The sequence below is a fragment of the Erpetoichthys calabaricus genome, chromosome 10 (genome assembly GCF_900747795.2).
Source record: "Erpetoichthys calabaricus chromosome 10, fErpCal1.3, whole genome shotgun sequence".
NCBI classification, from domain to species: Eukaryota; Metazoa; Chordata; class Cladistia; order Polypteriformes; family Polypteridae; genus Erpetoichthys; species Erpetoichthys calabaricus.
Window position 1 is genome coordinate 151,294,431 of NC_041403.2, and position 104,455 is coordinate 151,398,885.

At 42.3% G+C, this 104,455-nt stretch overlaps 1 protein-coding gene across 2 annotated transcripts; it reads right to left on the minus strand.

The window, feature by feature from the left end:
* Nucleotides 1–582: 582 nt before the first annotated feature.
* Nucleotides 583–89,089, minus strand: sgk2a (serum/glucocorticoid regulated kinase 2a). Of its 2 annotated transcripts, none has more exons than XM_051932582.1 (14): nt 88,885–89,089; nt 43,837–43,905; nt 43,661–43,721; nt 43,475–43,521; nt 40,119–40,176; nt 35,138–35,221; nt 31,428–31,559; nt 29,082–29,194; nt 26,519–26,555; nt 22,051–22,137; nt 20,240–20,335; nt 18,801–18,956; nt 10,664–10,753; nt 583–1,813 (listed from the first exon to the last, which is right to left on the minus strand). In XM_051932582.1, the coding sequence occupies exons 3-14, from the start codon at nt 43,694–43,696 to the stop codon at nt 1,649–1,651; spliced, it is 1,101 nt and encodes a 366-aa protein (XP_051788542.1). In that variant the 5' UTR covers nt 43,697–43,721; nt 43,837–43,905; nt 88,885–89,089; the 3' UTR covers nt 583–1,648. The 2 variants fall into 2 exon arrangements, with proteins under 2 accessions (XP_051788542.1, XP_028667941.1); XM_028812108.2 differs by lacking the exon at nt 88,885–89,089 and adding an exon at nt 54,471–54,710.
* Between the last annotated feature and the right edge of the window lie 15,366 nt (nt 89,090–104,455).

Consider the following 104,455-nt stretch of genomic DNA (forward strand, 5'->3'; position numbering starts at 1 on the left):
GTAGCTCAAAGTGCTTTACATAATGAAGAAAAGAAAAATTAAAGACAAAATGCAAAATTAAAATAAGACAACATTAATTAACATAGAAAGGAGTAAGGTCCGATGGCCAGGGTGGACAGAAAAAACAAAAAAAAACTCCAGACGGCTGGAGAAAAAAATAAAATCTGTAGGGGTTCCAGGCCACGAGACACACCAAGCACACACTAGGGACAATTTAGAATCACCAATGCACCTAACCTGCATGTCTTTAAATTGTGGGAGGAAACCGGAGCGCCTGGAGGAAACCCACACAGACATGGGGAGAACATGCAAACTCCACGCAGGGAGGACCCAGAAAGCGAACCCAGGTCTCCAGCACTACCCACTGCGCCACTGCGCCGCCCCATTATTATAATTATTATTATTATTATTATTATTATTGTTTCCCTGAAGATTGATCCTTTTGAGAACGTGGCTGAGCTGAGACAATTGTAATTCAGATTGAAATCCACAGTGCATATGAATATACTGTGAATGGTGCCACTTTAGAGCTGGTCCTACAGAATAAGAACAATAAAGAAATTAAAAGCAGAAAATGAATAATGTGCAACTAAACTTTATTAATAAACAATTTTCTTCCAAAACAATGCCATACTGATGTTTTTTCTTTCCTTAACCACAAAATAAAAATCTCAGATATACAGTACAATATTTAAATGTCCTTATTTATTGTGAAATGTAATTAAATGAATAACGTGCATGCTCACCCTTCTGCAAAATTTTGGCGATCATGCAATCACTTTAGTGACTGAACTGGAATAGAAACCATAGAAAATGGTTAAGCTTGAGATGATAAATCTGCCCTTCAAAGCACAAGGTGTCATATTTTTAACATCATCACACAGAAACACATTTCAGTTCTTCTTAAAATAACATTATGTTAAAAATTCACTTACTATTTACAGCATTCCCTTCCTACTAAGAGGTGAAGTAAGCCAAAGATCCAACTTGTACAGTATGCATTGAAACAGGACACCTAAAGACATAAATCAGGAACTTCTTAACAAAATGCACATGTTTATGTGTTTGGAGGGCATCCCGCATTTGAGAATGGGTGGAGTGCTGATGGGTGAAATGTTTATTGAGACGTGAACATCAAGAGCTAGAACAGGATGCCGCACAGACATGTAGACGGACACTGTGATGGTCTCCTCCACAAAGCTATCGTCAGCCTTTAATTTCACAATGAAGTAGCTCCAGCTCCACGGTCCATTTATCTGACTTTGCCACATTGTTATCTTACAGCTTCTCAAGAAAAGAAAGGAAAAAACAGAAGCAATTTTCTCTCCTTGGCTTGTTTCGTCTGCATTCAGAAACAAGGAAATTAAAGAAATTCTGGCAATGCTTAACTGTTGCAGACCAAACCAGGACTGCCACAGACACCATTAATCGCAGTCAGCGATAAAGGCAGGTGTACATGGAGTGGAAAATCGTTTTAAAACAAGCAGAGCAGCTCACTTCATTTCAAGTCAGCAAACGATGTAGTCATTCAATCGTGTCAGTCATTCGCACTAGAACACCTGCTTTAGCTGCCGGAGATGAACGCTCATCCGGTCACTCAATAGACAGATTTCGTCTTTTCTGGCTGGAATTTGTCCTCCTTCCTTTCTTAACTGAGAAATGCTTCATCCGGGGGAGCATAAGAGAATCCTAAGAAAGCACCTGAACCACTTGAAGCCGAGCCAGAAGCCAGATCAGGGGTTCGACTAACAGAATTCGGCACTGCCTCCTTTGTGAACTCAGGATCGATGTGCCGGATGTCAGCAGGGCCATTCTGAAAGAGGAAACAGAAAAACATGTAGTAAAGCTTAAACCACCGCAATCGGGGCATTGCAATTCACTAGCATTAAACAGAGCAGTCTAAGGCCGGGATATACTTAAGGCTACACGACATGCTAGCTTTAGGACCTTGCTCTTAGGCAAGCTCTGTTGTGGGCATGGAGCTGGACAGTTTGACATCCGTGGCAGAGCGATGGGCGCTGAGCAGGCTCCTGTCAATTATGGAGAATTCACTGCATCCACTAAACAGTATCATCTCCAGACAGAGGAGCAGCTTCAGCGACAGACTGCTGTCACCATCCTGCTCCACTGACAGACTGAGGAGATCGTTCCTCCCCCAAACAATGTGACTCTTCAATTCCACCCGGGGGGGTAAACATTAACATTATACAAAGTTATTGTCTGTTATACCTGCATTGTTATCACTCTTTAATTTATTGTTTTTTATCAGTATGCTGCTGCTGCTGGAGTATGTGAATTTCCCCTTGGGATTAATAAAGTATCTATCTATCTATCTATCTATCTATCTATCTATCTATCTATCTATCTATCTATCTATCTATCTATCTATCTATCTATCTATCTATCTATCTATCTATCTATCTATCTATCTATCTATCTATCTATCTATCAGTATACTGACTATATTTGCATCTGGAAATTTCCACCAGGTGGCAGTATGAGAAATCATCACAGTGAGAAAACAACATCCGGTTTAGCTGAGTTGAGGGAAGAATGTTGTTAAAAACAAAGACAGCAACCACTACACAGAAGATGGTATGTGAAACCTTTAAATGGATCATGTCATTATGATCGGGAATGTATGATTCTTGTATTGCCTGTGCAAGAAATGTAGGAAGAAAAGCATCAGGAAGACATTCGTATGTCAGCATTCGAGTGTTTGATAATTGGCTTCACTGCATTGAACCATTCATGAAACATCGAAGCACGCACATCGATCCTGTTGGAGCTGCAATGTGGCTTGCCATCACATGTTGTATAGTAAACAATGTACCAAAGCTTGCACACACATGCTGCCCATACTGTTGCTGGTACTGCAACACGCACACATGTCACGTTAATTTCTGATGACATGCTCAAAGTAACGTTGGGAATGCGCGGCCGCCATGATGCGGGTGTGATGTATAAACCAGCCCTAAAAGCCATGTCTCATTGCATGACTTTTCCAACAGTTTTTAGTCACATACTTCATTTTCGTAATCTTAGTGAGTCAGAGACGCACTCCCTTGACTGTCAGACAGGTAGTGTGACATACTGTGTGATTCACTCCAACAAGTCTGTGACTAGGTTTGATTTTGCCTTAAGTTGTAGGGGTGGGCAGTGTGTGCCTGACAGCTGAGAGCCAATGAGAACTCAGCTGGGAGTACAACACATATAATGCAAGCTACAATTCATAAGGAATGCAGGGGTTTTGGATTTCACAAAGAGAAGAGAGGCTTGTCTGTTTGATGTCTCATGTTTTATGTACCATGATAGAATGGAAAAAAGAAAACAATTTGGATGTGAGCGTCAGTAGGCTTTGCACCCCTGGAACCAAGTTACTATTCTATAACATTTCAGTAATTATTTACCGCTATGATGCTGATCTTTCTGATCATAAAATAGGTCATTATGATATCAATTGTTGAGAAGAATTCATAATTAATTGCAGAATTGCAGTATTTGATGGTTCCTCTAGAGTAGGGGAGTTGAACCTCCTGGCCAGGAGGGCCGCAGTGGGAGCAGGTTTTCATTCTAACCCTTTTCCTAATTAGTGTTCAGTTTTCACTGCTAATTAACTCCTTTTCCCTTCATTTAAATAGCCCCGTTTTTAAGGATTCAGTCCTCTGAAATTTATTAGTTTCTTCATTAAAAGGCAGCCAAACAGAAATGAGATGTGAAACGAGGCAACAGATGACCAGCTAAACTAGGATTTCAAACTCCAACCAATTTCACTCCACCAAGTCTCTTAATGAGAAGCTGATTCTTGCTGTTAAGTAAGCCTGTTATTTAATTCAATGGCTTGGTGCTGCTCTCATTCTGCCACAGCAGACATTTCCAAATCTGTTGATTTTTCTGTTTTTTTTGTCATATGGTGGCTTGTTCGATGTCTCATTATTGTTTGGCTACTATTTAAGGAAAAAGAGACAATTAAGGGGCCCGAGTCAAGTTAATTAAAACTAAAGCAAAAGAAGTTAATTAGCAGTAAAAACAGCTCACTAATGAAGAAGATGGTTAGAATGAAAACATGCAGCCACTGCGGCCCTTTAGGACTGGAGTTCGACACCTGTGCTCTAGAGCGTCTATTTCTCTTGCACAATTTCGTCATCTCATAACAGGCTTAAGCTTCAAGTTTGGTATTTTTCCATCCAGCTGTTTTACCTCTTGGCCGTCCCCAAGAAACCGTGACACACACAACCATCATCGAGATATCAATGTTTCAGTATCAGGGGACTCTAAAATGTTAAGATCTGTTGAAATTTTTGATGAATCTAAAGCTTTTGCTTCTCCCCCATAGATGATAGGTTATGCTGCGGCAGAGTGCAAAGCAAAAATGAAAGGCAGAGATGCTACTGAACTTGCTGTACCTGTAAACCCTTTGCACAGATCCCAGCTCTGTCAGGCAGCATCGACACAGGCTGTCAGAAAAAGGGGTGAGCTTGTGTCGCTTTGGAAATGTGAAACTGTGCTATAAAGTCATCATGTGATCATGTAGTTTGACATCCCCATTGATATCTAGTTGGACACACTCATGTGACAGAATCAGCAACTGCGATCGTCAAGTTTGATGTTCCCTGCAACTAGAAGTCGTGTAATGTGACATCAACTTAAGCCTCGGAAACCTTGGGGCTGGAAGACCACATGCTTTATGACTTTATGACCCGATTAATATACAGAAGCAGAATAACTGGACAAAACACTGTAAGAGATATGGGACCGTAACTGGAGCACTTTAAGGTTTGGTTAACTTTTATTTTAAACCAAATCCTGTGACAATGATTTGGACAAAACAGATAAATAAGTTAATGAATGAATGAATTTTTATGCTATGACTTACAGGTAAGAAGACATTTTCAGTGACAGCCACCTAAAAACTGAAAGTGGAAACACTACTCTGGGGGAATTTTCAACAAACGAACTTAGCACCTTTGGAGTTTTCTATGTTAATCCACTGAAAATGTTTAGGTATGTTTGTATCAAACCAGTTGGGCAATGAGGATTACTGCTCTCCTTAGGTTTCATTATTTGTATCGATGATTTAGTTTTTTCTACCTTCATAACATCGAATTTCATGCACTTGACATACACGTTTCCTACAGCAGTGGCTACCACGGGTGCATCATAGCTCCAGATTCCTGACCTCATTTCTTGGCATTGTCTTTGTGGAGTGTGTATGTCCTCAGGGCCGGCGCCACCATTAAGGGGAATCAGGCATTTGCCTGGGGCGCAGATCATAAGGGGTGGGGGTTTTGGGGTGGAAACCCAGCTGCACAGGTCAGCTATCGAACAGTCAGTTGCCGCACTAATAAGCTTGGCCAAGGGCGCAAAATAACGGAACACTGGCCCTGCATGTCTTGCCTGTCATTGTGTTCACCTCCTCCGTCCCATGAAGCATATCCACATCTGTGATGTGCCATGGCCATTTTACCTAATACAAATAAGCCCTGTTCTCTAGCAGTGTATTGCCCCTTTGCTCAATGGGATTTTTAATTGTATTCTGTGTGATGCTTTTTATGCAAAGACAATTCTGTTTTGGAATGTAGCAATTTATTTTTAAATTTGGTTACAGCGGACATATACAGTGGAACCTCGGTTCACGAACGTCTCGGTACACGTACAACTCGGTTTACGACCAAAAAGTTCGCCAAACTTTTGCCTCGGTTCACGACCACACACTCGGTATACAAACAAGCCAGGTTCCCTTTCGGTTTGTACATGTTCAGTCTCCCCTGTGCATTTCCTGTGCAGCGAGCAAGAGAGAGTGCGAGAGAGCGCGACACACACACACACACAGGCAGCACGAGAGACAGAGGCACACACACAATCAGCGCGAGACAGAGAGAGCCACGCACACACACAGGAGCACGCTAGAGAGACACACACACACAGGCGCTCCAGGCTCGCAAAAGAGAGACGCACGCACACACACACAGGCGCGGGAGAAAGCGAGAGAGAGACTGATTAAGGGACGCATAAGGTAGAGAAAGCTTGTTTTTGTTTTCAGTTCTATTTACAGTGATCGGTTCGTAGCCTGCATTGTTGCAATGTTACTTTTCTTGGTGGTTTATTAAATTACAGATTTTTCAAATGTTCATTTTTTCCCTGTGCTTAAAACTCATTAAAAAAGTGCTTTTAGCGAGCTGTTCCTAGCACTATAGTGTGAACTATTGCAGTGTTAGTTTTCTCTATTGTTCAAGGTTTTCTCAGTGTTATTCGATGTTTTTACATTTAGTTTACCATTATGCTGTGCATTCTATGGTATAATTAACTATATTTGTGCTTAAAAAACTAAATATATATATATATATACATATAGTTCGTATGGTCTGGAACGGATTAATTGTATTTACATACAATCCTATGGGAGAAATTGCTTCGGTTCATGACCAACTCGGTTGCCGACCAGAGTTTTGGAACGAATTATGGTCGTGAACCGAGGTTCCACTGTACCTGCAAAGAATGTGGGAAGCACTCTATGACTTAATGAGAAGAAACCCTGTGAAATGTGCAACTATATCCTACATAGTGGTATTCATGCTCATATGTGCTCTCTTTGGGTGACAATTTAACCTCATAGTGTGCACCTCTATCATCACTAACATTTGAAGGGAAAAATTTAAAAGAGGACTTGTAATTTGTTGTTTGTCTTGGATATCCTGACCCTTTTTTTCCCACTGTGTTGCTGTTATGCATAGACAGGTTATGATGATGCGGGTTCTGCTCCATGCTCCCCTCTTGCTTTTGGGAGCCCTTGAACCTGACACTGTCGGTAATGTCACTGATGAGCTCGGCAGTGAGGCACAACAAATGGAACAAGGGGATGGTGTACTAAAGTGCCAAGTGTTTTTATTAAAAATAGTAAACAAACAATCAAAAACAAAGTATTCAAAATAAAGTGCAGTGTCTTCCAAAATCTTTAAATAAATAATCCATAAAATTGGTGTAGAGTGGAGGTTAAAACCAATAAATAAATCCTTAAAATAACAAGGTTAAAACAATGCTGGAAGCAGTCTCTTCAAAATAATCCACAAAGCCTGCTGTCTTTTACCTGGCGGCTCCCCTGCTTCTCCCATCTAGGCCCCGCAACAGGAGAGTTGTTCTTCTGCAGCAGCTGACCTTCTCTCCGCTCATCTGGTCCAGAGGCCTCCCGATCCCTGGCTTCTGTCTCACACTCTCCAGACTGAGACTTAGGATCCCTAACGACCAGGACGCTCACGCCAGGGAATTCACCTCCCAAGCCCTCCAACTCCCGTTGCCTTATCAGCCTTACACAGCCAGCTGTCCTTCTTCCGGTCACTCCAGCTCTCTATTAAATGCTCAGCGGGAGCGACCACTATAAACTGCTCTAGATGTTGGCCAAACACCCCTGCTACGGCTCACTGTCCAGCTGCTTGCCTACCTGCGATCACTCGCTCGCTCGCACCGGCTTTCTCCTTCAGCTTCCTGCTCTCCTGCAACCTCCAGCTCTTTTTCTCTTCCTTTTTTAGCCACCTTGCGCTTCTATTTATGAAGAGGACGTGGCAGCTGTGGCAAATCAGCAGCCCCAGAAACAATCACGGACGCGGACGGTTTCTCATCTGTGCATTTAGGTATGAAACGCCCACATCACGAATCACCCCAGGAACCGCTTCAGCCACACAACCACCACGTCCCCTCGCTAAGCCGCGAGTGCGGTGATTATTTATATAAAAGTGGCCTTCCTGATGGGAGCTGTGGACCTGCAACACCACACAGGTGTGGTAACAGCTCCCTTAGAAGCACAGTAAAAGCTGGCCGGCATCATTTGCTTAAAGAAATTACGTTTGCTTACAGTTTCCCAGTTATAAACATGGAATCATGGAGCCAAAGGTAACATTTACAGTCTACTGACTTAAGGCCTGGTCACATTAGATGATTTTTCCAGTGATTTTCAGTCGTGGCCTTCATTTAAATCATGGAGGCAGTCAGTAGAGTGCTCCCGTGAAGCTGATCTCCTAATGTGACGTATCCAGTGACTCACGCCAACTAAGCCACAGCTTCATGTCCTAAAATCAGACAGGTTTGGTTTTGTACACAAGAGCTGACAACCAACAAATGTTCATCCTGAAGAGGAATAGATTAGAATGTAGTGGTGAGAGTAAGGAGCGCGGGTGCTTTAGTCCTCACAAACACAAGACATGCTCAGCTGTGTGATGTCTTAAGGTTTACACACCCATGCCAGAATGGACACAAGAAAGGTTACAGATTTCTGCTGAATTTACCATGGCTGTTAACCCTTTGTACAATACATGTACAACATCTGCTGCATTAGGGAGCATGCTATTGGCTGTCAGAAAAAGGGGTTGAACACAACCGCACAGGAAAACTGGTGTTCAGTCAGTAATGTACTGTAGATACACGCAGTGATTTGCAATCATTTAAAGTGACATTGTTCGGTGGCATGGTCAGTAACTGTGGTCAGCAAATCTGACATACTCCACGACAAGAAGTCACTTAATGTGACATTGGCTTCATGGAAGTGAAGTAGAGCAGAGTGTTGTGGCAGCACCAAGACTAATCTGTTATATGAGGAAGAAACTCTGCCTGATAGCTCCAAAGCAGACAAATCAAACAAAACACTTTGCATACAAAACCAAGCACACCAGATCCTAAGAGAACTGTAATCACGCTGGATAATGAATGACTGGAACTGTGATAAAAAAAAAGTCAATGGTGCAGCTTCCTTTAATGTGGGGAGAAGAAATAAAAAAGCCTCCCCTTCATTGCTGGAATTCCATTTAAATATTACATCAGTTCGGGTGGCACTGTGGCGCAGATAGATAGATAGATAGATAGATAGATAGATAGATAGATAGATAGATAGATAGATAGATAGATAGATAGATAGATAGATAGATAGATAGATAGATAGATGTGAAAGGCACTATAGATAGATAGATAGATAGATAGATAGATAGATAGATAGATAGATAGATAGATAGATAGATAGATAGATAGATAGATAGATAGATAGATAGATAGATAGTGTGATGGATGGCCGGCGAGAGTTTCCGGCCCTCACCCCCAGGCTGCCAGGAGCAGCTCTCCCGACAGCATGGACGTGCCCCGAAGTCCAGCAGGGCCTCATGGACTTTGTAGTTTTTATACACAGCCCTGCTGGATACCTTGGGGACCACCAGGAGTCGCTGTAGGGAGGCTCGTGGACTCTTATGTGCCCTATAACCTGGAAGTACGTCCTGGTCACGTGAACAGGAGAAATGACGTACTTCCAGGTTGAAGAAAAGGGCTGTTTACCCTGACCCGGAAGTAATAAGGACTTGTGGACTGTTGGGCAGAAACACCTCCGGGTCAGGGGGGTATAAAAGGACTCTGGGAAAGCCAGACACTGAGCTGAGCTGAGAGGTAGGGTGGCTAAGTGTCTGGGAGCGGAGGAGAGAGAGTATTGTGATTGGTTTGTGGATTATATGACTAGTGTGGAGTGGAGGGTGCTTTGTGCACGTAATTATTGTGCAATAAATAATAATTGTACTTTTACCTGGTGTTTGGAGTGGTACCTGAGGGTTCAAGAGGACGATAAACGCCTCTACTGCGACAATAGATAGATAGATAGATAGATAGATAGATAGATAGATAGATGAGATAGATAGATAGATAGATAGATACTTTATTAATCCCAAGGGGAAACTTCACATACTCCAGGAGCAGCATACTGATACAAAAAACAATATTAAATTAAAGATTGATAATAATGCAGGAAAAAACAGACAATAACTTTGTATAATGTTAACGTTTACCTCCCCGGGTAGAATTGCAGAGTCGCATAGATTGGGGAGGAATGGTCTTCTCAGTCTGTCAGTGGAGCAGGACGGTGACAGCAGTCTGTCGCTGAAGCTGCTCTTCTGTCTGGAGATGACACTGTTTAGTGGATACAGTTAGGAGACATGGGTTCACTTCCCGGGTCCTCCCTGCGTGGAGTTTCCATGTTCTCCCCGTGTCTGTGTGGGGTTTCCTCCGGGTGCTCCGGTTTCCTCCCACAGTCCAAAGACATGCAGGTTAGGTGCATTGGCGGTCCTAAATTGTCCCTAGTATGTGCTTGGTGTGTGGGAGTGTGTGTCCTGCCCGGGGTTTGTTTCCTGCCTCGTGCCCTGTGTTGGCTGGGATTGGCTCCAGCAGACCCCCGTGACCCTGTAGTTAGGATATAATGGGTTGGATAATGGTTGGATGGATATTACATCAGTTCAGGCCTCTTCCCAGCAGCTCCACTGGTATCTCAGTGATAGCAAAGCCTGATGGAAAATATAGTGTAGTCTCTTCTGAGCCACTGTGTGGCTCTTTTCTACTTTAGTGCTCCTTTTATGGACTGTGGGGCACAAACAACCGCGTTCTCAGTAAATTTGAAAATAATGCTTGCTGTTGCCATGTGCGTATGGTTACATGGCTAGTCTCTTGAATTGCCCAGTAATTATGAGGGAAAAAAATATTAATCAGAGATGTAGTACACTCATTGGCAATTCCAAATTGGGCCTATACAATAAAGTCCAGTCTGAAGACATTGTTTTAAAACCTATTAATAAAAAACAGTAGTTTGTTTTTCCGATGTTAAGACAGTTGAATTCATTTATGTCCTTAATGAATATCTACTTACCACATTTGGATTATATGGTGGCTTGATTCTCTTGTTGTACAGGTCATCCCAATTTATAGGAGAGAAAAATATGTGGTTTTTAATCTCCACCTGAAATGAAAGACCATTTGGGATTCATTATTACATTTTTCAAAGATGAAAACTTTCTTACGTCTCCTAGTAACGCAGAGCTTCCAAAATCAGGATAAATATGGGCCAATCTGAATCAAGGCCTAAATGCTAAAAGGGAAATCCAGTTTAGCTCAGTCCTGCTGTGAAAATACTGTAATCTAGACTTTGTGCCATACTTACCTAGACATTACCCCAACAAATTCTCTACCATAATTATCATAAATGGGAATAACAAACAAGCACTATGCTATACTCTGGAGCTCCTTTAATAAGTCTAGTACCTGGAAGGCTCCTTCTCCCAAAAAGAGATGGGGTCATTCCTTAGGGATTTTGGTCCATACTGACTTACTAGCATCACAAACTTCATGCCATAAACCTCCTGTCCTACCTCATCCTAAAGGTCCTGCATTTAATTGAGATTTGGGGACTGTGGAGAAAGGCAGCTAAAAGTCTTTCATGTTTCTAGAACTGTGGTATAGCGGGCCAATTTTAAATCCATAGCGCCATGTCACTCTCCGTGGGTACGATTGCACAACTGTGGGGAGTTAATGAGGTAGTTGGGGCGAGTCGCACCTGTACGTGCGGATGCGATCGTTCTCAATTACTTCATTGGCTGATTAAGGTGCTGCGCCCACGGAGACGTGAGTGTATATATACGGGTTGGCACAAGGAAAGTGGGAGAAATCAAAGAAAAGGAAAAAGACAGGGAGGTTTAAAGACGTTAAAGGCAGTCGTGGCGATTCATCTGGCCACCTGGAAGGAGGAGACAGCACGAGCTGGGGCCTCGTGAAGGAGTGTTGACTGTGGTGCTCCTGGGGCTAGTTCATCCCACTGAATATTCGGGTGGAATGTGTGGCGAGCAAGGCAGGTGCCCTCCCTAATCTTCTGAGGTGCGACCACGTGAGTGTGAAGGGAGAAGGGAGGAGAGCCCACCTCGGATGGTCTGGCTGTGATGCCTTGAGGTAGCCAAGACGGAGGTCAGGTGAAAGGAGCTCGTGGCTGCTGAGTCTCCGCCGGCTATGCGAGCAATGGGTGAACCGGGGAGAATGAGAAGGAGGTGGGCTGAGATCAGGAGGAGTTAGTCTGCATTTTAACCTCAAATTTTTAATGGATTTATTTACTGATTATTTTTATTCCCACTTTTCATTGGATTTTTATGGACTTATATATGTACTGTTTTTTTGGAAAACTGCACAATTGACAGTTGTTGGTTTTTTACTTTTGTTTTGACTGTTTTTTAATAAAAGCATTTGAGCACTTTTTCCACCATCCTCTGGCATCATCAGAGAATTGTCCTCATTTGTCAGCTCATCTTGGTCATAACTATCAACGGTGTTGGTTCAGCAGACTCCCATGTGGGAAGACGGAGCCCAGCATCGTCACAAGAACACCTTGAGATTCGTTATAATAATAATAATAATTGTCACACATATGCGCATGGGAGACAGCTAAAGGGCTCAAGTGAGGGTAATTTCACACTAGACCAGGGGGTGGCGTGGTGCACTAACCCTGTCTCTCATTCCTCTGCAGACCAATTACAGGAAGTTCCACCTTGACCCAATGACCTCACTTTTGGTTCCAGCCCCAATGACCTCACTTCCTCTGCTTTCCCATAAAACCTCCATTTTATCTCCTCCAAATCAGATCTGTGTTGGACTCGAAACTGGATACAACTGTGCAACCAATTCCCTGATTTTGTAGTCGTATTTCAAGTATACGGGTACCTGCCCCAAACCTTTTTTGTGGTATTTTGTCTATTCATTTGACATAATAATGATAATAATAATAATAATAATAAGTTACATAACACATTTTCTATGTTAAAAGCACTTCAAAAATAGTCAAAAGGGTATAAACATTAAACACAACACAATAGACAAAGAGTTTTGAATTAGAATAAGCAGGAATACAAAAACAGAAATTTCAAGAAGATTGCCATGTTGCTTGAACTGTTTGAACTGTATGGAGACTGGCTCGGACACAGACATGCAGACACGCTCATGTCACCCAACACACGTTTATTTACACTATTATTTACAGTTATTGTGCCACAAACCCCCAATCTTCCCCAAAGTCCAGGCCAACCACTCTGCCTCTTCGGACCGCCTCCTTCTCTCTTTCTATCACCTTGTCCTGCTTCCACCCAACTCCAGCCTTGAATGAAGGGAGGCGGCCCCTTTTATCTGTACCCGGATATGCTCCAGGTGTGCACCGGCAGTCCCGTGGACATGCTCCAGTGTGGCGGAAATGCCAGCTGTCCTCCCAGAAGCACTCCGGGTGTCCCCTCTCTTCTTCCCCCCCAGCACTTCCTGGTGTGGCGGAAGTACTGGGGTCCAGGGTCCTTCAGGCAGGGGGATGCCCCCCTGGCGGTGACCATGGGCCCCTACAGGGTTGGGCTTCCAAGCCCTGTACCCGTGGCCCCCAATATAACCAGGGCGGACGCCCCCTCGCGGTCTGGAGGAGGAGCCCTCCTCCTGTCTTCCTGGGCGTCCCGGCCGGGCATGAGCCCCGTCCGTGTGCCAAAACTGTCATATCTCAAAGGGACTTATGTTAAGTTTAGGTACTGTGATATTTTGGGTACTGTGAAGAACTGGCTTACACCTCTTTTTTTTAGATGCTATTTTAATACTGAACGGGTTACAGCAGACTGAGTGGAAAAAGCAGGAAGGGGACTGAAGATTTTTGTGAATGTGCAATGGTGAAAAAGGGTGCACACTGCATTTAACCCTTAAACCACTGTAACCAGCTATACTCGGTTTCCAATGCAATTTGCCAGCACGCCAGAGCCAGTTCAAGAGCAGTGATTTACTGAATTTCATCAATGGCGTCAGTTGCACCTTGTACATATAATAATAGATTGTTGCAGTAGTTTTTTATAGTTTTTACAGGTCATTGGTAGTGTGCAAAATGATCAATGTTGCAGTAATTGTGATGCTCTTTGCATGAAAAATAAAACGTGTTCCATTAAAATTTCACTTTTTCTTTATGAATTGTGATGTTTCCTTAAAAAGTGCAGCAAAAAAAGTATTTGGCGTCCAAGGGTGCATTAACCCCCCCCAAGTATGTAGCAGTTTAAGGGTTAAAACTAAAATGTGTGCCCAAGAGATTGAAATGCAGATTGAATTTGTCCATATCATGGCTCAGGAAAATAAGTCACATCATCCTGTCTCACTCAGGAACAGAAATGATTCTTTCTGTACCAACATCTAAATGATGAATCATTCTGAATGCTGGGGACTTCAAAGAACGGCTCAAGCATCTGTTAGACCTGTTCCATGCGTGGACATTACAAGCTGTCCTGCTCTAGCAAAAAATAAACCTGTGGAACGATTTGATCAGGTCTGACCTCATCTTACTGACACCTACAGGCCTGATTCAAGTTCAAGTTCAAGTAGGCTTTATTGTCACTTCAACCATATACAGTTAGTACACAGTGAAACGAAACAACGTTCCTCCAGGACCAAGGGGCTACATGCAACATAAATTTACAACATAAATTAACAGAAAAACTAAACTAGCTAACTAAGAGGCCTAGTTAGCTGGCTAGCAGAGACAAGACAGATTGACCTAACATAAATTACCTAACATGAATTACCTAACATGAATTACAACATAAATCAACAAAAACTAACTAACTATCTAAGGAAGACTTTTTTAACCAGACAGCAGACAACAAAGTGCACGTGCAATGTGCAAACAAAAGCAACAAGTGACAGTGCGACAAAAACACAAACGTAACATAATAATATGATGTTGACAGCTGCAGCTCTCTGTTATTCAACCCAACAGTTTTTATGAGTTTGTCGGTGGGTTGTTGTTTATTTTTATGTTATTTATTTATTTATTTTGGAGGTTCTATAAAATTTTAATTTCCCCTTGGGGACAAACAAAGTATAATCTTATCTATCAATCTATCTATATATGAGCAAATACTGCATAAGGTTACAAGTGGGAAAATCAATGTAAATATTCAATCACCCACAAGACTGAAAGAGCACTTAACAGAGTTCAGAGATCAGTCAGATCAGATCACTTAAAAAGACCCTTTGTATTGCAGAGGGTTATAAAGTGAGATGTGTAAGATAGGACCTACTTGATGTAAACACTCGTTGGACAACTGACATTCTTTTGATGTTCAGCTCAGATCTAAAAATTTCTCTCCCCTAACCTGACCAGTAAGCTCCTTCAAAATAAACAGACCAGATGTAGTTGTCTCATTCAGAGACACAAGCTCTGCAGGAATATTCAAATGGGTAGACTGTGGCTATAAGGCGGATGCACATTGTAAGCGACAAGGATTAGCTACACTGTGGCATTCACATACTGCAACACTCTGGTAATAAGAAAGCTAATGTGTGTCAGAAACATTCCTCACAGCATTAGACTATCACAACTAGCCTGTAGTGTTGACACAAGCCAGGACGGTCCATAGATTCGTGGTGTTTACATCAAATTCTGAGCCTACTTAATTATGGAGACAGGTACTGGGTGAGTAAAAACAGAAGGCAGTGTTCTACATCTCGTCTCTCCTCTTCCCTTCTTCTCAGCACAGGATCTCCACAAGGTTGTGTGTTGAGCCCACTACTTTACTCTTTGTACATATATGACTGCACTCTTACCCATCCCACAAACACTATCATTACGTTTGCAAACGACACCACTATAATGGGGCTCATATTAGAAGGAGCTGAGCCAGCCTACTGAGATAAAGTCCAGAGACTGACAGAGTGGTGTTCAGTGAATAACTTAACACTGAACACCACAAAAACTACGGAACTCATTCTGGACTTCAGAAAGCAAGGCACAGAACCTGTTCCTCTATACATCAATGGAGACCATGTGGAAAAGGTGCATACCTTCAAATTCCTGGGAATCCACATTTCAGAGAACCTTTCCTGGTCTGAGAACACAGCAGCAATGGTCAAAAAATCACAACAGAGACCAAACTACTGGTGTTTTTTTTTTTATCGTTCACCCATCAAGAGCATCCTGGCATACTGTATCACAGTGTAATTTGCTAGAAGCACAGCAAAAGGCAAGAAGGCTCACCAGAGAGTCATAAACATATTACAAAAAAAAAATCACCGGCTGTTGTCTGCCCGCCCTGGAAGACATTACTTGCTCCCGCTATCTCACCAGAGCTACAAACATCATTAAGGATCCTTCACACCCCGGTCACCACCTATTTGAACTGTTGCTCTCTGGTTGACGTTATAGATCTTTGAAAGTTTGGACTGATAGATTCAGGAATAGCTTATATCCAATAGTCATAAATACACTGAACAAAAATAAGCAAATTAAGGCTGGTTAAACAATTTTTGGTCAGTGCTGAGAAATAGACTCTTACTGTTGCTCTTGTGCAGCTACTTCCAGTGGAATGGTATTATTCATTGTATTGCTACTGGTTTTATTTTTTGATCTCATTTCTTTTTAAGTATATATTTTACATATAATATACTGTGTGGCACGCGGCTGGGGGTGGTACCCAGCCAGGACGCCCAGGAGGACAGGAGCAGGGCTTATGCCTCCTCCGGACCACGAGGGGGCGACCGCCCTGGTTATATTGGGGGCCACGGGTACAGGGCTTGGAAGCTCAACCCTGTAGGGGCCCGTGGTCACCGCCAGGGGGCGTCCCCATGCCTGGAGGACTTGGGACCCCAGCACTTCCGCCACACCAGGAAGTGCTGGGGGGAAGAAGAAAAGAGACACCCGGAGTACTTCTGGAGAGACAGCCGGTACTTCCGCCACACAGGGGCGTGTCAGCGGAAGATTGCCGGGAACCACCTGGAGCTAACATCCGGGTGACTATAAAAGGGGCCGCCTCCCTTCAATCAAGGCTGGAGTCGGGTGGAAGAGGACGAGGTCTGAGAGTGAGAGAGACAGAGGAGAGAAGGAGGCGGCCTGAAGGCGTATTGTGGACAGAGGCCTGGACTGTTGGGGTGATTGGTGCTGCGGCACTGGGTTGTGCATTTAATGGACCTAATATATAGTGTAAATAAACGTGTGGTGGACTTTAACATGGTGTCCGTCTGTCTGTGTCCGGGCTATTTCCCACAACTGTTATCTATAAACTGGGCTAAATGTGCAATACCCTTTACTGCAATAACATATTTTCATATATTTATTATTTTTATGTTGTTCTTCTTGTGTGTATTATGCATTGTAGGTTTTTTTTTTTCAGAAAAGTTGTGTCATTTGTGTTTTTTTCTATCAAGCTGGAGTGGCGCTCATAATTTCGTTGACATTTGTTTACAGTGACAATAAGGGCTTTCTATTCTAGTCTATTTTATTCTGTTCTATTCTATTCTATCTCAGTGATCTACACATGTACATTACAACAGAAATTGTCCACTGGTCAGATGAATTTTAAACCAGGGAACATTTTTCCAGTCTTTAATTATTCAGCTAAGCTGACCATGAGCCTCATCTTCCTGTTCTTAAATGATAGCAATGGAATCACGCATGGTTTTCTACTGCTATGGCCCATTCTGAAGCTTTGGACATTCAGAGGTGTTCATCAGCAAACCTAAATTGTAAAAAAATGCTGTTTGAGTATGTGTTGGCTCTCCGTTAAGCTTGAAAGAGTTTTGTCATTCTCCTCTGACCTTTTCTGTTAACTAGGTGTTTTCTCCTAAAATATTCTTGCTACCTAATTTTTTTTGTTTATCACATCATTCTCGGTAAACTCCAGAGGCAGTAGTATGTGAAAATCCCACTAGGACAACCATTTGTGATATATGGGAAGCAGCACATCTGACGAAGCAAAGACAGTGCTGCCCACGTTGTTTACAGCATGCATTTTGGTTATAGTAAAGTAACAACTAAACCTGTTCCTATATAGATATACCTAATAAAGTGGCTACAAGAGTGTTAATTATACCATTCATCCATCCATTATCCAACCCGCTATATCCTAACTACAGGGTCACGGGGGTCTGCTAGAGCCAATCCCAGCCAACACAGGGCACAAGGCAGGAAACAAACCCCAGGCAGGACGCCAGCCCACCGCAGGGCGCACACACACACACACCCACACACACACCAAACACAATTTAGGATCGCCAATGCACCTAACCTGCATGTCTTTGGACTATGGGAGGAAACCGGAGCACCCGGAGGAAACCCACACAGACACAGGGAGAACATGAAAACTCCACGCAGGGAGGACCTGGGAAGCGAACCTGGGTCTCCTAACTGCGAGGCGGCAGCGCTACCCACTGCGCCACATTGCTGCCTAATTATACCATCTATATGAAAAACTGCAAAAAAAATATCCAGATGCTACATATTTATTGAGAAGTTAAAATATTTTGACATTATGCAGTCCTGTGTTGAATTATGCTACTCATTTGCTTGCACAAGCAACAATCTATCCATTTCTTAACCAGCTTATCCATTTCAGGCCTGGGAGCATCACTGGGTGCAAGGGCAACAGTTTACTACTCACACTCAGTAATGCTGAGCCTAATGAGACTTTGTAATGTTATTTTAAACTGGTGTCATGCAAGTGTGCATGGGACACAGTTTAAGGGCTCAGGTGATGGTACTTTTCCACCAATCCAGAGGATGGTGTTGTGTGATAAGGTTCTCTCTTTTCCTCCCTCTGCAGACCAGAAGAGTGACAGCTCTCCTCCACCAACGCCACTTCCGGTGTTCATCCACCTTGGACACTCCTCTTCCTGCCCAGTTGCCATACTACTGGAAAACCTGCCACCTTGGGCAGTCTCGATAAGGGCTCACGTCTGAGAAGACTGTTTTGCGTATTTTGACGTGTTTCTTTTTTAATTAATGTATTCAGAGTTTGTCTCAGGGAGTCCCAAAACACTGACGATGTCTATCCTTACTTCTTACACTAGTTATGTCATCATAGACTTGAAATAATGTCGTTACTGGTCCCTGCAGGCAAGTTGTAAATAAAATAATTGTTTCAGTAATTAAAAATGAAGAAACATTAATACTAAAGACTAGTATCATTTGTAATGTGTGACATTTTACTTTTCTAAGATTCACCAAAAGAGATACTCACAAAATCAGATACGGCCCCAAGGCGCTGGTGCTGGTCTTTCTGCAGAAGACCCTTCAGGATTTCGCAAGCAGCAATGGTCTTGACTCCCCTCAGCTCCAGTGGTTTGTGTAAGATGTTGTCATACATCTCCGCTACATCTCTGCTATAGAATGGTGGCTATTAGGGAAAAGCAAAAAAAAAGAAGACCTTGTTTGGTAAGATCAGTGGTACCAGATATTCTGTTGAAAGTAAAAATGTTTCAGAAGTCAAGATGAGGGGCAAACAGGCAAAGGTGCACAAGTTTGCTTAGAAGACATTTATTTACTTTAGGACAATACAATCAAATCCAGTAAATGGTTCAATAAGACCACAATAAAACTACCATTTCTACCAGAGAAGTGCGTGAGGAATATCAAGGACGTGTATGAGGGAGTGAGGACTTGGGTTAAAAGCAGTGTTGGTTGTAACAGACAAGATCCCAGTTAGAGGAGGTCTGCACCAGGGGTCTTTTTAAGTCCTTACCTCTTTGATCTGACTGTGGATGTGTTGAGTCATGGGATAAATGACCAATCCCCCTGGTGCAGGCTTTTTGCTGATGACATGGTGATGTGTAGCACCAGAAAAGTGGAAGTGGAGAAGAACTTGGAAGAATGGAGAAGGGCTTTGGAAAATAGAGGGTTGAAGATAAATAGGAAGAGGAAGACAAAATATTTGAGGTTTAAAAGATAATCAAGATTCTGAAGTTAGCCTGCAGAGGTAGCCATTGAAAAGATTGGATATATTTAAGTATCTAGGATCAGTGGTACACCAAAATGGAAAATTAAATGCAGAAATAACCCATAGAGTGCAGTGTGGATGGACAATTGGCAGAAGGTATCAGGAGCGTTGTGTGACCTAAGAATTAAGGTGAAGGTTAAATGTGAGGTTTTAAAGACAGTGGTCAGACCAGCAATGGAGCTGAAACATGAGCAATAAAAGGAGTACAAGAGAAGAAGTTAGATGTGGCAGAAATGAGAATGTTCAGATGGACGTATGGAGTTACAAAAAGGATAGAATAAGAAATGAGGCAATCAGAGGTATGACAAAAGTGGGAGAGAAATCTAAGGAAGTACATGAAAATAGGCTGAAGTGGTATGGACTTGTGATGAGGAGAGACAATGGATATCTGGGCAAAAGAGTGATGGGAATGGAAGTCCAGGGGAAGAGAAAGGGAGAAGATAGAAATGGAGGTGGATAGATAAAGTAAAAGGGGATATGAAGGAAAGGGGTCTAACTGGGGAAAGGGTGGAAGACCGAGCTGTTTGGAGAAGGTTGATCAGACACACCAACCCTACATAGAAGTAAGGAAAGATGAAGAGGAGGAAGAAGAAGAGGAGAATAAAACCTCCATTTTGAATAAATACTTAGTAACATACAAGTTGTACACTTTCTGTGTTGTAAAATTCACTAATATTTATTACCAGCCCATAAAGCATCTCGTACAGCACAGCTCCCAGACACCACCAGTCCACAGTTCTGTCATAAGGTTGCTTCCTTAGAACTTCGGGGGCCAGATACTGGAGAAGAATAGAATAGAAGACACTTAGTTTTATATCTCACTGATCTACATTATGTGTCGCTGACCAGGATCTGAGATGGACACCACTGACCTAGAGTAGCAAATCTGAAATACAAGTTGTTAACATACTCTACAATTAGACTCTGTGTCTAAAATGGACTTCAACACACTTTTCATACCAAATCAAGTCTTTTTAGTAAGATCAAATTTAAAAATCAAGACGAAATTCATCAAAATAATATAAGGCACAGACTTTGGGAGACTAGACACTTAGAGCTGGATTAAGTCATTCCGAGAATGTTATGCTACAAGAAGAGATTCCATTTTAAATAGACACATTTGCCATTTTTGCCCACCAAACTACATTAAATAAACCATAACAGCAAAGCGAAAACATGTTTTCGGAAAGGTTTGCAAATGTATTCAAAATCAAAAAGTAAAATCTGTCATCCGTAGAAATATTCAGACCCTTAATTCAGTACTTTGTAAAAGCTGCTTTGGCAGTAATCTGTAGGGCTGGGTGGGACGCATCTGCAAATTGCCATTTTCAGGTCTCCTTCATGGATGTTCCAGGCTTTGTCTAGGCCACTAAGTCAGAAACTTGTCCAAAAGCCACTCTAGTGTGGTCTTGGCTGGATGATTCGGTTCATTGTCCTGTTGAAAGGTGAACTGTTGCCCCAGTCTGAGGTCGTGCGCACTCTGGTGCAGGTTTTCTTCACCTGTATTTGGCTGCATTCATCCTTCTCTCAGTTCTGACCAGTCTCCCTTTCTCTGCTTTTGTCCGGTCACTCTACCATAAACACCTGATTGATGGAGTGCTGATGAGACGTGACAGGTGCTTCCATCTCAGCAGAGGACTTCTGAAGCTCTTTTAGTGACCACTGGATGCTTGGTAACCATCCTTGACCAAAGCCCTTCTTGCCTGGTTTATCAGTTCGGCTGGCTGGCCAAGTCTAAGTAGAGACCTGGTGGTGCCAAACTTCTTCCACTTCACAATTTATGAGACGACTTTGCTCCTGGAAACACTCAAAGTGTAAGAAATGGTTTTATCTCCTTGCTCTGATATGCCGTGTGAATTGTTGGACATTACATATATATACAAAGGTACATGTGTCTGCGGTGGGTTGGCACCCTGCCCAGGATTGTTTCCTGCCTTGTGCCCTGTGTTGGCTGGGATTGGCTCCGGCAGACCCCCATGACCCTGTGTTCGGATTCAGCGGGTTAGAAAATGGATGGATGGATGGATGGATGGAGGTACATGTGTGCCATTTCTGACAATGTCCAATCAATTCAGTGTGCCACAGGTGGACTCCAATCACATTCTAGACACATCTGAAGGAGAATTAAAACAAACAGGAATCACCTGACCACACACAAAGGTCTGAACACTTGTAGGAATGGGAGACTTCAGCTTTTGACTTTTAATACATTTGCAAACCTATCTGAAGACACACTTTCACTTTGTCATTATGGGTTATTAAGTGTAGATTGATGGACAAAGATGGCAAATGTATCCATTTAAAATTAAATCTACAACACTATAAAGTGAGCAGAATGAGAAAGGGTTTGAATAGTTTGTGAATCCACTGTAAATACAGGCAAGCATTACTGTAAATAACATATGCCGGGAACTAGCAAATGTTAAATTTAAACAAGAGCTATGGTACAATTTGGTATTGATATCTAGCTGAGTGTTAAGAAAAGACACATCACCTCTGGAGTTCCACAGAAAGTTGTAGTTGTGCCCTCTGGTTCAATTCCTTCCTTACAAAGTCCAAAATCAGTTAAGACAACATGTCCCTGGAATGGAGAGTTTGCGAGCAGTTATTACTCATAACATAGTCACTTCTTCAAATGACACAATATAAAACTGCATTCAGGGGAGCCCAGGTTACTGATAGTGGGCACTAGTTCAAAAATAACTAAGAGTCAAGGTTTGAAGGGTCTCAATCATCTACTTATAAGCACATTGTTAGGTGTCATTCCAGGAATTTACACTTCACTACCTGATGAACTGCTTACTCATGCCTGTTGGAGATTTAGTCTCAACTAGCTTGCAAGTCTGGCCATGAAATGTTATCGAAGAACTTGGCATCTGCACAATTTGACACAGTGAAGGGCGGATATAGAGAAGCAAGTAGCATTTTTTTTCTTGCAACAGGGCGGGCGGAGGGGGCGGTCCACCCCAGGCGGCACATTTTTGGGAGCGGCATTATTGGCCAAAAGGCTCAGTACAATTCGTGTGTAAGCAGCAGGGTTTGGAAAAATATCACTCATGAATGAAAAAAAGTAACATTCTCTGATTTTTATCCACAAATGCTTCAAAAATAATTCTCAGACTGTCCTTCTGTGACGGCATCAGACCTAGCAGTTGAAATTTATGAGGCAATAACAAAAATAAACAGAAACATTACACCGATGATAATTTCTAGGAAGATAAACGACTAATTTACAATTTATAATTTCGTTTCGTTATCAATCCGATTGCGTTCTTGCTCTGCGCAGAAAACATCCGCACCTATCACTTGTACACTACACTGGTTCTGGTTTTTACAGCGTAATTATATTAAACTAATAATTAGAACGGATGGCATGGTGGCGCAGTGGTAGCACTGCTGCCTTGCAGTTAGGAGACTCGGGTTTACTTACTGGGTCCTCCCCGTGTGGAGTTTGCAGGTTTAGGTGCATTGGTGATTCTAAATTGTCCCTAGTGTGTGCTTGGTGTGTGTGTGTGTGTGCCCTGTGGTGGGCTGGCGCCCTGCCCAGGGTTTGTTTGTTTCTTTCCTGCCTTGTGCCCTGTGTTGGCTGGGATTGGCTCCAGCAGACCCCTGTGACCCTGTAGTTAGGATATAGCGGGCTGGATAATAATTAGAACATGGCTTATCAGTGCGTCTATACTATATTCTTGTCTAGTTGAGTCTTATAAATAGTTAATGTGAAAAAGTATTGCTGTTTCTCTATATTTGAATAAATCTATGCAAAATTTGTCTAATTTTTCTCTATACATCACTTTCCATCCATCCATTCTCTAACCCGCTGAATCCGAACACAGGGTCACGGGGGTCTGCTGGAGCCAATCACAGCCAACACAGGGCACAAGGCAGGAACCAATCCCGGGCAGGGTGCCAACCCACCACAGTACATCACTTTAATTTTCTATTTAAATAGTTTAACATATTCAGACATGTTGAAGGGCAGCAAATTGAAGCACCGCCCCGTGAGGCACGAACTCGAGCTACGGCACTGGCAGCACTTTTGAATGAATCTCAAAAAGACTAATTTTATGGTCATCTGTTATAAGGTACAAATATAATTCTTCCAGGAATTAGTTACTGCTGGTCAATGTTCCTCTGTTTATCTTCTTTGAAAGCCCTAACATGATTTTTCTCAGAAGAAACATCATAATTATACACTGGGCAGTTCTCCTGCCCAATTAGTTGTTCTTCTCACGTGTCTCCTGATTGGTCAATGGCAGCTGAAACACAGAGTTGGCTTGCAAAACCTGTCACACCAGACACACTTCAGCTGTCAGTGCCTGAAATGTTTTTAGAAAAGTCAAAAAAAAAAAAAAAAAAAAACACTGGGAGCCATTAAGCCACTCAGATCAGAATGGAAAACCCCTTGTAAAGAGCGACATTACACGCTTCAACATTCTCTACACTGCTTGGGAACTTGCAAGATGAACTTAACTCTTTGAGGGCTGAATATTTTTTCCAAAAAACAATTTGTGAAAAGCAATGGTTTCACACAGAAATCAACATAAAATGTCTGTTGCTGCATGCTGTGGCAGCCAGTTTGCCAAGAATGTGCAGCAGGTTTGCTGCCGGGCTGTCTTTGTGTGTCTGGGGCGGCAGCAGCAGCAATGATCACGGTCGCAGTGCATTACAATTTGGTTTCTACCCCTTATCATTGTTAAGTGGCAATTCTACTTGGTGAACATCAGTCAGTACCACGATTAGCTGGGGACCAATCAGCTGAAGCTGGAACCTCACACTCGTTTTCAATCACTTGTATCAAAATCGGAGTCCGACAAGTCATTGTCCAGTTCAGCGATAATAGGCAGAATGTCGTCTATGGAGTATTTTGCTTTACACATTCGCTTTGATCTCTCACCAGATGTCAGTTCCATTTTTGCCGTTGTTTGCGCCTTGCTACTCAAGTGAGCACAAGAAATCTCAGTCAAACCAATGAATCTAATGTTCCTTCAGACAACGAGAGTCCAACTGAAACAAAACAGTTGGTTTTGTCACAGTTTACAGTTGATTACCGTCGTCAACTCCTCCTTTTGACAAAAGTCGACATCAGCCCTGAAAGAGTTAAATCGTGTAGTGTAGGCCCACCCTTAGGCCATTTAACAGATTGAAGGAGAGTAGAGTGTGGCTGTGTCGTTACCTATGGGCGCATTGCCTCATTTCTTATTTACGTTAGTTGAGCTCCTTTGTTTTTGAGCCGTGACGCGCTGTAGGCACCTATTTACATTAGTTGAGCTAATATTATACCTCCGGTGCCGTGTGTGTGTTTCATGTGGTGGTCGTTGTAGGCGCATGCGCCCTACGTACTATCTCGGGTTTGACTATGCTGTGTTTTGTGGACTTTTGGGGACGCCGTACTCTCTCCGGTTTGATTGGGGGGCGGGACGTTGAAGCCTGTTGTGTTTGTTTTGTCTGTGAGTACTCATATTATTGTATTACTGTCATGTCATGATTCACATATGCTGTGGAGTCCGTATCTCTGGGGCTTCTGTACCATCTCGGGGGTCTGCCTGCGGTGTGTTAGACACGCGTTGTAGGCGCCCGCACCTTCCGTACTATGTCGGATTTGACTATGCTGTGTAGTGTGGACGGTTAGGGTTCCGTATTGTCTGTGCTCGTTGCTTTATTTCGTATTTTATCTTTGGGGCTTCTGTACCATCTTGGGGGTCTGCCTGCGGTGTGTTGGACGCGCGTTGTAGGCGCCCGCACCTTCTGTAATATGTTGGTTTGACTATGCTGTGTAGTGTGGACGGTTAGGGTTCCGTATTGTCTGTGCTCGTTGATTTATTTCGTATTTTATCTCTGGGGCTTCTGTACCATCTCGGGGGTCTGCCTGCGGTGTGTTAGACGCGCGTTGTAGGCGCCCGCACCTTCCGTACTATGTCGGATTTGACTATGCTGTGTAGTGTGGACGGTTAGGGTTCCGTATTGCCTGTGCTCGTTGCTTTATTTCGTATTTTATCTCTGGGGCTTCTGTACCATCTCGGGGGTCTGCCTGCGGTGTGTTAGACGCGCGTTGTAGGCGCCCGCACCTTCCGTACTATGTCGGATTTGACTATGCTGTGTAGTGTGGACAGTTAGGGTTCCGTATTGCCTGTGCTCGTTGCTTTATTTCGTATTTTATCTCTGGGGCTTCTGTACCATCTCGGGGGTCTGCCTGCGGTGTGTTAGACACGCATTGTAGGCGCCCGCACCTTCCGTACTATGTCGGATTTGACTATGCTGTGTAGTGTGGACGGTTAGGGTTCCGTATTGTCTGTGCTCGTTGATTTATTTCGTATTTCCATTAGTTGAGCTGTTGGCGCCTGCGCACTATGTCTCCTGTGTCCATGGGCATGCCATGGACCTGCGTCCATATCCGGTTTACCATTCTCGGTTAGTAATATGGATAACTCATGTTAGAATGGTGGCTCCCAGGTACTGATTACTCTCTACTACCTCTACAACGTGGCCATTGAGGTAAAAAGGACAGGATGATTTTTTTCCCCTCACCTAAAGTCAACCACTAGTTCCTTTTTCGGCAGATTTAATTCCAAATGATTTATTCCGTGTCACTTCGCCAGTGCAGTTAGGATATTCCTGTTTGAGGTTTCCACATAATTTTATATGAAATCCGCTTCACTATTCCTACTAAATGTGTATACAGTCGACTCCGCTTAAGTGCAAACTACCAGCTCATACAGATACAGTGCAGACGTATCTGTATCTTCAACCTGTCGTCGTTCATTTATGTCCAAGAAAGACTTTTCAATTCGAGTTACTTCAACAATTCATTCACCACACCCATCGAGTTAAAAATATGCAGTGAGAAATAAAGATAAACCAAAAATTAATAAAGTGAAAAGTAGAAATAGAAAAAGATGTGCAGAAAGTAGCACACATAATGGGCACTTAGTGTACCACCTCTATATAAATAAGGCAAATCCTACCTGGGAATCTAACAAGATGTTTTCAGGCTTCAAATCCCTGTGGGAATATTAAAACAACAACACCAAAAAGAATCAGCTAATTTCAAAAGGAATCTAATAACTGTGCTTTCACTGGTCCTATCATACATCCAGACATGTCAAAGAAAAATAATCTCATAACAAGTAGAAAGTCCAACATTACTAGGCCTCCCAACTGGCAAAATACATTTATACTTAGCAGATGCTTTTATCCAAAGTGATTTGCAAAATGCAGTGAGCTCTGAACTGATACTGTAAATAACAATATATCATTTAGCACTATTCTTAGGAGTCAGAGACAACACGTGACCTTGCAAATCAGTAAACAGACTTGAACTTGCACATTTTTGACATTCAGCTTTCTGGCTCTATTCTGTGATATAAAATAATAATAATAATATGATTTAACTGTCATATTTTTGTATATTTGCACAATTACTATTTTTCTCTTTTTAAATCTTCATTGTACTATCTTTATTTCTCTTGTTGCACTGAACATGCTGTGGTACCCGGCGGGGGTTCATGCCCGGCTGGGATGCCCAGGAGGACCAGAGGAGGGCTTATGCCTCCTCCAGAACATGAGGTGGCGCCCGCCCTGGTTGCTTTGGGGGCCACGGGTACAGAGCTTGGAAGCTCAACCCTGTAGGGGCCCGTGGTCACCGCCAGGGGGTGCCCCAATGCCTTGGGAGCCCTGGACCTCAGAACTTCTGCCACACCCGGAAGTGCTGGGGGGAAGAGTATTGGGGACACCCGGAGGACTTCCGGATACACCGTCAGAGCTTCCGCCACACAGGGGTGTGGCTACAGAAGCCCTTAGGATGCACCTGGAGCCCATCCGGGGTGTATAAAAGGGGCCGTCTCCCTCCAGTCGGGGGCAAGAGTCGGGTGGAAGAGGACGAAGCTTGGTGAAGAGGAGTGGAGGCGGACCAGAGACTTGGAGAAGGCATTGTGTTGTGGCCAGGGCTTAAGGGGTGATTGGTGCTGAGGCACTGGGAATGTGCACTAAAATGGCTGTAAATAGTGTAAATAAACGTGTGTGTGGTGAAACCATCTTGTCTACCTGTCTGTGTCCGGGCTGTTCCCCACAATGCCAATGACATAAGAATTTCCCTCGGGATGAATAAAATTCTTATCTTTAACTATTTAACCATAACATTTTACTCTGTGTATTGGATTAAGCTCTCTCAGTTTTGTTTTCCTTGCCATGTCAGGTCTTCTTGTTTTTTAAATATTAAACTCAAAGCAAATGTTATAATTAAACTCTGCTAGGTAATACTGAGCTATACCAATTAAAGTCGAAGAAGCCATTATGAGGCTAAAAAACAAAAACAAAACCATTCAAGACATCGACAAAAACTTATGATGACCTAAATCGACTGTCTGGAATATCATGAAGAAGAAAGAACACACTGGTGAGCTCAGTAATCACAAAGGGACTGGTAGGCCAAGGAAGACCATCACTGCTGATAGCAGAAGAATCCTCACTAAGGGAAATAAAAATCTCCAAATGCCTGTCCGACAGATCAGAAACAGTCTTCAGGAGACCGATGTGGACGTGTCCGAGACGACTATCAGCAGAAGACTTCATGAACAGAAATACAGGATGGACAGATTACAGTTTGTGAAAAATGGACTTCAAAGAGCCTGCAGAATTCTGGAAAAAGGTTTTGTGGACAGACGAGACAAAGATGAACCTCATCAGAGTGATGGTAAGAGCAAAATATGGAGACAAAAAGGAACTTTCTGAAATCCAAAGCAGACCATCTCATCTGTTAAAACATGGTGGTGAGGATGTTATGGCTTGGGCATGGATGGCTGCCACTGCTCCTGGCACACTTCTCTTCATAATGGAGCTGTCGATTGCAGTGGCACAATGAATTCTGAAGTGTGGAGAAACATCTGATCTGCTCAAGTTCCAGTCAATGCCCCTATTGGACGGCGCTTCATCCTACAACAAGATGATGATCGAAACAGACTTCTGAGGCAACACAGGAGTTTATCAAAGTTAAAAAATGGAAAATTCTGGAATGGTGAAGCCAGTCACCTGATTTAAATCCAAATGAGCAGTTCTTTCATGTGCTGAAGAGAAAACTTAAGGGGACAAACCCCCAAAACAACCAGGAGCTGAAGATGGCTGCATTAGAGGCTTCATCGCCAGATAAGACCCTCTGCACCTGCTGATGTCTATGAATCACAGACTTCAAGCAGTCCTTGAATGTGAAGGATATGCGACAAAGTCCTAAATATGACAACAGCTTTAATAGACCTGCCATTGGTGTGTCCAAACATTATGGTGCCCTGAAATGGGGGTAACGTGTAGAAAAAGTGTTGTCATTTCTCCATGGTGTGACCAAAATGTCTGCAAATCCCCTTAAATGAAAGTCTGCAATGTGCTCTTTAATCACGATGTCTGAATTGTTTGATTTGTAATTTTAAGCTGTGGAGCAGAGGGGGGAAATGAAGGAAAAATGTGACTTTGTTTCAAACATTATGGAGAGCATATTGTGAATTTCTTATAATCAACCAACCATCCAAAGATACTCACCGGTAGACAATATTCAGGGAATGCAAATAGCCAATTGCACTTGCAACCTCCGCAGCATAGAAGCGGGCCCGAGGTTCAGTGAAACACCTCTCTTTTTGTAAGTGGAAAAAGAGCTAAAGAGAGAATGATGGGAAAAAATTTACTATTCAAAATATACATCACTTCAAAAATAATGGGGCAATAAATCCATCATCCAACCCGCTATATCCTAACTACAGGTCATGGGGGTCTGCTAGAGCCAATCCTAGCCAACACAGGGTGCAAGGCAGGAAACAAACCCCGGGCAGGGCGCCAACCCACCACAGGGCGCGTACACACACACCCACACAGGTGGGCCAATTTAGGATCACCAATCCACCTGACCTGCATGTCTTCGGACTGTGGGAAGAAATGCACGCAGACACGGGGAGAACATGCAAACTCCACGCAGGGAGGACCCGGGAAGCGAACCCGGGTCTCCTAACTGTGAGGCAGTAGCGCTACCCACTGCACCCTCAAAATATACACTCAGCCTTTTAATTCATCTGTTTATAACAAAGAAGAAATATCAAATGTTTTCTTGTACAATCTCTTATCAAATCCTGCACAGGGTGACGTGACATCATGTATTTTATAACAATGGTGTGCAAATCAACCTTAAAGTTACAGTCTCGGATTATTTTATAAAAAAATGTCCTGTAATTTCGGTAAATTGTACAATAACTTTGAACCATGAAATTTGTACATCAATGGCCAGAATTAAATTACTAACCACAACAAATAAAACAAAAAAAATAAAGACAAGATCTGACCAATCAGATGAGCGCAAAGTTCCCTGTCAGGTAAGGCAGCTTACTTAATCTGTAAAGGATTATTACTTTATTGCTGGTTTGTTCTTAACATGTTAGCTGCAGCATACTGGTAACACAGCCAACATAGCCTATACGATCTGAGACACTTTGTTTGGCTTCCTAGTGCTCTAAGAGCTATTCGCAGAAAGGCTAAAAATGACTCATTTTAAACATAATCTTGTGGGGTATCATGTCTAGACTATTTTTCAGCAGCCATACCACCTGCACTTCAGAACAGGTCATCCACCTGAAGGTAAGCGTGGTCGGGCCCGGTCAATACTTGGATGGGAGAAAAACCAGGAAAAGCTTAGGTTGCTGCTGGAAGAGAAGTTGGTGGTGCCAGCAGGGGGTGCTAATCCTGTGGTCTAAATGTGGATCCCAGTACAGTGACGGGGACACTGTGCTGTAAATATAGCACCATCCTTCGAATGAAATGTAAAACCAAGGTCCTGACTCTCTGTGGTCATTAAAGATCCCTGAGCATTTTTGAAAAGAGTAGAATGGTTCTCAAAGTTCAGGCTAAGTTGCCTATCACGGCCTTGTCCGTTCTGGCCCCCTAATCATTCCCTGTATCTTATTGGCTATCACTTCCCCTCACCCTTTCACCACCTAACACAGTAGTTCTCAATCTGTGAGGCGGGCCCCCCTAGGGGGGCGCAAAGTAACAAAAAGGGGGGCATGAAGATGTGAAAAAAAGAAAACAAGAATCACAAATATGAAAAATACATCTATTGAAACCAAAACAAATTAACTTAAACTACATTCTGATACTAGAAAAATAAATATAGAGTTAGATAAATGTCGATGAAAGTTAAGTAGGTATAATAAAATATGCATCTATGATATATCATTAATTTAAAAAGAACAATTTGGTATTAGTGGGCTCCTTTCAAAAAAATGTTAGGGGGGGCATAATTAAAACTGTTATGAAAACTCGGGTCGCAAATACTTAAAGGTTGAAAAACGCTGACCTAACAGATAATGTGTGGTGAGCGTACTGGAGCAATAATGGCTGCCGGCGCATCACCCAGATGGGTGCTGCACATTAGTGGTGGTGGAAGTGAACCCCCTCTGTCTATGTAAAGCACTATATAGATGTAATTCAGTATTATTATTATACAGTAAGTGATTACAAATATGACATTATTTTTGATTTTTGATCCTTTACTAGGGATTTAGCTCTTAATGGGCCTCTATCAGAGAGTGAAAAATTACAAATTTCTATTACAACTGAGAATATTTTGACTTTAAACTTTGAAATTGAAGCTCACATGTTAATATTTCAGATATCTGATGCACCTATCCTTGTTTATTATGTACTTCATACCTCATAACGTAAATCATTATATTTCTTAATGAACACCCAAATTAACACGGCTTACACTAATTCAGACTTTTTCTGATATTGACATTATAGCAGAGAAAAATATGAACAAATAGGCCGCCAATTAACACCACTTTAACCCCCCAGTATTAGTTGTCCCGGCGTTATTTTAGTAACCGTTCTCTTAATTACCTCTCCTCCATTGACATAGTCGAGAACAAAGTAAAGCTTTTCAGGGGTCTGGAAAGAGTAGTGCAAGCTAACCAGAAAGGGATGTTTGACACTCTTCAGCAGCACATTGCGCTCCGCCATGATGTTCTTTTGCTGAAAATAAGAATCACAGATTGGTGATTTCATGAGATTGATTCTTTTAATATGAATGATTTAAAAAGTCATGCAAGCAGGAACAGGGTTTTAAATGTAAATGTGCAGCAAGGACTTTATCCTGGTCCAGGATAACAGTGAGAGATGAAAGAAAACAGACAGACGACAAATCGCCAGCAGCATTAACTAATTTGAGGTTTGAAAAAAAAGTGCTTTACAGTAATATATAGTTTGACAAAAAACTTCCAAAGAATAAAGTTAAATATATTGTCATAATATGTAAAGGATGATCCAAACATCTGGTGAATCCAAAACTGCACAATTTAGAGTTGTCTAAATAACCAGCACTTGCCAAACATCTGGTTCCCAAGCTATCTATAAAACATAAAAACACAATATTCTCACAAAAATCTCGTCAAAATTGATGCTACCCAATGAGTGATAAGTACTGTTGTAGTACTGCAGTACTGTAGTACTGTATATATACAGTGCATCCGGAAAGTATTCACAGCGCATCACTTTTTCCACCTTTTGTTATGTTACAGCCTTATTCCAAAATGGATTAAATTCATTTTTTTCTTCAGAATTCTACACACAACACCCCATAATGACAACGTGAAAAAAGTTTACTTGAGGTTTTTGCAAATTTATTAAAAATAAAAAAACTGAGAAATCCCATGTACATAAGTATTCACAGCCTTTGCTCAATACTTTGTCGATGCACCTTTGGCAGCAATTACAGCCTCAAGTCTTGTTGAATATGATGCCACAAGCTTGGCACACCTATCCTTGGCCAGTTTCGCCCATTCCTCTTTGCAGCACCTCTCAAGCTCCATCAGGTTGGATGGGAAGCGTCGGTGCACAGCCATTTTAAGATCTCTCCAGAGATGTTCAATCGGATTCAAGTCTGGGCTCTGGCTGGGCCACTCAAGGACATTCACAGAGTTGTCCTGAAGCCACTCCTTTGATATCTTGGTTGTGTGCTTAGGGTCGTTGTCCTGCTGAAAGATGAACCGTCGCCCCAGTCTGAGGTCAAGAGCGCTCTGGAGCAAGTTTTCATCCAGGATGTCTCTGTACATTGCTGCAGTCATCTTTCCCTTTATCCTGACTAGTCTCCCAGTCCCTGCCGCTGAAAAACATCCCCACAGCATGATGCTGCCACTACCATGCTTCACTGTAGGGATGGTGCCTGGTTTCTTCCAAACATGATGCCTGGCATTCACACCAAAGAGTTCAATCTTTGTCTCATCAGACCAGAGAATTTTGTTTCTCATGGTCTGAGAGTCCTTCAGGTGCCTTTTGGCAAACTCCAGGCGGGCTGCTATGTGCCTTTTACTAAGGAGTGGCTTCCGTCTGGCCACTCTACCATACAGGCCTGATTGGTGGATTGCTGCAGAGATGGTTGTTCTTCTGGAAGGTTCTCCTCTCTCCACAGAGGACCTCTGGAGCTCTGATAGAGTGACCATCGGGTTCTTGGTCACCTCCCTGACTAAGGCCCTTCTCCCCCGATCGCTCAGTTTAGATGGCCAGCCAGCTCTAAGAAGAGTCCTGGTGGCTTCGAACTTCTTCCACTTACGGATGATGGAGGCCACTGTGCTCATTGGGACCTTCAAAGCAGCAGAAATTTTTCTGTAACCTTCCCCAGATTTGTGCCTCGAGACAATCCTGTCTCGTAGGTCTACAGACAATTCCTTTGACTTCATGCTTGGTTTGTGCTCTGACATGAAATGTCAACTGTGGGACCTTATATAGACAGGTGTGTGCCTTTCCAAATCATGTCCAGTCAACTGAATTTACCACAGGTGGACACCAATTAAGCTGCAGAAACATCTCAAGGATGATCAGGGGAAACAGGATGCACCTGAGCTCAATTTTCAGCTTCATGGCAAAGGCTGTGAATACTTATGTACATGTGCTTTCTCAATTTTTTTATTTTTAATAAATTTGTGAAAACCTCAAGTAAACTTTTTTCACGTTGTCATTATGGGGTGTTGTGTGTAGAATTCTGAGGAAAACAATGAATTTAATCCATTTTGGAATAAGGCTGTAACATAACAAAATGTGGAAAAAGTGATGCGCTGTGAATACTTTCCGGATGCATTGTACATTTGACTGTTTCTAAGTTGATAATATCTAAAGGGGGGCATATGATGGGGCACTTGGGGTGGGGGGGTGATATTGGCCTATCCTTATATTTGTTGCCTTACAGTTTAAGGAAGTGAGTGGCAGCAATCAGCTCATGTTCAGCATATCAGGTCCAATTCATTACACTGTCAAGAGCTGTAGCCAAGGCATGGTCTGGTTGCAATGGATGGTGGTTGTGTTTTTAGTCAATAAATGTTGACTGGATTTGCACTCATCGATTTCCCTCACTCTTCATGCTCACAGGGAGCAGGTTTCCATTCCAGCAAGATGGGACACAAGACTAGAAGGAGTCCTAAATGGACTGACCGTTCATCACAAGATACCCTCATGTAGACATCTGCGCTCACTCATACCGGGCAGTTAAGAAACAGTAAAGTCAATTTTAAAGGAATACTCCACCTAAAAATAATAAACTGTTATATGTTACTTAGCCCACATGATTTGTAGCGGTGGCCAAGAAGAAATTTGAATCTCAAATACACGCAAAATGGACCGAAAAAAGTTTATAATATCACAGAAGGAAATGGGGACCAATACTGCACAACGGTAAATGAGGTGAAAAAATTATGTGGGAAAAAAACAAAAACAAAAATATCTCATGTTACTTGTGTCACATAATCCACATGTCACTTATTCAATCGTATGTTCAAAACATACAAAATAGATGCTTCTGGAATAATCAGGGCCCATCATAAACAGAAAACTAAAGCATCATGGGACTGACTTTTTCAACTGAAGACAGGAATCGTGACCAACGTATGAGAGTGACAGGCGGGCCTTCTGTTTAAAGTTATTCCCCTGTGGCTTTAGCTTCCTGTTTATGATATGCACTGATTATTTCATAATTACATATATAATATTATATGACCAAAAAAAAGCATGTATTTTGCATATTTTGAGCATACAGCTGGATAACTAACACATGTTGATTAAGTGACACGAGTAACGTGAACTTTAAAAGTTTTTTTTCCACGCATGATTTTATGTCGTTTGCCATTGTGCAGCATTGGTCCTCATTTGCTTCTATTATATCGTAAACTTTTTTTGCTCCATTCTGTATGAAAATATGAGATTAAAAAGTTTTCTTCACCACCACCACTACAAACTACAGTACATGAGTAACTAACGTTAATAAAAAATATCATTTTTGGGTGGCGTATTCCTTTAAGGAACTGTTTGTATAATTAGAAACCAGAAATCATTTCCTTGTAATTATTATAAGATACGTATTATCTTATATTATTATAGATAAGTGAAAATTTCAGAAATAATAAAGAATTAATAAAGAATAAACTTTACAAGTAAAGACTAGCATCATTGTAACGTTCAACAACTAGTTATATCATCATAAAGTGAAAATCGTTTCTTCTTTCTCGAATGCAAGTTACTGATTACCAAGACAATTTTGAATATCATATATTCTTAACTCTTACCTCTTTCTTTTTTATTATGGCTTTCTTCTGCAGGACCTTTACTGCATAACATTTGCCATCACATTTTCGTTTTGCAAGCAGCACCTGTCAAAACTTGCAGATTAACATCTCATTTTGAAAATGCATCACAACTTAACAAAATGGTGCAGTCTGCTTCAGTACAAATACAGGCGAGTCTGGAGTTTTCCTTAAACTGGGGGGACAATTAGACGTCCCACTGAGTGTCACCTTTCTAAACCAATCCAACGCCTCATGAAGGCAGCGCTCAAAGTAGGAGGTGGTGATTATGAACAGCAAAGACCAAAGGTGGGCTAGTTAATTTGGTCCGACAGACAACAAGCTTCAGTCTACAGTCTACTGTTGAAAGTCTTCTAAAAAGACCCTATTAGACATATAAATGAGAGCATGTTGCACATGTTAAAAATACAAATAACCTGATTTAAGTGAAAAACCTTTCTGTAACATCAAGTTATTCTTTGGCAATTGATGGCATTAATGTACATCTGGTAATCGTGAATGATACATTGTTGCGGGTGCTATGTTCGCTCTCCATTGTTCAGCGTGACGTCGACAGCGTAGGAGTCAATGTAAGCTTCAAGGAATTGGCAGCCATATTCATGAAAATAAGAAGTGCAAAATATGCATTTCACGTGAACGGTGCATCACACTCTGTTGAGAAGACTGTCATTAAGAGAGTGGATGACGAAGATCCAGAGGGGATGCAGATTTCAGGACTCAAAACACTCAAATCAACAAATCTGCCAGACAACACCAGTAAAAGCACAGATGAGGCTGCACAGAATCCACATTCTGACTGCACATCTCTCTATTATAATAAAAAAATTCTGGTACGAGACAAGACTTTTTAGCCTTGGACGAGACGTGACTTTTTCAGAGAGATACTTTCATGTCCTGCGAGACAAGATTTTGTGCCAAGAGATTTAACCAGGCCTGGGGCCAGAAATAAAATACAAAGAGTAGATGACAAAGTAGAATGTCGTAAAGAATTCAAAAACGTTGGTGCAATACACAAGCAAAGCAGGTTAGATAGATAGATAGATAGATAGATAGATAGATAGATAGATAGATAGATAGATAGATAGATAGATAGATAGATAGATAGATAGATAGATAGATAGATAGATAGATAGATAGATAGAGTAATCCCTCGCTATATCGCGCTTCGCCTTTCGCAGCTTCACTCCATCGTGGATTTTATATGTAAGCATATTTAAATATATATCGCGGATTTTTCGCTGCTTCGCGGGTTTCTGAGGACAATGGGTCTTTTAATTTCTGGTACATGCTTCCTCAGTTGGTTTGCCCATTTGATTTCATACAAGGGACGCTATTGGCAGATGGCTGAGAAGCTACCCAGCTTACTTTTCTCTGTCTCTTGCGCTGACTTTCTCTGATCCTGATGTAGGGGGATTGAGCAGGGGGGCTGTTCGCACACCTAGACAATAGGGACGCTCGTCTAAAAATGCTGAAAGATTATCTTCACGTTGCTATCTTTTGTGCAGCTGCTTCCTGAAACGACATGCTGAACGGTGCTTTGCATACTTAAAAGCTCGAAGGGCACGTATTGATTTTTTTATCTGTCTCTCTCTATCTCTCTCTCTCTCTATCTCTCTGCTCCTGACGGAGGGGGTGTGAGCTGCCGCCTTCAACAGCTTTGTGCCGCGGTGCTTCGCATACTTAAAAGCCAAACAGCCCTATTGATTTGTTTGCTCCTTTGAAGAGGAAGATATGTTTGCATTCTTTTAATTGTGAGACTGAACTGTCATCTCTGTCTTGTCATGGAGCACAGTTTAAACTTTTGAAAAAGAGACAAATGTTTGTTTGCAGTGTTTGAATAACGTTCCTGTCTCTCTACAACCTCCTGTGTTTCTGCGCAAATCTGTGACCCAAGCATGACAATATAAAAATAACCATATAAACATATGGTTTCTACTTCGCAGATTTTCTTATTTCGTGGGTGGCTCTGGAACACAACCCCCGCGATGGAGGAGGGATTACTGTAGATAGATAGATAGATAGATAGATAGATAGATAGATAGATAGATAGATAGATAGATAGATAGATAGATAGAGTGGGTACAGAAAGTATTCAGACCCCCTTCAATTTTTCACTCTTTGTCATATTGCAGCCATTTGCTAAAATCATTTAAATTAATTTTTTCCCTCATTAATGTACACACAGCACCCCATATTGACAGACAAGAAAAAGAATTTTTGAAATTGTTGCAGATTTATTAAAAAAGAAAAACTGCAATATCACATGGTCCTAAGTATTCAGACCCTTTGCTGTGACACTCATATATTTAACTCAGGTGCTTTCCATTTCTTCTGATCATCCTTGAGATCACCTTCATTTGAGTCCAGCTGTGTTTGATTATACTGATTAGACTTGATTAGGAAAGCCACACACCTGTCTATATAAGACCTTACAGCTCACAATGCATGTCAGACCAAATGAGAATCATGAGGTCAAAGGAACTGCCTGAAGAGCTCAGAGACAGAATTGTGACAAGGCACAGATCTGGCCAAGGTTACAAAAAAATTTCTGCTGCACTTAAGGTTCCCAAGAGCACAGTGGCCTCCATAATCCTTAAATGGAAGACGTTTGGGACGACCAGAACCCTTCCTAGAGCTGGCCGTCCGGCCAAGCTGAGCTACCGGGGGAGAAGAGCCTTGGTGAGAGAGGTAAAGAAGAACCCAAAGATCACTTTGGCTGAGCTCCAGAGATGCAGTCAGGAGATGGGAGAAAGTTGTAGAAAGTCAACCATCACTACAGCCCTCCACCAGTCAGGGCTTTATGGCAGAGTGGCCTGTCGGAAGCCTCTCCTCAGTGCAAGACACATGACAGCCCACATGGAGTTTGCTAAAAGACACCTGAAGGACTCTGAGATGGTGAGAAATAAGATTCTCTGGTCTGATGAGACCAAGATAGAACGTTTTGGCCTTAATTCTAAGCGGTATGTGTGGAGACAACCAGGCACTGCTCATCATTTGTCCAATACAGTCCCCACCGTGAAGCATGGCGGTGGCAGCATCATGCTGTGGGGGTGTTTTTCAGCTGCAGGGACAGGACGACTGGTTGCAATCGAGGGAAAGATGAATGCGGCCAAGTACAGGGATATCCTGGACAAAAACCTTCTCCAGAGTGCTAAGGACCTCAGACTGGGCCGAAGGTTTACCTTCCAACAAGACAATGACCCTAAGCACACAGCTAAAATAACGAAGGAGTGGCTTCACAACAACTCTGTGACTGTTCTTGAATGGCCCAGCCAGAGCCCTGACTTAAACCCAATTGAGCATCTCTGGAGAGACCTAAAAATGGCTGTCCACCAACGTTTACCATCCAACCTGACAGAACTGGAGAGGATCTGCAAGGAGGAATGGCAGAGGATCCCCAAATCCAGGTGTGAAAAACTTGTTGCATCTTTCCCAAGAAGACTCATGGCTGTATTAGCTCAAAAGGGTGCTTCTAGTAAATACTGAGCAAAGGGTCTGAATACTTAGGACCATGTGATATTTCAGTTTTTCTTTTTTAATAAATCTGCAACAATTTCAAAAAATCTTTTTTTTTGTCTGTCAGTATGGGGTGCTGTGTGTACATTAATGAGGGAAAAAATTAATTTAAATGATTTTAGCAAATGGCTGCAATATGACAAAGAGTGAAAAATTGAAGGGGGTCTGAATACTTTCCGTACCCACTGTAGATAGATACTTTATTAATCCCAAGGGGAAATTCACATACTCCAGCAGCAGCATACTGATAAAGAAAATATTAAATTAAAGAGTGATAACACATGCAGGTATACAGACAGTGAATAACTTTGAATAATGTTAACGTTTACCATAAACAGTTTAGATATAATAGATATAAAATAAATATATAAATAATATAAAATAAATAAATAATATAGAGATAAAATAGATATAAAAGATAGGTTAGAGATAATGAAAGTACTAAAATTTGAAAGTCTCAAAAAAATGATAGTAAAGATCGCATTAGTGCAAACAAACTGAAATTATTACTCGGTGAAATTATAGAACAGCGAAAAGAGATCGAACATATTGTTTGGATTTAAACTTGAAGTTGGAGACTTGTAGATCATCTAATTTGTGTTGCCATCAGGGAAAAGTAATGTTTTTTCCCAATGAAGAGGAATATCCGTGAGAATTAAAAGATTTGTTGTTTGGTGAAAGTGAAATCCACATATGCGAGCAGCAGAGGCACAAAGTGGCTCTGGGGGTTGGCGAGCGAAGTAAGCAGGGGACAAAGCCCCCTAGTCTAAATGAATAACTAAATATTACTGTCTAATTGGAAATGCAAACATGCCATGCCAGAATAGCCGCAGTGTTTAACACGTTGTGTACCCAGAGACCACAATGCTGATGTAAGCTCTGTTTGCTGTTGTTATCAATGTAGTGATTCAGGCAGAATGATACTGTAACAAACAGAAGCACTGCTCAAATCCATGTAGCTGCGGTGGTCTATGTACATGTGTGTGTGTGTGTGTCTGCCTTCTCTTTCATTACAACATACAAATTAATCACCAAGCTTTATCTTGTGCTACTGTGTTTCTAAATAAATAACAGCAGTTTTAGCCTTTGATTTCCTTTCAGCATCAACTCTTATATTCAGTTTCTTCTGCTCTCCCCCTGAACCCCAACATTTTAGTTTAGTGCACGCACTGAAGGAATTGGTGTCGGTTGTTTTAGGAAGAAGCCCTCTGAGTGCCGTCATTGCAGTGCCGGATTTCACCACTATTCACTATGCACTTTTTAACAGGTTGCCCCCAGTTGTGTATTCTTGTTTGAGAATCATGTCTGGCCCTGTGAGACTAGTAAAAATATTACAGGTCACATCAAAATAAAAAAATGCTTGATAGACACATATTAAGCCTACAATCAAATTCATAAACATGCATTATGCATGCAACAAAATTCAATGTATTGCCCAGAAACTTACTCTGCCGAAGCTTCCTTTTCCAATAACTGTCAAAAAGTCGAAGTCTGTAGGTTGTGCACTGAAAGCAGAAGACAGTTTTTATTTCATTTAGAAGTGAATACTTCAATCAGAGATACAATTTCATGAAACTGAATTACCATTGTTAGTTATCTGGGTTTTGGGGAGGAGATCCCCTTACTCCGCCTGTTTTTTTCCTGCTCATGATAACAAAGATTTATTAACTAATAACTTTTGACTAAAATATCACCCTGCTAGCTAACACAATTTATCTTAAATCAAATGTTCACTCTTCAGTTGTGAGTCTGTGTGTTTGTGTTCTGAATTTCGGAATAAGTCATTTGGACCAATGCACGACGTTCACTGTGCATTCATAGAATATGTCCTGGAGTCTAAAATCGTCATATTTTGATACTGCAGATTGTTTTTTTTATAAACTAACAAGGAATGTACAAGACCCTTAAGAAGATTACTCAACTAATGTAAAAATCAACTTATCTAAATACATCTGCACTTTCCCTTCCTTTAGATCATTTGGTCACTCTTGTCTGACTTGTACCAGAAATGTATAACTTTAATGCATCTGTTTTGCTATCTAAAGAATTTATGGTGCTTTTAGTTTAAAGAACTAGAGAAGATTTATAACTTAATGGATAAAGAAAACAAAGACAATAATAGATTGTACAGTTACGATCAAAGATCAAAGGCTTTGAGCAGAGTTATTTATTACCAGGACAGCTAGCTAATCAAATGTGTGTAATATCACATGTCCTGGAGCCCCTCAGATGCATTGTTACTAAATATGACTCATCCAGGCAGCAATGACATAGGAAGTGATGTCACAGATTTGGATACGTGTGACCATTTATTCTGAACGTTGAAGAAGGCAACCTATGAATAACACCGATTGCTAAATCAAAACACGGACCAAGACAATGTCCACCCTTGACAATGTTGATTTTCAGTAAGCTTTCCTAACAGTGTACACATCCAGACTTTGCAGTCTTTTTCTGTTAAATCATCTTCTATTTGATACTTCTTATGCTTCTACATTTCCAGGTCGACCATTACTAATCCGACATCAGTGAGACCTGTGGGGTCCCAGATTAGAGTTTGCTGGATCAACGGTGGTTAGATTCGCACATACAGTCAGCTCCATAAGTATTTGGGCAGTGACACTGTTGGCTCTATATGCCACCACAATGGAGTTGTAATGAAGAAATAATTACGTGATTGAAGTGTAGGCTTTCAGTTTTAGTTCAAAGGGTTTAATAGAAATATTGTATGAGCCTCTTAGGAATGACAGTCATTTTTATTCATGGTTGACTCCAGTTTCACGGGCTCAAAAGTATTTGGACAATCGACTGGCAAGCTGTTCCATATCCAGGTGGGAGCAGGTCCCTCATTATTTCATTAACCATTAAGCAGGTAGAAGGTCTGCAGGTGATTCCAAGTGTGGAATTTGCATTTGGAAGCCGTCACTATGAACTCTCAATATGAGGTCTAAAGAGCAGTCCATGAAAAGTAAGAACAGGCTGAGAAAGCAAAACAAACCCTTCCGAGAGTTAGCAGAAACACCAGGAGTGGTCAAATCAGCCATCTCGGTACATTCTTAAAGAGAAGGAACACACTGGTGAGCTCGGTAACACCATAAAGCTGGGACAACCATGGAAGACAAGTGTGCTGGGTGATTGCAGGATTCTTTCTTTGGTGAAGAAAAACCAATTCACGATGTTTACCCAAACCAAGAACACTCTCTGGGAGTTTGGCCTATCATTGCCAAAGTCTACAATCAAGAGAAGCCTTCATGAAAGTAAATACAGAGGGTTTACTGCAAGGTTCAAACCATTGGTAACCCTCAAGCACAGGAAGGACAGATTAGACTTTGCCAGAAAATATTTTTTAAAAACGGTCCAGTTTTGGAACAGTATTCTTTGGACAAATTAAATTAAGATCAATATGTGCCAGAATGTTGGATAGAGAGGAGTATGGAGAACAGAATGAACAGCTCATAATCCGATGAATACCACATCATCTGTGAAACATGGCAGAGGCTGTGTTATGGCATGGGCATACTTGGCTGACAATGGAAGTGGGTCACTGATGTTTACTGATGATATATCTGCTGGCAGAAGTAGCACGGTGATTTCTGAAGTGTAGAGGCCTATACGGTCTGCTCAGATTCAGCCAAATGTTGCAAAACTGATAGGACGAGTGGAACGGGATTACTGGTGGCCGGATTAGTGATAGTTAACCTGTACTTAGCCTTTATGTCTTGAGTGACTGAAGTAAGTATGAGGGCACTTTGTGATATTTAGAACAAGTACAGATGGCACTGAGCAAAAAACAGGAGACAAAGCTCGAAGTGGCAGAGTTAAAGATGTTAGGATTTGCATTGGGTGTGATGAGGATGGACAAGATTAGGAACAGGTACATTAGACGGTCAGCTCAGGTTGGACGGTTTGGAGATAAAGCCATTAAGGCGAGATTGGATTGGTTTGGAGATGTGCAGAGGAGAGATGCTGGGTATATTGAGAGAAGGGTGCTAAGGATAGAGCTGCCAGAGAAGAGAAGAGGTGTGGTGGTGAGGACATGCAGGTGATGGGTGTGACAGAGCAAGATGCAGAAGACATGACGATATGAAAGAAGATGATCCGCTTTGGCAACCCCTAAGGTGAGCAGCCAAAAGAAGAAGAAGACAGTAGACGTAAGACACTGTTGGTTAGAAAGTAGCCTTATAAACAAAGTGACTGAGCGTTTCTGTGTCCAGAGGACACCCATATTGTTTGTTAGTGCTGGTGATAGTGAGTCTCTAGGGACAGTAAGGTACTAAAAGTGACATGCGTATGTGGAGGGGGTCCCATGTGGAATATTGTCGGGTGACTGGCAATTGGAATCACCCAAGACTTTGTCTAGAAAGAATGTCTAAGTGTACCTGTGTGTGTTAATCTTACAGTGTGGGAGTGGACCGATCTGATAGCACACCTTGTAAGTCTCACAAATTCCATGATAATACAGCATAAAAAAATAATACAATATAGAAAGACATATAAACGTTCTAACGTTTTGAATGCTTCTTCCCCCATTTGAATACATATTTATTGGCCAAAAAACAATGGTGGACACAGCATACAGAGACACACACATGAACGTCAGGTATTTCTTTTTCACTAATTTCAAATTAACACTTTAATGCCAATAATTTGGGTCAAGACAACATAAAGAAACACAAAGTGCATTCTGTCTGCAAGTGGGCATCAGAAGTTCCAAATTTAAAAATGCCTTTTATCACTATTGTATCTTTAGGACACTGTAAGGAGGAAACACACAAAATCAGCCTTCAGAAGTGAAGTACTTACTTTGGGTTTGCAGACGGACCCAGGTTAATGTCACTTGAGCAAAGAGGCTGGAAGACAAAAATATACGTAAGCCTAATAGACCACTTATGGCAGATTTAAATGAATGAGAATACCTGGCCATTGGACGTAAGTGAGAAGGTACCAACTACATTGAGAATTAAAAACAAAATCAACACGTTCACTTACTTGGTTATTGTTTGCCATGCTGTTTGTCCAGTTCATCGCCAGTAAAGCTAGGACTTCAGAACTTTGCAATGAGACAAAATATAATAGATTTTAGAGCACAAAATTAATTTAAATTTGATTAGGGAATGTTCCAGTTTTTTGCATAACTGAGAGAGGGGAATAAATTATGTACTTACTATAAACTTATCTTTTCTCTTATTTTCTTTACTTTATTTTGTTTGATCCTCCTTTCTCCTTTACAACATCTGCACAAGGAAATGAACATTTGTTAACCTCGAGCATGGTAAAGGTGCTTTAAAAATAAAATGCATTATTATTACTATTAACTAGACAAAGAGCCCGTTTTGACAACGTAAGATGAAACGGGTACGAGTGCAATAGTAGTAAGTATAAGCATCACAAACCTGATATAGGTGTATTGAATCAGAATGCGTAATTAGGCCTCGAGCTGTAGTCGAAATCGCCTTTCAGGCCTCTAGAGCTTTAATCGAAGTCGCCTTTCTCTTTGAATTTTTGCGGCCGTAAATCCGCTGCCTGCCGCGATGTTGGTCGAAGTCGCCTTTCTCTTTGAATTTTCGCGGCCGTAAATCCGCCGCCTGTCGCGATGTCGGCCTCGTAAGGTTTTTCGGGCAGCTGCGCAGAAGGCGACTGCGCATTCGGCTTCGGACAGACGTGAGTGAGTGAGTGAGTAGACTGGCGAATTATATATAAGATATGGAGAGAGTATCAATGAGGATTCCACATTAAGCCTGAACAAACCACAGCACACCTGACATTTTGTTGTCTTTTCAAATTTACTAGACATTTCACGCAACTATTACCAATCAGAGGATTCATTAACTTGGTACGTTCGTCTGTAATAAAGCACTGAAGAAAGGTGGGCTTATGTACATCAGAAAGCAAAAAACTGTGCAACATATACAGACATACTATGTTATGAATTCAATTCAATCATTTTTGCTTCATTTTTGTTTAGTTTTTTAACAACATTGTGCTATTTTTGTTTCTTAAAATGGTTTTATTATTATTCCAGTGACATTAATGATTTTCTAACAGAAACCAACATTTTGTGTTTTAGATTTCATGGCCGTCACCCTTTTGTGTGCCTGGCTGCCATAATGCTGGATGGTGTGGCATCATGGAAGTCAAGATACTTTGGTCTAACAAAAGAAGGATATTTTGAATGCAATGGACACTCAAAAGAATAAAAAAGCAAAAGCAAAAAATGGCTTAGGAAAAGAAATAGTTTTTTGTTAGAAATTACTTAGGAAAATGCTTGCTTATTGCTATTACCTTTATATTGAACCTGATTTGCTTAAGTAGGCACGTGTTTTGCACACAGTGACTTTTCATGCCTTCATTTTTGAGTACTTTGCACACTAAAAGCAAAATAATACCCTCCTGGGTGATCGTGAGTTAATATGTCACACATTGACAAGGAGGATGGCAGAAGTTCAGTCCTTCTTCGGCTAAAGGGTCATTTCAAAAGGGGCGTTGGCCACCACGTTTGCCAGATCTGACACCACCAGACTTCTTCTTTTTGGGGTATGCTCAAAGGAAAAGTCTATCGGGACAAGTCTCGCACTGTGGAAGATTTGAAGGAAAACATCCAACGTGAAATTGCTGCTATTCCCCCCGAGACGCTTGCCGATATGTTCAGGAACATGGAGCGCCATGACAAAATGTGTCTGACAGAAAAGGGAAACCACTTCCAGAATCGCATGTAATGCAGTCGATTACACATACGTCAAGGTATAGAGCGGATTATTTTGGTTCAAATTGCTTCATCCTAACGGGAGTTACAGCAGAATGAATATTCAGGGCCTCCTTTGAGTGAATCTCCCTGTAGCCTTTAAAATGTCCACAAAAGAATGTCTCTTATTAAAGTTATTTTTCAAGTCAAAGTTATTTCTTCACAGTCATGGTATATATTCATTTGCCACATAAAGCATTTTATCTATACATTTTAAAAATATTTTGTCTGTTCTTGCAGCTTACAATAGGGCTTCATAGGTAAATAGCAAAAGCCTTAAAACGCACCAAATCTGTCCACTTTGAAGTTGAAAGCATTTCAGTTTAAGAAAACATGCCCTCGAGCGTTTATCAGGCATCCTTGTGATAATGATAGGAATCTAGAAGTAATTATTTTATCACAGATTCTTGGAATTATTTTCCTTGAGGTAAGAATACTTTTCCTGTTAGCTTGCCTGCTCAAAGCTGCCATTGTGGTTGGAGTTTAGACATAAGAAGACAGTTGATCAGCATAAAACCAAATAAGCGTCTAGAGCCGTGGGTGCCATTCTTGAGTTTGTAAAATAAATGGAACTTCTACTGTTTCCTGTTGGTAGACATTTATTCAAGCCTGCTATACGATGAGGCGGATCGACGTTTGAGTTTGGAGACAATATGGCACCCTGATTTGTAGAAATTTGAAATGAACTTGGAACGGATCGCATTTAAATTTTCTGACTAACATTACTGAATCCCACTACATGTGCTGAGCTGCAGTAATCTCTGTTTGACAGCATAAATAACTCCAGTGTACCGAGCACAACGCCTCGGGACCCCCAGTGTAGACAGTTTGTGTGGTACTTGAGTAGAGCAGCTAATTAGTTTTAATGTACAAGCATCTCTCTCCTCCAGTAACACTAAACCTGCACAGGAGATGGTATCATACACTGGCGATGTTTTGTAATACACACATGCATACATATACACAATGTATGTACTAAAAGAAATTAAAAATTTAAATTTCAGATACCCTAGGGATCTGCACTGGCAATTGGAAGGTTGCCGGTTCGAATCCCATAAATGCCAAAAGAGACTCTGCTCTGTTGGGCCCTTGAGCAAGGCCCTTAACCTGCAATTGCTGAGTGCTTTGAGTAGTGAGAAAAGCGCTATATAAATGTAAGAATTATTATTATTATTTATGTCAATTTACCTCAATATAAAAGTGAGGTCAGCGTGCCCAAAAATGTTGGAGTCACTCGATTTTGCGCTTGTACTGCACATTTGTCTCTCTTTGCAAGAACCAACAGTAGTCACCCATCATGCTCAGAGTGAATTTTCCCCGATATCAGTTTTCCATCACCTTTGTATCTTGATGAAATCTTTCCCCATGCTCGTCTTTGACATCGCTTAGATTTGGTGGATAAAAGTTGAGGTTATTTGAGGTTTTTGCAAATTTATTAAAAATAAAAAAACTGAGAAATCCCATGTACATAAGTATTCATCCCCTTTGCTCAATACTTTGTCGATGCACCTTTGGCAGCAATTACAGCCTCAAGTCTTGTTGAATATGATTCCACAAGCTTGGCACACCTATCCTTGGCCAGTTTCGCCCATTCCTCTTTGCAGCACCTCTTAAGCTCCATCAGGTTGGATGGGAAGCGTCGGTGCACAGCCATGTTAAGATCTCTCCAGAGATGTTCAATCGGATTCAAGTCTGGGCTCTGGCTGGGCCACTCAAGGACATTCACAGAGTTGTCCTGAAGCCACTCCTTTGATATCTTGGCTGTGTGCTTAGGGTTGTTGTCCTGCTGAAAGATGAACCGTTGCCCCAGTCTGAGGTCAAGAGCGCTCTGGAGCAGGTTTTCATCCAGGATGTCTCTGTACATTTCTGCAGTCATCTTTCCCTTTATCCTGACTAGTCTCCCAGTTCCTGCCGCTGAAAAACATCCCCACAGCATGATGCTGCCACCACCATGCTTCACTGTAGGGATGCTATTGGCCTGGTGATGAGCGGTGCCTGGTTTCTTCCAAACGTGACACCTGGCATTCACACCAAAGAGTTCAATGTTTGTCTCATCAGACCAGAGAATTTTCTTTCTCATGGTCTGAGAGTCCTTCAGGTGCCTTTTGGCAAACTCCAGGCGGGCTGCCATGTGCCTTTTACTAAGGAGTGGCTTCCATACAGGCCTGATTGGTGGATTGCTGCAGAGATGGTTGTCCTTCTGGAAGGTTCTTCTCTCTCCACAGAGGACCTCTGAAGCTCTGACATAGTGACCATCGGGTTCTTGGTCACCTCCCTGACTAAGGCCCTTCTACCCCGATCACTCAGTTTAGATGGCTGGCCAGCTCTAGGAAGAGTCCTGGTGGTTTCGAACTTCTTCCACTTACAGATGATGGAGGCCACTGTGCTCATTGGGTCCTTCAAAGCAGCAGAAATTTTTCTGTAACCTTCCCCAGATTTGTGCCTCGAGACAATCCTGTCTCGGAGGTCTACAGACAATTCCTTTGACTTCATGCTTGGTTTGTGCTCTGACATGAAATGTCAACTGTGGGACCTTATATAGACAGGTGTGTGCCTTTCCAAATCATGTCCAGTCAACTGAATTTACCACAGGTGGACTAAAATTAAGCTGCAGAAACATCTCAAGGATGATCAGGGAAACAGGATGCACCTGAGTTCAATTTTGAGCTTCATGGCAAAGGCTGTGAATACTTATGTACATGTGCTGTCTCAGTTTTTTTATTTTTAATAAATTTGCAAAAATCTCAAGTAAACTTTTTTCACGTTGTCATTATGAGGTGTTGTGTGTAGAATTCTGAGGAAAAAAATGAATTTAATCCATTTTGGAATAAGGCTGTAACATAACAAAATGTGGAAAAAGTGATGCGCTGTGAATACTTTCCGGATGCACTGTATATAAGAAAGGGCTTTTTAATTTTTTTCCTTTAGTTATTCTTGTGTGTTTTCAGACTAGAGTGCATGAGTGCACGTGTGTGTGTGTGTAAATATTTATTTATTTACCTAACTATCTGTGTGGCCTTGAGGGATGCCGTTGTCTCTCAGGAGACACCTGCCTGACTGCACTTACTGCCTGCTTCAGGATTACAGCCAGAAGCAACTCATCACGTCTTCGCTGTGCTTGTTAACCGAGCTTTTCAAACAGGGTCATGTTAGTTGGCTTTCCCCTGCTCTTTCTCTGTCTAAACTGTTTCCACCAACTTTAATAGGTAAAAAAGTATGGAAGATCATTTGTGCCAAAATTAAATGCAATCCAAAGTGTTAAACGTCCTGGGTATGACGTTAATCTGCATCCAGTCCTACAAGTAGGCCATCCAACTTGGGAGTTAGTGGTAGGATTGGCACTCCAGCCACCATAAAAAAACCTCACACTGTTCCATTCCACTAGTGTGGTGCTGAGGTGTCACCCGTCGTATGGCTGAACTCGGGTCCTAATCTTGGATCCTGAGTTGATTTGTCATTTGGAGAGTGCAGTAATGCGCTGTATCAGAGCATTCTCCTAACCTCCTCTCTCTCTCACATATGCGTGTGGTGCATTTCATGTTGGTGAAGATTTATTATGACAAAGAGAAAAAACATAACCAGTTGATTGCTTTTCACTACGGCACACAATTTTCGTGTATGAACTGGCAACATTAACACCACTTTTACGAGTCCCATACCAAATGGCAAATAACAGAAACATATGCATTGCATACAGTTAGGTGCATAGATATTTGGACAGAGACAACTTTTTTTCTAATTTTGGTTCTGTACATTACCACAAAGAATTTTAAATGAAACAACTCAGATGCAGTTGAAGTGCAGACTTTCAGCTTTAATTCAGTGGGGTGAACAAAACGATTGCATAAAAATGTGAGGCAACTAAAGTATTTTTTGAACACAATCCCTTCATTTCAGGGGCTCAAAAGTAATTGGACAATTGACTCTTTGGCTATTTCATGGGCAGGTGTGGGCAAGTCCGTCGTTATGTCATTATCAATCAAGCAGATAAAAGGCCTGGAGTTGATTTGAGGTGTGGTGCTTGCATGTGGAAGATTTTGCTGTGAACAGACAACATGCAGTCAAAGGAGCTCTCCATGCAGGTGAAAGAAGCCATCCTTAAGCTGCGAAAACAGAAAAAACCCATCTGAGAAATTGCTACAATATTACGAGTGGAAAAATCTACAGTTTGGTACATCCTGAGAAAGAAAGCAAGCACTGGTGAACTCAGCAACACAAAAAGACCTGGACGTGCACAGAAGACAACAGTGGTGGATGATCACAGAATCATTTCCATGGTGAAGAGAAACCCCTTCACAACAGCCAACCAAGTGAACAACACTCTCCAGGGGTATGCGTATCGATATCCAAGTCTACCATTAAGAGAAGACTGCATGAAAGTAAATACAGAGGGTGCACTGCAAGGTGCAAGCCACTCATAAGCCTCAAGAATAGAAAGGCTAGATTGGACTTTGCTAAAGAACATCTAAAAAAGCCAGCACAGTTCTGGAAAAACATTCTTTGGGCAGATGAAACCAAGATCAACCTCTACCAGAATGATGGTAAGAAAAAAGTATGGAGAAGGCGTGGAACAGCTCATTATCCAAAGCATAGCACATCATCTGTAAAACACGGTGGAGGCAGTGTGATGGCTTGGGCGTGCATGGCTGCCAGTGACACTGGGACACTAGTGTTTATTGATGATGTGACACAGGACAGAAGCAGCCGAATGAATTCTGAGGTGTTCAGAGACATACTGTCTGCTCAAATCCAGCTAAATACAGCAGTCAAATTGATTGGGCGGCGTTTCATGATACAGATGGACAATGACCCAAAACATACAGCCAAAGCAACCCAGGAGTTTATTAAAGCAAAGAAGTGGAAAATTCTTGAATGGCCAAGTCAGTCACCTGATCTTAACCCAATTGAGCAGGCATTTCACTTGTTGAAGACTAAACTTCAGACAGAAAGGCCCACAAACAAACAGCAACTGAAAGCCACTGCAGTAAAGGCCTGGCAGAGCATTAAAAAGGAGGAAACCCAACATCTGGTGATGTCCAGGAGTTCAAGACTTCAGGCTGTCATTGCCAGCAAAGGGTTTTCAACCAAGTATTAGAAATGAACATTTTATTTCCAGTTATTTAATTTGTCCATTTATTTTTAAGCCCCTGAAATGAAGGGATTGTGTTAAAAAATGCTTTAGTTGCCTCACATTTTTATGCAATCCTTTCGTTCACCTCACTGAATTAAAGCTGAAAGTTTGCACTTCAACTGCATCTGAGTTGTTTCATTTAAAATTCATTGTGGTAATGTACAGAACCAAAATTAGAAAAAAGTTGTCTCTGTCCAAATATTTATGGAACTAACTGTATGTCATTTGAAAGATGGCACATCACAAATATTTGTTTTAATAATTGCATCTCATTTTTCATTCCAACAGATGGTGCATTACAAATATCCATTCATTATCCAACCCGCTATATCCAAACTACAGGGTCACAGGAGCCAGTCCCAGCCAACACAGGGCGCAAGGCAGGAAACAAACCCCGGACAAGTCGCCAGCCCACCGCAGGGCACACACACCAAGTACAAACTAAGGACAATTTAGAATTGCCAGTCCACCTAACCTGCATGTCTTTGGACTGTGGAAGGAAACCGGAGCACCCCCATGCAGACACTGGGAGAACATGCAAACTCCATGCAAGGAGGAACCGGGAAGCGAACCCAGGTCTCCTTACTGCGAGGCAGCAGCACTACAACTGTGCCATCGTGCTGCCCGTATAACCAATATTTGTAGTAATAAAATGCATTTCATTTGCCATTCCGACAGATGGTGCATTACAAATATTTGTTGTAATAAAATGCATTGCATTTGTCATTTCAAAAGATGGTGCATCATCAACATTAACACTGCTTTTACGAATGCCATACTAAATGATATATAACAGAGGTATATGCATTGCATTTGTTATTCCACCAGATGGCACATCACAACATTTGTAGTAATGCAAGTGTTTGTGAGGCACCATCTGCTGGAACGACAAATGCAATTAATATTATTACTACATGGATTACAAAAAACATTGCAAATGTTAATGCTGAGGTTTATGTTGATTATTTAGATTTCAGCTCATTTTATATGGGTAGTACAGCTAGCATGATTAATATAATATACCTATGTGCCTTAACTAGATGACTAGATCACACAATGGATGGACGGACCTTGTAGCCTCTTCCTCTTGGCCCTTTAATTGGGTTATTCAGGTTTGGATTTAGGGTATAGGGTTTCAATGTACGTTTAGACGTTTTTTATCATAACAGGGGGCTGTCCGAATACTGTAAAGTGGAAGTTTTTTGTCCAGCGAAATACTCCAGATGGCATTCAGCAGGCTCTGAGTTAAATGAAACGATGGATAATAAAATGTGACGCGAGAGGAAGAGCAAAATAACAAAACTACTGAGAAAAGCGCTATATAAATGTAATGAATTATTATTATTATTATTAAAACTGAGCTAAAATGAACAACAGGTTAAGAGTTCATCCAGAGCCACACATCAGCTTCACAGTGAATAAGCACTTGTGCTGCCGCTCAGAGGGTTGTCTCATCAAATTTCTATGGTTTAATAGGAAACTTTCTGATGTGGCAGTACAACAAATTCTAATTGAGAAGACGCCACCACCATACTCCTGTGTTCAAGGTGCAGGCCTGTTTCGGTGAAGCCATCACACAGCCTCCAGCATTAGCAGCATACACTGTCTTCATTATCAAATCCTGTTGTTTTAAATGTGCTATATAAATAAATTGACATTGACATTTTAGCTATTTGTGTGTCCCACTGTCAAGAAGATGGTCATTTGTTTCTCCCAGGCTGAGCAGTGGGCAAAGCCGAGTATGGTTTCTAACACGCTTTCAGACATTTAGAAGGGTAGAGCAACATGCTTGTCACTTATCAATCTACTTTTCAGGTTTAAATGATAGAATAAGAAAATGTCAAAAAACTAAAAAGGATCTTTAAAAGTAGTAATTGGAAATGCATAGGATTGGTACGATTCAATGGGCAGACATCAGAACAATGAAATATAGAAAGGGGTATCGAACAGGAGGAAAGTCTGTTATTTGCAATATACACTGATGAGCCAAGACATTGCCACCAATATGCTGTCTCCCTTTTGTGTGCCGGCCTGACCAAGTATGGACACTAGAAGACCCCCCTAAGGGGTCCTGTGGTATCTGGTACCAGCAGATCTTCTAACTCCGGTAAGCTGTGAGGTGAAGCCGCTTCATATCAGACTTGTTGTTTCAACACATCCCACAGATGGCTGATTGGATTGAGTATCTGGTGAATTTGGGGGCAAGGGCAACACCTTATACCCTTCATGATGTTCCTCAAATTATTCCCGAAAAATCTGTGCAGTGTGGTGTACTGTCCTGCTAAAAAGATGGCATGACTTGCTTTGTATGTAGTCTGCAACAATGTTTAGGTAGTGTAGGTCAGGGGTGTCGAACTCTGGGCCTGGTGGGCTGTAGTGGCTGCAGGTTTTCATTCTAACCATCTTCTTAATTAGTGACCAGTTTTCACTGCTAATTAACTACTTTGCCCTTTCTTTTAATTGCCCTGTTTTTATGGATTCAGCCCTCTGAATTGATTCGTTTGTTGATTAAATGACAGCCAAACACAAATGAGATATGAAACCAGACAACAGATGATGGGTCTTCAAACTCCAACCAATTTCACTCCAATCACTTTCTTAATGAGAAGCTGATTCTTGCTGTTAATTAAACTTGTTATTTAATTCCATGGCTTGTTGCTGCTCTCATTCTGCCACAGGAGACATTTCCAAAACTGTTGATTTTCTGTTTTTCTAAGATCACCGTCAAAATGTTTTGGTGACCTGAGAGATCAGCCTTACCTTACCTTTTGTTATTTTCAGATATTATGGATAGCTGGTCATGTGGCAGCTCGTTTTGTGTCTCATTATTAAGGAAAAAGAAACAACAAAGGGGTCTGAGTCAAGTTAAGGAAAAAGATGTTAATTAGCAGCCAAAACTGGTCACTAATTAAGAAGATGGTTAGAATGAAAACCTGCAGTCACTGCGCCCTTCCAGGACTGGAGCTTGACACCCGTGCTGTAGGTGGTAAATGAAATGTGAAATTAAAGTTCGCCTGAATGTACAGACCCAGGGTTTTCCAACAGAGATTGCCCAGAATATTACACTCCCTCCACTGGCTTGTCTTCTTCCCACAGTCCGTCCTGGTGCCATCTCTTCATGAGGTAAATGATGCAATAGAAAACGAGATGCATCGGGCCAACAACCTTCTACCGCTAATCCAAGATACAGATCTGATGCTTGCATGCTCATTTTCGGCACTTTCAGTGGTGGACAGTGGGGAAGCACAGACACTCTGACTGGACTGGGGCTACTCAGTCACATACACAGCTGGGTTTGATGCATTTTGTGTCATGTCACATTACTCCCATAACTGTTACTAAAATGATTTGTGCCACAGTAGCCCCACTGTTGTTTTATACCAAGAGGGATCGTCTTCATTGGTCCCTCGCATTGGTGAGTCTTGGCTGCTCAACACCCTGTCAACGGTTTGTGATTTTCTTTCCCTCCTTTGCCACGGGTAGCCATAATAAAAACCCCACAATCCTGCCATTTTGGAAATGCTGTGACCCAGTCGTCTGGCCATAACGATTTGGCCCTCATCAAAGTCACTCAGATCTATATTCTGCATTTAACCTGTCGAGTACCTAATGTCAGCTTACTGGGTAATACATCCCTGACATTGACTTGTAGCAAGATATCCGTCTATCTAAAAGTTTAGAAATGTATAAAATATGTGCGTTAGGAGAATGATACAGTAGATCCTCGCACTGACGAGGTGATCCAACCCCTCCACACTATTGTCGAAGTTAACATAATGCTTCTTAAAGGTTACCAGCTTAGTGCACGGCATTAGCAAGAATAAACGTAGAGTTTCAGCAGGATGAATTGGCAGCTGCTGCCCCACGGGGCACAACGCTTTGGAAAATGTAACCCAAGACCGCATTCTTAATGTGCATTAACTTACCTTCATGCAGCGTTCAGGCATTTCTGTTTATCTGCCCAGGCGATCATCAAGGAAATAAAAACCTGGTGCCAGCTTGTACGTTTGTTGTGTCACTAGACAAGAAGATATTTTCCAAATAAGAACAAAGGAGCGAGAAAGACAAAGTGCAGCCAGTCAAGATACTTCAGGCCTTGCCCCGCTGCAGACCATGAGAAAGTCTGCTTGACTTCTGTGCCCCCAGCTTTGACACGTCTCTCTCTCTCTCTCTCTCACTCACTCGCTCGCTCTCTGGTTACCTGTTGTACCACTGCAGCAGGTTCCGTGATTGGTGTTTACATAACAGCCCCGCCCACTTGCCTGCATACCAATCACCTTCAGCCCGAGTGTCACTTTCTTTTAAATTTGCACACCACTTTCTCTTTTTAAGAAGATAATGCATCAACAAAAGAGAATGTCTGATTTTCTGATCAGTGGCCAATCAATATTTATTTTGTAAAACACCATATGATTAAAAAACATAGTTCCAACATTACGAAAACAATAATGACGGCGATTTTGCTGAATGAGAACTGAAGACCTTTTCTTTGTATCGATCAGCGTTTCTCCACTGTTTTCTATCCAAAGCTCTTGCACACGCTGTCTTTACCCAAGTCGCCCTCCTTTCTTCTACAGAACAGACTTCTCGATCCTATGAACCGCCCCGTCCATAAACACCACAGCGGCAGTCAAGAAGGCACAGAAGATTAAAAAAAGAGAGAGAGTGAGAGAAAGAAAGAAAGACTCTACTTCCTGATGATCTTCAGAAAACAAACAAAAGAAAAAAAAACAAACAACGTGGAGGAGAAGCTGCTGGTGTCCTTTTACCGCTGCTCCATTGAGAGTGTGCTGTCATACTGCACATTGGCAGACAGCAGAGCCCATCAGAGCATCACAAACTCTGCCAAGAAAATTACTGGCTGCGCACACAAACCCTTTGGAGGAACTCTTCAGCTCTCGCAGCTTCAAGGGAGCAGCCAACATCATGAAAGAGCCTTCCCACCTGGACATCACCTGTTTGAGGTGTTGCCCTTCTGCTAGGTGGTTCATGGTCTATGTAATAGCAGACAAACAGATTTAAGAACAGTTTCTACCCCAGAGCCATGCAAGAACTGAATACTACTTAACACTTATGATGATTGACAAAGACCAAAATAACAACAGTCACTCTTGCACTACAAGTGTATGTTTACATTCTTTGCACTTTATATAATTTATCGATTTCTATTATTGCACTCGCAGTGGTAGCACTGCTGCCTCGCAGTAAGGAGACCTGGGTTCGCTTCCTGGGTCCTCCCTGCGTGGAGTTTGCATGTTCTCCCCGTGTCTGCGTGGGTTTCCTCCGGGTGTTCCGGTTTCCTCCCACAGTCCAAAGACAATGCAGGTTTGGTGCATTGGCGATCCTAAATTGTCCCTAGTGTGTGCTTGGGGTGTGTGTGTGTGTGCCCTGCGGTAGGCTGGCAGCTGTTTGTTTCCAGCCTTTAGCCCTGTGTTAGCTGGGATTGGCTCCAGCAGAAACCCCGTGACCCTGTGGTTGGGATATAGCGGGTTGGATAATGACTGACTGACTGACTATTATTGCACTCAATTCATATGTGCATTATACCTAAGTGCAATATTTAGTTATTCTATTGGATTGTATTACATCCATCCATCCATTTTCCAACCCGCTGAATCTGAACACAGGGTCACGGGGGTCTGCTGGAGCCAATCCCAGCCAACACAGGGCACAAGGCAGGGAACCAATCCTGGGCAGGGTGCCAACCCACCGCAGGACACACACAAACACACCCACACACCAAGCACACAGTAGGGCCAATTTAGAATCGCCAATCCATCTAACCTGCATGTCTTTGGACTGTGGGAGGAAACCGGAGCGCCCGGAGGAAACCCACGGGGAGAACATGCAAACTCCACACAGGGAGGACCCGGGAAGCGAACCCAGGTCCCCAGATCTCCAAACTGCGAGGCAGCAGCGCTACCCACTGCACCACTGTGCCACCCTTGTATTACATTGTAATGTATTATAACTTAATTATGTCCATTATACGTGAATGCAACTTTAGGACTGCTGCAATTTCATTGTACTAAGTGGAATGACAATAAAAGGAATGGAATGACAATAAAAGGAATCTGAATCTTAATCTGTCAGGATTCAAATAGAGCCATTTCGCCATGATGGCTCTTTGTTACGGCAGACCAGAGATAGTAATCTGTCATCTGTGCTCATCCTCTGCCTTTGACATGGTCAACCACTACATCCTCCTTGGCATCACTTGGACTGCCCTGAGGTGGTTTGAGTCCTCCCTCTTGATAAACAGTGGGGGTTTCAATGCTGTGGTGTGCTGCACATCCTCTCTAAGGACTTTCAGCCATTGAATCAGTCAGCAGAAGTGTGTCAAGAAACGCTACTGGGGCTTCTTTATACCAACACAATACGCTGGCATGATGCCTCACTTGGACTGCTCTTTTATCTTTAACCAAGTCAGAAGTCTTCTTCTTTTCAGGGAATGTTGTTGTTGGTTTTTATTTTTTAGCTTCTGTTAAATGCTATCTATCTATCTATCTATCTATCTATCTATCTATCTATCTATCTATCTATCTATCTATCTATCTATCTATCTATCTATCTATCTATCTATCTATCTATCTATCTATCTATCTATCTATCTATCTATCTATCTATCTATCTATCTATCTATCTATCCCATCTGTAATGCCAGACACAGTGTTTAGGGATTCCACTTCACCTCGCTAGTCTCTGGAGTTGAATCTCTAGTTTAGTGACTACATGTGAGAGTGGTCAGCACTTTTCTTTGGCTTTAAGATTTTGTTGCCCAGGGTGGTTATTGTCAGTGAGCAGCTTACATGTTCACTGCATCTTCTTCTTCTTCCTCTTCATTTTTTCCCATTTCTGTGTGGGGTCGATGTCCCTAATCAGCATTCTTCATTCAGCTTAGTTCCGCACCAACTCCCCAGTCAGAACCTTTTCCTTGCAATCTTTTACTTTATCTGTCAACCTACATTTCCACCTCCCTGGTTTTCTCTTCCCCAGTACTTCCATGTCCATTACTCTTTTGCCCACATATTCATTTTCTCTCCTCTTCACATCTCTCACATTTTTTCTGCACCTCTGATTGTCTCATTTTTAATTCTGCCCTTTGCTGTAACTCCACACATCCATGTCCACATCTTAATTTCTTCCACATCAAACTTCTTTCCAGCTGTGCTCCCTTTAGTGCTCATGTCTCAGCTCCAAACAACATTGCTGGTCTTAGCACCGTTTTGAAGTCCTCACCTTTAACCTTCACCTTAATTCTTTGGTCACACAACACTCCTGACACCTTCTTCCAGTTGTTCCATCCACACTGCACTCTATGGGTTATCTCTGCATCTAATTTTCCATCTTGGGCTACCACTAATCATGGATATTTAAATGTGTCCACTCCTTCAATAGCTCTCCTTACAGGTAAACTTCTAAATCCTGATCACATATTCTGTCTTCCTTCTATTTATCTTCAACCGTCTATCTTCCAAAGCCCTTCTCCATTCTTCCAACGTCTTCTACACTTCCTCTTTTCTGGTTCTACACATCACAATGTCTTCAGCAAAAATCCTGCACCAGAGGGGATTGGTCTTCTGTTCCATGAGTCCACACATCCTTCACCACATCAAAGAGGTCAGGACTTAAAGAAGACCCCTGGTACAGACCTACCCTAACTGGGATCTTGTCTGTTACCCCAACACTGCTTTTATCCCGAGTCCTCACTCCATCATACGTATCCTGGACAATCCTCACACACTTCTCTAGTCCTCCTTTTTCTCTCCTGCACCTCCAGACCTCTTGATGTTTCACTCTATCATAGGCCTTCTCCAAATAGATAAATGCCATATGCAATGCTTTCTGTTTTTCTGGATGTTTCTCTATCAGCTGTCTCAATACAAAGACTGCATCAGTTGTTCCTCTCCCTGGCATAAAACCAAACTGTTCCTCCATTGTGGTGGTCTCTTTCCTAAGCTTTCTTTCTTTAACCCTTTCCCAAATTTCCATTGTGTGTGACATCAGCTTTATCCCTTTATAGTTTCCCCAGTCCTGAATATCTCCCTTCTCCTTACAATTGAGTACAACCCCACTGTTCCTCTACTCCTCTGGTATTCTCTTCTGTTCATAGATCTTGTGCATCCGATCCCAGAGCACATCTACTCCCTCTTCTCCTAAACTCTTCCACATTTCCACTGGGATTTCATCCAGTCCTGTTGCCTTTCCTTTCTTCACTCTTTTCAGTGCCTTCTTATTCTTGGTAGCAGATCTTCATTTAGGACTCCATCCCCAAATACTACCTTTGGATTTTCTTCATTCAACGACTTTTCAAAGTACACGGTGGACCTATTCTCTATCCTATCACACACACTTGAGCCCACATCTTGCTCATCTCCCATCTGCTTTGTTTGTCTGACTAAAATCCTTTCCCAAACTTGTTTCTAGCCTTTGCAAAATTTCTTGCCTCCCACATCTCCAATTTAGGTTAGTGGTTGACTCTGAATTGACTCTGCATGAACGAGAGTAGCCTTGTTATGGACGAGTGTCCTGTCCACAGTTAGATTCCTGAAATAATAGGCCTCATTATTCTCTAATGGGAAGCCGTTTCAGAAAATGGTTGGTAATACACACTTCACACAGCTAAGACTTTAGGGGAAAAGGCATATTTTGAATAAACTGTCAACATTTCCATGCATTTCCTAGCATGTGTGTCCTTCTTCTGGTTTATAGTGAGAGTAAAAGTGCAAGTGGATGATCCAATATGGAGTGGATGTCCCTCAGTGTTCATCATTGTCCACTGTTGTGCATCTCACTTGCTTGTAATCTTTACACATATGCAGTAATGACGAGGTTACGAGATAACGTCGCCATTTTTGAGTAAACATTGCCAAGTGTTTCCCGCTCCCACAAACTTGAAGAGTACCGTCTGTGGGGTTTTGACTAAAAACAGCTGTTAAGTGCCACCATATTCCAGCGCCACTGTCTTGTTTCTCTTTGTGTTGTTTCTCTGACATGGGGTTAAGAATCAGGTCACAGTTCCTTGACGTGTTGTAAAGGAACGGGTGAGTTCTTGTTACCCAATGTTCCCTGTATTGAGCTGGACAGTATGGAGTAGTACAGCATTTCTCAACCTTTAAGTATTTGTGACGTGAGTTTTCATAACAGTTTTAATCGTGCCCCCCTAACATTTTTTTGAAACCCTAATAAAATGTATTCCTATATTTTTTGCTGCCGATACACCGCTACAAGTTTAAAATTTCCTTACGAATAGCGAAATTACGCCACATATGGCAACATTCGCGCCCCCAGTTTGAGAACCGCTGGGGTAGTATGACATGGTGTGGTCAGCTACAGGACAGGTAGGGCTGGAAACCTTGACATTTCAGTTGTCTTCAAAAACAAACCCCCCCAGGATTAATGCCATTGTTTGAGCATAAGCTAATTCTTCTGTTTAATTTTTATAAATACTAGGGGGCTCTGCTCCCTGCTCGCTTTGCTCGTCAACCCCCGGACCTGTGCTACGCGCTAGCCACTTTGCGGTTCTGCCGCTCATGCTTGGGGATGCGGATGTACAATTTAAACCAATTTTTATTTTCATGGGAATTGTTACATATGCATAATAGAACTAGCTATTTTACTTTACAGAGAATAATTAACCAGATTAAGAAATAGTAAAACGTAATAAATTGAAAGAAAATTATGTTACATGTTGCGTTAGAGTTTTTTGTTGTGTAATACAATTTCGTTCCGTTTGGCTTTGAAATTAACACGCAAATACTTTTTAAACTTACACTTTTACTGTAAAACTTCAGCAAAAACAATTTTTTGAATGACATTTTCGTCAATATGGCATTGGATTTTGATTCTGTGTTTGGACTTTCATCATGGCAACGCAACGTATAACTGCCCGTGATTGAATTTCATTTCTTTCTCTCTATTAAATAAAACGACTTTTTCGAATGCTTGGCTCTGAGATTTGTTAATTGTCTTTGCAAGAGCTATTCTAACGGGAAACTGTAAACGTTTTAATATGAATGGCATATCAAGATCTGCTTTGGTGTCTGATGTTATCTGCAGAAGATGTACTACATTACCTTTCTTGGATACATCCTTCTTTTTACAGTAATTCGTGCGGCGGAAGACAGGACGGTGTTAACGGTTGTAGATATTCTTTGTGATATTGTAAGCTAATGTTTTCATCTTCCGCACGATCACCACCAACTGTTTCAGTATAGTCTATCGATACGCATTTAACCAATTTGCCGTGTAACCGATCGACAATTTTCGTGTTAATTCATTTGACTTCATCATTTCTCTGTGCTAGGTTTGCCCGTGTACTCATTTCTTTTGTTGATAACCCTTCGTAATGAAATTCTTCAATGAGATTTGGACATAATACGTCTTCTTTAATTGGGAACTTAAAGTGAGGAAAATGTTAAAATTTATAAGTGCTGAGAGAGCAGGAACTGTGTCTGACAAAAGCATTCACACGAATAACAGGTGAGAGTGCTGTGTGCGTGGGTGAATATGGTTGAGAGGATGGCGTGACTTGAAAAAATCTCATGGCCAAAGTCTTGTCTTGCAGGTCTTGAAAAAATCTCTTCAAAAAAGTCTCACCTCGTCCCATGTTTTTTTATATAATAGAAAGACTTTATTTTGAATTTTACTTTAAAGCATTTTGGGATGGAATTCACTAGATCAACTCTGAGTGAGATGGCAGCTGCTGAACCTCATCGCCTTCAGGATATCAGACTACCCGACTAGGAATCAGGGGATAATGTGACTAACTTACAAGTGTATCAGATTTTTCAGATTTCCACAGCATTGTACGACTTATAGACAGTGCTGGTGCCTGTATGAACATTTTCTGGGTATGGTGAGTTGGTCTACTCTCTAGAGATGGAGTCAGTCATCAAGTTGGTAACGTTTGTGCTGATCAGCTTTGTGGCATCCTGTGTCGCCTGTTCAGTCTGTAATTAAGACTGCGAAAAGTGCCACTGCCCTGCATTGTATCAGGTCCAAAGAAGGCAGATGCTTTTTCGCCTAACGACTACAGACCTGTGGTGTTGGAGCTCAAAAGTGGGTAAATTTCCTTTAAGAGAATTGGAATTATGGACTAGAAAAGTTAGAATGGGAGAATTTGAAAGGGGGTGAAATGACCCTGCATTGTTCGTGTTACAGAGATGGCAGCAAACTCTTTAACTGATGATTACAGACCAGTAGCAACTACATCTCACCTCATGAAGACATTTGAGAGGACTACAGTAAATTCTGGCCAAAGTTCTTTGTTACTTAGTATTGCCTAATGTCCCAGATGGATGGGGACCCTACCCAGCTGGGATGCCTGGATGGTCCCCGTGATGGACAATACCTTCCCTGGGCCACGAGGGGGCAGCCGCCCGGGTCTGCCTATGGGCCACTGGACCAGAGCTGGGATGCTTATCCCTACCGGAGGACATAGCCACCGCCAGGGGGTGCCCAGACGGTTGTGAAGTCCTGGATGGCAGCACTTTCACCACACCAGGAAGTGTTGCCGGAGGAATTCCCAGGGGCATCCGGAGTGCTTCCAGGGGCTCTCTTGACACTTCCGCCACACCAGGAAGTGCCGTCAGGGGGAGCACCTGGAGCTCATCTGGGTCAGTATAAAGGGGACCGCCTCCCTCCAGAAGCTGAGCCAGAGTTGGGAGAAAGGAGACGAAGCTTGTGAGGAGGGGAGAGGAGGTCAAAAAGGAAAAGTGAAAGAGAAAGAAGAAAGAGTGTTGGAGGAAGGCATTGTGGTGCTTTGGAGAAATAAACAAGTGTTTTGGACATTCTGGTGTCTGTCTGTGTGTCTGGGGGTATGCTTTCCACACTAATCTTATTTTTATATTTTTCTTTTTTCCTTCTTCATCATGTAAAGCACTTTGAGCTTCATCATTTGTATGAAAATGTGCTCTATAAATAAATGTTGTTATTATGGGTGGCACGGTGCCACAGTGGTAGCTCTGCTGCCTCACAGTAAGGAGACCTGAGTTTGCTTCCCGGGTCCTCCCTCTGTGGAGTTTGCATGTTCTCCCCGTGTCTGTGTGGGTATCCTCCCACAGTCCAAAAACATGCAGGTTAGGTGCATTGGCGATCCTAAATTGTCCTAAGTGTGTGTTGGGTGTGTGTGTGTGTGTGTGCCCTGCCCGGGCTTTGTTTCCTGCCTTGCGCCCTGTGTTGGCTGGGATTGGCTTCAGCAGACCCCCGTGGCGCTGTGTTAGGATATAGCGGGTTAGATAATGGATGGATGGATGGATGTTGTTGTTATATGAGTCCTCTTGTGGTAGACCACCTGGACCCACTGCAGTTTGCCTATTGGACAAAGACTGGAGTGGAGAATTCAGTTCTCTCTCTGCTCCACAAGGCTTATTCTCACCTGGACAAAGCTGGCAGCACTGTGAGGATTCTGTTTTTTGATGTCTCCAGTGCCTTCAGTGTCATCCATCAGAGATGTGAAGGTGGATGAGCCTGTGGCATCATGGATAATGGACTGTCAGTCAGGCAGAACGCAGACTCAAGGCCTGTGTGTGGAGTACCAGAAGGAACAGGCCTGTCTGCTTTTCTCTTCACTCTATACAAGTCAGACTACAAATATAATAGAAGTCTTTTCACTTGCAGAAATTCTCAGATGCTTCTGCACTTATGGAGAGTATTGATAAAGGGGATGAGACAGAGGAGAAGAGTCAGGTGGTGAGGTTTGTATCTTGGTGCAAAGAGAATTGTCTGCATCTTAACTCTTTCAGGGCTGATGTCGACTTTTGTCAATAGGAGGAGCTGACGATAATCGATAATCAGCTGTAAACTGTGACAAAACCAACCGTTGCATGTTAGTTAGACTCTCATTGGTAGAAGGAAAGTTCTCTTCATGGGTTTTGACCGAGATTTCCTGCGCTCCCGTGAGTCGCAAGGTGCAGAGAATGGCAAAAATGGCACTGCCATCTGGCGAGAGGTTAAAGCGTAAAGCAAAATACACCGTGGAGGACGTGTTGCCTGTTCTGTCTGAATTTGATACAAGCGATTGAAAACGAATATGAGGTTTTGCAGCTTCAGCTGATTGGTCCCCAGCTAATCGTGGTGCTGAACAGGTTCATGTAGCTGACAAGCCTATGGCACTGTTTGCCTGGGAGGACTGTCACTTAACAATGATAAGAGGTAGAAACCAGATTGCAATGCACTGTGACCGTGGCCGCTGCTGTTGCCCCGTGCAGCCACGTGAACACAGCCTGGCAGCTTGCCTGCCGCACATTCTTGGCAAACTGGCAGCCATAGAATGCAGCAACAGATGTTTTATGTTGATTTCTGTGTGAAGCCATTGTGTTTCAGAAAAAATATTCAGCCCTCAAAGAGTTAATATCAACAAACCAACAAACTGGTTACTGACGCACCAAAAAGCCACTATTCAAGGAGTGGTCCACTCCTACAAGTACTTGGGGGTCCACATTAACGACAGGTTGGACTGGTCTCGGAACAATATAAGAAAGGGCAGAATGGGCTCTTTTCCTTAGGACAGTGCGTTCCTTTAATGTACGAATTGACATCCTTCACATCTTCTATAACTCTGTGATGGCCAGTGTGCTGGGCTGGTAAGATCACTTCAAGAGAGGTCCACTGAATCATCAAGCCAATTAAAAGGGCAGGCTCAGTTATAGGACGCACCCTGGACCCCCTGGAGGTCATAGCCAAGGAGAGAATTAAAAGAAAGCCGAGTGCTATTATGAACAATGCTGCACATCCTCTAACACTGAGGACTGTCAGCCAACAAATTATTCAGCAGATGTGCGTCAAAAAACGTGACTGGGGGGCTTCTTTATATCAACAGCAATACGCCGGCATAATGCAGTACTGCAACTGCCAAGTCAGAAGTTTTCTCTCTTTTAAATTTTCTTTCTTTATTGTCACTCTGGTGTATAAGTAATGGAGGTTAATTAGCCTTCCATTTACGGCCATCCAGTAGATATTTCTTTCCCTTATTTTTATTAGATTTTAAGCGCTTATAGAAGCCTAGGGATATTTTCTGTATGTTTCATTTTTTATTTTAGTGGGAAACAGTGCCACTGCAGAAGTGAGAGATAATTAACACCAACACCCCTGCCATGTAGATGGTACTTTCCACAAGAAAGGTGAGATTGGGCGCACCCTCACTTCTGTGATGGCCTCCGTGAGAGCATGCAGGTGACGAAACCCTAAACGTGTTCTGCATTACAACAAGAGAAATAAACTCATAGAAGAATGGAAGAAATGATTGTGTGGCCTCTGTCTTCTAACAACAATTAATAAATCAGAATGCAGAGGGGTGCCTGAGGCAGAGGTTACATAAACTGTATATTCTTCTGTCCATTTTGTGCCTTCTGACTCAAGACGTCTGCAGAGAGGTCTCCACAAAGATGTCAGTTCAACTCTGATTTCCACTTTTGTTATCTGATAAAGTACAAGCTGGCCCTGGAATGAAGAGTTCAGTCCTTTAATTTGGAATGTGAGCCGAGAGAAGGTGCAGCCTGATGTTACAGTAAATCTGCTGTCATAACAGGCCTGGTGTGCCACTGCAGCCTTGCAGAATGGGCAGTGCCCACTTTGTGCTACACTGCCACACAGACATTTTTCCTTTTCTGATTCGTGTCCATGACGGTGTGTGAATAGGAGGTGTGTGGTCAATCTCATCTGTTCATCTTCTAACAACTACAGTTTTAATGATTCCTTACCAGCAAATCTAGTCTTTCAAAATATGGTAAGGAAAAGGTTTTTGCTGTGCCATGTAATCCTTTTTAATTCGTATTGTTTAGTTTTCTATTATATTTCAGTTTTGCTTTATTTTTTGCAATAATCTGTCCTTAGTAAAAACCTAAATGCACTGCCTTATGAGTTATATAGAGTTTTGAATTCAGGCCAGACAGTTATAAGATTGTAAAGACTGGCTGGACGTTTTCAAAGAGGAAAGCAGACGTGAGCAGAAAGCCTCATGGGATCTCTGGAATCCCCGATCCCCAAGTAAAGCACACCTGGCAATGTTGCATCATTTTATGATTTGTTGTGGCAAACTTTTCCTAACAGAGCAAAAGTAGTCATTTTAAAAAGGTTTACCCCTTTTAGCGTGGCGTATTGAAACTTTGTCTTCTGGCTGTAGCTAATCTTAAAGTAAAACCCTCTTCTTTAGAACTCATCTGGCATGTCTTGATTTTATCAGACTGGAAAATCTCGACTTATGTTCTCGGTTAAAGAGGATTGGCAACATGCCTGCCACATAGTTTTCGGGTGTGTGGGAGGTCAGCAGAGTTTTTGCATATCTTGATTTAGAGAGTATTACGCGACTGCGGGCAACAACTCACAGAAAAGGTAAAATCAGGTGAGATGTTTAGTTTTCTCTCTCTTAATTGTCACAGACGTGGGCCTGATTTGCCTCGAAAGCTTGCATATTGTAATCTTTTTACTTTGCCAATAAAAGGCGCCTAACTTCTCATTGAACCCATAATGACTAACACGGCCCAACAACCCCCTACTATAGAGAGTACATAAAAAACCATACAGGCTGGCGCAGTGGTGCAGTGCTTACAGCTGCTGTCCCATGAAGGCCGAATCCTGACTCATACTGCTTGCTGTATGGGTTAGCAGTTTGCATGTTCTCCCTGTGTTCGAGTGGGGATTTCTCCAGGTTGTCGTCTTTTCCTGCAATATTGGGGTTGGTTTTCTTACAAGACTACGCTCTAGTAAAAGGTGTAGCGACATCCTTTACATGTTCTATAGCTCTGTGATGACCACTCTGTGCTGTGCATCACTTCAACAGAGGCCCACTGAATTAACAAGCTGAGCAACCTTCTTAACGTTATGTTTGCCCCTGGAAAAATGAGTCAAATTTTTTTTTTAACTCTTTCAGGGCTGATGTTGACTTCTGTCAAAACTCAGGGGTAGAGGACAATACCTGGCTGTAAACGGAGACAAAACTCGGCCTTACTTTTGACTTCGACTCTCTTCGCTTGAAGGAAAGTTAAGTAGCTTTGTTGATTTGACCTCGATTCCCTGTGCGTGCAAGAGTAGCGAAGAGCAAACAGCCTCAAAAATGACATCAGCATCTGGGGAGACTAAAGCAAAATACTCCATGGACGTCTGACTCTGACTTTGATGCAAGTGATCTGGAGATGGAGATCAAAAATGAAATTAAGGTACCAGCATCAGCCTCTTGGTCCCTAGTTGATTGTGGTGCTCAACGTGTCCGTGTAGCTGATACGCAAACAGCAGCGTTCGCCTAGAAGGACCACTTAGGATGACAAGAGGTACAAACCATATTGTGTCACGCAGCGACTACCACTGTCGCCTATCTGCTGCATGCGGTAGCCTTTCCGCCATGCATTCCTGCTGGCCGTCAAGCTGCCCTTGTGCAGCTACTGCTGCCTGAGATGCCAAACAGGCACCAACAGCAGCCACAGCACGTAGCGACAGACGTTTTATGTTGATTTTTGTGTGAAACCAGTGCATTGTGTGCTGTTCAGAAAACTTTTTTTCGGAAAAAAATATTCAGCCCTCAAAGACATAATGAGAAAAAATGTTATTACCATATATACTCAGTGTGAGAGGTCGCTAGAACACCATTAGACAGACACCAGCACTTTATAAAACACACATTTAATAAACTCAAAAGTCCCATACAGCACACAGTGCACCCCTACACACGGGGTTCTCTAAAGTCCATGGGCCGCCTATCTTCCTCCTGTCACTGGAGCTTCATCCACCTCCAGCTCCCAACTCTAGCTCCCCGACTGTAGGAAGTGGATGTGCTCCAGGTGCTTGTTAATGATCTTCTGGCGGCACTTCCTGGTGTGGCGGACGTGCCGCACTAGCACCTGGGAGCACTCTGGGGATCCCTAGAAGGTCCTTCCTCCACCTGCCCAGGTGTGGCGGAAGTGCAGATCTCCCGGGGTCCATGATGCTTGGGGCACCCCCTGGCACATCTGGGTTTGAGCCTCCTTGCTCCATCCCTGTGGTCCCCTCCTTATCCAGGGCAGTTGCCCCCTCACGGCCCTGGGGGGACATACAGACTGCCTCCTGGTCCTTCCAGGTGGCCCCCAGCCTCCTGCCACATCACGTATAAGTCAGGTCTTGAAACACGAAAAATCGATCATAAAATCAGACCCGACTTATACGCCCACTCAAAAATGCGACACATTTTCTTGCCTCCTCCAATCTCACAGTTTCTCAGACACATTGAATTTTGTTGCTGCAGCACAGTTCCCAATTTCTTTTGCCACTTCAACGACTTTTAATTTAAAGCCAGCTTCATATTTTCTTCTGATTGAACGCTCCATCGTAGATAAGGGATGCTCTTGCAATAAAGGTGTATATGGGAGTGAGATACAAAAAACACAAATCAGAGCAAACGTCGCTTCGGAATAGTTTGGGCATCACCGTGTGGTCACGTAGGCACAATACATAGAACAAAAAAGGCCATCTGCTCCATGGTTACTCTCTCAGGTGGGTGTTAGCATATCATAATCTTTTGGACCAATTGCGTAGAGTTTTCCGCATTCGACTTATACGACCAACATTAAAAAATACCAGAAATTATACGGTAAAATCAACTTATCTGTGGGAGAACTTACCGTGAGTATAAACGGTATATGTAACAGAAATGTGCAAATATCAGTACATAAAGGATGGCAAACATGGGCCGGCTGGTGGATGGTTTTGAGAATACTTAAGCCAGTAGTTGGCCGTTCCCTGCCTCAACCAGAACCAGAACCCAGAAGGGCTCAGACAAAAATCCTTAAAGACCAAGAAGGCAGCAATCTGGAGCGACAGGGGGAGATAACTAATGTGAACTAATCCCTCCTCTGACACACTAGATGGCAGCATCCCTAGACTACGGTGCCCATATGGACTCCCTGCAGGGCATGCTGGGAACTGTAGTCCCACGGATTGGCCCTGTTGTGTCCCTTACTTTTGTAAATCTTCCACCTGACATGGAAGTACTTCCTATGGACAATGCCCTGGTACAGAAAGTACTTCTGGGTCATAATATAATAGGAGCAGCTTTGCCTCACTCACATGGAGTTGGAGTCGGAAGGGGAGCAGGACAACAAAAGAGAAGAGAAAGATTTACACTGCAGTACTGTGCTGTGTTCACAAAGAGAAATTGGTTGAAGGTAGTCTGTTCAATAAATATTCACATTCTGAACCCAGGGACTGTGCTTGTGAGGTTGTGTTTGGGGTTAAAGGTGACTGCAATGCCCCCTAGTGGACATAATATCAACAATAATACGGTTGAAAAAGTACGTTGAGTGTGTACTGCTGTATTGACACCAGCATTGGAACAGCAGAAGTACAGTATAGATAGATAGATAGATAGATAGATAGATAGATAGATAGATAGATAGATAGATAGATAGATAGATAGATAGATAGATAGATAGATAGATAGATAGATAGATATTCATTTTAGTGTAGCAGGCAGGATAGATAAATAGATAGATAGATAGATAGATAGATAGATAGATAGATAGATAGATAGATAGATAGATAGATAGATAGATAGATAGATAGATAGATAGATAGATAGATACTTTATTATTTTTTTTAATGCACTTTTCTTATAATGATTTCTCTGTTGCTTGCGCATGAGAGGATCAAATGTCAGTGCCTGAACCACATGAGTGACGTGCCCCTTGTGTTATCGTATCCTACCACAGTGTAATGTTTAGTGGCTTCCATATTTCCCTTGACATGACCAATTGCTGCATTGTTAACTCTACTTAGGGGGCAAAAGTTGTTCTTGTCTTTCTACTTGATCACAATCATTTTGCCTTTTTGTCCTGCGCCTACTCGCATAGTGAACCTTCAGGTGACGAAATTCACCAGGCTTATGGTGATTCGGTCAAGCTGTGCTGCAGGCATCAGTTTCACTATCCGTGCCAACAACGTGATGACCGATTCACATTGTCATCACTGTCGCTTGATTCAACTAATGGTTCAGTTTCAGTTTGTCCTAAAATTGGCTTTACAGCTTCTTGTTTACACCCCATTGTGTCTAAGGGGATGGCTCTGCCCCACTCATGAATAAAGATGAGTTACCTTAAGTGGCAAAATTAGTCATTATTTTTTTTTTTTGCAGAGTAATGTTTATCTACCAAATAGCAGCATAATGCTGTCCTAAGAGTTATTTGAGCTTAACTCTGTAAAACAAATCATTACGTGTAACCCTCAGCTGGACTCAGCTTAATCGTAATTACCTGGCATTCCGAACCCAATCTCAGAGGTAACAAAATGAACGTTAAGAAGGCAGACTCAATTACAAGAATGCTCTGTGGAGCCCCCTGGAGGTAGGTCCACATCAATGACATGTTGGACTGGTCTTGTAACACAGACGAACTATAGAAGAAAGGGCACAGCAAGCTCTTTTTCATTAGGAGACTGCATTCCTTCAATGTGGGAAGTGACATCCTTCACATCTTCTACAACTCTGCGATGGCCAGTGCAGTGTGCTGGGCTGGTAACGTCACTTTAAAAGATGTCCAATGAATCAACAAGCTAATTAAAAAGGCAGGTTCAGTTATGAGATGCACTCTGAAGCCCCTGGAGGTCGTAGCAGAGGAGAGCATGATGACAAAACTGAATGCCATTAAGAACAATGCTGCACATCATCTCTATGACACACTCACTTTTCAGGACCTCATGACCACCAATCGTCCCACCCACTCCGTCTTATTGTAACTGGGACTATCATGAGGGAAGTGGTGCATAGTTTGGCGTGATTGAGCAGCACACCAGGTAGGTGAGCAATTGTGTGGCACACCTGGGAGGCTGGAGTAAGACGGGAGGGTTTTATAGTTATCTGTAGATATCTGACCGGTAGTGAGGTCTGAAAATACAGTCATATGAAATAGTTTGGGAACCCCTCTTAATTCTTTGGATTTGTGTTTCTCATTGGCTGAGCTTTCAAACTAGCAACTTCCTTTTAATATACGACATGCCTTATGGAAACAGTAGTATTTCAGCAGTGACATTAAGTTTATTGGATTAACAGAAAATATGCAATATGCATCATAACAAAATTAGACAGGTGCATAAATGTGGGCACCCCAACAGAGATATGACATCAATACTTAGTTGAGCCTCCTTTTGGCCTCTAGACTCTGTCCTCCTATAGCCTTTGATGAGTGTCTGGATTCTGGATGGAGGTATTTCTGACCATTCTTCATACAAAATCTCTCTAGTTCAGTTCATTTTGATGGCTGCATGGACAGCCTGCTTCAAATCATCCCATAGATTTTCGATGATATTCAAGTCAGGGGACTGTGACGGCCATTCCAGAACATTGTACTTCTCCATCTGTATGAATGCCTTTGTAGATTTGAACTGTGTTCTGGGTCATTGTCTTATTGGAATATCCAACCCCTGCGTAAGTTCAACTTTATGACTGATGCTTGAACATTATCCTGGAGAATTTGTTGATATTGGGTTGAATTCGTCTGACCCTCGAGTTTAACAAGGGCCCCAGTCCCTGAACTGGCCACACAGCCCCACAGCCTGATGGAACCTCCACCAAATTTGACAGTAGGTAGCAGTTGTTTTTCTTGGAATGTGGTGTTCTTCTTCCGCCATGCAAAGCGCTTTTTGTTATGACCAAATAACTCAATTTTTGTTTCATCAGTCCAAAGCACTTTGTTCCAAAATGAATTTTGCTTGTCTAAATGAGCATTTACATACAACAAGTGACTCTGTTTGTGGCGTGAGTGCAGAAAGGGCTTCTTTCTCATCACCCTGCCATACAGATGTCCTCTGTGCAAATTGCGCTGAATTGTAGAACGATGTACAGATACACCATCTGCAGCAAGATGTTCTTGCAGGTCTTTGGAGGTGATCTGTGGGTTGTCTGTCACCATTCTCACAATCCTGCTCATATGCCGCTCCTGTATTTTTCTGGGCCTGCCAGACCTGCTGGGTTTAACAGCAACTGTGCCTGTGGCCTTCCATTTCCTGATTCCATTCCTTACAGTTGAAACTGACAATTTAAACCTCTGAGAGAGCTTTTTGTAGCCTTCCCTTAAACCATGAGACTGAACAATCTTTGTTTTCAGATCTTTTGAGAGTTGATGATCCCATGCTGTCGCTCTTCAGAGGAGAGTCAAAGGGGAGGAAGCACAACTTACGATTGACCACCTTAAATACCTTTATATCTCATGATTGGACACACCTGTCTATGAAGTTCAAGGCTTAATGAGCTCATCCAACCAATTTGGTGTTACAAGTAATCAGCATTGAGCAGTGACAGGCATTCAAATCAGCAACATGACAAGGGGACTCACATTTGTGCACAGCCAGTTTTTCACATTTGATTTAATTTCATACAACTAAATACTGCGTCACTAAAAATCTTTGTTTGGAAAACACACCATGACTCAGATGTTCCTAGGAAATGAAAGACATACCACTGTTATCTTTTTTGTTGAAAGTAAATTATTTTGCAGGCTGAGAGGGGTTCCCAAACTTTTTCATATGACTATATAAGATGGGTCAACATGACCTATTGTCATAGGTCCTATTGTCATACTGCCCCCATGAACTGAAAAGTCTCGAAGTCGTAGAGATTTTTTTGGTCTTTGTCCTCCACACCAAAATCTCATATCGAACGGTGGTGGTTTGGGGGTAAAAAGGTTTTACAGGTACTTCTTGCATGTGTGTGTGTGTCTTCTCATTTTTCTTATGTACACCTACTATATTTTAATAAATTATTCTTTCAACAATAGTAGCCTACAAGAGGGAAGAGTAACACATATAAACAGCAATCAGATGACCCACTGAATTTGCTTCTCTTCAGGTTTGGTGAAATCGCCAAAATGTTTGGAAACTTCACCAAACTCAGGGAAAAATGTCTTGAAGATTGAGTGGAAAAGAAACTGAATGTAAGGCAACTGAGAGCCACAGAAATGAGGATGTTGAGATGGATTTGTGGAACAACCACAGCTGATAAGATCAAGAGTGAGAGAATCAGAGGAATAGTTAAAAGTTGGGGAAACCTTTTAGAAAATACAAGAAAGAAGGTTAAAGTGGAAGGGGCATGCAACATAAAGAGAGGTGGGGAGAAGAATTGTAGATATGGAGGTGTTGGGAAAGAGAAGAAGAGGATGACCAAGAAGAAAGTGGATGGACTGTGTGAAGTGGTGATCTAAGGGAGAAAGGGGTGTCAGGTAAGGAAGTATAGAAAAGATGAGAATGGAGGAGTTTTGTCCAGTATAGCGACTCCACATGAAAATGGGAAGCGCTTTATAAGAAGAAGAAGTGTGGTTTGTTATGGAATAAAAATTAGAAAGCCCCAAAAGTCTATACTTTAACTTAACAAAAAATGTACAGAACTTGTTTCCTTTCACAGTCCAAAGACATGCAGGTTAGGTGAATTGGCGATCCTAAATTGTCCCTAGTGTGCGCTTTGTGTGTGCCCTGCGGTGGGCTGGCGCCCTGCCTGGGGTTTGTTTCCTGCCTTGTGCCCTGTATTGGCTAGGATTGGCTCCAGCAGACCCCCGTGACTCTATAGTTAGGATATAGCGGGTTGGATAATGGATGGAAGGATGTACAGAATTTTAATTTTCATGTGTGGCAGACAGGGTAACAACAAATTGGGGGAGGTACAAGGTACAAATGAGAGAAACAACAATCAAAGAAGTTCCAGCTCGTTTCCTGCCAAAGTCCAAACAAAATGAACAAAATGAACATGTGATGGTGCAACAAGAATAAGGAGTAACAGTCGCCTTCCTTCCCTCAGGGGCTTTTCAAATAAATTGATTCTCTTGAGCAGGTCTGGGTCCCGGTCAGGGTCAGGGGAGTTCGGTCATTTGGGACTGTGTTCTTCACATTGAGGCTCCATCTTCTGGGAGCTCTTGAATTTATATTGCCCCGGCCTGAAGAGGGCGTGGCTTAGGTGTTAGTGGGCGTGACTTTTTGGGGGTGGTAGGGTGGGCGGTAGGGGGTTGGCAGGTTTTAAAATGTTGTATTCCCCCTTGGTCTGAAGTATGGCTGTTTAGAATTGGCTTGTATCAGAAGCCTTTAAGTACCATAATGCAGTGCCGGATTAATCAATAGGCACATGTAGCATATGCTACGGGCCCCGCAATTTCGGGGGCCCCCCAAATGGTGGACCCAATATTTAATGAAAAAGTGTAGCATTGAAAAACTGGTCTTTAAAAATATTATCTTTACGTTTTTAAACTGTAAATTTCTTACACAACAAAACTTTAGGGGCCAAACACATAAAATTCACATAAATATTATAAGATTCTTATTATAATTGAGAGTAAAATAATTATTTAGTCCGGTTTGAACTGTTCAGAATCTAAACTTCAGAGGATGCAGACCAAAAGGGCCCCCAAATTTGAAATGTGCTACGGGCCCCCAAAGCTCTTAATCCGGCCCTGCCATGATGTCCTATTGGCTCTAGGGGTTGGACAGAGAATCTGCTTGCTCAACCACATTCTCTCTCTATTACTAACCTCTGATGATGAAGAAGCATCTCTCTTACTAACCTCTGATGACATGAACAACACAATGAAGAGTACAGCTTGGCAGCCATATTGAGACAGACATGCGGCCTGTTCTGAAGAAAGCTGAGCACCAATGATGCCTTAACTAGAGACATTTTAAATAACTACAAGTCTGTGTGCCGCCTGAAACTACATATCACCATTTAATCAGGTTGTATGGCTGCCAATATTCAAATGTACTTTGCATATTGTTATTATTTATGAATATCATCAATTATACATTATTTTATGTGTAACTTAACTCCTGCTTGTTTTTTTACTACACCTAATTGCCTATAGATATAGAAGGGAAGGTGGGGATAAATTATATACTATAATACCTTATAAACAGTGGTACGTCTGTGAGATTAGGCATTCTGACAAAGGCTACTTATTAATAATACAAAAGGGGAAAGTAGAGCAGTATATTACTCTACCAAGACAAAACAGTGACGTTTGCTGATTTGAGGCTGCATCAGTGTACAGAAAAGACATTAGCTGGATAATAACACTTACAGAAGAATAACATTTAAGGGACAAATCAAATTCACTCAAATTTCAAATGTGACGAACTTGTTTGTTTTTCAAATGTTTACCTCCTTTTTTGGCTTTTTTTGAATTTTTAAGTCTGCCTTTGAAAATCAAATGTACAGTGCATCCAGAAAGTATTCACAGCACATCACTTTTTCCACATTTTGTTGTCTTACAGCCTTATTCCAAAATGGATTAAATTCATTTTTTTTCCTCAGAATTCTACACACAACACCCCATAATGACAACGTGAAAAAAAGTTTACTTGAGTTTTTTGCAAATTTATTAAAAATAAAAAAACTGAGAAATCCCATGTCCATAAGTATTCACAGCCTTTGCTCAATACTTTGTCGATGCACCTTTGGCAGCAATTACAGCCTCAAGTCTTGTTGAATATGATGCCACAAGCTTGGCACACCTATCCTTGGCCAGTTTCGCCCATTCCTCTTTGCAGCACCTCTCAAGCTCCATCAGGTTGGATGGGAAGCGTCGGTGCACAGCCATTTTAAGATGTCTCCAGAGATGTTCAATCAGATTCAAGTCTGGGCTCTGGCTGGGCCACTCAAGGACATTCACAGAGTTGTCCTGAAGCCACTCCTTTGATATCTTGGCTGTGTGCTTAGGGTTGTTGTCCTGCTGAAAGATGAACCGTCGCCCCAGTCTGAGGTCAAGAGCGCTCTGGAGCAGGTTTTCATTCAGGATGTCTCTGTACATTGCTGCAGTCATCTTTCCCTTTATCCTGACTAGTCTCCCAGTCCCTGCCGCTGAAAAACATCCCCACAGCATGATGCTGCCACCACCATGCTTCACTGTAGGGATGGTATTGGCCTGGTGATGAGCGGTGCCTGGTTTCCTCCAAACGTGACGCCTGGCATTCGCGCCAAAGAGTTCAATCGTTGTCTCATCAGACCAGAGAATCTTCTTTCTCATGGTCTGAGAGTCCTTCAGGTGCCTTTTGGCAAACTCCAGGCGGGCTGCCATGTGCCTTTTACTAAGGAGTGGCTTCCGTCTGGCCACTCTACCATACAGGCCTGATTGGTGGATTGCTGCAGAGATGGTTGTCCTTCTGGAAGGTTGTCCTCTCTCCACAGAGGACTTCTGGAGCTCTGACAGAGTGACCATCGGGTTCTTGGTCACCTCTCTGACTAAGGCCCTTCTCCCTCGATTGCTCAGTTTAGATGGCCGGCCAGCTCTAGGAAGAGTCCTGGTGGTTTCGAACTTCTTCCACTTACGGATGATGGAGGCCACTGTGCTCATTGGGACCTTCAAAGCAGCAGAAATATTTCCTGACCTTCCCCAGATTTGTGCCTCGAGACAATCCTGTCTCGGAGGTCTAGAGACAATTCCTTTGACTTCATGCTTGGTTTGTGCTCTGACATGAACTGTCAATTGTGGGACCTTATATAGACAGGTGTGTGCCTTTAACAAATCATGTCCAGTCAACTGAATTTACCAAAGGTGGACTCCAATTAAGCTGCAGAAACATGTCAAGGATGATCAGGGGAAACAGGACGCACCTGAGCTCAATTTTGAGCTTCATGGCAAAGGCTGTGAATACTTATGTACATGTACTTACTCAATTTTTTTATTTTTAATAAATTTGCAAAAACCTCAGGTAAACGTTTTTCACTTTGTCATTATGGGGTGTTGTGTGTAGAATTCTGAGGATAAAAATGAATTTAATCCATTTTGGAATAAGGCTGTAACATAACAAAATGTGGAAAAAGTGATGCACTGTGAATACTTTCCAGATTCACTGTATTACTGCTATTGTTAAATCAAACTTGTCAGACCACCTTAATAAAAGGACAAATATCTGTGTCTCAGTGAGTCTGTCTGGCTGCTCTGTCTCTGCAGTCCAACGGATATAATGCATCATAAGCATTCATGCTGCTTTTACGAATCCCATGCCAAATGGCATATAACAGATGCACCATCTGTTGGAATGACAAATGCAATGCATTCTATTACTAAAAACGTTTGTGATGTGTCATATGCCGGAATGACAAATGCAATGCATTGTATGGCAACACTTTAGTTTAGGTACTGCAAAAATGCTTCTATTACTCACATATTCTTACATAACAAGACCTTAACAAAGGCTTCTTTTGGTTTTGATAACACTTACTAGTCATCAGTAGATTGTCGTCTGTCATATTGACATGAAGGTCAAATGAATTATTAGTATGAAGGATTCCCAGATCTTATACTAAACATGGAATATCAAGAGAAGTGTGTCTCAATTAAGCCACCTCAGACAACTCGAAAGTGAAACTTAGTAGGTTACATAGTCTAACTTGGAAATCCAAACTTTTCCCATCTTCCCTGCATTTTGATTTTATTTTACAAGGGCAGAACAGACATTTGGTGACATAATGCTGGAATCCTTACCACATCTCTTGATGAAAAACCCTTAAGCCAAGGCATGTATACTTAAATACTTACGGGCTCTTTAATGGTGAATTGGCAAAGTCAGCAGTGCTGTATCCAGTACTGAACAAGCTGGCGCAAATTCAATCTGTCAGGCAGCAAGCCATAATGGAGATGAACAGCAGCGTACGTGATGAGATGTGGAATTTAGCTACTTGGCAGAACCGGTCTGACCCCTATACAGCAGGACTGGTTTGTCTTTTGTAAAAGTACTTCCAAAAAGAGACTTAGAAGGGCCGTGAAGTGAAACAGCACCAGTGAGACTGTCTATTGGCACAGGCGCTGTTCACAGAGCACCTCCTGGCCTGTGCCCCACTCTGTTCTTTTGTGCTCTTTTTAGCCTTTTCTAGGTTGAAGTCATCCATCTACATTTTAATGCAATTTAAGGTTGAGTGGATCAGAGCCTATCCCAGTAGAACTGTGTGCCAGGCCTACGCCATCCCATTTTGTATAGGGACAATTCATGGTTAGTAGTTAAGCTAACATGCATATCTTTGGTATCAGGGAGTCGAACTGCAGGGACCACCAGCACTGGCCCACCTCAAGGCTGCCCTGATGTCTCCATATCTTGTTCTACCTTTATACCAATGACTGCACCTCTGGCCATCAGTCTGCTAAACTCCTGAAGTCTGCAGACGACACAACACTCATTGGGCTCTTCTCTAATCAAGGCAAGTCTGCTAAAGCAGGGAGATCGATCATCTAGTGGAGATGTTAATAAGTTTCAGGACGAGTCTACCTTCACCGACCCATATCACACTGGGCAAATTACCAGTAGACCTAGTGGAGTCCTTCCATTTCCTTGGCACTATTATTGCTCAGGATCTTAAGATGGAGCTGAACATTAGTTTACTCACAAAGAAAGCTCAGCAGAGGATGTTCTTTCTGTGTCAGCTGAAGAAGTTCAACCTGCCAGTGACCATAATGGTGCACTTTTACACTGCCACCACTTAGTACAATCACACTTCCTCCATTGTATTCTGGTATGCCACAGTCAAAGATAATGTCAGATGGCAGCATATCATCCAAACTGCAGAGAAGGCTGCCATCGCACCAGGGCTTACACGCTACCAGGATTGTCAGGCATGCAAGTAACATCACAGCCGACAAAGCCATGCTGGAGCACAAACTATTTAGGACACTTTGGGAGAATGAGGCCTATCAAGATAAAATCGTCACTCCGCAAGAACAGCACAGCAGTGCTTCATATGAATGGGCAAGGGACACAGCACAGCATCTCACACACACTCATACACAGACACTGAGTGGGTCAGGTAAGCCAGTGCTGTGCGCAGATCAAAACCGCCAGCACAGCGCAAACACTAGGAACTTTATAATTAGTTAAAGAACTTCTCCATCTTAGCTACCTGAATTGAAAGATCAGAATTCATAAGTTATATGATTTTTTTCTATAGCAGAGGAAAAGTTCAACTAAGTTATCATAAATTTATGCTATGTGTTGTTTGTTATTGTCCTTTGTCTCTCTCTCTCTCTCTCTATATATATATATATGCCATTAGCAGATACTTAGACATGAACCTGGCATATGGAACATCCAAATAATCAAAAAACTTTATGACCAACACCTCCCAAACCCCACCTTATTAATCCACCCTCCCCATTTTCTATACATTGCCTTTGATTCCTGTATGTCTAATTATTGTTCCTCTGATGATGACACCTGGAAGGTAGTCGAAAGCATAGGAATGAAAAACTATTTTAAGTTACTTGACTCATTTTCTACCTTTGTGGATTTCCAGCTACAGATATTTACGTATATATACTAGGGGGCTTTTCCCCCTGCTCACTTTGCGAGCCCATCCCTGCCGCTCGCGTTGAGAAGGTGGTGGCTGAACACACGCTTTGGAGATGCGAACGGATCACCTGCTTGCTTAATGCTCCTTCGACTGCGCTGCGCATCGATCATTTCAAAGCCTGTACAGCAGTTGTCCTCGCTTTGCTTGCTTACCACCCCCCCGCCCCATTAAGGGCGCGATAAGGGCCTGCCGCTTGCGTTATTAAGGTGGTAGGGTGGCTGAACACACGCTAAGGAGATGCGGACGGATCAGCTGCTGTCTTTCTACTGCCGAGTTGCATGTTCTGCTTGTCGCGCTGCACGTTGATCATTTAAAAGCCTGTACAGCAGCTGTCCTTTGGTCTCACTGCTTTGTCTTGCAGGACGTTAAAGTGTCTCTCGCAGGACGTCCGGGCTGATTATTACTTTCCTATTTTCTGAATTTGCACATAGATTATTATTGTTCTCTTGTGCATCCTTTTTTGCCTTCTTTTCTGTCCAATGCTTTTGTGGCTCTTTTCGACGCGCTGCTCTTTCTTCTTCACTTAGTCATTCACGTGCCATCTAGAATGTATAACATTTTTAAGAGCTGGAAGCACATGAAGTGTGTCTGCCAAAAGCATTCTAATAACTGTGAAGTTAGATGTCTGTGAACTTGTTTTAAATTGTTTGTAAGTAAGAGGTGACGTGCAAAAGTGACCGTCTCACGGGTCTTGCTTCCTAAGGTTTAAGGTTTAAGGTTTCTTTATTTAGTCATGTTTACACAAGAAAACATGAAATTTGCCTTCTCAGTTGCATCTAATAACAGACAGAATGAAATAAAACAGACAAATAGAAACAAGAAAGGTTAAGGTAAGGCAGTTAGATAATATATATTTACACCAAAAAAAAAGGTTACAGGATATATATCAAAGCCTTAGTCATTATCTCCGATATTTCTTATTGAAAAGTCGTATGGCACTATGAAGAAAGGAGTTTCTGGAGTGATTTGTGTGGGTTATAATGTCTAGTCTTGCATGACGTCAAAGTGTCTCTCCGAGATGATCACGTCTCGACCCAAGATTTTTTTAAAATAATATATATACTAGACAAAGAGCCCATTTCGACAACATAAGATGAAACGGGCACGAGTGGAATAGTAAGTAATAAGTATAAGCACCACAAACCTGATATAGGTGTATTGAATGAATGCGTAATTAGGCCTGGAGCTGTAGTCGAAATCGCCTTTCAGGCCTCTAGAGCTTTAATCGAAGTTGCCTTTCTTTTTGAATTTTCGCGGCCGTAAATCTGCCACCTGCTGCGACGTCGGTCTTGTAAGGTTTTTCAGGTAGCTGCGCAGAAGGCGACTGCGCATTCGGCTTCGGACATGCGCAGAAGGCGACTGTGCATTCGGCTTTGGACGAACCCTGCTGCGATGTTGGTCGAAGTCGCCTTTCTCTTTGAATTTTTGCAGCCGTAAATCCGCCGCCTGCCGCGATGTCGGTCTCGTAAGGTTTTTCGGGCAGCTGCGCAGAAGGCGATTGCGCATTCGGCTTCGGACATGCGCAGAAGGTGACGTGCGCAGAAGGCGACTGCGCATTTGGCTTCGGACGGACGTGAGTGAGTGAGTGAGTGAGTGAGTGAGTGAGTGAGTGAGTGAGTGAGGAGACTGGAAAATTATATATAAGATACTGTTGTATATATCCATCTTCTGTTATTCTTATGTTATGAATAAACTGTACAATTTGGTTTATTGCAGCAAATGTGTTTGGGCTGTTTATTGAAAAAAAGTCTGAAAGATGACACCATTTTAAGTCCAGTGACAAGATCTGCAACAGTAGCCTGCAAGTCTGACAAACCCTTTGACTAGAAGTAGCGTAATGAGACATTGGCTTTGGAATCACAGTGTTGTATATTTATATACTTGTATATACTGCTCAAAAAAATCAAAGGAACCCTTTTAAATCAGAGTATAGCATCAAGTCAATGAAACTTGTGGGCTATTGATCTGGTCGGTTAAGTAGCAGAGGGGGCTGTTGATCAGTTTCAGCTGCTTTGGTGCTAATGAAATTAGCAAGAGGTGATCTAGAGGGGCAACAATGAGACGACCCCCAAAACAAGAATGAATGGTTTAACAGGTGGAGGTCACTGACATTTTTCCCTCCTCATCTGTTTTTTCACTCGTTTTGCATTTGGCTATGGTCAGTGTCACTACTGGTAGCATGAGGCCATACCCGGACCCTACAGAGTTTGGTTGCACAGGTAGTCCAACTTCTCCAGGAGGGCATATCAATATGAGTCATTGCCAGAAGGTTTGCTCTGTCTCCCAGCATAGTCTCAAAGACATGGAGGAGATTCCAGGAGACATGCAGTTACTCTAGGAGAGCTGGAAAGGGCTGTAGAAGGTCCTTAACCCATCAGCAGGACCGAAAAGAACAGGATGAGCACTGGCAGAGCCTACAAAATGGCCTCCAGCAGGCAGGCCACTGGTGTGAATGTCTCTGACTAAACAATCAGAAACAGACTTCATGAGGGTGGCCTGAGGGCCCAACATCCTCAAGTGGGCCCTGTGCTCACTGCCCACCTGGCACCATGTAACTCGATTGGCATTTGCCATTGAATACCAGAACTGGCAGGTCCACCACTGGCACCCTGTGCTTTTCACAGATGAGAGCAGGTTCACCTTGAGCACATGTGACAGATGTGAAAGGGTCTGGAGAAGCCATGGAGAACGTTATGCTGCCAGTAACATCGTTCAGCATGACCGGTTTGGTGGTGGGTCAGTGATGGTCTGGGGAGGCATATCCATGAAGGGACACACAGACCTCTACAGGCTAGATAATGGCACCTTGACTGCCATTAGGTATCGGGATGAAATCCTTGCACCCATTGTCAGACCCTATGCTGGTGCAGTGGGTCCTGGGTTCCTCCTGGTGCACAACAATGCCCGGCCTCATGTGGCAAGAGTATGCAGGCAGTTCCTGGAGGATGAAGAAATTGATACTATTGACTGGCCCCCACGCTCACTCACCTGACCTCAATCCAATAGAACACCTCTGGGTGGGACATTATGTTTTGGTCCATCCGACACCGCCAGACTGAACCTCAGACTGTACAGGAGCTCAGTAATGCCCTGGTCCAGATCTGGGAGGAGATCCCCACAGGACATTATCCGTCATGTCATTACGAGCATGCCCCCCACCCGACATTGTCAGGCATGCATGTCCAATGATCTCTTCACTCTCACATCCTCTAGGGATCTTCAGAACCTCTCATCTATGCATATGTGATCTATATGATTCTAGGTTATTTGGTCTGGTGACACCCAGGTTTTCTTATGTGGCAATACACTACCCCCTGATGACCAGTTTATACAAGGCCCACAAGTCCATAAAACAGTCTCCATTCTCATTCATGTCCCCAAGTCCATGAATCTCCATCACTTCTTCGTGCCCAGTGTATCTTCCAATAAATGTGAAGATTTGTAATGATTGGGAGCGTTCACTAGATGAATACATTTTCCATTCTGGACAAAATCACATGTATAAGTAGGTATAGGACAAGAACAAATATAAGCGTAATCTTCAGGTGGTTTTATTTGTAATTCTGATTGTGGGGTGGAATAGATGAAAGAAAAAGACACAAGATGATCACGACTCCCTTTCCGACTTTTTAAAAGTCTTGTTTTTTCTGAGCAACCTTCAAAACTGCTCAATGACATAGTACTTCTGGGGTTGCTGGGAATTGCAGTCCAGTTAAGTAACAAAATTAGGTTATTAAGGCAGTGCTAACCACTGTGCCACAGTGCAGACCACAAATACTGTAGAATCAGTCAAAGACAATTCCTTTGAACTCATCTAAAAGGGAAACATTCTGCCCCGCACTTTCGCATGATGTCCCCCATCTCGAGGAGAATCCCCACCTTTTGTGAAGGACAGCCGGGTCCCATGCCCGGCAGGGACGCCCCTGCTGCATCTGTTCCGGGGGAGCCACCATGGACAGCTCAATACCTCCCCTGGGACGCTTGGTGGCAGTCTCCCTGGCGGACGGTGATCCCCCAGCCTAGCGCATGGCTCCACGGGAGATGGAGTCCTCCACAGCCTGGTTGGGGGCTCGGATGGCCGCTAGGGGTAGCTGCATGGAGTCTGCAGCCCGGCTGGTCAAATCTTCAGCCCCACCCGGAAATGCAATTAGGACCAGGTGATCAAGCACCTGGAACGCTTCCAGGTGGGGTATAAAAAGGGCCAGCCACCACCACTCAGGGAGTCAGGGTCAGGAGGAGGAGGAGGAGGAGGAGGACTACGCTTGTTACGGAGTGGTGGGAGAGGAGAAAAGAGTGCTGCTGCTGCTGTTGTTGTGTGGAAAAGAGTTTTTGGGACTGTGTATTGCCTGTGGGTCACGGGGAAGACGCGCGCCCACGGGTGAAGAAGAAAAATAAAAGTCCTTGTTTTATACAGCCTCTGTGTCCTTCTGTGCCGGGTCAGGCGCCTATATAGCGCCTTTTCTACACTTTATATGGTGCACCACCACAGACAAATGATTCAAAACGTACCCCTAGATTTATTCATCAAGTAAATTTATATCACAGTTGGCCAATTTATGTTTCTATTTGAAAAACAAAAGCATTACAATGGGCAAGGTGAGGAAATTGACTAGCCCATGGCACACCCCATTGTTACTTCTGAATGTGCGTCTCCATCCAAGGGATGTGCCCGTCTGTCAGGTCTACACACTGCTTTCTTGCTCACATTCATTTCAAAGGTGTGGTTTTGTAATTGTCAGCTTATAACTATTGTGTGGAAGATACATGGCACACTCTCAGGTGGCCCCTGCACCCAAACCAAGGATGTTTTAGTATAAAACAAAGAATAGAATGGAGGGATTATCAAAAGGAGCAATGCAAATACACAAATGCGAACAAGAACCTCAACACAACTCTGGACCTTCTTACAAAATGAGTCAGCTCTCTGTCAAAATAGAGATGTTTGGTAGCCAACATCCCATTGAGGAAACACACCATACCACCTCTCTTATGTTCCTCATGCTTCTTTCTCAAAGCCTCTCATCCTCCCATCAGTTTGACCAATGGCATTGACTTTGAGATGTTTAACAGAATGCCTGAGATTAGTTTTAAAAGAATATTCCACCCAAAATGATATTTTTTTAAATGTTACAAACCCCATGTAGTTTGTAGTGGTGGCCATATATACGGGAAATACATTAGAAATTCTGCATGAACGCCTCTCAAACAATTTGAATATAACAAAGCTACCTGAATTCTCCGAGCTGTGAAATAATGATTGTCTTCACCTTAGTCAACGGTAACTGTATAAAAAAATATAACCTGGTCAACGTGCATTTATCTATCTATCTATCTATCTATCTATCTATCTATCTATCTATCTATCTATCTATCTATCTATCTATCTATCTATCTATCTATCTATCTATCTATCTATCTATCTATCTATCTATCTATCTATCTATCTATCTATCTATCTACTGTATATTGAATGCCTTTAGTTTTCTATTTATTTCCATGAGAAATGCAATTCATTTTAAATGACCTTTTTTTTGACATATTTAATCAACAGAGGTCTTGCATTTCTCCAAGTCGTACGACTGGAAACTCACATGAATATATAGAGGTGAGGTGTGCTGAATGATAAAGCCGGTCTCAGTTTAAAGTGGGCACTGATTTAAATGGAGGCAAGGATAGGGTAGGGTAGGGTAGGGTAGAGTGACATCATCTGTCCATTATAGACAGATTGTCCATTGGGAGTAATGAGACCTCATTTAGAACCCCTCGCCATTAGTTATAATGGAGAGGTAATGGTGATAGTGTGACTGCTGCGCAAAGGGAATTTCGGCATCATTACCAGTTAGGATGTCACGATCATGTTCTGTCTGCTCATGCGATTACAACATGGGTGCGTAATTTCAAAGAAACGGGTTCAGACTTAAAAAAGAATTGGAGAAGGTGGAGCCACTTCACATACTACCCGACAATCGTTTGCAGCTATTCGACGATTGTTTAGGAGGCGGATCACTTCACGCAACGGTGACATTCCATGGCCTCCGAGATCCCCAGACCTCACTGTCTGTGATTTTTTTCTGTGGGGACATCTTAAAAGCCAAGTGTACAGCAAACATCCTGCAACCACTGCTTTAACTATCTATCTATCTATCTATCTATCTATCTATCTATCTATCTATCTATCTATCTATCTATCTATCTATCTATCTATCTATCTATCTATCTATCTATCTATCTATCTATCTATCTATCTATCTATCTATCTATCTATCTATCTATCTATCTATCTACTGTATATTGAATGCCTTTAGTTTTCTATTTATTTCCATGAGAAATGCAATTCATTTTAAATTACCTTTTTTTTTTACATATTTAATCAACAGAGGTCTTGCATTTCTCCAAGTCGTACGACTGGAAACTCACATGAATATACTGAACTGGGAAAGTGAAGCATCACAAACTGGTAGCTCCAAATAGTCTGATAGCGTGTGAACGCAGAATAAACTTAAAGTCGAAACAAAACAAAAGTCAAGACTAAACATTTTCCTTAACAGGATGTTAGTTTTCTCAAGGGCTCATCTTCCGCATGGTCTTCCCTTTAATGGCTCAAATTCTGTTCCCTGTGACATGTGTTCTGCCACTTTTCATATCATGACCACACCACCTGCACTTCAGAAGAGGTCTTCCACCTGAAGCTAAGCGTGTTCGGGCCCGTCCAGTACTTGGATGGGAGAACATCTTGGAAGACCTTGGATGGCTTCTGGAAGAGGTGTTGGTGAGGCCAGCAGGGTGTGCTTACCCTGTGGTCCGAATGTGGATCCCACACTGTGCTGTAAAAATGGCGCCGTCCTTCGGATGAGACGTAAAATCAAGGGCCTGACTCTCGGTGGTCATTAAAGATCCCTGGGCATCCTTTGTAAAGAGTAGGGTGTATCCTGATGTCCAGGCTAAATTGTTCATCATGGCCTCCTAGTCATCTCCTGTCTCTAATCTCACTCACACCTACCAGCTCATGTGTGGTAAGCAGTCTGCCACAGAAATGGCTACCGTCGCATCATCTAGTTGGATGGCACACATTAGTGGTGGTTGAAGTGGCTCCCCACTCAATAAATTGCATTGAAAATTGAGAAAAGTGCCATAAAAATGTAAAGAATTATTATTATTATTATTATCATAGCTGCTCTAATGTCACTGATGTGAATGTATAGAAATTAACAAAAATGAATGATTTAATCGACTGTTTGTTTGAAGTACTCGACATAGTACAGTTAAGCTCTTTCTTTCGCAGCATTTCTAAAAGAATAGTCAGGCACCTAACCACACCAGTCACCAAGCCTTTAATGAAGTTCAAAGGATATGAGGGGTGTTCAATAATTTATCTACCTGAGTAGAAGAAAATAGCAAGCATGTTGAAGCAAGCCTGGGCATTTGTGACACACCTCAAGGTTACTCATGCACAGTTGTGGCTCAGTGCGAGTCTAACATTTCAAGAGACAGGCGGTCAGGAGAGTCCTTGTCAGAATCAGGTAAGCTTCTTTACGACAATGCGCAGTTCACATGTCACGTCAATCACGTCAATGCCATCTGAGAATGTGGGTTCCAGCAGCTGAACCGTAAACCCTACACTGCAAAAAATGCACATGCAAAAACTAGACAAAAAACTTTAAACGGAACTTGTTTTGCTTTTATTTAGCAAAAAAATCTGCCAATGGGGTAAACAAAATTTACTTGACAAGATTTCTTAAAGTAAGCTAAATAATCCATCCATCCATCCATTATCCAACCTGCTATATCCTAACTACAGGGTCACGGGGGTCTGCTGGAGCCAATCCCAGCCAACACAGGGTGCAAGGCAGGAAAAAAACCCCGGGCAGGGCGCCAGCCCACCGCCGGACACACGCACACACCAAGTACACATTAGGGACAATTTAGAATCGCCAATCCACCTAACCTGCATGTATTTGGACTGTGGGAGGAAACCGGAGTACCAGGAGGAAACCCACTTAGACACGGGGAGAACATGCAAACTCCACGCAGGGAGGACCTGCGAGGCAGCAGCGCTACCCACTGCGCCACCGTGCCACCCAAGCTAAATAATCATAAAGACAAAGTCAATAATTCTTGCAATGAGAAAAATAAGATTTAATGTCATGATATAAATATTTTTCACTTGCTTAGATTTAATTTTTTGCAGTGTACAGTCCTGACCGGACTCCCTCAGATTATTTCCTGTTCCGAATTTGGAAGAAATCTTTCCGTGGATGGCGGTTTGCAAGTGATGAAGACGTCAAGGCAGCTGTGATGTCCTGGTTTGAAGGTCAAACAGAAGATTTTTTTTTCAAAGGGTTTAAAGTCATCGCAGAAACAGTGGATGAAGTGTATGGAGCTATTAGGGGACTGTATTGAAAAATAAAACAAACATTTTTAGAAAACTCTTTCCTTTCCTACTGAGGTAAATAAATTATTGAGCGTCCCTCGTAAATCAAAGTTGAAAGTAATAAGACATCAGAGTTCGTAACTAGTTTACTGGCTGAATAATTTAGGTCTTTGTTCACGTGCGCTACTTTCACTAAGTTGCTCCCTTAAAGTCTTAAAGTGTGGACATTTCTCACCGTGCACAGCCTTCTTGTATATACACAGTAGCTGTGATTATATGTGTTGTACCGCTACCCGGCAATGTGACTGTAATTTCAAAATGGCTGCACCAACTGAAAAAAGTGTCTTGCCCAACTAAAGATAAAAATGTCAAATAAGAATTAGAGTGACAAAAACAAGAATAACCAAGCAACATGGCTCCCGACAATGGAAGGGTTACATGAAATATACGTCATGTGCCTGGTAACCACATGGCATCATAGCAGCTGAAAGGCTTGAAAATGGCATCACCAATGAAAAACAAGAATACAAAATGAAAGCAGAATGATCAACGGTGGAGTTCAAAATGTAAACACACATAGAGAATATAAAATTAACATTCTAGAGAGCATGGGGAAATGTCAAAAATGAATATTAACGTGTTCCTGGCAGTCGTCCCTACTGGTGTCTATCTCAGTGTTTTGTTGAGCCCTGCACTTATCCTATATCAGTCCTATCTGCCAGCACTTCATGCCAACATGACCTGATTATAGATAGATAGATAGATAGATAGATAGATAGATAGATAGATAGATAGATAGATAGATAGATAGATAGATAGATAGATAGATAGATAGATAGATAGATAGATAGATAGTTAATTAAAACTTTATTTGTCCCAAGGGCAGTTCAGCAGTGGTTGCAGGATGTTTGCTGTACACTTGGCTTTTAAGATGTCCCCACAGAAAAAAATCACAGACAGTGAGGTCTGGGGATCTCGGAGGCCATGGAATGTCACCGTTGCGTGAAGTGATCCGCCTTCTAAACAATAGTCGAATAGCTGCCAACGATTGTCGGGCAGTATGTGAAGTGGCTCCACCTTCTCCACTTCTTTTTTAAGGCTGAACCCGTTTCTTCAAAATTGCGCACCCATGTTGTAATCGCATGAGCAGACAGAACACGATCGTGACGTCCTAACTGGTAATGATGCCGAAATTCCCTTTGCACAGCAGTCACACTATCACCATTACCTCTCCATTATAACTAATGGTGAGGGGTTCTAAATGAGGTCTCATAACTCCCAATGGACAATCTGTCTATAATGGACAGATGATGTCACTCTACCCTACCCTACCCTACCCTACCCTTGCCTCCATTTAAATCAGTGCCCACTTTAAACTGAGACCGGCTTTATCATTCAGCACACCCCACCTCTAGAGTTAGTTTCAATTACAGTACGTTGGCCTCTTCTGCACAGTAAAGCATCATTTCAAGTATAACACCAAAGGGACAGACCCAAATATGGAAGCTTTAGACAGCGGTTAGATTTCAAATCAGACGTGAGGGGACTGGCACCCCTCCATGTCTTTTACATCAAGTCCTATGCACATCAAATACGGAGCTAATTTGGGAAGTAAGACCAGCAGATCAGAGTCAATCAATCACACTTAGACTCTAGAACTTGACGACAAATCGGCCAGATGTGCACTTACCTGATCTGTTCTCTTTTCCCGAGACTTTTCGAGCCAGCGATCTGCCACTGTCTTTCCCGGCCTCACTTTCTTTCTGTACAGCTCTCGTCAATACATGCTGAAGGTCATAATCTGCACCTCCAAACACACACACACACACACACACAGTACAGTACAGTAATGCTAGTTCCTCTTAGCCAGCAGGGACTGTAAATCATTGATGAGGTCCCTTTAATCTCAGTGTGCCTTGCTCATTTTTATTGCATTCCTGCTTTAGAAGATTTACAAGACGTTTCGTAACGTTGGTCAGAGACTGTGACACCGAGGAGCCACAGGGCTGTTATTAGAAGCCTGTGACTTGCTGACCCCTTAGTGTAACACAACAAGCTGGTAAGTCAAAGTGCTTTGAAAGTATGACAGACAATTGGTTGGTGACAAATGACGCACATCCGACCCTACCAATCATTAGGGGATAACCTGAAAAGAGATTTCAGTTGAGTCAGCTGGTGGGAGAAGTCAGCTTGGTTCCTTATCTTATTTATCTCTCTCTATCTCTGCATTTATGCCATTTAGCTGGAAACAAGATCTTTCTTTGGAAGCTTTATATGATAGGAGACAAACTTTCTGTATTGCTACGCAGCTTTTCAAATTTTCCCGGAATGAAAAAGATGCACAGGAAATCTTTGTATGGTTACAATTAATGGCCATTAAGGAAAGTGGACAAGAAATTATCTGGAGATTCTGTGTGGCGTGGTGTAGGACAGACTGGCACTACCCGTATTATTATGATTTGGCTAAAAAGCAAACTGCCAGACACTCTTAATTCCGGGAAGAGCGTTCAGTTTCTCTCCACGAGAATGTCTCTTTGGGACGAAGCCTGTGGCTGTCATCTGATGAACTGACAAAACACCAAGTGACACCTCATAGTAACATTTGGCTTAAACAAAGACACATAACTGAACGATTGGCAACACTGATGGACAAAACTTTGTACAGATTCTCAACTGAAAGGTTGGGCATGAGGTGCATCCGAGAAATCAATGGTAAGACGTCTATTCCTTCTTTTAAATAAATACTTGGCACACCCCAAACCGACTCTCTCTTCATCAAGCTGCCAGTAACTTCTGTTGTCCAGAGCAGGACACCATGGCCTACAGGGTGTGGTTGGAACAAAGGCAGGACTGGAAGAGTCGAAGACTTGTCTATATGGGAGTCGGACGAGGGGTGCCACAAGTCCAAACCTTGCTAAGGAGAAAGCAAGTACAATGTGTATTTCAGCCAGGGCTCTTTCCTCAGTAGGGGTTTAAATGTGTATTTAATGTCTTTTTTTGTTCATTTTGGAGTCTTTTGTTTATGTTAATAATGTTCCTTCAAGGAAGCAGTGCCAATACTTCTAATCCATCCTTCAAAAGGCGTTGTACTCACACCAGATCTGCTCTCTCTGTTAAACTCACTGCTCGGCCTGGCTGTAACTTTTGCTCCACAGCAGTCACACGTCACCTGTAGTGTGGCAGTAACAAAGTTTGGAGGGACCCTCTTTACTCTAAAGTGCAAACTGATGTTGGCCTAGAAGAATGGAAGGAGTTGGACGACACAGCGATTGGTCCAAGCCTTGCTAAGGAATAGCAAGTGCACACTCAAGAGAAAGACCGTACGCACTTGAATATATCCATCTCCTATTATCCTCATTCACATTTATTAATGTGTCCGACATCTTTACCCAAAGCGACTTATAACTTTTTTTGAATAAATAAATGTGTTCTAAGTAAAAATTTTGATAAAGCAAACCCCTGACACAGACATTCGCCTACACTGGGGATGCATGCATTGGTGGGAAAATCCTTGAAGGGTTAGTACCACCTGCAGCCACCAGACCTACTGTCATTGAAACTGTAGCGACTGGAAAATGATTTGCCTTTTATGCACTTATATAATAAATATTCAAACAGTGCAAAAGGCAATATAGCTGCATGCAGTTAAGGAACACCACCAGCCTGAGGGAAAGGAGCTCCGCTGTGTCCGCTCTGTAAATGGTGACCAATCAGGGAATGAGATGTGGTAATCAGCAGGGTCCAATCAGGGAACAGCTAAGCAAATAAGCACAAACCCATCAGAACGCAATTAGAGTCTCCATTTTTAAAAGTCTATGCTTTCGCTCATCGACATCACAATGCTGAGCTGACGTTTTCAGAAGTATGCGGCCCTGGAGAATATTTTCAAAAGTCTCCATTTTTGGGGGAAGAAAATACTGTGAGGGTGAGGATGAAAGGCAAAAACAGAGACTAATGCCTGTGTTTTGACACGATAACGTAGTAGTGTGGCCGCAGCCTCAAAGTACTCCCAGAGAGTAGCAGCACATTTACAAATCAATTCTTTGCTTGTGTAAACATTGAAAGTTATGTTCTTTTTAGCCAGAAGAGTGAAAAAAAGGAAGGATCATCAGAAGTAGGCTACCGACTAAACGGGTTTAATAAAAAACAATAGAAACAAAACCCACCTAGAGCCCTCTGATTGCTGGGACAGGCTCAAATCGCCCAGTGACCCAGAGATGGATGGATGGACACAAAACCCTTTTTTTCAATCCTCTACAATTTTGTTTCTGTTAGTTTTTGAGTATGCAGTATTCATTTGAGTTTAATTTTCATTATTTTATTTAATTTTCAGCTTTTTTAATTTAAATTAATGAAATGCTTTTTTAGCCATTGCAGTTAGTTTTCTTGAACAGTGCTAACCCTACTCTGGTTACAAAGGGAATTAAAGTCAGTGAAGGGTGTGCTGGATTACAAAGGTATAGTGAGGGGTCACTAAGAGTGGTCAGTTTATGATAGATAGATAGATAGATAGATAGATAGATAGATAGATAGATAGATAGATAGATAGATAGATAGATAGATAGATAGATAGATAGATCCATCCATCCATCCATGTTCCAACCCGCTGAATCCGAACACAGGGTCACAGGGGTCTGCTGGAGCCAATCCCAGCCAACACAGGGCACAAGGCAGGAACCAATCCCGGGCAGGGTGCCAACCCACCACAGTAGATAGATAGATTCCAACATAAAGGAACCATTTTGCCTCACCCAGGTGAGTCGGAGTCGCCTAGGAGAAGTAGAGGAAGAAGAGACCATAAAATGAATGGTTGGATTGTGTATAGAAGAAGCCTGTGAGAAGTCAATTTATTTGAACCCTGGACTGTCTTGTGTAGTTGTTTCTGGGGTTTGGGGCTTGGTAGCACCACCTAGTGTCAACAGAGGTAAAATTTCTTGTCCTCTTTAATAACAAGATAAGTGTCTGTGTACCTGTATATCTGTCCAGTGGCTATGTTTCTGTCATTCCAATAGATCAGTGCATCACAAGCATCTTTAGTAAAAAAATGCATTGCATTTGTCATTCCAACAGATGGCACATCACAAATATTAGCACTGCTTTTACAAATTCCTAACCAAATGGCATATAACAAAGACATACAGTGCATCCGGAAAGTATTCACAGCACATCACTTTTTCCACATTTTCTTATGTTACAGCCTTATTCCATAATGGATTAAATTCACTTTTTCCTCAGAATTCTACACACAACACCCCATAATGACAACGTGAAAAAAGTTTACTTGAGATTTTTGCAAATTTATTAAAAATAAAAAAGTCGAGAAAGCACATGTACATAAGTATTCACAGCCTTTGCCATTAAGCTCAAAATTGAGCTCAGGTGCATCCTGTTTCCCCTGATCATCCTTGAGATGTTTCTGCAGCTTCATTGGAGTCCACCTGTGGTAAATTCAGTTGACTGGACATGATTTGGAAAGGCACACACCTGTCTATATAAGGTCCCACAGTTGACAGTTCATGTCACAGCACAAACCAAGCATGAAGTCAAAGGAATTGTCTCTAGACCTCCGAGACAGGATTGTCTCGAGGCACAAATCTGGGGAAGGTTACAGAAAAATTTCTGCTGCTTTGAAGGTCCCAATGAGCACAGTGGCCTCCATCATCCGTAAGTGAAATAACTTCGAAACCACCAGGACTCTTCCTAAAGCTGGCCGGCCATCTAATCTGTGTGATCGGGGGAGAAGGGCCTTAGTCAGGGAGGTGACCAAGAACCCAATGGTCACTCTGTCAGAGCTCCAGAGGTCCTCTGTAGAAAGAGAAGAACCTTCCAGAAGGACAACCATCTCTGCAGCAATTCACCAATCAGGCCTGTATGGTAGAGTGGCCAGACGGAAGCCACTCCTTAGTAAAAGGCACATGGCAGCCCACCTGGAGTTTGCCAAAAGGCACCTGAAGGACTCTCAGACCATGAGAAAGAAAATTCTCTGGTCTGATGAGACAAAGATTGAACTCTTTGGTGTGAATGCCAGGCATCATGTTTGGAGGAAACCAGGCACCGCTCATCACCAGGCCAATACCATCCCCACAGTGAAGCATGGTGGTGGCAGCATCATGCTGTGGGGATGTTTTTCAGCGGCAGGGACTGGGAGACTAGTCAGGATAAATGGAAAGATGACTGCAGCAATGTACAGAGACATCCTGGATGAAAACCTGCTCCAGAGCGCTCTTGACCTCAGACTGGGGTGACGGTTCATCTTTCAGCAGGACAACGACCCTAAGCACACAGCCAAGATCTCAAAGGAGTGGCTTCAGGACAACTCTGTGAATGTCCTTGAGTGGCCCAGCCAGAGCCCAGACTTGAATCCGATTGAACATCTCTGGAGAGATCTTAAAATGGCTGTGCACCGACGCTTCCCATCCAACCTGATGGAGCTTGAGAGGTGCTGCAAAGAGGAATGGGCGAAACTGGCCAAGGATAGGTGTGCCAAGCTTGTGGCATCATATTCAACAAGACTTGAGGCTGTAATTGCTGCCAAAGGTGAATCGACAAAGTATTGAGCAAAGGATGTGAATACTTATGGACATGGGATTTCTCAGTTTTTAAATTTTTAATAAATTTGCAAAAATCTCAAGTAAACTTTTTTCACGTTGTCATTATGGGATGTTGTGTGTAGAATTCTGAGGAAAAAAAATGAATTTAATCCATTTTGGAATAAGGATGTAACATAACAAAATGTGGAAAAAGTGACGCGCTGTGAATAGTTTCTGGAATGCGCTGTATGCATTGCCTTTGTCATTCCAAAAGATGCATTTTATTACTACAAATGTTGATAATGTGCCATCTGTTGGAATGACAAATGCAATGCATTATATTATAAAATACATTCCAATTGGTGGTGCACTGCAAATGTTAACACTGAGGTCTACCTGTCTCAGATGGGTAGCCCAGCTAGTATTTATATTTTTGGTAAATCTGCAATAAAATGTAATCACAGAAAGTAAATAAACAATGAAAATGTGACATCTTTGACTTTGATGAAGCAAATAAGCAAAAATTCAGAATGTTCCAACTTTCAGTAGTTAGTAAGGTAAGTCCCTTAATGCACCATTTTCTTTTTTCTTTTTTTTTGCCATACTGTAGAATTAAGAAGTCTTATTTATTTTATAAGAAGTTAAATGATATTGGCTTCAGGATCCCTAAATTAATTTGAAGCAAAATACAAAGGAGTCCTTAATGCAAAGAGGCCAACCTGATCCTGTTTACCCAAATCCAAAGTGCATTGTCAGCTTGTTGGTTCAACTCCATTCACTTCAGTCACAACTGATGAATTTCAGGTTTTGTGTCATACTCTAACTTTATGTTTTTTTCAAAACAAACTTTGCTCGTACTTTACTGACTTACAGTAAGGAGGTTTGCCACTCCGTGTCTGTGTTACTTGAATGATGGAAAAGGTGATAGGGCAGATGGGGTGAGAGGCCAGTGTCCAACTCTAAGTTTGGTACAAAACTCACAACCTGTGAGCTTTCCTGTTGTTTCGACAGCACGTGTTCAGCTGAATTTACTGGAGGCACATTCACTTGAGCAGCACACCCAAGTGCAACAGAAAACAAGTTAAAAATTAACCAGCAAAGCCTTGTTCAAAAAATAATAAGAGTGTGGCTGTAAGCAAAAGAAAATCTGAACAGGGTGATGTGGGGATACTGTAGCTACCTTGTTCTGACCTCTCGAGACGAAACGGGCAAATCAGGGCATTTACGTCATTGCAGCTTGAATATCATGGGAAGAATATAGTGGGATAGTAGTCTAAAATCTTCAAACCTAGTACTCAAGCTTATTGTTATGATTTTAATTTCCATCCATCCATCCATCCATCCATTTTCCAACCCGCTGAATCCGAACACAGGGTCACGGGGGTCTGCTGGAGCCAATCCCAGCCAACACAGGGCACAAGGCAGGAACCAATCCCGGGCAGGGTGCCAACCCACCGCAGGACACACACAAACACACCAAGCACACACTAGGGCCAATTTAGAATCGCCAATCCACCTAACCTGCATGATTTTAATTTATAAAGAGCCTTTTCACAGACATGGCCACAAAGTGCTGTACGCAAAGAAAAACAATAACAGTGCGTTGGCGCACCCACTACACGACGAAACAACTTCGGATCCCGGTTGGCAGACACGTGGTCCAGTCCCACCCTCCGGAAATGACCCTCTATCTGCCGCAGCCAGGTGTTACGTGGGCGACCCCCTAGCCTGGTCCAGCCACTCGGATCCCAGAACAATGAGGATCTTACAAGATGGATCACCCTCTGGGAAACGCGCCACATTGCTGTAGTGCTGTAACTGACGCTCCCTCACAATGCAGGTAATGTACCTCATTCGGACATCCATGAGCAACACAAAGTCAAACCAACGGTACCCAAGGATTCTCTGAATAGACACAGCACTGAAGTAGTCCAGTTTTCATCTCAGGTCACTGGATGGCATCCTTGTCTCACAACCATATAGTAAGACAGGAAGCACCAGGACTGTAATGATTTGGACCTTCGTCCTTTTGCATAGATATTGGGAGCGTCACACACCCTTTCCAGCAAACTTATGACCCCCCATGCTCCCCCCCATTACATAAATGTAATTAATTATTATTATTATTATTGTAATTAGTTGTAACAAAGGTTTGAAAGTATAAGAGAACACCAGTCAGCGAGCAACCTACCACAGAGGTCCTGAGGGTGAAACATACTGTATATACATCACTATCCACCATCAAACCTAAAAGGCTAGTTGGAAGCTTCCATGTTAGGTGCAAACCATAGCGGATCTGGTAACACAATAAAACTGAGGAGTTGAATGACTGGAAGAACTTTTGTGATGGAGCAAAACAACAATCCTCGTGTTTAATCAAGAACTTGAATTCTTTTAAGAGAGACAGAGAGAGACAGAGAAACACTTGTTCATTTTGTTAGGTAAACCTCTGACGATACGTTACTGCAACACTTTGCTTTTAAGTAGCACGTGTCAGACACGTGTGCTTAGTGGGCAGTTGAAGGGCCTAAATGAGCGTAAATGAACAAAATATAGAGGATTTGAACGGAGTGTTAATGCCTTTTTCTACTCCCAAAAGAAAAACAGAAGATTAACAAATACGTTCCTATGTCCAAACACACGCAATAGCATCACTTCCTGCGCCCCTGAAAATTCCCTTTCTGGTTCCCTGCTTGATGACATCACTTCCGTCTCTTAACACCAACATCATTTCCTCCCCGACTCAATTCCGTTTCCTGTACCACTGTAATTTCCTGTCTGTTAAATATAAAAGATGTGTGAACGATCTTCTCTGTTTCAAATGGCGGAGTGGTGGCTCTGAGGCTAAGGATCTGTGCTGGTATCCCGAAGGTTGCCGGTTCGAATCCCCATCACTACCAAAAAAGGTCCTACTCTGCTGGGCCCTTGAGCAAGACCCTTAACCTGTAATTGCTCCAGGGATGCTGTACAATCTCTGACCCCAAGGTGTATGTGAAAACTAACAAATTCCTAATACAAGAAATTGTATAAGGCGAAATAAAGAACAAAAAAAAAAATGTCTGCACTTGTGAATTTTGACCGTTGTTTCAGTCTATCAAGATTTCTCTGGACCACAGTCATTGTATGGTGACACTTGACTTGTCTCTCCTGTTATTTATTTCATTATATATGGCATTGGATGCATCAGCAAATCGAAATATGTACTGTAACAGACTCACTTTGAGGAGGCGTCCATAGCGATGCCTGCATTAGATGGCATCCTCAAAGGCACAAGAGTAAAAAAAAAAAAATCCATAAAACATAAATAAAAATAAAACAAAAAATGATCCCAAATACTCCAAAAACAATGTGGAATTCGCTTGAGATCATGAAAGTAACATTTGGATGATAAATTGGACTGGACTGCCAATACTGAAGCTCTGTGCAAGAGAGGACAGAGCCAACTATATTTCCTTAGAAGGCTGGCGTCCTTCAACATCTGCAATAAGATGCTGCAGATGTTCTATCAGACGGTTGTGGCGAGCGCCCTCTTCTACACGGTGGTGTGCTGGGGAGGCAGCATAAAGAAGAGGGACACCTCAGCCTGGACAAACTGATGAGGAAGGCAGGCTCTATTGTAGGCACGGAGCTGGACAGTTTGACATCTGTGGCAGAGCGACGGGCGCTGAGCAGACTCCTGTCAATCATGGAGAATCCACTGCATCCACTGAACAGGATCATCTCCAGACAGAAGAGCAGCTTCAGTGACAGACTGCTGTCACCATCCTGCTCCACTGACAGACTGAGGAGATCATTCCTCCACCACACTATGCGACTCTTCAATTCCACCCCTTGGGCGTGGGGGGGTTTGGTGGGTTGGTAAACGTTAACATTATTCAAAGTTACTGTCTGTTGTACCTGCATTGTTATCACTCTTTAATTTAACATTTTCTTTATCAGTATGCTGCTGCTGGAGTATGTGAATTTCCCCTTGGGATTAATAAAGTATCTATCTATCTATCTATCTATCTATCTATCTATCTATCTATCTATCTATCTATCTATCTATCTATCTATCTATCTATCTATCTATCTATCTATCTATCTATCTATCTATCTATCTATCTATCTATCTATCTATCTATCTATCTATCTATCTATCTTGTTACATCAGCTTAGCGCAATTAAGGGTTGTGTGGGTCAAAAGTCAATCCTGGCAGCATCTTCTGTAAGGCAGGATCCAGCCCTGGAGAGGCTGTAATAACTCACACAAACACCCACCCAACGCACAACCACACTTGCAGAGGGACAATTTAGAATGATCACATCTTAAAAAGAAGGAGGAAGGCTTGAGTGCCTGGAGACAAACCACACAAACATGGGGCGAACATACTGTAGAAATTTAGAGGCCAGTAATGGGATTTCAACCCAGGAGACTGGAGCCTTGGGTAAGCACTGCTGAATATAGGAAGATGACATGTGAGCCAGAACTAAACTCTCCATGATATTAAGTTACTAAGTTAGAATATTAAGCTTGTTATTAAGTCACTAAATTAAAACCGTCTAATGTTCCTCCATTGTCTTCCCCGTACACCTTTGTATTTGCCAATACTGCATATTGTTGTTGGTGGTAACTCCGTGTGACATCTGAACCTGGAGCAAGAAGTGCAGCATGGCTAAAATGTATCCAAAATACGGGTTTAGTAAATACATATAACAAAAACAAAAAAAGAGGGATAAACAAAGAAGGAACATAAAGTATCAACCAAAAATAAACTTAAAGCAAAGCTAGACCGCCCCACTGGGCCTGTCCTCACAGTCGACTGTTGGGTGGGGTTGCCCGCGGTTGCCCGCCCTGTTATTCCTGATCCAAAACAGTGCACAGACACCAACATATTCTCCCTGTCATTTCTTTCACTCTTTTGGAGTTTCATACCGTACTTCCTTCTGATGGTCCCAGGTGTTTCTGCTCTTTTTTAATAGCTAAGGGACCCTTGGTAGCTCCATGGCTGCCTACCCTCCATAGAGTATTGCTGAGAACCCTTTGTTTAAGAAACCATCATGATGTTCCTCCTTTAAAAATTATTGTCCCTCTAAGTCCTATCCTCTGCTGGGTGCCATTTATGTACACATACCATGGATTCAGAAAGTATTCAGACCCCTTCACTTTCTGCACATTTTATTGAGTTGTAGATTTCATTCTAAATGGGTACATTTAGAAGATTGTGTCCATCAATGTACACTCAATAACCCATAATGACAAAGTGAAAACATGTCTTCAGAAAGGTCGGTCAATCAGTTATTTTCTAACCCACTTAGTCCTGAACAGGGTGGCGGGGGTCTGCTGGAGCCTGTCTCAGCCAGCATAGGGTGCAAGGCAGGAACAAACCCCTGGACAGGGTGCCAGTCTATCACATGGCTCATACCTGTGCACACACAGAAGGTACAAAGTCCCAGAGACAGCGTCCAGGTGTGGAATTCACGCTCTACAGCCTGCACTACTGCTGTGCCACTCTACTTGTTAGTATCACACAAGCCATTTGAACTTCATAAGCTGCCTTGCACTAAAGTTATGGCCTTCTGCAATTCCAAATAGTCATATGGCAGGCAGTCTGCTCGGTATCACATGTTTGTGTGCGTTGCTGCTTGTTGTACTGGTTGATACAATGTGTTCTCCATTTTTATTTTATTACTAGCCAACCCGTGGCGTAGCATACGCCGCATAATTATTTATTGATGGGTGAACACTTCCTGAAAGACACAGTTGTCCAAATGGGGTGGGTTTGAGGATACAACTGTAGGTGAATGAAAAGATGGAACTCTGGAGAGAGCAACATACAATTGTCTGTGACTGAAAACTGGGTTTGGCAGATACAGGCATATCTGTTTGAAAGTTTGTCCCTGTGCCTTATTAATTGTCATTGCAAAGGCCAATCTAACAGGAAATTGTCTGCGTGTAAAAGTAAAAGGCAAATTTGAATCTGATGGGGTCAGGGATATCCGGGGAATAAGGACAGTTTGTGAGGTAGGAGCTGCGATAGTTTTACACTCCAATACATTGCGGTGAATGCTGGTAACAGTCAGGCGGGCGGGCAAGCGGGCAAGCCAACAAAAACACTATGCTCTTAGTATGGCATGAATCAGGTTTTTGTAGACAAAGGTTTTCCCTGTTCCTGCATAACCACCTAAGAAGAAGCATGTTTGTCGCGGATGGGAATCGCTGTATGCAGCATGTAAAACAGTTTGCGAGGGTGGACGCGGTCGTGTGTATACCATGACGCAGGAGGAGGGTTAGAGTTGGCGGGCGGGGCTCTGTCGTGCGTATCCCATGGTCTTAGAGTTGGTGGGCGGGGCTCTGTGAGTTGGCAGGCGTGGCTCTGTCGTGCGTATCCCATGGTCTTAGAGTTGGTGGGCGGGGCTCTGTGAGTTGGCAGGCGTGGCTCTGTCGTGCGTATCCCATGGTCTTAGAGTTGGTGGGCGGGGCTCTGTGAGTTGGCAGGCGTGGCTCTGTCGTGCGTATCCCATGGTCTCTGTCTTACGTGCCATGGTCGGCTACTTAGTTAATTATATATATAGATTCGTTTGAGAATAAAAGATGTGTAAAAAATTCCAATGAACTATGTATGGTGATACAAAGTTGAACTTGACTATGTTGTGATTTAGGCCGAAGACTGACGTTCTGCAGCCTTTTCCTTTTAGAGAAGCCATATTGTATACAGTTGTCAGGGTTATGTCCTATGTTTCTAGGGATGTGGTCTCCAGGGTCACAACCTTGATTTAATCAGCAATCGGTATAAAAGGTCAGCCTCTTGCTCTGAGCCTTATCTAATCTGCAGATGAAGTCTTTATTTTCCAATTTGACTTTCTTTTGTGATTACTTTTCATGTCTTGCCTGATTTTTGACTTATTGTGTTATTTGACTTTGATTTTTGCCTCATATCTGGGTTTTGGTCATTTCAGTTTATTTTTATTTTTTTTTGTTTGCCTTTTGCTCTCTTCTCCTTGTTTTCTCAAGAATTTCTGAAGAAATTAGTTAATGTATATACTCACGTATATGTCGGGTCTTGAAAATTGAAAAATCGATCATAAAATCAGACCCCGACTTACACACCCATTCAAAAATAAGACACTTAAATTGCCTCCTCCAAGCTCTCATCAGTTTCTCAGACACATCGAATTTTGTTGCAGCAGTGCAGTTACTAATTTCCTTCTCTGCTTCAACGACGTTTAATTTAAAACCAGCTTCATATTTTTGCTCTAATCAAATGGTCCATCGTGGATAAGGGATGCTCTTACGATAAAGGTGTATGAGGGTGTGAGATACAAAAAACACAAAACAGTGCAAACGTCGCTTCGGAATAATTCAGGTATTACCGTGTGTTTACGTAGGCACAATATATATAAAAAAAAGGCAGTGTGCTCCGTGGTTACTCTCTCAGGTGAGTGTTAGCATATCATAATTTCTTAGACCAATGAGTTTTCTGCATTCGACTTATACGACTGACATCATAAAATACCAGAAATAATACAGTAAAATCAAGTCCTGACTTATCCGCGGGAGAACTTATCCATATAACGGTATATATAGGAATCCCTCGAAATAAGTAGCCAAGGATTTTTTTTTCTATTTTTCTCATGTACTTCGATCCTTTTTAAACTTTTTCCAAGTATTCACCACCAACATCAATGCACTTTTGGGCTCTTCTGACCCACGCCGCAAAACACTCACGAAAGGCTGTCTTTGGGAGGTTGTCCAGCTGTTCTTTGACAGCTGCAATCAGTTCCTCTCGAGTTTCGAAGTTGTGGCCTCGCAGGGGTTCTTTCACCTTCGGGAAGAGCCAAAAGTCACATGGTGCAAGATCAGGCGAGTAGGGTGGCGGGTTCAAAACATTGACACCACTTTCTTCAATGAAATGCTTCGTCACATTAGCCGTGGGGCTGGCGTATTGTCATGATGCAAAAAGTGCCTTCGCAAGTTCTTGGACCGGCCTCTAGCCATCGCAGAAAAAACGTCAGGCAGGCACTGAGTGGTGTACCACTCAGAGGTCACAGTTTTCCTCTCCATCAGCGGAATTGACGCGACAATGCCATCGATGTTGAAAAAGATGGCAAACATGGTGCGTTTCACCGAGCGGATCCGCCGAGCTTTGAGTAGTGGCGGCGCCCCTTTTTTCGACCAAACCATGCTCTGGCTCTTCGTTTCAGGGTCCAAATTGTAGATCCAGGTCTCGTCTCCAGTGGTGATCATCTTGAAAGTCCTCGATTGGCCATTGTTGAACTTGTCAAGGAAAAACTTGCACCATTCCAAGCGAGCTTGCTTTTGTTCCACAGTCAGCAGCCTTGGAACCCATTGGGCACATTTCTTTGTAAAGTCAAGATCTCATCGAATGATGGTGTCGACAGCATACCGGCTCATCCCAAGTTCCAGGGCAATTTTCCTGATGGTCACACGACCATCTTCTTCCAGGAACTCCTTCACACGATCAGCATTACTGCCATCAGTCGAACTTCGCAGTTTCGGTTCATGTTCTTCATTGTCAAAGTTGAAGTGGCCTGTGCTGAAGCGCTGGAACCACTTAAAAACAATCGTCTTCTTTGGAGCATTCTTCTTGAAGATGCAAGAAAGTTTTTGGCAGCACTCTTTAGCTGTTAAACCATCAAAAAAGTTGTGAAAAATCATCACTTGAAAGTCACGCACGCACGGAGTCGGGAGCTTCGCCGCTAGCGCCGGCTGCGCACTCTCAGTTCGTTTGCTTCTCATGTTCATTCTGAAGGAAAAGAGGGAGCAAAACATCTGAACAAAAACATGCAACCACTTGAATAATCCCTCAACTCAGCAGAACAGATTTCGACAGGCTGACACTTGACAAACGATAAAATTCCGCAAGGAACCCAGACAACCCTCGTAACTAGCTTGCACTTCTCTCATTATACGTTATTCAGTTCCAGGGCTTGAACCTGCTGTAAGACCTGACACTGATCAGCCCAGCTACAGAACAGAACAATAAATGACTTACCCGTCCAAGGTAACAGAACATTCATAAAGACTGGAAAGCTGCTGTCTGTCGCAATTAGCAGGCACACAAAATCAAATACAATTTCTAGTGTGAAAGAACATGTCACTCAGCGACTTGAGTTTAATTATCAAAAACACAACAACAAAGTGCTAGTGCTACAAAATCTACCCTGGGCCTGACCCTATTCAGGATGAGAACTAAAAAGTGTCTCTCTGTAAAAATTTCCCAAGTAATTGCTTCACCAGCCTGGCTGTGCATAATCAACTGTAAGTACCTGCCTGTCTTAACTAACTCCTAATGAGTGCAATCACTGTAAAGCGAAGAAAGAAATAAACTTCAAAATAAATGTGTACAAAAAAATGGCAAAACAATATGGAAAAAGTGCATAAAACGAGCTCACGAATATTGCGAACTGGGAGTCTCAAAGCACATAAGTCCCAATAACTTCCAAAAACACTCCCAAAAAATACCCACTAGAGGGAGGTATCAATGTCAAACCTCAGCTAGTAAGAAGGGTGAACACAGAGTCTTTATAAATAAAAAGATTCGTCATCACAAGCCAAGTTTCCATTAACCTCCTTAAAACTCATTTTGAAATTGTGAAACAAAAAAATGGTAATGGAAACACATGATTTTGGAAAAAAAAACTCTCAAAATTCTGAAAAACGTTTACTCACTCGCTTGAGGTGTTTTCTTAGGTGAATCGACAAAGAAATAATTAGCAAAACTGCAATGGAAATGCTTTTTTTGCATTTAGGTCACAACATAGTGTAAATTTTCAAATACCTGTACAAATGTGATGTGGCGAATACAGCACTACTGGGTGACCCAACACACATGTCCCTGGTCATCAATTTGTCGTCAACGAGCACTCGCAGAACAAGAGAAGTCCAGCCTTTCCTGCTAACATAATCCCGATACCAGTCACTTGGTGCAAGTACAGGGATAGGTGACATGTCGATTGAACTATACACTTGAGGTATTTCGTGAGTCTTGTAATCGCGCTGTGAAAAATGCCTCTTCCACATCAGGTAAAGTGATGTATTGCCTCAATAGTTTAGAGCGTATGGGCTGACACACCTTATATACACACCTGTGAATAGTGACTTTGCTCACACTAAAAGTCTCAGCAACAATCCTGTACTCCGCACAGGTAGCTAGTTTATAAAACGTGATGGCTATGCACTACTTGGTCGGGACTGGCTTCTTTGGCTATGCTATGGTAGGGGACACAAGAGGGCCTATTGTAGCGCATAATTCAATGAATGTGGAGCTATACATCTTAAAATTTTGTACCCACAGCTCTTCAATAAAATAACTGGATGATTTCAAAGAAATACATAATGCGTGGCCTCTGCCAAGTATAGGAAGTTCACCTTCCCTTTATTGTATTCACTCGCTCTTGTTGCCTCCGATGAAAAACGAACACGGTGATTGTACAAGTAATTGAAATAACAGAATCAACACCCATCATATCAGTCGTCATTTTTAATTTCAGACGATAAAACCAGCTTTATTCGCATAATATCACTCAATGGAAACACAGACAATTCTCATTTGTGTTTTGTCGACATTTCAGCAGTGTCGCTTCTATTTTGTGCATATCTACAACGGAAATGTGGCTACAGAAATGCTCTGTCTCAGTAAGATGCTCCAAAGAGCACAAAAGGTATAAATGAGTTTCTAGGTGAACAACGTCCCAAAAAACACAATCAGTCAAAAACCCAGAGCAAGA

Bases quoted from the DNA above. Each gene is read 5' to 3' on its own strand.
- sgk2a (XM_051932582.1), bottom strand. From the start codon at position 43,696: ATGAACTGGACAAACAGCATGGCAAACAATAACCAA. The intron at 20,336-22,050 runs GTGATGTGTCTT...ATTCTTCTCCAG, and splicing joins CTTTCTGTGGAACTCCAGAG to TATCTGGCCCCCGAAGTTCT. The intron at 1,814-10,663 runs GTAAGTAGATAT...TTCCTCTTTCAG, and splicing joins CACCATATAATCCAAATGTG to AATGGCCCTGCTGACATCCG.